The 144,179-nt window shown below is 40.2% G+C and overlaps 8 protein-coding genes across 10 annotated transcripts; 4 read left to right on the forward strand and 4 right to left on the reverse strand.

Annotated features, from left to right (window-relative positions):
• Positions 1 to 4,158: 4,158 nt before the first annotated feature.
• trim69 (tripartite motif containing 69) lies at positions 4,159 to 9,002 on the forward strand. Its single transcript, XM_071536132.1, has 6 exons — positions 4,159 to 4,848; positions 5,434 to 5,529; positions 6,208 to 6,441; positions 7,168 to 7,190; positions 7,298 to 7,413; positions 7,584 to 9,002. The coding sequence occupies exons 1-6, from the start codon at positions 4,213 to 4,215 to the stop codon at positions 8,126 to 8,128; spliced, it is 1,650 nt and encodes a 549-aa protein (XP_071392233.1). The 5' UTR covers positions 4,159 to 4,212; the 3' UTR covers positions 8,129 to 9,002.
• Positions 9,003 to 10,968: 1,966 nt separating this feature from the next.
• On the reverse strand, positions 10,969 to 29,111 carry LOC139658098 (bone morphogenetic protein 1-like). 2 transcript variants are annotated; one of them, XM_071536129.1, is made up of 20 exons: positions 28,970 to 29,111; positions 24,972 to 25,082; positions 24,665 to 24,814; positions 24,326 to 24,443; positions 23,196 to 23,374; positions 22,843 to 22,948; positions 21,490 to 21,614; positions 21,134 to 21,249; positions 20,530 to 20,632; positions 20,194 to 20,310; positions 18,601 to 18,746; positions 17,358 to 17,553; positions 16,827 to 16,952; positions 14,317 to 14,477; positions 13,961 to 14,141; positions 12,730 to 12,855; positions 12,146 to 12,273; positions 11,784 to 11,997; positions 11,268 to 11,518; positions 10,969 to 11,103 (listed from the first exon to the last, which is right to left on the reverse strand). In XM_071536129.1, the coding sequence occupies exons 1-20, from the start codon at positions 29,109 to 29,111 to the stop codon at positions 10,969 to 10,971; spliced, it is 2,931 nt and encodes a 976-aa protein (XP_071392230.1). The 2 variants fall into 2 exon arrangements, with proteins under 2 accessions (XP_071392230.1, XP_071392231.1); XM_071536130.1 differs by having other exon boundaries at positions 24,665 to 24,776; positions 24,964 to 25,082.
• Positions 29,112 to 33,750: 4,639 nt separating this feature from the next.
• Positions 33,751 to 49,372, forward strand: antxr1b (ANTXR cell adhesion molecule 1b). The gene is made up of 18 exons (XM_071536136.1): positions 33,751 to 33,905; positions 36,796 to 36,867; positions 37,030 to 37,101; positions 37,238 to 37,319; positions 37,445 to 37,478; positions 37,789 to 37,868; positions 38,151 to 38,219; positions 38,351 to 38,431; positions 38,555 to 38,615; positions 38,889 to 38,987; positions 40,559 to 40,628; positions 41,432 to 41,510; positions 43,283 to 43,378; positions 43,717 to 43,761; positions 44,196 to 44,291; positions 46,651 to 46,818; positions 48,060 to 48,140; positions 48,977 to 49,372. The coding sequence occupies exons 1-18, from the start codon at positions 33,751 to 33,753 to the stop codon at positions 49,370 to 49,372; spliced, it is 1,836 nt and encodes a 611-aa protein (XP_071392237.1).
• Positions 49,373 to 54,473: 5,101 nt separating this feature from the next.
• LOC139658100 (AP2-associated protein kinase 1-like) lies at positions 54,474 to 86,414 on the reverse strand. Its single transcript, XM_071536133.1, has 20 exons — positions 85,470 to 86,414; positions 83,631 to 83,749; positions 78,636 to 78,744; positions 75,526 to 75,668; positions 72,865 to 72,986; positions 72,094 to 72,175; positions 71,339 to 71,471; positions 71,067 to 71,170; positions 70,561 to 70,649; positions 70,040 to 70,200; positions 68,832 to 68,962; positions 68,126 to 68,518; positions 67,530 to 67,675; positions 67,124 to 67,338; positions 66,941 to 67,030; positions 64,793 to 64,888; positions 63,583 to 63,690; positions 62,815 to 62,985; positions 62,343 to 62,456; positions 54,474 to 56,401 (listed from the first exon to the last, which is right to left on the reverse strand). The coding sequence occupies exons 1-20, from the start codon at positions 85,630 to 85,632 to the stop codon at positions 55,659 to 55,661; spliced, it is 3,432 nt and encodes a 1,143-aa protein (XP_071392234.1). The 5' UTR covers positions 85,633 to 86,414; the 3' UTR covers positions 54,474 to 55,658.
• A 227-nt stretch (positions 86,415 to 86,641) lies between these two features.
• anxa4 (annexin A4) lies at positions 86,642 to 97,281 on the forward strand. The gene is made up of 13 exons (XM_071536134.1): positions 86,642 to 86,787; positions 88,365 to 88,410; positions 88,800 to 88,887; positions 89,669 to 89,763; positions 90,696 to 90,809; positions 91,609 to 91,699; positions 92,260 to 92,339; positions 92,829 to 92,885; positions 92,996 to 93,089; positions 95,195 to 95,290; positions 95,949 to 96,007; positions 96,421 to 96,543; positions 97,032 to 97,281. Exons 2-13 carry the CDS (start codon positions 88,402 to 88,404, stop codon positions 97,089 to 97,091), a joined length of 966 nt encoding a protein of 321 aa, XP_071392235.1. The 5' UTR covers positions 86,642 to 86,787; positions 88,365 to 88,401; the 3' UTR covers positions 97,092 to 97,281.
• A 19,153-nt stretch (positions 97,282 to 116,434) lies between these two features.
• On the forward strand, positions 116,435 to 117,852 carry prlhr2b (prolactin releasing hormone receptor 2b). Its single transcript, XM_071536145.1, has 2 exons — positions 116,435 to 116,883; positions 117,219 to 117,852. The coding sequence occupies exons 1-2, from the start codon at positions 116,435 to 116,437 to the stop codon at positions 117,850 to 117,852; spliced, it is 1,083 nt and encodes a 360-aa protein (XP_071392246.1).
• Positions 117,853 to 121,333: 3,481 nt separating this feature from the next.
• brf2 (BRF2 general transcription factor IIIB subunit) lies at positions 121,334 to 125,250 on the reverse strand. Its single transcript, XM_071536144.1, has 4 exons — positions 124,920 to 125,250; positions 123,667 to 123,726; positions 123,225 to 123,546; positions 121,334 to 122,462 (listed from the first exon to the last, which is right to left on the reverse strand). Exons 1-4 carry the CDS (start codon positions 125,065 to 125,067, stop codon positions 121,586 to 121,588), a joined length of 1,407 nt encoding a protein of 468 aa, XP_071392245.1. The 5' UTR covers positions 125,068 to 125,250; the 3' UTR covers positions 121,334 to 121,585.
• A 1,087-nt stretch (positions 125,251 to 126,337) lies between these two features.
• On the reverse strand, positions 126,338 to 143,341 carry rab11fip1b (RAB11 family interacting protein 1 (class I) b). Of its 2 annotated transcripts, XM_071536137.1 has the most exons (6): positions 142,894 to 143,341; positions 133,433 to 133,872; positions 131,136 to 133,278; positions 127,691 to 128,722; positions 127,008 to 127,122; positions 126,338 to 126,707 (listed from the first exon to the last, which is right to left on the reverse strand). In XM_071536137.1, the coding sequence occupies exons 1-6, from the start codon at positions 143,250 to 143,252 to the stop codon at positions 126,516 to 126,518; spliced, it is 4,281 nt and encodes a 1,426-aa protein (XP_071392238.1). In that variant the 5' UTR covers positions 143,253 to 143,341; the 3' UTR covers positions 126,338 to 126,515. The 2 variants fall into 2 exon arrangements, with proteins under 2 accessions (XP_071392238.1, XP_071392239.1); XM_071536138.1 differs by lacking the exon at positions 127,691 to 128,722.
• Positions 143,342 to 144,179: the final 838 nt, after the last annotated feature.

A 144,179-nucleotide genomic window follows, 5' to 3' on the forward strand; every position in this document is an offset into this window, starting at 1 on the left:
TATATATATATATATATATATATATGTATATATATATATATATATATATATATATATATATATATATATATATATATATATATATATATATATACATATATATATATATATGTATACATGTATATGTATGTATGTATATATGGTCCGTACCTTAGTACGTATCATTCTGTTACAGTCAACTGAAGACGTATCAGTATCATAATAGCCTGTTGGCCTTCTACCCCTCACTTTGTCTTCTTCTTTTTGATTGCCGTTGAAGTTGCACAGGGTGCAAGCCAAGGGGCGGGGACTTTACAGCAACCAATGAAATTTATGAACATAATGCTCCCTGTGCTTAAGTCCAAAATGGTATGGTCAAGCATTGCAAAATTGTAAACTAACTGCAAATTTTACTGCAAATTCTTTACAACTTATCTAAGACTCGCTTTCTACAATGTCAACAGATCCAGAAGAGTCTCCACTGCCACAGTTTGCTATCACTGTTGTTATTCAGGCGGCTAATGAAAGGTAAGCATGAGGCTAATCTCTTGTTGCGGTCGACAAGCTTTTGTGGACTCCCTCATGTTACACAGAAAATGAAAGATACACAAATAGGTGAAGTGTCACATTACAGCACACACTGACAACATACCAGCTATGGAACAGAACATTAGAAGCATCCAATCAGTCGCGTAATGCCATTGTTTGAAGGTGTATTTTTCATATTTTTCGTATTGTGTTTTTGCGTAGGTACTTCATTTAATGGCTGTGCTGCTGCTGAGTGTGTAAGTAAAGGTGTCTCGCAAGTTATTGCTCTAAATAGACATATGATTATTCCTCAATTTGTTACAGTTTGTTTCAGTTTCCTTTCGGGCACAAGATGTCGCTATTGTCCTTAACTTTCTGTAGAGGCAGGGAACACGCTCTAATGTACGGACCATTGAAGGCCTCAGGTAGCAATCAATCCAGGACTAGGAGCACAGCAAGATGAGACTGAGAGCTGGACAACAGGCCAATCATAGGTTTAATTAACCAGGCAAAAGGGTCGGTCTCAAAGGGAAAAACAATTCTGGTTCTGCCTACAATAGAATACAATATGATAATAGAATACAATTTTCTGAGTAACTTGTAACTACCTAAGAACCTCATGAAGGGTACACAGTTCTAATTTAGTGTTTTGTCTGTTGTTTGTTAATTCAGGATACATACTATATATGGACAGGAACAGTTGATTTACTCATCCGTTGACGTGACAGTAGTAAAATCCCGGTGTTCCCTGGAAAAGGTTATTCATGATATATCAGTACAGTGTGAATGTACAGTTCTGAGAATACCAAACATAGATGACGATAGCGTGTGACCTATTCATGACTGAGGCATTGTGAGAGACATGAATGAATACAAAACATTTAAAATTTAATCGGCATACATCTACTCTAGCCTCCTTGACATCTCCACTATGATTGATGAAGCAAAGTCAGTAAGTCTTCAGGTCTGAGCACCGGTTTCCCACAATGCTGTGCGCTCTGCCGTCTCTCCAGTCCCTGTGCATCAGTGACTGCACCTCCAGTGAACCATTAGCCAAGCTGCTAAAGTTTGTGGATGACACTATCTTAGGTTCAGCAGTCGTTTCTTAGCTTGCTGCTGTGCGTACAATAAACTTTTGTGATTCATTTGGTTGTGCGGACATCCCTCCTTTTTTGAATCTGTATGCACAAGAGTCTGCACCCTGAAGGCAACAAGGAGAGGTTGGAGTTGAGCAAGCTTTTTCTTTATTCTATGACACTACCTTAGGGCCTTGGGCCGAGTCTGAGACAGTGATGAGTTCATCTACTGCAGACAGGAGGCCAGACTGGTGTCTTAATGCACCAACTTATGTAATGACAGGCTCATCTTGGTAATTAAAGGTGCTACTGTGAACACAGAGGAGTCGTTCAAATTCCTAGGGACCATCATTTGAGACAGAGGATGGAGAACATGGTAACACTTTAATTGGATAGTCCAATGTTGATACTGAATTATCAGGTGACAACAAGTAGATGCTCAACAAAGTGTCTTTTGCCTATAGGTGCATCTCCACAAACCTAAACCCAACTCTAACCTCAGCCTATTTCTAACCCTAATCCCAACCCTAAAACTAAGCCTAGCCCAGACATTGAATATCTTTACACTACTTTTCACACAAATGGAGCATTGTGTTAGCTCAGGCAGAACACTGAATTTGTGCTTGCTATCAGCTGATCGGCTATCAGCTGTCTCATCCAATCAGCTGATCAGTGTCACTCCAACCTCCTCCTGCTGTTATCTGTACACGGGATGCTTGGGCAAGCTATCTCTGAATTATGTGTGGTTTTATGTTGGTCTTCATATTATTGAATACTGTATATGTATGATGTTTATCTCTCAGAATCTCTCACATGCTGCTTGGATTCACTGGGGAGCATCCTCAACAGCAGAGCCTTTTCTGCCAAATACAACTGTATGTCCATTTGTGCTATAAATGGTCAAAGCTCCTTTGACGCAAGTGTCTCTGACTGAATTATGAGTATCACTTGAATTTCAGTAGACTTCTCAGTGTCACATTATAGTCACTTAATAGGAAGTTGAGTATCAACATCGGACTATCCAGATAGAGTGTGATTAAGAACATTTCCAATGAAATCAATCAATTCCTGTGTAAACTTCCGCAACTCATTATGTAACAACCAACTGTGGTGCAGATCTACATGTCAGACACTGAAAGCATTCTGACTTCATCGATCACCGTTTGGTATTGATCTCCCTCCTGCTCTAACACATGACTGCAGCATTTCATTCAAATGACTGAATCACACTGTGACTGTACACCACAAATCTGCAGATGGACATTTTTTTTTTTCCATCTTTTACTTTATATCATCCTAGTTTTATTCTCCACACCTGTGGCAATGCTGCTACACTGGTACAATCCATCAGCTTTGAATCTGTACCTGTAGTGTGTCTATGTCTAGTTTACTATGGCTTGTCTGCTATATATTATGTGAGGTCCTGTTACCTTTCATCCTCCACCAATTATCTCCAATTATTTTTTATTTTTATTGATTCTCAATGTATTAACAACACAACCAAGTGCCGTCTAAGGTACATAAAATAAAATAAAAGTACTTTTACTATCAAGTTAAAGTCACCTGAGTCTACAATCAATGTGCATTCTATATGTTTAAGGTTATATTATATTTGAATAAACAGTTAATATTTTACTGGGGATACATTCCTGTGTTGTTGTTATTTTTTGTAGTATATTATAAAAGTAAAAGTGTACACCTCACACAAAGGTTTTGTCATTTTGGAGGTACGAACGACACAAAGTCACGTATATAGAATTGGGAAAAAGGTACACACTTAACTTGCAGGTTAAAAGAAAGTCTGGTTTATTTGACACGTTTCACCCCTCAGATAAATTGTCAGATAAACCAGACTTTCTATAATTCTTTACTTGATACATACCACAGAAAAAGCTTTTTACATGATACCTTCTATCTTAAAGTTAAGATGTGTGGTATTTGTCCATGGTACAACCTTATTCATTTAATGTAAGTTCCTGCTGGAAGAGCCCTTTCATTGTCTAAATCTCTTAATGATCTTGTTTATTCCTTAATAACAATCATTATTTAGTGGGTAGAGTGCAGCCATAAAAAGCAACAGGAAATCTGTTATTGCTCAGCTTTCCATAGATCTCTCTCTCTCTCTCTCTCTCTCTCTCTCTCTCTCTCTCTCTCTCTCTTTCTTTCTCTCTCTCTCACTCAAACGCACACTAATACTTGGACACATGTAAATCTGGCACACACGCACACACACAAAGTCACACAAAATGGATTTACATATTTCTGTAGCTACAGTGGATTAACTTCCAAACGATTTTCTAACCGAGGAGCAGGAGCTTGGTGCAGCTGAAGCCCTGACTTCACTAAACAAACATTCCAAGGATAGAATATCCGTGGTCCGCCTCGGCTTCCTGACTAGATGTGACGTCAGTCAGGAGGGAAGAGGGGGGCCCGCCGAGAACCCCACACTATCTGGAGGGGTGTGAGAGGAAGAGGCAGAGGCCGCCTCTTCACCACCCCCTTCCTTTCCCACAGTCAACAGGAAGACTGGAGGCCGAAGAGAGAAGCCACACACACGTACTGCAGGAGAGGAAGGACTAAGAGGTCCAGCTGCACACACAGAACAAAAGAAAGGAATCAAGAAAGAGGAATGAACAAGAATCAGAAAGAAGTGAAGAAAATCCAGTCAGTTTATCTGCAGAACTTGGAAAAATTAAATCAGGGTATAAAACCAGAGAAGAAAAGCTGGAAACCAAAGGAAGGAGACTTTTTGGTGCAAGCAGCTATGGAAAAGCAGCGACAGCCTGCCATGGCTGCACAAGTATCCAAAAGCTCAGCTCAGAGACTGAGCAGAGACCTGACCTGCTCCATCTGTTTGGATCTTTTCAAACAGCCGGTCTCCTTGCCCTGTGACCACACCTTTTGCCAGGGGTGCATCGCAGGCTACTGGTCCGGTCCCCGAGGCCTGGGGCAAGGAGGAACCGGCTCCTGCCCTCAGTGCAGGAAAGTTTACCCTGGACAAAGCTACAGGCCAAACCGCATCGTTGCCAACATAGTGGAGAGCTACTGCCAGGGGCTGGAGGAGAGCGGGGCCGCGGGCCGGCTGGGAGATGTAGTGGTGACAGAAAGAGCATCTGCCCCGACCCCACGCTGTAGCCGGCACAGGGAAGAGCTGAAGCTTTACTGTGAGGAGGACCAGGAGCTGGTGTGCCTGGTGTGTGGGCTCTCCCAAGAGCACAGAAACCATACCATGGTGTGTGTCCAAGAGGCTGAGCAGAGATACAGAGTGAGTTAACCTGTAATTAATTTCAGTCTATTATTATTAAAGGTTCAACATCTTACAGTTCATGTGTTGGATAATTTAAAAGGCACTTACTGTAGCAGTAGGGTCAGAGTACAGCATTAATAAGATATGATTTCTGTGTACTTTTCCCTAAATCTGTATAGTAGAATGCATCTCAGGAAATATGCATACAAATCTAGTGCACATAGATTTTAGCATATTCCAAATGACCTCTCTTTTTCCATTGGTGGGCTTGCCTGCAAACTAGCAAACATTGTCTAGATTGTAGATGACACCACTACAGATGATCGTAGAAAAACTCAACTTCTCTTTCTCAATGTTGGTTTTCATAGTGTTTCAATTACTTTGAGGTTTGTGGCCTCCATATCTATAATACTGGCGCACATTACACCACTCCCTTTCTCTAGTATTTTAGTCATTTCTAGTCATAGTTTGTTCCACAATAATCGTGTCCATGCCTACTTTTCATGTTTATGTTTCATATTAAGGATTTTTGTCAAACAAATATTCAAATTAGATTATAAAAGCACATCAGCATCCAGTGAAGTTGTCCCTCTGTCTGGCCAGGCGTCTCTGAACAGCTCCATGGATTCTCTGAAGGCCGAGCTCAACACGGCGCTGCAGTGTGACAGGGAGGCTGAGGAGGAGGTCAAGAAGCTCAAGGTGAGAGGAAATTTGCGTACAAGGCAAGATTTCTCTTGATGGTACATGAACAACTTTAAAAATGCATACCTCACTATGAGTTAATGAACAGTAAGCCTCACATTAGCTGCTCCAATAAACTGTAATAACTATTGACATTAGGACTTTTCTGCACTACCATAAATGTCCATTTTGGATCATATAACCTAGTATTGAGTTTTAAAATGTAATTTTTCTTGAAATAAGTGAAAAGATCTGCCAGTGGAGTGAGATACTTTCTCTTATTTCCAGTGCAAATCAACTTGTTTCAAACATGTTATTAAGCCAAATCTAATTTTATTGATACGAGTGTCTGTGTCATTCTGCCTTGTTTCAAGATACTAACCACTTGTTTCTGGAAAATGTCTGAAACGATGAAACTGGAAACTAGTGGTATTATCTTTTTTTTTTTTCACTTAACGAAAAACCTGATTTTAATACTGAATGTAAGACTAAATGAAAATGATGTGAAAATGTGACATATAAAGCTACATTTTCAAAATAGAAGGGACATTCAAGGTTATAGTGCTAAAAGTAAAAATGTCTTATAAGAATGAAATGACGACTTTGTGACCTGCATGCACTCTCCGTTGTCCTTGAGAAACTCAAAGGGAAGTAATTGCTCCTACTGACAATAACTATCCCCTCCCACCCACTTAGGAACACACCGCTGACCTGAAGCAGCGCATCGAGACACAGTTCAGCGATCTGCACCAGTTCCTGTACCAGGAAGAGAAACTGCTGCAAGTGAAGCTGAAGACGGAGGAGCGCAGGGAGCTAATCCGCCTGGATGAGCACAAGGCCTTGCTCTGTGTGGAAATCTCCCGTCTCCAGAGAGCTCTCCATGAGATAGAGGACAAGCTGAAAGAGCAGGACGCCTTCACTCTGCTCCGGGTGAGACAGCACTGTGGTTCTTCTTATGGGCGACATACACAAAGGCAGTTCCCCGAATACATTTCATCTGGAAGCTCTTAACATCATGATGAGTCAGCGCTGCACATGATTAGAGGAAGAAGTGCTGAGCGCTTATTTTAAAACTTTTCATATGTTTCTGTTATTCCAAACACAAAACTAGTTTTTACCTCACTGTAGTCAAAAGAGCATGAGTAAAAGCAAAAGTGAACTAGGCAAGAAAAAAACATTAAAATCAGATTTCAGTAAGAAATATTCTGGCTGTCCTGTTAAGATTGGTCAAAAGGTTTATACACCATTCTTAAAGGCCTTGTTATGTCAATGTAAAACCATATTAATCATTTTAATTCATGTGTATTTCAAAGGTAAAGCTTTAAGTATTGGTAAAAATGTCGACACTGTAGTCATCTTCCTAATAACAATATAGTTTTGAGTGCAGGGAGCACTCAGAGTGTCGCATAGACAGGATGTGGGCCAATGATCTCACTCCTTGATCTGGAGGATAAGGCGCTTAGTGCAGACATAGGCCCATACTCTGGCCAAGGCTGTGGGACTTTCCCCCAGCCATGGGGAGATCCCACAGGGCGGGATAGCGTGAGCTCAGACATTGATGTAATGTGGAAAAAGCTTCCCCTTCTTTTGGACACAGACAAACTAATCAACAGTCTTTTCCCTTTTCCCTTTGTTTATTCCTGCTCCTCGTCTCAGAGTATCAAAACCCTGCTCCAGAGGTGAGTGAGAAGATTTCACTTCACCATTTTATCTTGGCTAGTTTGTCTTGCTTCTCAAATGACTTGACCAAACACAATGTTTTTTTTTAATTTGTTTTTTTTGGCAGGCCATCGCTGAAGTTTGAGAAACCTACACTGACACCGCCTAGTCTGTGCGAGGGTCGATTTGCAGGGCCACTGCAGTACAGAGTGTGGAAATCCCTGAAAGGAAGTATTTACCCAGGTACTATAAACCACACTTTGGCCCCACCTCACTTTAAAAATGTTAAGTACAAGTACTGAATTCAACAGACAAAACAAACACTGAACATCTAAACTTGAATCATGAACACGTGTCATCAAACAATCTGTCTAACCAATGCTTTTGTTAATTCACATCTTTCCTGTCTTCAGTTCCAGCAGCCATCACATTTAACTCCAGCACAGCGAACCCCTGGCTCAGCCTGACCTCGTCCCTTACCTGTGTCCGCTACCAGACGTTTAACCACACTGTGCAGGACAACCCCCACAGATTCAACGCTGCCCTGTCACTTCTCGGGAGCCAGGGGTTCACCCACGGACGCCATTACTGGGAAATCGAAGTGTACAGCAGCACAGTGTGGACGGTGGGGGTGGCTCGTGAGTCCGTGTCCAGAAAGGGAGTCATCAAAGCCCTGCCAGCCAACGGCTTCTGGACGCTCTCCCTCTCCTATGGGATACAGTACATGGCCGGCACTTCTCCCCCCACCGTCCTGTCCCTGGAGGAGCCGCTGGCCAGGATCGGAGTTTACCTCGACTACAAGAGGGGGCTGGTGTCCTTCTACAATGCAGAGAGCATGACACACCTCTACACCTTCCGGGAAACCTTCAGAGAGACTCTGTACCCTTACTTCAATCTGGGCTTCCTGGATAAAGTACATGAAAATGAGCCTCTCAAAGTTTTCTTACCCAAGATTTGACAACTTATGCCATGCAGTGTGATAGGACACACTTCAAAAAAGAAAGAAACAGGTGCTTAATGTTTCCAAATTTGGGTGTCAAACAATCAGGGAGTCAAATTGTATATCACAGGGAAGGAAGAATTCATACTCTTTTGAACTGTACAGAATCACACAAAACAGTGGATTTGTAATTGTGCAATGTAAATAAACAGTTGAAATGCAATTAGCTGACAAATAGCAAAACATGTATCTCAAGAACTACTTCTACCACAATGTGGAGTTTGTCAGCTGGATCTGCAATCACACATTCATTTCACCATAGCAGTACTTAAATGCAGAATATAAAACTGTCTGGTTAGCTGACAGTTTGAGATAAATATAATGTGCTATTATAGTTATTAATCTTCAATAATCACCCTTTTGCATGTTATATTTAATACATACAATAAAACATCTTTATCACTTAACACTGTGATTGTTTTACGTGTTGAAATAATGTAACTTGTGGACATGACTGGGATTGCTCCTATTAGCAAAGCCATTGTGAAACTTTGTGATATTAGTTATTCCTCATTTGCACCTTTTTTTCATACCAAAGGTGGAGGTGGAGGTTTACAGCATTCAGGGATTTTGGGAAAATGATAGCTTGTTTGATTGGAGCTGTTAGCAGAAAGGGAAATAAGAGCAGATAACTTCTCTATAAGAGATTTTAGAGATCTATGACATAACAATATAGTATTTTTTTTTGGTTTTGTCTAATAAGTAAAAAGAAGGATTTCCCAATATTACCCTATAGAGACAATTCTATGACCGCATAAATAATTTTCACAACACTGGTGGTTGTGGTTGTCCAGGTGCTTTATCATACAAATAAAACAAATAAAGTCTGGTTTGCAGTGTCACTTTTAAAGGAAAGTATCGTTTTTTTCTTCTTGTCTGATTTCCTTCATTGCTCTATTTTACATTTTACTTTTGAAAGCACATTTACTGTGCTACAAAATAAGGGTGGAGTCCAGAAACTAAAAACTAAGATTTAGAAAGCTGGACTCAACATGATACCTATTTTTACTTACTGAGATACATTCAGTATACCAGTTATCTAGATAGTCTAAAGACTGATGCATGTAAAATGGCACTCAATATCACACAGAATCATGGGGACCATTTTATTACATTACTTGCTGAAAATGATTTTCCAAAGTCTGCTCATTCCAACATGAGAATAAATAGAACATCCTGGTTATTTAATTACACTGATGTTCAAGAAATATCTACCTATCAAACCATTTTCAATTTCAGTATACTGAGAAAATGCACTGATCAGCAGGTAGTACGAGATGTAAAGTAGAAGTATTTGGACAGATGTTGAGCTCACTGGTGTCTCCAGTGTAAACAATGCTGTATATGTGAAATAAGTCTTCAGCTATCAATTCTAAAACATCATATTGTTACTGCTGATCTTTTTGACTTTAACTCAGTAGAAATAATATAGCATGCTTTGGAATAACACTTGTTATTTATTGGGGAGCTCATTGTCAAATATCAAAATTATTGCCTGAAAAGAACGAGTTGTTTCCCTGTATAATGTGGAACCCAGCAAAACTGTCAGTGATGGATTATGGCTGTGGATTGGCATGTAAATTGGGATCATTTTAGTAGTGGAAAATAAAGCAACTTTGAATCACCTAAAACTAAAAAACTAAAAACAAACTCAGGAACGCTGGCATCCTTCTGATTATGTTTTAGTCTTCTTTACAACTGGTTTAGTCTTTTTAGTTTTGCTATGCCTGTGTCATGATTTTTTGTGTTTACAAAAAAATAAACAATTACAGTGAATGCAGTTTTATTTTGAAAGGCCATAATTACACAAATGTCAATAATGTGTTGAGATTTGAGTGAAATCTAATTTGATTTCATGCAGTGGACTTTAAGGGTAAAGTTGGATCAATCAGTCTCTGGACATAAAATACTAGTTACAATTATGTGGAAGTGATCTGGGGTCATCTACTGTAAGGATGAGAAGGCCTATTAAGGCCATTAGATGAAACAGGCTGAACCTGAAGGATACTCATTAGCCCACTGGTTTTCAAAGTGTGGTCCGTGGACCCCAGGGGTCCTTAAAAAGTCCCAGGTTGTCCTTCTCTCAAAGAAGTTAGTTACAACTTCCAAATTAGGGAGTCTTTGTCCAACTGCCTATCCACAGGCGGGTCCTCAGCCAAACGCTTATATAGCGGATGGTTTAATAACGCCAGTACTAGTCTAAGTCAAAACTGCAAGGGTAGTTTTTTATCCTTCTCCCACTAATGATAATAAATAACAGACCAGGTCTGATTTCAGGAATTGTGCGTTTTCAACAAATCAGCTTCTTCCTGTCTTCCTTACTTATCAGGTGCAGTTGTCTAATGATATAATCCAAAGAATTTAATAGTGCATTACATTCATTAGAAGGAATCAACCTTTCAACTTCAGACACAGTAAAAAGTGACGCAGTCCATATTGTGACTATAAAAAACAAGGTGTTTTTCGTTTGTGTGGCAAACTATATCACAATATATACATTCTATATCTTGACCACTAATACAGTGCTGTGATGCAATCGATTCATAACAGGCCGCGTAACTGAATTTACTTGAAATAATCAATTCAAATGAATCCTTACCTTTCACCCCTAATCTATATCATGCCAAATGTAAAGGCTAAACATTACTGCATGGCTTCGCTCCTTACAGATGTGATTGTAGGGCGTGTGGGCTGGTGTTTGTGGAATCAATCCATGCGTTCGCTCCTCTTCGGGAAATGGGCGCGTCCAACCAAATGTTAGGGGTGAAGTCTCCTTTTAAGTCTAGAGTAGAAGAGAGTCACTTGCTTGCGTGTAATGTGTCCTGGAACTTTGTGCTTGTGTAGCGCACATGAAAGCCTTTTTTATTGATGCTATCATCTGAATGAAATTTTATAACTATGGCATCTCCAGCTGAGTAAATCTCCTCTGGGGCCTGGGGAAGAGAAAAAGAGAGAGAGGGAGAGAGAAAGAAGAGAGAAACTTTTGAGACAGTATTGCATTGTTATAGAATTATAATAGTATAGAATCTTACTGAAGGAAACGTTTGATGCAGCTTTTACTGCACAAAACAAAGAACATTCAGACTTTCCGCCTTACCCCAGATCCACAGTATCGTCCGAGCCTTGGAGCCTTGATGTCAGCACCGTCATACAGTTCCACGTAATCATACCCACAGTCTGCCTCCTCCTCGATCTCAAACACTTGGAAGATGATCTCCACTCCGTAACCCTTCTCGGCCAAGACCACCCACTGACAGTCTGAGCCTCCGGGGTAGTTGTTATCTCCAAACTGGGCATGGGAGTACAAATCTTTAGTCTTGACCTCAGCTTTAAGGCTTCCTCCACATTCTGGGAATGTACAACCACAAAATTAGAGAGTCAAAAAGAGAAGCTCGTAAAAGTGAAGAATGCAGAACTCAGACACAGAAAACATACCCATAGCCTCACTTTTTTTGTGTTTTCAAAGAAGTTGAAACTAAATCCATCACATTAGTGTATGTGTCACTTATTAAATGACTTTATCTGCCTCTTTTGTTTTCCAAAGTATAATTTTACCATTTACTTTTTTCAAGCTTTTTGGGGAGAAGATTAACTTGGTGACTGCTTTGCCCACCTGCTCTATGTGAAGCCTCAAAGCCTCTCTTCTGTACTGAGTTATCAGAGAAAAAGCGCAGGAACATTTTGTTGCCACTAGAGATGACTGGAGTAGGCTTCTTGGTGCCACAGAAGCGTCCCAGGCTCGGCGCGCGGCCGTCTCGCCCGTCGTAGATCTCTAGATGGTCGTAAGCACACTCCAGATGAGCCTCCATGTCGATCTCATTGAAAGCCTGAGAATCAGTTACAGTGAAATTAACACGAGACATGAAAGGCCTCGATATTTTGTTGACTACTTTTGAAGTCTCTTTAATTTTGGTCATGACATAATGTTTAAATGAGAAAAAAAAATAAATCCAATAACACATACAGTTGACATACAATTTTGATTCGATGGCCTGGGGTTGTGGAAAGAGACCAGGTGCAGGCCTTCTTGCTGGGGTATTTATCAGGCCAGTTGGGGCTACTGATTGTGCCTGTTGCACTGTTCACAACATGATCACAGCCCGCTGAAAACAAAACGGAAACAAGAAACAACACAAAACAAAGGAAAAAAAAAGTTGCTCACATCATTTTCTCTTATCCGTAATGGGCATTCATTAAAATAAAGGTAAACGGAAGGCAAAAGTAAAGCTTTCCAGACTCACTTTTATGCAGACGAATAGAGGTATTTAATGAATAAGTAAAATAAGTAATGGAAAAGCATAAGTGTACTTTTTTTTTAAGTGCGGACCAGTTTCAGTTTGATTAGGCTGAAAAATGAACTTGATTAGTCAATGGCAAAGTTTAAAACATATGACATTGTGGTTGATTGTATATTTGATAAAGGTTTATCCATTCATCCATCCATCCATTCATCCATCCATCTGTCCATCCATCCATTCACCCATCAGATTAACTGTCAAATCAACTTAATACATGAGTGGAGATATGTAGACATGCTGCAGCACAGACACATACTGTACCTTCCTTGCAGTCATGCTTATTATCATGCAACACGAAGCCACTGCGGCACTGACAACTATAGCTTCCAAAGGTATTCACACACTCATGTTGGCAGCCTCCATTTTCATTGGAGCACTCATCTTTATCTGTTGGGAAATTTGAAGAGATTCGGTTCAAACTCACTGATGCATGTGAATATGACATTGTAAGTTGCACATATGCACTTAACATTAACAAGTTAACATTTAGGCCCAGATCTACTACTACAACTACAGATCACTTGGTGCAGGCACCAAGTAGAAGACTCTGGTCTACTAACCAGGTGCACAAAATAATCCTAAGAGGAAAGAGAGCAAAAGCTACTGTTTGTGCCCAGAAATAATCAAGTGGGTGCGTCCCCGGCCTTTGAAAGCACGTGTGCCCCACTGGCCTTGGATCATATCCCAGTAGAACTTTCTCTCCTGTGTCTGCCCTACTATGTCTCCCTTGCTTCATTACCCATTGTCTAAATAAATAATACAGTGTGTGGACTGGCCACTGGCCATTTTTTGAAAACAAAAACAACAATGTAATGTTTAGCTTTTCCCATTGCAGAAATGACTACATTTTCATGTTTAATTCAGCAATAAATGAGATAACATTTCCATATGTGGATATTTTAGTAGGACTGTTGGCCATACTACATTATAGTAAAACAAGCCTATAGAAATCTTTTTAACCTAGCAGTATCATTTATTCTATAGCCATCTGTGGCCTAATTAAGCAGGCCATATCTATACTGCAGTTGATGGAGTTGAGCACATTCTACATTCATTAATCATTTTGCCAAATAGCATTACATATGCCATGAAATATCCTTCACATTATTTTTCAGAAGAAAAAAACTGTAGAATTGAGAAAATGTTTTGCAAACCAATGTACAGAATGGGAATAGAAATAAAGATTGAAAGATTTGGTCTACTTTCACATTATGCATGCTATTAAATTACTTTTAATTTGCCAACAAAAACTATTGTCCCTCTTTTTTCTGTCCCCTGATGCTGTGTTTCAACTACAATCTAAGCTTCACAGCACAACCAAATTGTGCCACCCTTATTTATATGACAGGTATTGCTAAATTGGACACATAATTAAAGACAGCTGCCTGCATTGGTCTACAGTATGGGATAATGGTTTTGCCCTTCTAAGCAGATCTGGACCTTAGTGTGAATTACATAATACATTCTCTATAGTTCACTTTTCATGTCTCACCAGAGAAGAACTGGGCTTTGAAGCCCTTCTTGGAGACAGTGTTGTCTGACTTGAACTCAATCCGCATGTTGTTGTGTTGGGAGGTGATGGCCTCGGGTTTCTCTGCTCCACAGAACTTGCCATGAAGCTTTGAGTCTGAACTCAACCCACTGCGCACCTCCACATAATCATATTTACATACCTGATGGCAAACACTAGAAAGTTTTAATTACTATCCAGGGCATTAAAATAAGATTTAGGCCTGGGAAATGATCTCGATTTTAGTTATCAGTGATTAAGTCTCTGCAGACAGGGTACGACATACTAACCATGTACAGAAACACAACACAAGCAAATCGATAAGGTCATGAACCTACATCGTTGCCTTCAGTCTCGAACACATCGAACAGCAGAGTGATGCGATACTGAACGGGTGCCACCAGCTGCCACACACAGTTCTTGTTGGGTGGGTATTCTTTGGGCCATCCAGGAGTGGTCAGGGAGCCATTCAGCTTAGTGATGAACCCGCCACAGGCAGCTGCTGGTGGGAGACAGGCTGACTTTAGTGGTGAAACTGTGGGAGAGAAGCTTCACACTTTCAATAATTTTTTACATTAGTTACCTAACCACTGGAACTTGTGACTTTAAAAAAAAAAAAAAATCGCTTTAACAATGATATATATACATATATATAATATTCATGTGTTTATATATTTTTAATGTATACATATATATATACATATACACACACACACACACACACATATATAATGTGTTAAAATAAGATATATATATATAATGAAAAGCCAAGTAATTTGTGTTGTTTGTACTGACAGTTAAACAGGTCATACTTTCCACAAGTTAAAAGCAGTTTCCAATTATTGCACATTCAATCATTTAAAAATCTATCTCTAAACATATAATGGGCACGATGGTGAACGTATGGAAAACAGTGTTACATATTTGGTAGTCGTAGTAGTCGTAGTAGTAGTAATAGTAGTAGTTGGGTGTCATCTGCATAACAGTGATAAGTAACATCATGTTTGCGAATAACTTGACCCAAAGGGACCATACATTGAGAACAGTAGAGGGCCAAGGATGGAGCCTTGAGGAACACCAGAAGTAAATTGAGCTATAGAGGATGAGGCATTTCCTACAACAACAGAAAGTGTTCTATTACATCTCTTCTAGTACATAATTCTTTTTGACATCTGAATTTGACCTCTGTATGAATGCTCACCCTGCATTATGGTGCAAAGGGTTGTAACATCAAACCCGGTGTATTTGTAATTGCTACTGCATCTGCCGCCTATGTCCCTCTTTGACCCTTTAGTTGGCCTATCCTACAAGTGGTGGCAGTGGTGGTTCCAGGCCAGTAGGGGGCAGTCAGGAGCAACATGACCAGAGGCAAGAAAGCTACAGCTACAATGGACTGTGTTGCTTTCTCAACTGTGTAGTGGATTTTTCCTTTTAAAATGTTTTGTTAGTCTATACTCCTTACAATAGCTGAAACTGAACTGTCTCAGATATTTGATAAGCATTACAGATTCCAGTATGGGCCTCTGTCCCTCTGTGGAACTACAAAATAGATGTAAAACCTAAATTGATTCATGCTGGTGGGACAAATCTACTCTCCTGCTTTTCTGTCTTAGAGGAGTACATGTTCCTTTCTTACCACTGATGTAAGCATGTTGTTATAACATTATATGGAATGCAGCAAATTTCAGAGCAGGGAAATACTTTTCCCTGTTCTGAAATTATTATTATTATGAATTATTATGAATTATTTGCATTAATCAAGATAGTGCCCTGATGGACTGCAATCTGACAAGGACGCTGCAGCAAGGGAGCATTGCCCTCTTGTGGTAAAAGAAGGAATTGCCAGGGAATCAGGCGTCTCCTGTCATGGCTGAGTATTACACGGACAAAATATGAGCAACTTATAACTGACACATTGTAAGCTCGAGCCCTGAGGAAACACTACTTTAGATGTCACTGTGAATATGGGAACTGTTTTTGTCTTGTGAGCTTGGCTACTGAAATAGTCAACAGGAATCATTTGCAAGTTGGGAATTAATCAAGGATGTCCAGCTGCATTGAGACTTTTTTTTCCAGTGAGCCACCAGGACGCCAAGCTTCATATTTTGACTAATTGTCAGCACCATATTTAAAAACCCCCCAAAAAACAAAAACAAAAACATCAATGACAATTACACATTTTTGGCATTGGTACTTGCGAACATGTGTCTTCCGCTCTACTCAACAAATGTAGTTTGTTGATTGGATAAACAATCAATGAGTTATGAGTTATCAGTTTTGCCACACCCTTCATCATGTTCCCTGGATATTCAGTCATATTTTTTATCTGGTTGGGTCGACATATGGATCATTTGTGTAGGTGCATGCCCTAAAGCTGTGTATCTAAGTTGGTGTTGCTAGGTCACAAACTGAAAAAGACATACAGAAATAAACTGTAGGCAGTAACAAGTCCAATAGGCAGACTTTGGTGTTCCTTGAGGCAAATTTGTAGAGCAAGGACAGCTGGAAATGTGGACCAATATTCGTGTCAATTGGACTGATGATGATTTAACCTTATCTGTCTGACTGGTGCGTTATTTAAAGCATATGCAGCAAATTCTGTAATTCCATCAATCACAATAGGAGGTACACATCATTGCCTTTGTGGCGCCCCCTATGGACCCAATGCAGTATGGTGGACTTTGGCGGTGCATTTGGCAAATTTGTAACGCAAACACAGGAGAGTATGTGTAGCAAGTTTCACATCAGACTTTTGGTGTAGCAGTATGCGTGTGTGTGTGTGTGTGTGTGTGTGTGTGTGTGTGGTAGCGGTGTCAAGGCGGGGTGGGGTGACCCCGGCTATACTCACTCTCACAGCTGCGTCGGTCAGACGCCAGCTCATATCCGGGGTCACAGGCACACCTATAGCTGCCCAGGGTGTTCAAGCAGCGCTGCTCACAGTGGCCATTGTCAGGTCTGGAACATTCATCCATCTCTAGCAATAGAAAGTCAGTGAAATTAAGTCTGTGCTGGGCAAAAATATCACCAGTCACTGTCACAATACAGTAACACAAACAGACACAAATACATGCAATACACAGACAAAACAAAGAGTATCTCCAACATTTATTTGGCTGTTACAGAAACCATTAATGGATCCAAATAAATCAAATTATTCCAGCAGCATGTTGTGGGAATTTTAATTTCTACCTAGCCATCATTATTCTTTAAGTTCTTTTGACTTGAATTACTGATTACTGATGCAATATATTTTGAAAGTGACACCTCGACATCTGAAATTTTAAAGTACTTGTCACCTTATGGGAAAAAGTTTCTACATCGGTTCTGCAGAAAGCCCTGATTATCACTGTTAGCCCTCCTAATTGAAATCACATTTAACCTTTGAAAAAGCTGGCTGCAAACCCAGCTTTGTTGACTGATCCATCGGACACAAACTTCAGCCAGAGTTGATTCGAGCTGCTTTTGATGTCATCTGGTTTGTCATAGCCACAGAAACGGCCAAGCAGGGGGCTGCTCTCCGAACTGCCATCCCTCACTTCCAGGTAGTCATAGGCACAGCTGTCATGTCTCTCAATCTACAGCGGAGGCAAGGAGAGTGTTTACATGGGATAATTTCTACAGAGAGACATTACAGCAGATGTTCTTTTTGACATTTTCTCAATTACGCCCTGTTAGGACTGTGAGGCTGTAAGAGGCCTTGTCTTCCCTTCCCATTCTCTAAAATGACTAGGCTGTGAGAGAAATACCTTAAATACTGTTGAAGTTACACTACTTTTCATATCTAACAAAGAATTTGTTGTAGGAAGTAATATCTCATATTTTCAGCTCATCAAACAAGCAAGCCGCTAGATCTGGCAGAAGCGACACTCTGTTTCCTTAGCCATCTGTTCTTAAGGCGGCAGTGTACTAATAATGAAATCAAACTTTCCCAAAATAGGAGCACAGTCGAACATGGCAGTGTGCAAAAATTTGTGTACACTCACTTTATTGTTCATTTATTTACACTTTATGCCAGTGGGGGTGCATTAAAATATAAGAGGTAACCGTAACAAGGGAAACTGGAAATAGAGGTGACAAAAACTCAGAGAACAACAGCAACAACGACTGATGGAATATGAAGATTTAGAAGCCGATCGGTAATGAACACAGACAATTTAAAAAATGTAATAAGTGTTGATTGGACTTATATAAACACTTTTTGCTACAAAGATGTTGAGTTGAGTTGTTAACACTGAGATGTAAACAAAGGCAATGAACCGGAAAATGGGGACGTTTTTACACAAGGCAACAAAACGAATCATGTGATACTATAGACCAGTTGCAGATGGTGGTGCACTGGGGTCTGGTGCGAAGAATTCGGCTAGTTTGGACACTGTGGAGTCCAAAGCCAATGTGCCGCTTCATTTTCTGCATTTGTCCATATAAACCTGCTGAGATTTGTTTTCGCAGCAAGTATACCGTGGTCTTTACTACTGCAAAAGTTTACAGTAGTCTACTTATGAAAAGTCAATGGTCAACCCCTATGTGACACTGATAAAATTATAAAATTGGGCTAAAATAACATTGCCTTTTGTTTTCACCTTGCCTTAATATGTTAATGAAAACAACAAGTGTGATTTTACCTCAAACGACTGAAAAGAGAGGCCAACATCGAAACCCTCTGCTACTGTGATTTTCCACACACACACTTTGTTGGGCCGGTAGTCGTCAGGATAATTGGGGGACTGGATCTGACCACTGTCCCGCTTCACTTCGCCCCCACAGATGGCTGTAGTGAGAGAAAGAAAGGTGCAAAAGGACGAGAGAAAGAGTACATCTTTGAATTCTTCCTTTAACAATGTCATCTTCCCACTACCTTGAGATCAGTGGTGATTTGTTCCATCCGGAGATGAGCTTTCTACAGGTTGCACATCCTATCTACATAACAGATTTTAATAAACACATATCTTTTAACTGACTTAACATAGTGTGTGAATCAGTGATGAAGTGGGAATGAATTATTACAATACTACAAACTACAAACTGGACTACAGATGTTCCCAAAACTCATCACAGCTCTTTTTGGAATACTTCTAACACATATGAATCAGTGCAATCCAGATATTATTTTTGTTATTATTTTACACTTTTATCATTATGCTATAACAGTCGTCATTTTTGTCTGTTTCACATTATAGTTTAAGATGAAATTTTGTCTGCTTATAATCTTTGATAACGAGAGCTGGATGAAGTGAACATTAAAATACTCTCTCTTGCAGACTGATATAAATTTGCCTATATATATAATCTGGCATCAGATTCTCAGCTATAAAGCGATGTTTCACTGAAACCTCTTGATTTTTCCATTTTTTGACATGTTTATTAAATTTTACGTTTTTCATGTCATTACTTAGTTTGTGTCAACACCGCCAGAAACAATAAGGTTAGATATTAATAAGATATTTATTTTTTTCCAACAGATTTAGAGCCTAAAAATCTTCCTTTTACATTGTCGGTGCCTCAGCCAACTGAGCCACGACGAATCTTGACATTTATTATACAACTAAAAGACACTTGTCAACACCGTCAACTGTGTGTCAACACTGTCAACTGTGTGTCAACACCATCAATCAGAAAATCTGAAGGCGTTGTTGTCTGATGACGTTGCCCAAATACACATTTTTACAAATCATCTATGTGTTATAAACAGGAGCCTCTGCTAGCTACCTTGGCCCAACTAAAGTTCACTAATTTAATTCAGAATTTGAAACAAATCTTTCTGTTAGAAAGAGCTGGTGTTGACGGACCATATGTGGTTCCCAGATTTTGTTGCTTTTTTTTTTTTTTAATAGCTGACAGTGTGGATGAAAACTATTGGCAAAATATGAGCATTTGATTAATAAATTATTATTATTTGATAATAATATGTTTACCAGTCAATTATGATTAATTGTCATGCTCATCAAAAAAAACAATCCATAATCTAAAAGTTGCACATGAATTGAAAGTCACAATTGAAACAATTGAAAGTGTAGATAATCAGAAAGAACAAGGGGATGCAGGTTTTGCTTAACAAACATGTGACAGCTCTTTTATATTTTATGGAAAACTGGTGTTCCAATTATTTTGGCCAGTGAGTGTATATTAGATACAGTATATAGTAATGAAGAAATTTGTGTCTGTGCCCCCAACCTCCTCCCACACAGCTGATTTACTGATGTACTGTAATGAAGTACCTTCATAGACTGCAGAGAAGCCTTTGCCCACCCAGTTGCTGCTGCTTCTGAATTCAATCCACAGTCGACTGTCAGTGGAGATGACGGGCTCTGGAAGCTTGTCTCCACAGAAACGGCCTGTTACAATAACATATGAGAAAATAATGATAATGCCTGTAAATTAGTACTTCACAGCACTGAGCCTAAAACATAGGTCTAATGGACAGCCAGGGATAGATATTTTTTATATTCATCTGATTGTTAGAGAAACATTTGTTTACAGTTAATGACAGTTTTCTGGATAGTTCCCCATGGGGAGAGGGGAGGTCTATTCTAAATTTTCTTCCATGTAAAGACCTTTCAGAGGAGCTTTCCTCCAGAACCCATCTCGGACCTCCACATGGTCATACCAGCACAGGTGACTCCTGAAGAGGTCCATGGAAGTAAAATTCAGAACAATCTGTGAGAAATACAGTGATACACAAGGAAGAAGAGACAGATGGAGGTTGGGGGGTTACAAGTAACATATAGTATCAAGATTTAACAGCTATCTATATTCATGAGATGATTCACAAGAATTAACAACTTTCTACAAAATGACTCCAAAGAACTGCCAGGAACTACAGTGAGTGTGTTTACATGCACACTAATAACATGATATCAACCTGGTTAAGGCAGTACATTGATTTTTGATTGGGTATTGAGATGGCTGTTGACTGACTATTGAATAAATCCATGTGAACCCAAGCTATTGGAGGAAAATGCGTTGCTTCACACTACATTAATGCTTTAGTTGAACTGCCACTTAAATCTGATTACAGTAACCAGTGTATTGTTTGCATGTGAATATAGACAGTGTTGATATTTTAGCTGGCCAATACTGAAAGAATAAACTAACAGGGAAAAAGAACAAAGTGTGTAAGCTGAGCTGTTAACCTGCTGCTCACTCTCATCTACCCACCTTCTCTCCTGGTGTGACAGAAATCCTCCAGATACAGTGAGCATACGCTGCGTAGCCGTTGGGGAAACCAGGGGAAGAGAAGTTTCCAATACTCTCCTGCAGGCTGTCCCCACACCCTGTCACAACCACACACCATGCCATCAATAAGGCCCGGGGACTGGGCTTTACTAACACACCGCATTTGATTGTAGAGGCTTTGAGCTAAAACCCTCTTTGACAAAGGAGAGGTTTTAGCTTCAGTTGATACACATTTAGTCATGATCTCAATACCTAACTGTCTTTGATCAATATATGATTTCATTTTCTTGGCTATAATCATTACGTGATTACAGCCTCTACACATCAAATCGTCTTACTTGTACATTTGTAGAGTTTGCGGGCTTGTGCAATGTCCCCTTTGCTAAGCCTCGTCCTCTGTCCAATAGGAGGCCGGACTCCATTGACATCATAACGGGGCAAGATTGTGTCTAAGAAGATGCCTCTGTTTCAGACAAATCACAAAGTGGGTAAAAAGCAACCCGACCACACGTTGGAGTGCTGTAATCATTTCTCAGAAAAGATAAAAGCATCTAATCATCAGAAAATGAATCACACCATAAGTTGAATCATACATCATGAGTTGAAATAACACTGGGTGACTTTGTATATGTGCAGGAAAATTTGGGTCTTAAGTTCACACAAAAAGCCTGATAAGATTCAGATCAGATCCCTGTCCAACTGTTTGACACTTTTATTGATTTTGATATCCTCCCTCTGGGTTTGGAGCTCACTCTTGCACAGTTCCCATGGTGATGCACCCATGAATGACAAGCATGTGCAAACAGAGCGGTCTGAATGGGGCCTTTTGGCTGTGCCAGCCGGCTCAGTGGAGCCCACTCCTGAATGCCAGAGAAAAAGGCCACTCCAGCCCAAATTGTTCAACAAAGCCCAAACTGGCAGGCCTTTATTTAGCTTGGCTTGCCTCCATGACCCAGACCAGCAAAGTGGTGATGGAGGTAAAAACCAAAGCACAGAGAAAAGCAACAGGGTAACAACATGCACAAGACAGAAATGAAAAGGAGGCTAGAGTGAAACCATTCTTATTACAATAAGGATCAAATCCCCTGAGGCTTCCTGCGGTGCTTGTTTAGCAGTAAGTGAAGTGCTACTTAAGGGGACATGCACCAGGTCGTGGTAGCAGTTTTGTCATTAACACAGTATGACAGAAAACATGTCACAGCTCTTTCAGTGGGACATGGGTCATTTCTGTTGTTTCAACATTAGAAATTTAGAGGAGTGGATACTGCTGGTGGTACATAAAAGGAGGCAAAGTGTAATTAGTCACACACAAAGAAATTTCATTAAACTCTTTTCAAAATTTGGGCTATACAATATGTGTGCTGTGGGCAATATGCTATATGTTGCCAGTTCAAATAACAGACGTGCTAAGCAAATCGGGGTGAGGAGAGTGAATCAGTAATGTTCTCCCTTCCCTCAACAATTAGGCTCTTGAGCAAGGCATTTATCCCCCAGTTGCTCCAGTGGAGCTGCTCAGTGGCCAATGGCAGCATACTGTGGTTGTACAGCTTCCACTTGATAATGTGTAACTGTATGTACATGCACGCTCAGCAAACCCTTCCCTGGATAATAAAGGTTAAAAAAATACTTAAACTGAATCTATATATTCAAAGTAAAATACTATAAAACATGAGCAAGCATTATATGCCAACCTGGAAAATGTGTTCCTTGCATAATGCATGATGCTGTCGAAGTCGTACACCTCCCCAAGTGAGTCGACCTCACCTGGTTCCATCTTCAGGAAGTTATACTCTTGTCCTGTTGATATATGGAGAGTCATGGACTAAATGCAAGGAGGATCAGTGAGGAACATGTTCAGCGGCTGGTTCAATAAAAATACAAATCTGAATGACAAATGCAGATTTAAAGAAGTATAGCCATTGCACTTTACTACAGCCAAATATAGGGGTAGTGACTAAAAGACTGTCACATACTTGGAAGCACGCACATCCATGCACTCCCACTCACGTCAAGCATGTAATGCACCAAAACACACATGCATTACCTTGCTGGATGTTGTCTCTGACGATGCTCACATGCTCGTCACGGTCTGGACGTGTATGCTCATGCCAGAAGCCGATCACATGGCCAAGTTCATGTACCACAATGCCAAACTTGTCGCAGTTCTTTCCTATAGAGATAGCCTGAGGGCCTCCGCCTCTCCTCCCCACATAGGAGCAACACCTGTAGAGTGTGACACTAATCAGGTCCAAATTCTGCAGCACCCAGAACCGTTCCTTTTCTGCTGTTTGCGTATACATGTGAATCTGAAATGCAGTTTGGCATTAAAGCAGGACTGACTTCTTAAAGAAAGACAATCTTGGCCCCTTGTGTTCAAAAGACAAAATGTGATTGAAGAGTCTAGGATTCTCTATCAAACAGTGGAGCCGAGGTAAATCCTTGTTTGGTTTTCAATGAAAACATTTAAGTCTGCCTCATTTTTTGACACTGAATGACTACAGGGAACAGTGTGAGTAAAGATGACTTTTCCCGATATAGTTTTATAGTTTGTTTGCCCGTTAATTTGTTTTGTCTTGCCTGTACAGATCTACTAAACATTCAGCATATTTTACAATCTAAAGAAAGCATTATAACCACATTAGTCACACATTTATGTCACACAGTTATGTGTTCAGCCCAGAACCTCAACAGAGTCAGGCTCAGATATGGATACTGACCACAGGCATTGTGGGTCAAAGGGAAAAGCGGGCTATGCGATCTCATTTGGTCCTGATAAAAGATAAGGGAGATGTACTACCTGTACAATACAGACAAACATAAGCTGATAAAAATATAATTTCAGGTTTGTCTTCCTGTGCTGCCCTCTTACTCAGGAAGTGATTATGTTTCAGTGAAGGAAGACGGCATTCCAGGAATAGACCATCAGTACTGTAATCTATCATAAGCATGACTGAGAACAGCAGGATGAGATGCCTGTTGCCTAATGACATGCATCTGACAAGGCTTTGTGTTCACCAACAACACCAACAATGTTTATCTGTTAATAGGCCTAATCCACTGTTTTTGCACATTAATTCATCATTACCTAACTCTAACAGGGTCCAATCCAACTGAAACTCTGAAGTGGCTGCAGTTTTATTGTATTTAAACATGGTGACCGTGCACCCAACTCACCCACAAGGTCGGTAGGTGAAAACTATGTAGCTCTCTTCAGTTGTCCTCTCAATGAATGTTACGCAAGTGTGCTTCTCCCAGTGACGCATGGCCTGACGGAATATGGCTCGCTGACTGCCTGGAAGGGAGAGTGATTTCCTCTTATTCTGAATAAGAGTTGGCTTGACATCTTGACTGAAATGTATTACTGTGAGTATACTGTGTGCGACAAGTAACATTCGCTTATTTATTTAATCTTTTCACATGTAACTCTCGTAAAAAAAAAGAACAGATGCTAACAGTGAACAACACATAGCTCCGCTGTTGATGAAAGATTCCTCCTCCTCAGTCACAACTTACCACTGAAATTCCCACTGATCAGATATGGGATGACGCCGTCCGGCCAAACACGCTCGGGTCTGGAGGTGGCGGCCCTCCTCCTACGAGGGAGACCCTGTCTGTCTGCGGCTCTCTTATTCCTGCTACTCCCATTGGAAGTGGAGCCATTCACTGTAACCAATACATGAAAGGTCTGTGTTGGATATCATCCCATCATTTGAACTGACTGTACTGTAGGTTAAAATTATGTCAAAATTATGAATAAGACACTATAGCCCTACAACACTGTTTTTATGATTATTTTATTCAGTAATTCATACTTTGATACCTATGTCTGTGTGGTTGGTCTGGACAGTGTGCTGTGCAGCCTCAAGGCCGTGTGCCTCTTTCAGCATGCGTAAGTCATCCTCATCCAAGGCAATGTCTCCCAAAAAGGCAGCTAGGGCAGACACACAAACACATACCAAGGACATAATGGTGAAATTAATCTAAAAAACAAACAAAAACAAATTTAAGATGAGAAAAAGGGGGAATTATTATTTTCAGTATGTCACTATTTTCAGAGTCCTACTATCTACTATCAACGCATTCATGCATAGTATGAACACCTTTATTTAAGTGTAAACAATCTGACAAAGCATTTCTGAAAACAGAATCTAAAGCAAAACTAGAAAACTCGATCTGAAAAATAAAATGAAACTAAACTGAAATAAGAGAAAAGTCGAAAATAACAATGCCAATGACCAAATTCTCATAACCTACTCTAAACCTGTAACCCATTCACAAACACAAAGCACACACCCACTATACATGTAGCTGAGCGTACGTATTGTTATGCTGTTTGAGCAGCGGGTTAAACGAACTGGAGGTCACAAAGGCCCTGTATGGACTAAACCAGCTTCAAAGTGAGACCATCACAACTGGTTTTCATGCTTGTCATTAAATTACAGTTACATTCAGAAATTATTTTTTTTCCTGCAGAGAGAGGCCAACACCAAGCTCCGCTGTGTCTGTCTGCTGCCACGTGATCAGTGCATATCTCTGCCCCGATAGGAGGCCCGAACTGGGCTGTGAGTCTGATCCAGTGTTTGATCAGCACACACACCTCCTGAATGGGTCTGCACTGCACACATCAACACACAAACCTACACATACTGGTACTGTACAGGGGCTATGCCATTTCAAAGGTTGAACATAGGCACTGAATATACTGAGGGGGTGGTGAGCACACTGTGCTGAACAGCGCAACGCTGCTGAATAGCCACTGACAATGGTAACATACAAATCAGCACTTTGTACCTAACAATGGTTGCACTACTGTTACCTGAGTTTCATATGAATAGCCTCTAAATCTGTCCTGTCTGCATGGATTTGTTATATTTCTTCACCAACCTTCATTTTCAAGGAAGTCCCACCGATTTACACAAACCTCTTGTAATAAAGTGGCCTTGTCAGTAAAATACAATTAAGGCCACAAATCATTAAGTGTAACATTTGTGATAAAGGTCAAGAGCAGTATTAATGTTAGTCTAAGAATACGATTTATCAGCTGATTAATTCTAGGACCAGAGACCAAAAATGTCAAATTTCCTTAATTAAAGTGTAGTAGGCTACTATAAACATTATTTTCGATGTGCAACTTTAAGCAGGGAGGGACATCAAATTGTGTTTTATCTTAAGAATTTGTATTATTTTCTACTACAAGTTGTTAAATGTCCATGACCAGTAATGGATTAACTTGGTAGTGGAGTAAAGTCCTATATCTCGGAGTAAAGACCTTATACATGCCTGACAACATGCTGTTAACAAGGAATTCACAATTAAAAAGCTGTACTACATGGACTACACATATTTCTGTATTTCTGTACAGTCAAATCATCACTCTTACTGAGACAGCATGGCAGACCTCAGTATCTTCTAAAGTTAATCATTCAGTCTTTTGTGACCAACCAACTAGGCCATGACTGTTCAGTGCTTACTCCACGAAGATGTTTGTTTTCATCACAGATGCAAAAATCCATTCTCGTTTCTAAAAATGGGAGAGAACATACTTGTTCTCCCATTTAGCGTCTTTTCCTTTTGTGTAGTGTGCTGTATTTTCTAGCCATTCATGTTACGTACTGTACAGAGATTTCTGTGTGTGGAGTACGTGTATGTCTGTGTGTGTGTGTGTCTTCAATAACATTCCCCAACACTGGTGTTAAGATACATTTTCCAGCAGTTTTTAATTATTTCTTTACAGCGTTAGCCTTCTTTCCTAATGCTAGTAACTTCCTCCGGGATGTTAATACTCCTATCTATTGCACAAGACCCAACTGTTCTTCACTATGTTTAACAACATGATAACGATGTCAGCCTCAAGCCTCAGCTTCTCTATAACTACATACAATCCCAAACCCCACATCAGATTTAAGATTTTATAGTGACAGGTGACAGGCGCTGACTTTGCCCTCTGGGATGTGATTTGACCAAAATCATCCATCCCAAGCCATTAGAGAGTGTTTATCACTGAGGGGGGTCTTTAAGCTGATGTTTCCATTATTTTGACCGTACATACTGCATAGTTCAGCATTTCATATTGTGCTTGTCAAGCAGGATGCCACACTTGAGTATTTCCCATTAAATCCCTCATTTCCTCATGTGATGTAACAACCTTTGAAGGCCTGAAAGTCCAACTGAAATGACATAGCAGGCCCTGCGTCTGCCTTTGAAGTGAATTCACTCATGCAAAGGGTGACTGTAAATGACTGTCACCCCTGCAGCGCGCACCACATGCCCTGAAGCCAGAGGGATTTCACCGGCGTCCAGCCGAGGACTGCTCTGGCATGGCCTCAATGACCTCTAGTCTCCAGGCAACAGCCTCGGGGAAGAGTGGTGTGTTTTGGAAGTTTCAACAGTCTCAAATAAAATGGACCCCAACCAGCTGGAGGCCCCATAATAACCAAAAGAATTATCTGGAATTTTAACTGACCATAAGGAAATATTGTGTTTTCAGCAGCAATACAGAAGGCTATGCATTAGTGGAAACATAGGCACGGCAGACCAATTTACCATCTATCAGCTTCAGACTTGACATGGCAGGGACAAAACTGACTTACACAAGACTTAAACTAGCATTGATAAGATTTTAGATTTGATTTGTTTACAAAAAACATGTTTTCTAAATATTATTATCAGTATCTATCTGTATGTATATTATATCTAATATATTTTCTTTTCTAGTGTAGATTAAGTATCCTAGCGCACACAATTAAGTAACTGGACTTGACTTGCTTTACACTTATGACTCGATTTGGTGTGCTACAGTGGAACTCGGGGACATAAATTAAGACTCGACCCGTCTGACTTGCAATCTGACTTGAAACTTGGACATCATCACTTGATAAAGACTTGTGGGTTGAGTAAAGGTGACTTTAGGGGTCTCCACCTCGGCTATAACATCATAGTGCTTATGGGGAACCAGAAACTCTGGAAGATATGAAGAGGAGAGCAAGGAAATATAGTGATTGAATGGTCTGTATAAAATGATATATAAACAAAATATAGAAGCCTATTTGGTCACTTGGCAGTAACATCTTGTGCAGGTGCTCACTCAAATGCATCACGGCATCATTTTATTCTACTGGTAACAACAGGAGCTGCTCTACATAGATTTGACCATCTAGTTCATAGAGGTTTGTGCAAGTTAAGGCACGCTTGGCTGAACAGTCTTCAGACCTGCCTGGGTTTGACAGCTGTCTGCATTGATCTGTACATGAAGCCTCCCAGTGAACCCACAGCTGAGCACCTGAGAACAGGCTTTAAGAAGTGTCTGCAAGTTAGTTTTTAGTGACTACAGAGACACAACTGTAAAAACTCAACAGCAAAATGAAACACCTCATAAAAAAAATAAATATTATTGGTTGTCCAGGCTACTTTGTAATTGCTCTGTACAGTAGCAGGTGGGTTGAAATGAGGTGATTCCAACAAATGAAACAGGATCTCTGTGCTTGGGACACAATTCATTAATTAGAAGAGCAGCAGTCTGAAATCATGTAGAGCTATTATTTTAGCTAAAGCACTAGCCTACATTTGTTTATTTGCATTACAGTTTATCCAACATTACACCTTCACATCTACATTATTGCTCAAGACAGAGGCTACACTTGACTTTTAGAGGTTTCAAGTTATTTTAAACAGCTTATTCCACAATAATTTAGGCCCTAAAGGGATATATTATTAGACATATCATGCTTGTAACACTTATATAATTTCTCAAAACATGGCATAGATATATTTGTAAGATCAACAACACTAAATCGGTAGAGGAGGTAAAAGACACTGTACCAGCTTTACAAGGATCCTTGTAGTCGATTGCATCTGGGGCACCTAGGTAAATGAGACTGCTTGTGTCCACAAACTCCAAATCAACCGCCAGTAAAACGCGTAGACCACAAAGCAGGAACAAAAATTTAGGAACGACAGCCATGACTTGTGCTCACCTATTTTAGCAGAAATAAACTTATGAGCGTTGACAAGGGAAGGAAAATAAGCGCAAAAGTTTCTCTAGAGCGACGGTCCGCTTTATAAACACAGCGCTGCTTTTTCACGTCTTCATTCTGGTGCAGCGATTCGCTGACATACTGTAGGACCGGGCGCACAGCCAAAGTTAGATAGAAATGCTCAGCTCACACAGTTTACAGCAAAACACGGATCGATGCATTTGCTGCCAGAGGGCGAAGTACTGAAACAGCTGTTCCATAGGTGAGTAGATTGTCAGATGGGTAATAAGCACATGGGGTTTTTCTAAGGATTACACAGTAAAGTCTCAAAACTCATTTCAATTTTTTTTGCTGGCCCAGTGAGAATTATTTTAGAGCAATATTATCAGTTTGGCCTAACTCACAGCTTCGAGATTGGCAGGGAAGACAGATGAAAAGCTTTAATCTCTAGCTGCTTCCTAAACGTCCTTCCTCAATATTTACACACTGAAACGTTTGAGGAATTAATACATTTTTAAATCTCATGTTTGCTTTCAGTCCAAACTCCAGTAATGAATTCAAACGGTCAATTAGTTAGGCTGGCCTGCAGTCCAGTTTTAAAAAAAACATTCACAGGTTCTCTATAGTGTTAAAACTGTAGTATCTCACCATTCAGTTACATATTCAATAGGTGAGGAGACATAACCCCATGCACCTGCACACACACCTGCTGCATGCTCGTCCACACACACCTTGTATAAAGGACAGGTATCTGTGGAATCAGAGACCCCTTGATTTCCACAATGGTGCAGCAGCTGATACAGTACATGATTTAAAAACAAAGGTTAACAACAGCACAATATAAGAGACAAAAAGATCAGAAACATAATCCACTTACTGAGCGTGAGGCGTGGAACTTCTTCCTCAGCTGTCCTTTTGACTGAGCTAGTAATTCCCCCTGGATGCCAGTTTAGTTTTAAACAGAAATGTAACTTGCCACATGTGGATGCCAAGTTTAAGGAGGCAACACATTACTAGCTTGCACAAGAGAGAAATCCCGTTTGCTGCCTCATATCTTTTCAGCTGAGTTAGTTTCCTGTCATGTCAATGCTCTGATGACAAGAGAAGATTTAGCCTCTTTCATGAACTGCTTTTTATGCTGGCACGGACAAGGGAGGACCACTGCCATCATTTTTTGGGTGAAAGGCCCGGCCATTCTCACTTACTTGGTTCCAAGAATTTGGTGCCAGACGAGTAGCTGTCTGTCACAGCAGCCCCTGTTGTTTTGTGACTGTTTTGTACTTTTTTGAATTGAGTCTTTGTGAGTCTGAAGCTATATTCAGGACTCACAATGGTTGCACTTTAGAGTCCTGTATATTGTAGCCATGCATTAGCCATGTGACTATAGTTTACAGCTGGTCACTGCTTGACCTACCACTGGACCCATCTCAGAAAAGTGAAGATAAGATAAATCGTGATAGTTTTGGGCAACTTCTCATCACAAAGAGTTAATTTAACATGTGAGGTGCAACAAGGCTCAATCCTGACCCCTTCCTACTATTTAGTTTATATTTTACCTATCATGGCTATCATCCGCAAGCATGTTTCCAGTTTCCATTTCTACGTGGATGACACCCAGCTTTACATCTGTTTTGCACCAGATAATCTAAGCCCCTAGACTCCCTTATAATTGCATCTCTGATATCAATCTATTGATGGTGCATAACTTCCTCAAACTGAACCAAGATAAAACAGAGGTAATAAGAAAAAGGGGGAAAGAGATAAACTGATTTTAAAATTCAATCCACTCTCTCAAAATGTCAAATATCAGGAAGGAATTTGGGTGTTATCATCGACTGTAACCTAAATTGTGAGCCACACATAAGGAATGTAACAAAAGCTGTGTTTTACCATCTGTCATTGCAATGGTCAGACCGTTATTTCACCAGTGGACAATGAAAAACTGGTGCATGTTTTTATTACCAGCAAGCTGGACTACTGTAATGCACTGCTCTCAGGCCTTACCAAGAAGACCATAAGGAAACTACAACTTGTAAAAAATGCAGCTTTAACTGGAACTAAGAAGGGAGCTCACAGCACTCCTCTTTTAAATTCCTTGCACTGGCTACCAGTCAGTATCAGAATAGATTTTAAGATTCTTTTATTAATTTTTCCATCCATGCACTTGCCACTGAGTATATAAATGACATGCTGCCAAAATGTGTTCCTACTAGAGGCCTCATATCTACAGATTGAAGCTTCAAGTTTTATTCAAGTTGTATTTGACATATGCGCAGGGTACAGGGTAAAAAGTACAGGAATATAAAAGTAGTATTAGGAGCAAGTATTGTAAAGCAAAAATGAAAAAATAAATGAAATATATACAAAAAATCTCTAAAATATATATATACAAATATATATATATAAATATATATGAAGAATAAAAAGATTTGGATATTGGCCATTAATGGACAGTAGTGCAAATGTACAGAGGTAGCTTACATTTTAAAGTGCAAGTATAAAATGTACAAAACAGTACAAACAAACAAAAACTCAAGACTGACCTTTTTAGTCTTGCTTTTACTTTAGGTGCCTTTTAAACTTTTTATTATCCTGTTACCTCTTTAACCTTGCTTTTACCCTGGTGCCTTTTTAGTCTGTATTGCCTAGACATTTGTACTATTTGTTCCTTTCTAATATTTATGTTGCAGTACCAGTATTGGAATTCTCATGTCTTGTTTGATTTGATTTAAGTGTCTGCTTTGAATATAGCCATAAGCCCATCCTGATTAGAGGTATAGAAATAGTGTAGCATGCATATTATCATATAAACCATATACCATGCCACTTAACTTTACTATTTGTTGTCAATTAGCAATGGTCTTTCAAATACAACAACTATCCCAACAACGCCCTTCAACTATAAATCTAGTCGCCACCTTGGATTTATTGATAGCTATACTTTCTAACTAACACTAATCAATACCTGTGGTGTTATAATGAAAGAAATTGCAATTGGGTTTTTTTTCCACATAACTGCCTCCGTCACTGCAGACCAAATGCGCTGAACTGTGAATGATTACAAACACCTCACAACACTGTCAGCATAAGAACGACCTCGCTATGTTACATCCTAGAGTCGCCTATGTTCAGCCAGCCACAACAAGAATAAAATGTATAATCTTTCTGGAATAAAAGTGCCATTTCTATAAACCCACAGCTCAAATATCGATTACAAAAACGTTATTTTGCACAAAAAACAACAAATTAAGCAATAAAACACAGCTGTACAATACAAATAAGTTGTTTTTTTTCACTGATAACAATGGGATATACACAGATTATATACTATATACAGATTAAACATCACACTGGCCACCTATCATTTTTGCTACACAAAATCTTCAGAAAAATAATCGTACACACCTGTTGACATCAATAAGCTCACACTGGTCACATTTGACATACAGTAACTGTACAGCAATGTTCTATAAAGAGATGCCATTGAATTCAATGGCACAAACATTGCAACAGAGAGCTGAACAGACTTCCTCTAATGATTGTAAAACCAAATTTGCCTCCCTTGTCCTCAACAATATATATATATTTTTTTACTTTGAAGACACTTTCCATAAGCAGGTTAAGGGGGTTGCTATGGGAGCTGCTCTAGCTCCCTCTACTGCATCTATTTATGTAGCGATGTTTGAGAAGGACTGTGTTCTTAATGAGGGAGCCGATCCATTTATTAATTACATCAAAGGTTAGTACCGCTACACTGATGACACCATTATGCTGTGGATGGGGCCTAATGATGAACTTATGAATTTTTACACTTTACTCAACTCATGGACATCTCATCAGAAAGCATCAGCTTCTTGGAGATACTAGAAAGGACGACAAAGAGCTAATACAACCATTTGTGCATGTGATCTGGACAGTATCTCCTTGGTGAATCACTGAGGGTTTTTCATGTGTTTGACATGAGAGAATGTAAGGTGATCTTGCATCAGTTGTTCCAGTATGATTCACTTTAGGACAGACACATCATGCCCAGACCAAATGTGCTGCCAAGTTTATTGCATTAATCTCTGAGGTAAAATTCTGAGATTGACACCTCAACATTAAATGAAGATGTATTGAATTGCCACTTCATGTTCAGGCACAGTGAGTTACTTAGTACCTTTGTTTACCACTGAGTGGCACTGATGCATAGGATGTAGAACAGAATAAAACTGCAAGAAAGGTGAAAAACAAACAAGAGTTAGCAAGAACAAATGTATCTAATGAAAGTTGGAGGGTGTCATTCATAGAAATAAATGAAAGAAGTAATAAAAAAGAGCACATGTTTTGTTTGGTTCTGTGAACTTGTGAAACCGTGTGCTAAAAAGATTGAGTGTGGAGAGAGCGGGAGCAGATCAGTCAGTCCCAACAGCTTCACTCCTCCTCTCTCAGCACATCTGCTGCTGTGGAGATGGGACGCTGATCCAGAAGGAAACGTTTCATGCTTTGGAGATCTGACTTAGGAGCATGGCTGGCTGCATCAAAGCGCCGTGAGAGAGAAGGAGAAAGGGAAACTCTAACTGGAGAGTATTCTATATGTGTACCTTATCTTAGTTTGAGTTACTGCTCGCTCTTAAAGTTAGGGTGATGTCCCAGTGCTGGTGCAGGCAGGCCCTGCTTGGTGTGGAGCTGGGCATGCTGGTGCTGGTCCTGGTGGCCGGCAGTGCAGGACAGATCCATGGCAGGAGAGAGGCTGGGTCTTCCTGCTACGGAGGATTTGACCTCTACTTTGTTTTGGACAAGTGAGTTTTCCACTCTTACAGTGTATGACAGTAAGCCATTTGAAGATTGTTGCATGTCTCCATGTAAGTTTGTGGTAACACTTTACAATAAGATACACAAAAACGTGTGTCAAGGAACGAGTAAGGAACAAATCAGGAACAAACTGCTAGTTAACGAATAGTTAACAGGGAGTTCCTGAATGACTGAATCAAGTACTATATAGTTCATAATGACAATTTACTTAAGAACAGACTCTTAGATACCATGTTAATGAACCAGTATCTAATGATTAGTTCCTGGATATCTGTGAATGCACATAATGACCACTTACTTAATGTATTGTTCCTGATTAGCTCTGAATAAGGTACTAAATGGCATGTAAACAATAACAAATCATTACTTCCTTATTACCCCCATATTAGTTACTATTTTTGTGTCCCCTCAAGTAAAGTAGTGCATCCTGAGTTGTTATTAGGGAATGCATCATCATCCGAAGTAATGATGCATTCCTAGTAACAACTCAGTATGATGCTTTGCTTTACTTGAAGGGACACAAAAATGGTAACTAATGGTAAGATAATCAGAAAATAATGATGCATTCTTAGCAACTCAGTATGATTCTCTATGTTTAAAAATGTCACCTGTGCAGCTCTTTTAGCATAAGATGCGTTAGAGAGATAGGTGTGCTAGAAGTTGAATTATAAAAGCAAGCTAGGTGAAGTTTTAAAAACAAAACAAAGCAGTCACAGTAGAGACACACTCTTTCAGTCACCCATCAAACACATCTGACTCTAACTGACAGGATCTAATGACCATGATGTTGTGGTGACATGCAGAGTATCTTACGCTTTATTTTAACAACTCCCTCGGTTTCCAATTTTTGAAACATAAATTAAAGTAAAGCAATAGTCTTGCAATAATATGCCATTTTATTCAATAAACATTGGTGCTTGTAGAGTCTAACTGCAGGGAGAATTGATGCTTTGTGGCGACTAACATGAGGGTTGAATTAGGCCATTCATGAATCTGTCATAAAGCTCATTTGAAGCTTTTGATCAGGTCCATGCAGTACACAGGGACATTATTTTTTGGAATATACTCCATAAAAAAACAAATCCAGTTGACCTAGATAATTTTGATGTGTCGGCAATATTTAGTGCTGTATTTCCTCCATTTTGATTGTTTTCTCATGAGCCACGTGTCAGTGTGTTGTTGTTTCTTAGCTCATGGTGATGTTCTGTTGGTACTGAAGTAGGATAAACATTGCAGTTTCCCTGACTTGCCCTCTCTCTTGAAGAGCTGTGGATATATTGTTGAAAAATACCAGCTATGGTAGCTGATTTTTGCAACTGAGATGTATGAATAACTTAAAAGTTGTGACTATTGACAGACATTGTGTTTACACAATTACAATAACTTAATCTGCAGTGTGTTTACGCATTTGCTTGTCTTGATATAGTGCACTGCAGGGATTGCTCTTGTCAAATCCTAGCCATGATAAACTGATGGGAGCAAACCACATCTAGTCCCGACTTCAGCTCTCTATGCTTGTGTCTGTACAACCCTTTCTCCATTAGAGCCAGATGTTCCAAAAATTCTGAGTTTTTGGCTGTCTGTCTCTGCACTGGGACTCATATCACAGCATAAATGGAAACATAAGGGAAGGAGAAGAAGAGAGGCAGTGCAGAGCGAGAAGAGGCTTTAGAGGTTATGCATATTTACCTCACAACGCTGTTTAATTGTTGACTTCCCCTTAGATTTTCCGTGGATTCTTTTGTTGAATCTTTTGTTGATTCTGCACCTGCTGCAAAATCAGGAATTGGCCTGGTGTTGAGCTCATGCAAGCAAAGAACGTGGCACTACAGCTTGATCCACATCTAAGACTCTCTGATTTGTCCAAGATCAAATCACTACTGACCTCATTTTGATTACTGCTTTCCATTTTGACATTATTTGATTATTTAAACAACTTCAGGGAAGACATTTTCAAACTGACACCAAAAAAACAGTGTAGGTGAAAACAACAAAACAACAATTGTGAAAACAGCATAATCATTCAGATTATAACACAAAGACTAAGACTCATAGAACCTCTATGTGAGGTTTCATTATGATAGACAGATACATGCATGCATGCATTACTTGCATGCATTACATACATACATACATACATGTATGCATGCATACATACTGTACATACATACTTTATTCTCCTCCAAGAAGAAATTTGTTTCTTCAGCTTGTACATGTAACACTAAAGAACAGTAATGCAATTGACAGTTTACAGCACACACAACAGACATATTGGCACTAGAAATGTACAAAACAATATGGCTATATAATGTATCATCAGATTTTAATATAGCATATGTATATTAATATAGCATATTGCATATGAAGAATTTGAAAAGGAATATCGGTTTAGCTGATGAAACACACTATCGTAGCACATTGTTGTACGTTGTTTGTAACCCTGAACCCTCACTGATTTGACTTACAATGACAGTGCATTTAACCACCTGCAAAAATGTTGCTTCTATGGTCAGTAGATTATATTTATGTAGATGTGATGCTACAGTGAATTAATCCTTGATCATATAATGTCATACAGCAGCCTGAACTAGGCTTTTAGTGTTTGCAGTATTTCAGTATTTTCTCTTATTGACTAGATGTACAGTGTTTTTCTAGTTACATCCCATGTGTTTTGTTTGATTGTTTGGGTCCAACAGTTCTCAAAGGAGTCATGAAATGAAAGTGTGTATGCTTAGTGGGGGCATGGAAGAGAAATTAATCCAAGACCTTGGCCTAGAAGGATTGCCACTGCTATCTTATTACATTTCCCACAGTGAACAAGACTCAAAAATCTATTTGTCCTTACATTAATTGTCATCTCTGCAATCTTCCTCTTAGGTCTGGCAGTGTGCAACATCACTGGAATGAGATATTTTACTTTGTTGATCACCTGGCTCACAAGTTTATCAGGTAGGTGCACAGTGGCTGCCAACTTAAACAGACACAGTTAGGATTTAAAGAGTAAATGGCCTACAATAATGGCTAAAATAATGGAATGTAAACAAAATCCTTTTGGATTCAAATCTTATAAACATGACAGTCATCTCCACTGTCCTCTATTCCTCTCTCAAGTCCTCAGCTGCGGATGTCCTTTATTGTATTTTCAACAGAAGGCAGGATCCTCATGAAACTAACTGAAGACAGGTAAGAAAGCCACATACGCACAGTTAAATTCAAAACGCCTTTATGATTTACTTTGTTTGCTTTGTTTGCTGTGCCATCCCATTGCGATCATATCCATTTTTGTTCTAATGTTCCAAAATGCGTCAATGTATTTCAGAGAGAAGATTCGGGCTGGGCTTGAGGAGCTACGCATGGTACAGCCAGGCGGAGACACCTTCATGGACAAAGGCCTCCAGAAAGTAAGTCATCTGTTAAGTCAATGTGAAAACGATCCCTCTTACCCAACAGTATGGCATCAAACCCCTTAAATGAGGTCCATTTAAATTTATAGCTGTTGAAGTCAAAACCTCTTTTTTTCTCTTAGGCCAGTGAACAAATATACTATGGGACTGGAGATGGTGAGTGGAATATTTTTTTTCCATTTCTTTTTTACACTTAATCATGCTTTCTACTGCCAGAGGCTTCTATATTCATTCATCAGACCTCAATTCAAATGCACAGAAGAATCATCATATAAAATAAGAAACAACAACAGAAACTACAGCTGCACTTCCCATCACATGGTACTTATGTCAAAACTATTTTTTCTAAATGATCATGTAAATTAATATAAAAAGAAATGCAATCACAACAAGAATGATCTCAGTGAGAATGCTTTTGTTTCGCTGTTTTTGAACAGCGAATATGTTTTGTTCATTTTCCTGTCAGGTTACCGGACAGCCAGTGTTATCATTGCCCTGACGGACGGTGAACTGAGGGAGAATCAGTTTGACCTGGCAGAAAGAGAGGTGAGATGAGAACCTATTGGGCACTACAATAAAATTAGAGGTTAAAGTGTTAACATTTATTTTAAGGATATAGAAGCACTTTTAGTCATTCATCAATACAGAATTAATTTCTGCTCTCACCCAAAAGCCAATAATGGTGTTTTTCAGTATTCATCATCATGACATAATGCAACATATTCTATATTTTTGCCCCTATTATGTCACTTGATATTCCTGACAATAACATAGTATTGCAGAACTTGAGGCAAGTTGTTTTTTGTCTTTTGCCTCGTTTCAAATCAGGCCAGCAGAGCTCGCCAGTTGGGCGCCACGGTGTACTGTGTGGGAGTAAAAGACTTCAATGAAACCCAAGTAAATCAAACAATCAACCAATGAACTGATGGATGGATGGATGGATGGATGGATGGATGGATGGATGGATAGATAGATGGATGTAAATTATTGTATGAAATGATCAAACAATTATTCACATTTCTTGACAGCTTTCAACAATAGCTGACAGCAAGGACCATGTCTTCCCTGTGAACGATGGCTTTCAAGCACTGCAAGGCGTCATCGGCTCGGTATGCAGGATTGTAAAACTCTACAGATATGTTACAAAAAGCCTATTTCAGACCCATCACAGCCCATCATATTATTCCATGTGCCTTTAACTCAGCTTTTTATATTATCATTACCCATCTCAGATCCTGAAGAGATCATGCATTGAGATTCTCGCTGTAGAGCCGTCTAGCATCTGTGAAGGAGGTAAGAGAGGCACACACCACAGGAGAAAAACACAAAAACATATACTATGCATTGACACTGTAATACATTCACAATTTATGTTTTAATATAATATTACTGTATATGACATATATTGTTCCAATCATATTCCATTGATGAATATCTCAAATCTATAATATTCTAATATTAAGTCCTTGTTATGTCTAAACTCCTTTTGAAAATGTGGATTACATACTACAAGGAGAAAATGACATCATTGGTCAGTTTTACTGACTTTGTCTCATCCCACTGTAGAATCCTTCCAGGTTGTCGTCAAAGGGAACGGCTTCCTTCATGCCCGGGACGTGCAGAAGGTTCTCTGCAGCTTCCGCATCAATGACACAGTAACTCTGAGTGAGTACCATCACACTTAGTCCAACAGTTTTCATTTAGGCCTATGGCTTTTGTAGTCTAGTGGTCTTTTCCAGACAGTCAGTGTTTCACTTAAATTATAATGAATAGTGATAATAAATGTCTATCTTACTTTGTTTGGTGTCTTTGTTTAAACATCTTTACACTAAGCTGACTGAATTATCACCAAACGTTTCACCAAATTGTCATAAAAAATATAAGAACTGCTCTTTGGCTCCCCCAGCCTGCCCTGCACCCCCTGCAACCCCCTCACCATCATCAGTGGCAAGGCAGTTTAGATGGTGGAGAGCTTCAAATATCTTAAAATCATCCTGGACAATAAACATCATAGAGCCTGTTCTCCTCTGCTGCTCCACCTGCTCCTTCACTAACAGGAACAAACCCTTCAAAATCAAACACAGGCCCTAACATCACTGGACTTTCCACTCCCAACCTCACAGACCTCAACAAAAACACTGTTACTTGTAAACTACTCACTGTAGCACGTGATCCTGAACACCCCCTCAAACCATGTTTCACCCTTCTCCCATCTGGCTGCAGATACAGATCCTGGATCTGTAAAGAAGCTTGCTTCAGCAGAGGCTTTGTTCCCTCTGCCATCAATTCCCTGAGCAAACTGTCTCATAACATCACAGACTGCTTTTCTTTCCATATCTCTAGTGGCAACATGTCTACATGTCTGTGTCCTGTGAACTATTAATGTCTAGTTTTACTGTTCTTTATTGTTTCCCATATTTCTAATCAACTGTTCTTTCGTGTGCAGACTACGAAAAGAAAATTTCCTCTTGAAGAACAATAAAGTATCTATCTACCTATCAGAAATAAGGGCATTTGAGTGTGATTGTTACATGCATGACATACAGTATATCTTCCATCCACTGCACACTATATTGCAGCTCTTAGAAGATAAGAACATTGTAAGTTTTGCAGTCAGCACCCAAACATAATGTCAAATCCATCCAACCATTATGAACAGTATAGAATAGCAGCAGTTTTCTGCGTTCCACTCAGGAACCATTTACATCATCGAGCCAAGTTTGTTTTGGCCACAAGAATGGGGATGGGTGGGGGAGAGGATTTCTTTGTGGCTCACAATGATTTAAATCCCTGTCCTCCCCAAAACCATCAGCACCATCGTCCTTAGCTTTGAATCAGCTGGTATAGCACTTAAGGCTTCTCAGATGTCTAAGGGGAATGTGGATCTCATCAACGGCGAGTTCTGTCTCTGCACACACTAGACACTCACTCAGCCAGGGTAAATAAACCACAATCGCCCTTCATTTGCTTCATTTTCCATAAGGATAGGAAGTCCAGGAATCTAATAACAAAGAATATTTTGGGGTTGAGATTTCTGAAGGTTTCTGGACTGGTAGAGAGAAAAGTAGCACAGAATTGTCCCTGTATTGCATCACTTTACTTTCTTTTTCACCATTAGATGTGCACAAACAATGTGATTGAGTTACCTTGCAATCTACTTGATATACTTTTAGTGTCACATTATTACAGTTTACCGTGATGCAAATGGTTCTGTCATCTTAATTCTAATCCCACAGTGAAAAGACCACTGGTGGTGAGAGACACCTACCTGCTGTGCCCAGCTCCTGTTTTGGAAGAAGAGGGAACGTAAGTGACTAAACTAATTGAATTTCTGTTTGTGGCTTTGTGTTCATGTCACAATGCCAGTTTGCTTCAGATATTGTCAGATTTAAATAAACCAAGACCTTGGTTTAGATTTAGATGTAGATTACCCGTAAGAAGCTCAGATTATAAAAACATTAAAACCTGGGTCTGCCTCGCCTGATTTGAGCTTGATTGGCCATGACTAAAACTCTTAGTACGATACAGCTAAAGTGTGTAGCTGAGCAGCATCCAATAGTATTTTTGATATGATCATCTTGAGCTGCCAGCATTACTGGTTGGCAATTTCTGTTAACATACACACATTTTACATTCTATGGACGCCATTCTTGGTATGCTAGCATCACTGTCTGTTTGTGTTAGACTGGCTCAGATGGTTCCAATATCAGTAATTTCATGACACATCCACCCTCCTAACTGTAATCACAACCTTCAGTTTTTTGATCAAAACAAACATTGCCTAGTCATAGCTTACCATAATAACCAATCTGGAAGAAAAACAATTCTCAAAAACTATGCATGACAAACTCAGGACCCTTACATTTTAATCTTGTAGGATTTCCACGTAAATTAGAAACAGCAAATACAGTATTTGTGTATTTTTTTAAAATAATTTTTCATTTACCTGGAACAATCAACATGTATTAGGTGATCTGCCAGTACTTCAACTGATTGCGTTCTTTTTTATTTAAACCAGCAGATGTGTTTGACAATGCCAACTCAAGCATGTGTTTAGCGTCTAGGTGTCAGCCAATGTACCATCTCTGTTACTCTCTTGCTCCCAACAGGTCTGCCACGCTGCACGTCAGCATGAATAACGGCCTGAGCTTCATATCGAGCTCCGTCACAATCACTGCAGTCAGTTGTGTAAGTACAATATGAAACAAGACAGGACTAAGAAACTGAACTCCACCACTTAAGCTTAGAGATAAAAGTGTTCTACCAACTTCTCTTTGGACTTCTCTGGACAAAACTGACCACATTATCGGTACTGGGTGCCAGATCAGTAGCATCATTCTATGACTGGTCAGAAGCAGAGGATTCACTACTAGAACTTGATAGGTGACTCTTGCAGTCATTGATGGTGAAGCCAAGAGCATTGATAACAGATCCAGGATATGCAGACACCCTAAACCCTGTCCACATTGGGACATACACCACAAGAGGCTTGGATGGATGAAAGAAATGGATGAAAGGAAAGAATTTTCTGTATCCAAACAAATGTGAACAAAGCCTCTTGGTTGCTTTTGCAAAAACTCCACCTGTTCCTCATCCTTTCTTGCTCCAAGATCAGGAAACAAATATCTGTTACACATTGAATATATATGGATTTGACTCTACAGAAATACTTCCAATGGGAAGATTAAGTTAATATGTTTTTAAAAAACAATAAACTGTCCCACAAGATGACCTAGTCAAGACATACTAGATAAGAGCAACCCAGGGACTGGCTGCCCAAACACGGCCCAGCTATCTAACCCAGTCCCAGTTTGATCTAGAAACAAAAGAGAGCTGTCACACTATTCTGAGAAGGTCATAGAATGAATAACAAGTAACTAATAGAGAGTGGGGCCTCCCTTTGCCTTCAGAACAACTTTGAATGCTGTTATACAAGTCCTGAACTGTGTGCAGTGGGATATTGGACCATTTTTCAAGAAGGAAAACCTCCAGTTCTTTGAAGGATGAAGGAGTGGAAATCTACGTCAGTCAGCGCTCCAGAATTTCCCATAAAAGTTCAATGATGTTTAGATCTGGTAACTGGGCTATGGAAGGCATTTGACTTTATTCTGGTCCTCATGAAACCACTCTTGAATCTGTTTAGCAGTGTATAAGGGAGCATTAACATTTAGGAATATAGATACAATGTGAGGAAACAGTATCTGCACTTGTCTTGTACCTGGCCATGGACCTGGTCATGGACCTCCTCATATTCCTTGGCCATTATACAACCATGCAGACCAATTGTCGGATCTATTGACTCCTACAAGATAGCTGACCATACCATTATAGACCCACCACCATGTTAAGTGGCAATAGCCACTCTGGATTTGGATTTCTCCAAATGTAAACCTTTCTGGATGTAGGAAAGGTGAGAGATGAATTCATCAGACCACAATACAATGCTCAGGGGTCCAGGTTCTGTGCTCCTTACACCAGGTTATGCATCTTGTGCACAGTTTTTGTTGCACAGATTTGTTGCACAGATTGTTGACACTGTGTCACAAAGTTGTTGATTCAATTCTGTGGGCATTTTAAGGCTGTAGTTTTGTAATGTTTAGCAATAATGCTGTTAAATGTTTTTTTTGTGATTTTTAAGGATGTTCTCTGATAAAATAAGTTTCCAGTTTTTGTGACTGTGTATCTGCATTCAGGCAGCAAGCATATAGCCTCTTTGGAACTCAGACTGAGAACTTAAAAAAAAATAAAAAAAAATAACACATGCTACTAATTGGCATTCAACTTAATATGACTTCACTGTGTAGCTGCCTTTGTGATTGCGATTTAGTTACTTCAAAGTCAGTCCTTTTCATGTGGTGTTTCCGTTATCTTGTCCACCACCTGTATGTCACACTTCTCAGACTGTAATAATTAGTAAACACAACTAACAGTAGATGTCACATGTTTATTTCCCCCTCTAGTCTGATGGGACCTTTGTGGCCATAGCTCTGCTCATTCTTCTTCTACTGCTGATGGTGGCGCTGCTGTGGTGGTTCTGGCCTCTCTGCTGCACTGTGGTAAGCCAGCCATCTTGGATCCTCAGAAGACTATATGGGTCTTAGTGTAAACAACATGCAATGGCAACTTTGGCCGAGTTGGGCCTGAACACTTTGAAATGTGGATTATATCAATGACGGTCATTTTCTCAGTCACATTATCCATGTTATTTCTCTGTGCCCTGTGGAAGTACAGTGCTTTGTTTAATAACTTGTGTAGATATTGGTCTAATAAGCGATTTGATGTGATACAGTTCACAATTACAGCAAGCTGAAGAAATAATAGAATATATGGGTTTTATGTTTATGACAAATTAATCATCTTTTGAGGCTTGCATCTTCCTTTTTCATCCTCACAGGTCATTCATGAGCCTCCTCCTCCTCCAGTGATTGAGGACAGCTCTGTAAGTGTATTTGCTCTTCACAATGGAATCACAAAAGGATATAAAAGGATATAAAAGGATTTCAACTTGTTTAAAACAAACCAACAACAAATACTACACTTACCAGATCCATCCTATTAAAACTGTGCCAAATTACCTTTATAAAGATAATATGGTATAAGATAAATATTGAGATCAATTTTGAGATTAAGTCCCTCAGTATTCATTAGTTTAGGTGGTAAAATTTAACCTCATATGTGGCAGACACCACTGTTTAGGGAAATAACCATGATTTTATGTTGCATATAATAAGGTGATGTCAACATTTCCAATATGTGCTGCTGACACTTGATCATGATATTGTTCTGTACAACACCTCTACTGTGCAGCTATAGCCTCATCCACTTGCTTGACTCGAGTGTTGTCTTCTATGACAAGTTTTCCTTCTTCTCTAGGATGAAGACGAGGATGGATACCCAAAGAAACGATGGCCCACAGTGGACGCCTCGTACTACGGAGGCCGTGGAGTCGGGGGCATCAAGAGAATGGAGGTAAACACAGAGAATGACAATCCAGATAGCAGGCAGAGGTACTGAATCCACGATGATTGTACCTTAAAATTACAGCATCTTACATAGTATAAATTCAATTCTTATTCAATTAATATCCCAGATTTGGATCCCTTCCTTTGACGACAAGAGGATAAAGACTTATAGTTGAGTGATAAAGAACAAGTCAAATTCAAAAACATCGACATCAGAGTAAACACACTAGAGTGATGGAAATTAAAGGGAAGGTAAGCAAAGTAAGCATGCAGCCTACATTGTAGTCTTCCAGATGGGCTTCTTTCTTTCCCTACCAATCCAATAAAAACTGGAGGCCAGCTTTATATTTTAGGCATTTACTCTTACAGAGTAATTTACACTGAGAACAAGCACAAAACTCAATTAATAGAAGGGCTTCCTAGAATGTACTGAATAGGTGTAACAAATATCCCTGCATCCCTACAATATTCATGCATAATAGAGAAGTACTTGATAAAGCTGTGGATATTTTTTAGAAGACAGGAGTGAGATCAGATGCAAGTAGAGCAGGACTATAGGGGAGAGGAGGAAGTGAAGCATTTCTTTATGCTGGAAGACAGGGAGTGACTCGTGATTAGTCCTGACTGGGTTAGAAAGACTATTCCACAGTTGAGGAGCCAGGAGGGAGAGTTGAGTTGAGTGAGTTCACTAGTGGTAGAAGCAGAGTGCAGAGTGTGTTGCTGTAGCATGTCCAGCTGTGTGGCAGCATCATATCTGAGTTTGATAAAAGCAGCCACAGTGAGGCAGTGGAGGGAGTGCAGGAGGAGGTGAATTTAGTGAGCTTCTGGATAAGTTGTAGTTAAGGCAGTACACCGGGGCCCCGGCCAGGACGGATTTACAGCACAGTAGTTCAGACGGGAGATGATCGGAGCTTGGACAAGGACCTAGGCTAAGTTTCTGCTGTCTATGTCTGATTTGTTTCTTTCCTTGTCTGATGTTTTAGAGTGCAAACCTGCAAGATTGTGTTGTGGATGTAACACAGCAGTTGGGTGTCAAGGATTCTTGGCAGTCTGTTCAGGAGAAGTTATGGTGCTGTCAGTGGTGACTGAGGGTTGGAAGAGCAGAGATCAACACTTCAATCTGTGTTTCAGAGGAGGGTGGAGCTAGCAGTACAGCAATGGCAAGAAAAGTATCAAAACATTATAAAAATTGACAGACAGGTCTAAGATGGGAGCCACTGATAACGAAGCCACTCTGAAGTGTGAAGCGCTTCAGTGACTTCATCAAGGAGTGCAGTCTCAGTAGAGTGGACTGTTTCCAAACTGAGGTTTGGAAAGTTTGTACAAGTCAAGATAAATGTACGTGTTTACACAGATTATGAAATTCATTACCATATTTTGATAGACAGCTTCACTAAAGCTGTCATTGCTTGTCAGTGGCAGCAGCTACAGGATCCATCTGAGTAATGAAGTTCTGCACCATGAAGAACTTCCAAGGCCGATTTGATATCACTGATTTCTCTTTTGATCACTCTTGACATTTGCTTCAGGATTTTTAGTTGCTCTGCAAGAATTTAGGTAATTTTGTTGGAAGCAAAGTCTTGAAAAAAAAGCAATGGGTTTAGTGAAATATTCTCTGAAAAGGTTGTGGAAAAAAAAAACAATATTACAACAAACAAATTCTTAAAATGGCAGACTGCCCTGGAGAGTGCATCACTTGCTGAATTTTGAAAGACGAATACAACAAAGTGCAGCACCTCCCAAATCTTATCCTTTGAGCATATTAAGGAAAGTTCACTACACTCAAAACAATTACACACAATTACACACAACAATTAAAATTAGTGGCAAGAGAGCCAACTTCTGTAGTGTATCCCATTCCAAAAATAACTGGACTGGCCTTTGAATTAAAAACGATGTAGACATGCTAAAGGCACCTGGAAAGAGTAAAAATAATGCAAGAAAGTTGGGAAAAGAATCAAATCGTTGACAACAGATAAGAATGAACATGCACTTATTAACACCAGTAAATGTGTTATGCCTGATTTTCTAGTCTTTGGTATATCTGATGACCAAAACACATTTGCATTTGTGACTCTAACAAACTAACAGACTCTAACAAACTGTCACATGCTCAAGTAATGTCCATGGATGCCCTTAATGTGCTTAATGTTGTTATAGTATTGATTAAATATCTGGATTTCAATGCTGAAAATGTAATGAGCAAATACCATTGTTGATTCATCAGTATTTTTTCCCAGTGTTTAAATAGGCATAATGGAAGATTTTTCAACATCACCTAAAAAATGACCCTTTTGACCACAATTGAATGTGTCCTATAGATCACTGATTGCAGCACAGTGTTGACAACTGCTGTTTCTGTTCAGGTCCATTGGGGAGATAAAGGCTCCACTGAAGAGGGGGCCAAACTGGAGAAAGCCAAAAATGCCCGGGTTGTGATGCCTGAAGAAGAGTTTGACCTGGCTCCGCCACGAGCCTTCTACAGCGGCATGCACAAACCCATCCGCCCCCAAAAGTGGTATTCCCCTATCAAGGTGCAGAAGTTAATCAGATGATGAATTAATCAATTACAGTGATAAACCTTTCACTTACAGGACTTACGGGAATCTGTGCATGTCACTCTGCAATTTCTGTTTTTATTTTACTTATTTTAACCATTCAGCACTTTTTATTGGTTATATAATCACATCACTGACACGGATTTGGCTGTAGTATTCAAAAAGCTGCAGAATGTTTATGTCAGTGTTTCTGTGTCATCAGATATATTTTAAGACACAGGGTTTCATCCACATAATGTTAACACATGTAACATATGATGCCTATTCCAGATGCACTAAAACCATTTATTGCGCTGTAGGCCTCTTTCTCATGATACTATCTATCCATCATAACTTAAAATAATGTTCAGTTTCCAGTGTTCCTGTGAACCATGTGTTACCAGGAAATAGTTAATGAAATTTGTTTCCTAACGTATTAGTCAGCTGGATTGACGGTAATAAGAACCAGACGCGAACTGAGCTAACCCCTGGATATGGAATCTGTTGAGCTGGTGCTATTCCTAACAAAATACATTCTTTTTCCATTTATCTGTCTTTCTCCATACAGTACATTAGTATGGGACAGAGCTTCTTAGGAAATGCATCATCATTCTTGTACAAAGGCAGTGGAAGGCAAGAAAGACAGCGGAGCAGAAAGTTAGCCAGATAGGGCAAATGGGGAAAGATAAATAAACAGACAAGCCCTGTTTCACAGCTATGTGCTTAAACTTAAGTGGAATCTATTTAATGATAATTATTGCTGCACTGCTTGTGGATGCATACAAATGACGTGGTAACAATTTAGATTAGGGAACACACATTAATTATTAACTGTGCGTTTTTTCTCAGTAGCTTAATAATTTCCCTCAATAATATGTAGCACTAGCACCTTATAAGTCACATACTGAGCAAAGCATATTAAGAGCCCAATTAGTGTGCAACAACTTCCTTACTGACTGCTAATAGCACTAATTAGGCAGCTATTGAGGGAAAACCCATAGTTAAAGGGGTATACTTGTAGAACACAATAGTGCAGAATAAGGTGCTAATAAGTGGTTTGTAATGACTAATAATGAACCAATACGCTACTAATATGCATGTTAATAAGCAATTTATTAATAGTTAATATGTGTTCCCTAATCTAAAGTGTTACAGATGAGGTTAATCTCCTTGTCCTAACTGGTGATCCTTTGCACAACACATTTCCTAAATTGTAAGGTCATCTCTTATCATCTTAGGGCAAGCTGGACGCTCTGTGTGTGTTCCTGAGGAAAGGCTACGACAGAGTGTCTGTGATGCGACCCCATCCTGGAGACAAGGTGAGACAAAAGCGTGATGTGAAGCCAGGGTGTGAATCTATACTTACTTCTTTTATGGATTAATGAGACACAGAATTAGTCCCTTGCTGTTGTAGGACAAACGGGCACAAGCATTCAAATGAAAGCAATTAGTAAGATTGTGAACTCACTATGTCAGCTTTTGGCAGGAAGACCTTTTACATTTTTCAGTAAAAATTCATGACCTCTGGAAAAGAACAGAAGGAAAGTCTGGAGCTGCGGCCTCAGGCTCCGGATCAAAGAACACAGTAGAAACAGAACTGAAATCTTATCTGAATAACATTAAATTTATTTCATGAACTGACAATTTAAAAAAGTCACAGCTGCACCTAATCATAAGAATAGGCAGACAAAGTGGCTGCAAGCGAGCCCCCAAGTGACATAGTGTGTAGACAAAGGTCATTATTAAGCAAGCTCTAATATCGTCCTGGGCCTTGAGGAATGCTCTTGTCTGCAGAAGCCATTAAGAGTAGATGATACCTGCCTCCTCCAGCTCCTAACTCCAGCATGGCTGGCTTGGCAGGAATGCTGTTTTCTTCCATGACACTCACTAACAGGACTAACACAGGCATTTCCTCTTTCCATCTACTGAAAGCGCTACCCGACTAAACCTGCCAAACAACGGCTGTGCCACAGCTTTTTCAGCTATTTTCACAGCGGAGGATTTTCACTGCAGTTTCTTGTCTTGACAGGAGGATTTTTGCACATTTTGCATTGCAGTCATATTCATAACAACAGTGAGCTCATAAAACGACGACCTGTGATTAACAATTAACTAAATTTATGTGTTGAACTAACATTATTTCTCCTCATTACAGGGAAGATGCATTAACTTCACCCGTGGAAAATCCTACTCTGCTCCTCGCTATCCAATCTACAACCATCCCTCCACACCCATCTACACTCTGCCTCACAGTTACAACTGTCCTCCCTCTCAGGGCGACTTCTCGCATTTGCCCCCCTCGCCAACTTCGACGCTCCCCCCGCTGCCGTCCACTCCTCCCCCTTCTGGTACCACTCCTCCTTACACCCCACCGCCAAACAGAGCTCTGCCCCCGACTAATATGAGCCCTGTCCCTGCCCCACCGACCCCACCCCCCTTCTGCTCCCCCACACCCCCTTCCCCAACTGGCTCTCTACCCCCTCCGCCTCAAGGCCCGCCCCCTTGTAGAGCTCCGCCTCCATCACGGCCTCCCCCACGTCCCACTTATTAGCATCTTGAGGAGTCATAGGATTTACCCACAATCAGTGGAGATGCCTGAAAGGAACTTTCCACTGTGCCTTTAACTCTATTAAACAACATTTTCAAGCATAATAAGAAGAAAGGTGACAGGGTAATATTGTTGTCATTAAGGCTGGAGCCGAGGCGACAACACCTGGACAGTGAGAATGTCAACAATTAAGTGAGGAACACATGCCAATGAGCTCCTGCGACATGCCATGTACTCTCCGACCTTTTTTTTTTATTCTAACAGGTGAATATGTAGCGTAGCAAGTCCAGCTTTGGCTATTGAAAATGCTATTGGAGCTAAGCAATTGATCCTCATTTAAGAAAGTTGCTTGATGTTTCTGGTATCAAATCAGGAGTATTGTTAAGCATCATGTGTTGTAGAGTATACACTTGCATTGCTTGATGTGAGTTAGATCTTGTGATCTGACGCCAACCTTTCACTGCTTTGCGTAGTGAAACATAATAATCATCAGTTTAAATAGCAGAAAATCCAAATCCAGTGGCTCAGCAACTGCCTCATGTGTTTTATACATGCAATTCTGGTTGTCATGTGCTATCTTGGGAAATGTGTATTTTTGTGAATGAATATTTCATTAAATCATTAAATATATATATGCTATTGCATGTGATGTCTAATTGTCATGGACAAAGCCAATAAACTTGATTTGTTTCCACGAGGGTAATGGTACAGACAGGAGAAGATTTCTACATTAACACCACACTGATCTTACATTAGTCCAGTTACATTAAGCCAAGCCCAGTGAACACCATCAGTAAGAAAATAAGGAGAAAATCCATCCTAAGAATTCACATTATTCTCATGATCTTGAACAGTTCTGTCAATATTTATCCACATGAAAAAAACTTCCCAAAGCTAGAAACCAGAGAAGTAGGGCTGTTAGTTGTCCAGAAGAAACACTTTATGGAGAAACACCACTGACAGTAAGGCTGAGTTTGAGGAGTCATTTATGTTTGTTTCATTTACTCTCAAAATGAGCTTTATTTCATAGTAGTAAATAATGTGCTATATCTCTGGAAAATCACCCCAGGTACTGACAAAGTGGCCAGCGTGGCGGTATCCTCCTTAGCTCTGGTAGAGATTTGAGCCACGTTTTAAGGAATTTGATCATACAAATATGTATTGTTGTTAAACAGTTCCATACAAAGTTGTTGCTTTTTTCCCTCTGTCATGATTTCAGTGTTAAAGCCTTTTTCTGAACAAGGGCAGATGGACTATGACAGTGACACTGTGGAGGGTTTTAACAACAATTTTGTATGATTGGCCATTGAGCAGTTGGGGGATAAGTATAGTACCTTGCTCAAGCACATTGCGGTTTGTGTTTTTGAAGGAGGGAAGACTTCACTGACCAAGCTGGTTTAGGGAATCAAATCAGCAAAACTTCAGTCACAAGCTTGCTTCATAAATCAATAGCTGCAAAACTCTCAAGGACATCACCTCTCCACAATTTGAGGTTTGGTTTGAATTTGACAGTGTAGTTTAATTCTAAATTACACCAACTTTATCTTAAAGAGATGCATATACAACACACCACTGTAATCCAGTTCCATTGTATGTTTTACATTAGAGCAATATCTTAGATGTTTATTTGTTTTCTGCATTAGTGTGTCAGTAAACTGCTCTTCATAGTAAATGTTTTGATGTTTAGAAACTTTTCATTTAATTATTTTTTTTCGCATTTTTCGCATGTGCCTAATACTTTTGCACAGTACTGTACATCTGAGTGATATTTAAGAGAAATGTGTATGTGCACTGCAACGGTTTGCAGCTGAGGGTCGGGATGAGAGTCAGCAGCACCTCTAAGTCTGAGCCCATTCAGTCCTGGATAAAGGAGCCTGTCCCATTCAGGTGAGGGGAGCAGCTGCCCCGAGTGGAGCAGTTCAGGTATCTTCATGAGGGTGAGCGGGATCATAAGACTGGGCTCATTTGCCTCCTCGTGAATCAACTCTGTGGAAAAATGTCATCACCATTCCTAGAGAATCCAGTAGACTTTTTTGAAAAACCTTTGTTGCAAAAATTCCATTTACAAACCTGATATGAGCAAAAACATTGCACTCAAATGAATGAGCCTTGTAATAAAAAGAACTGTACAGGGGGAAACTATTGAATTAACAGATAGAATGGCTCTTCTCAGGGTAACATGTTCAGAGACCAGCTGAACGACTTTGCTCTGCATAAAGATTTATTATATCAGAGATAGGCCTATAATAAATGTTTAGGTATTCCAGGTCATTTGCCCACTCTGGCTATAAAAGATGAAGGGTTATATAAACAAACTTGACCTGACTTGAAAAGAGGGCTTTTATCAAATAGCAGGCAGCTTAGTTGACTTAGTTGGCAGATTAGTTGACTATAGTTATCTATAATGAATGTCATTTACTGTTGCATATTAAGTGCTGAAATTCTTTCATTGGATGCCAGAATGTGATTGGTGCAATAGCTTGCACCCACATTTCCCCACTGCAGCCCTGGGGAGCATGAGGCCGACTTTGTGAATAGAAAATCTTTTCACCGCCTCAGTGTGACACAAAACTGTATCAGTGTTTGGGATTATCCAACAAGCCCCGAAGCAGCCACAAAGCAGAGACAATACACAGTCTTACTGCACCCAGATCTACCAGCCCAAATTATAAAATATCTTTTCCACACGTTTTTCTGAGTTTCTGCTCTTTTTTACATTTGTAAATGCTCTCGCAGACAGATGCAGACGGACTTACAATCCTGTGGGCAGTGAGCTCATGGAGGCGTGTCTGTGAAAACTGCCAAAAGCAGAGGGAGTGGGATTAGAGGCAGACAACTGCAGCAATAAAAGCAAATGCCAACTATGATGCCATGGAGATCTGGAGGAGGTGTTTGCACAGCTTCACACTCTGCTGAGTCCACCAGCGAGAAGCGCAAGGACGTTGCTTCAGGCAACCTAATTGTTGAGGATAACAAAATGTTTAATTATGCCCCCACCCCAGCACCACACACACACACACACACACACACTTTATAGTCTGAATAACCTGTGAAAGATGATGTGAGATCCTTTATTGCTTTAAAACCACTGGTCCTCAGCCACAGAAAGGGATTATATAGCATTGTTGGACAGCAAAAGCAATAGGGGTGGGATGGGGTAAAATTAGCCAGTTTTTGTGCTACTACAGCAAAATAAATGTCTTTTTATTTAAAATAATATTGTGTACTTGAGGTGTTTGGGCAAGTAGAGCTAAATTGAGCATTAAGGATGGGGCAAGTTGAGCTCTATTGGGTCAAATGTTTAATTTTTGTCCTTTTCAGGCCTTTTAGTCCATTTGTCCCTCTATCACGTTCTAAAAACATTTTTTTCTTCAACATAACACGATAATACTTTATCTTATTTTCAAAAGGATAACAATGCACAACTTGGCTCAACAAAACTGTCAACACGTCATTTGTGTGGTGTGTGTGTGTGTGTCTGTCATCACCTGCTCATGGTTCTCCTTTGTTCATGTTCTCAGTATCATTCTGTCCATCTTCTGTTCTCTTACAAGTGATCAAATTGACTTTTCTTCTGACTTCCTTGGCTGTTGTTTTAGATCCTCCAACCAAGCGGCCAAAACCACAGGTGAATTTTTGAAGCCAATAAGGAAGAGCAGGAGGCGGCAACCCAACTTAACTCAAAAAGTCAATACATTTTTTTGACAAGAGGTTATGGTCTCAGTAGCTAATTTGACTTCTTCTAATGTGTGTCCTTATGGCGATTTTCAAAATAACTGTGTCATTAACAGGATATAAAACAGGGTTGTTTTCCTGGTGATTGACAGGTTGCAGATTACGGGCCAATAGCAGGCGGAGCTGCGGCTCTGCGGACAACCCCCAGCGCTTTGGCTGCACTGACTCAAAAAACTGTCAACATGGCGGCGATCATAAACCCAAACCTTTTGGCTTCAAGACGGCCCTGCAGAAACTCACTACGCTTTTACAGTCTGCCTCCAACCCCTGTTTTCCATTTGTAGTCTTGTGGCATGATGTTATCTGCTATATAATATTAGAAAATATCACTTCAGCACATACATCTGTTGTAAATGTAATTAGATCGGGGTAAGCTGACCCATTGGCTCAACTTGCCCCAGGGCTAATGGCACATTTTACCCCACAACCAATGGCAACCAATGGCATCAAGTGTTGGTTTTCATTTGAAGCAATAACCGAGCACCTAATAGTTCATGACCGTATGCTGTACCTTACACAGCCTTAAACAAATCAATAATAAACCCTCAAACTTATCTACTTCCATTTAGATACAAGAATCATGAAAAAGGAAAGCAAGAAAAGAAAGTGGGACCAAGAGACCATTTGCAAAACTGATGAAAGTGATGCAATTTACAGTTCACAACTTATCCAGAGGAAGTTACAGTGTGTGAGCAGGTATGGGTCAGTGTCAGTGTCTTGCTCAACAGCAAGACGCATGGCTGTTGATGGACACACACTGCATGTAGAGGAGATGGTTTCTCTAACCACTAAGCCAGCCTGCTGTCCCTATCAGAATACAAATATATGTTTGACAGTATTATTTCAATCTCCACACAGAGAATGACTGACATGTGTTGGACTATACTGTACTCTGTAAACAAATTTAGCAGATACATCATTAAACCTGGACCAACCACAGCACACCTCCTAATTCTGGTCCATAAGTCAATATTGATGTCTTAATTCTGAAAATGTAGGCTATTGTACAATTCTGCACCTGCTGACTTTTTCAAACAATTCACAAATGTTATTTTTATGGTTTTGGAAAACTCACTACTTTGTAATTTGAAAACATTCACAGATCTCTCAACCATAGAAGAAGTACGTTTGATGTCCTCATTACAAGACAAAACTTAGACCTTCTCCAATGACATTAGTTCATAAATGCTAAGACTACAATAAAATAAAGACACAACACACACAAACACCCTGTGGATCCATAAAGTAAGTCTAATTCACTGTCAGTGGAACAAGAAATGTAAAGTGAAGGGATTTTATGCCTCTGTCCACTCAGCTACTCAACAACTTTTGTGTTCCTTCAACCGGATGTTGAATTCTAAATGAGGTTCAAGTGCAACTTGTCTACCGGTTGAGTTGACCAATCAACTTCTAAACATTACAAGAGCACTTATTATGTTAAAGAAATTGAATAGTAGGGAGCGAAGTGGAGTGTATGTACAGTGCATATTTTTATTGTTTGCAAAACTCAAATTGACCTTAAGCTAGTAGACATGGGTGATTTTGAAACCACATCAGACATGATATGTGATGTTCCATCAAAGTTATCAAGATCAAAGTTGGACTTACAACATTAACAGGCTATATTGTTAAAAAACAAGACATCTTTCAGAACAACTAAAATATTTTTATAATACTGATGCAGTTTATGAGAAAATGGCAGCAGCCTCCTCTTAATTGAAGTAAAGCAGGTCAATTGGGCTTAAAATCATGTAAGCCCTTCCTAACATTAGACTGGTTATTGTACAGGTCCTAGTAACCAACCGTTCAGGGATTTTGGGTAATTTGCCTGTGGTTACTAGTTGCTTTTGTTGCATCTTTTATGAAAATATAAAAAAAAACATTGCAGTGCTTTATCTCTGTAAATATGAGGATTAGTGGCAACTGTATAAAGATGCAAATCCTTCTTCTAAGATTGTTTGTTGTAGTAAATTTACAATATCATGAAAAGTTCATCCCTAGTCTTTCCTTAAAAAAGTGTGAAGTTTTCTCCTGTAATTGTTTGAGAAGTGGTTGAAATTACACACCATTACATTCATTGCAAGTAGTGGGGAGTTTTGCGGAATAAACATTTTTTGTGATTGTAAATTTCTGCAGGGACAGTTTTGATAATGAATAATGACTGGAGGCTGGTGATCATTTGTGAAATACTGAAAAACAAACAACAACACTTTTTGGATATTCTGAATTGAGTCTTGTCCATCAGTCAGATTCTAAAAATCCAGGACCGGTCCTTCAAGTCCATATTTAGGTCCAGTTTCATACTGTGGCTGCTTGTAAAGTGCTGCAACGGTGCTCTATTGTGCTCAGTCTGGAAGCAAATCAGATGGCTGAGGTAGAACAAAATTATCGCTAAACAACAAGTACATTATAAGTACAAGGAAGTCAATTTTAAGGAGTAAATCCACATTATCATTTTAGATAACCGTAACAATGAGACTGAACTGTAGGTTTGGTGTCGGCTCCCTCTTTAGTTTCAGGCACAAGAAGCTCAGACTTGGCATTTGTTGGGAAATCAAGGTTTCCCCTGAGAGCATCTTGGTTGAAAAGGCGCCGCAGTAAACGGGTCGTCCAGAGCTCGTCCCCCTATGGTCCAGGAGTGTAGAGGCCCGACTGCTACCGAACCTACTGCGGCCTGCTGGCCAATCCTGGAGACGACACGGTGCACCGCCACCGGCTGCTGGAGCAGAGGCGTTTCCGCATACTCCAAGTACTTCGGAGGGGCCTGATTAGTACGAGACTGAGCAGCAGTAAGAGGTGGTATAGGGACCAGGTGGCATTGCTTGTTGGGTTGGATCGGGCATGGAGACTGTGAGTTAGACTTCGACAAGTGGATGTCAGCAGGAACAGCTTTGGCAGATTCCTGTCTCCTCCCAAAGGGCGCCTGGAGGAAGACATCAGATGGCTCATTGGGTTTATGGGACACAGAGAAGGGGGGGCCGGTGAATGCCTTCTTCTTGCTTTCTTTTCCTGCCATCTTAAAAGGGGCCAGCTGGAAGACATCAGACATGACTGGGCTGTCTGGGGGCTGGTATTGGGATACTTGCTCGGCAGGTATGAAACGCGGGCCGGTCGGATTAGTTGGTATTGTGCGGGAGTTGCTCTCTTCTGATGGTAACGTGTGCTCAGCATTGTTTTGGGCATACAGAGCTTTGGTCCCTTGCTGAATCCTCTGCCCTTGCTTCTCCTCAACAAACTGCACAGAGGCCGCAGTCCCAGCGGCTCGCGGCAGACGACTGTCGGGCTCCCTCTGCAGGTCTGTAGGGAGGAGACAAGAGAACTCTCAGATATAAAGTTTAACACTTAAAAAAAAAGCCTTGTTACAAACACTCTGGGGTGCTCAATAGCTTTGCTGACCGTTTATATAAAACTGTAGCCAAATTGAAGTTTCCTTTTAGTCGTTTGCATATTCTATAGAGCTATCTATTGCAATCAACAATATTATAGAGAACTTGATTGAGAATACGTTCTCTCTTTTGGTAAGCAGTGTGTGGGTCTTCTCTACCCTTACTGCAAATATTACAGAGAGAAATGTTTATTTAGGCATAATCTTTTTCATGTGGATCAAAACCGGCTGATAAAAATAGGCCAAAGGAAAACCGTATCAGGTTTTAGCGAGTAAAGCGATTCACTCCAGTGTAAATACTGTCATCAGTATCATCACTGTCACTTTGGACAAAACACCACATATAATATGTTTTCAAGATTTACAAAAAAAAATGGTACTGGTGCAACATACAGCACAGCATATATTTGAAGAACATGTCTAAGGGCATGTGATGTTTATCAGTGGGCTGAATGGGAGGTGAGGGGGGATGATGTTACCGTCATCACAAATGAGCGTAATTCATTCAGGAGCAGGAGTGTTTCTGACTCCTCTCTACTCCATTTGTCTCAGAAAGTGAGAAATGATGAACTTTCACAAGGCGTAGCCATAATCACGTAAAACCACAGGGATGAAATAAAAAATGGATCTAGCGTGCAATGGAACATGGTGCTGATCTTTCGTCTTACCTGTGTAGATTTAGCCTGCTATTCAAGTAGAATAAGATTTTGATTAGTGTGTTACACATAATAATTAAATATACAACAATAGCAACTCTCCTCTATATTATACTATATGTAAGAAGGAATTCAAAATACAGAACAAAGTAATCATTTACCAGATAGTTCTGGCCCTCACTTTCTCACACAAAGTATTTTAGATCTTTGCATGCAAGTCTAATGATGAATAACTAAATAGATAATGTATTAATGTATTAATATAATATATTTAAAGATTCAAATACATCTAGAGCAAAGTATGGGGCAAAATGTGGAATATACTGTGGATATGAAAGGTGAATCCAGTGAAAAAGTACTGCTATTTGGCCATTCAGTGACGTATATCTTTTTCCTTTTACTGTAAATATGAACAGATTGTACATGTACAATTCATTTCAACCATGGGAACCATACCAACATCACTGTGTGCAAGTATTTTGCACTTTTGTTGGGCTAAATTAACCAGTGCTTTGAACAACAACAACAAAAGATAAACTTATGACAATCAACACTCAACACGTTGACATTCACATTTGTATTTTATTTGCCATCCCTTTATAATTCTTTTAGTTATCTCACAAAAATAGAAGGAGCACACAATATCACAGCTCTGACGCAGGTTTGGGCCATAAAGACAGAGGCTTTTCAAAACACTCAAAAGTATCAGGTAATCAACAGCTTTCACTTTTGGCAAAACAACAGAGAACATGAGGGGCTTCTGTTACACATTAAGGACTAATCTCACTACCTGCTTGGCATGACCTTTACTGATTACAACAGCACATTGGTGGCTACAGGGATAAGCTTAGGAATTGCATAGGTTCAAACAGTAACTGCAAATGACTGAGCTGTAAGGATCAGAGGGGAGATAATGAGAACATAAGCCTTCAGTTGCACAGTACCTACACAAGCCTGAGAGACAGTTGCTTTGAAAAATAGCCACCCCTTCAATGTTTCTGCAAATTTAATTATACTACAAAAGGATGTCATTTAATTTTATTTCACGTTTTTGCAGATTTCTACTCAAAATACTCAATTTTTGGAAAATACAATCTAGATTTTTGTGAATGAATAAAACTGAAATAGCACAGAAAATGTTTAAACCCATTTGATTCAGCAAGATAGCTGCCACATTGTGCTACATCACATCTTTAGACAAAATGAAATGTACCATAATGGACCATTATTCTCATTGAAAATGGGCATGTGTTAGTAACCAATGTGCTTTAAAAGTTTGTGGCTCTATTCTCAGTAAGATTCAGAGTAGGAGGGTGAGGATTTATGTTTGATTTGAACCCAAAGGAGGTGGACTTTCATCACTCAAAAGGTAATTTTATTCCATACTATCTGTGAGAGTGCCATAAAGCGAAGACTAACCAGCACCTGAAATCCCATTAAGATGTACTGAAGGGACTGAACTGAAGCGTTCTTAGAACCCTTGTTAGAGTGTAAAACAACATGATAATACAATAATCCCTGTGAAAATTCATCCCTATTGAAACAAAGAGTGATCAAAGAGGATCTGTTATTTTAATGTACTCATTCACAAAAAAAGTTTTGAATTACTTTTCCACTTTCAGAATGTATTTTGAGTAGATCTCACAAAAACATATATGCATTTTGAAATCATTTTATAGCATGACAAAATGGGCAAAAAAATAAACGGGGGTGGGGGTAAACTTCCCAAAGCGATGGCAGATGGGAAGCAAAATGACTTTGTGGTTTGATTCTAAGGAAACATCTACATTGCTGATCACTTGCATTCTTGCTTCTCATAATTTACAAGATGAAGCCGATTACTCATTTTTTAAAAGCAGAACAACGTTAATGACTCAACCCTCTGTCTGATAAGCAACCAGTTCTACAGCGGCAATATTGCATCTTAATTTAAAGACTGGCTGAGTAAGCCATTTTCACACCTCACAGAGCCCCTCACAAATGACTGTAAATCAGACAATTTATTTCCCAAGTGATTCCACTGTTGAACAGTTAAGTGTAATATGGAGTGCAGACTTCCAAAGGACAGCAAGACTGGGGCACAGTAAGCCAATACGGTTCAAACTCTCAGAGAGAGCGATGTAACTCTTACTACCTGAGAGAGAATTTAGGGGGCCTGTGCTTTCAAAAAGAGATTTTAATGACAACATTACCGTTGCCATATCTGCAGCAAGGTCAAAGAACAACACAAGTAGGCTACTGTAAAACACACCCAACAACTCTGGCAATGACTCCACACACACATACATACTTATCATAACACTGTATACCAACACACATTAACATAACATTCAACAACACTGCCATGCTTTTTGATATGAATTTTGTGATCACTAAAACTGGTAAAGCAAAACATAGCTTTACAAAGCACAACTTCAGCAAAATTCTATTTTTGCCACTGTAGAGCAATGACTATGAAATGAAACAGGACTGAGCTCCAGCAGGTGAGCTCCCATTGCGCAGTAAACTGTCAAATGTTTTGATTAAAAATATAACCTTTCATCAGTCTACGTAAACAAACAAAACATAGGCTCACTTTCTTTTCACACGGTAAGAGATGGAATAAGAGATGGAGTTCAGCCTAATCTTCCAAGTTAAACAAAGACTAGGATTGTCAACTATACGTTTTACGGTATTGACAATTATTGAGTAGATATAAGGAAGAAAAAAACCTCCTCAACACACAATTCCACAAAGAGGAACGAAATATATAGTATTCTTCAATATTCTTCGGTGATTATGGTGTTAAGAATCATATATGGGATTTTTTTATTATTATTATAGACTAATATTTATTTCATACATTCATTCTCTAACACTCTATTCATATTAACATTTATTAACAGGAAACTAAGAATATATATATGTATATATATTCTCAATATGTTTTCCACAAGTAAAGTAATATGTTTTCCACAAGTAAAGCTTTATGACAATGACTTAATATATACACAGGAAGAAGAACCAATCATATGGTCACTGGATTAGAGCCTGCAGGGATTGCAGATATATATTTACATAAGCTAGGAGTAAACAAATGACAGGAATGTAGGATTGCACAATGTGGAATGAATATTAGATAGATGCAGTCATAAAAAAGGGGTGAAAATAATTTCTGAAATTATGTTATACTAGACTCATGTAGAATGCATCTACTCTACTTTGTTAGTGCCACAGAAAACTGACCTGAATGGTCATGAATGGTCTCTCTCTCTCTCTCTCTCTATATATATATATATATATATGACAGCTAATGCTAACGCCTTCCTACTAGACTGTTGCTTATTCATAGTATTTTCATGATGTCACATGCATTTCCTACTGATATGGTGCATTGCTAAATTACCTTTGTTTGTCATTTAATACCAAAACAACCTATTGCTTGCCTAACAAAATGATTGTATGGTGACATAATTAAATAAAATATAAGCTCTAAAGTGTGGCAGCAAAAACAAAATGAGTCCATGTTTTAAAGATACTATAGGTAAGAATGTTTAGTTGGTATTTTGTATGAATCTAGCAAAACTTTTCTTCTTAAATGCTTGGGAGTAATTCATGAGATGCTATGAGAGAGTTTGGCAGAAACACTGCAAGAACTCAGCAAGTCTGCAATCAGCTTCTCAGATTATTTTATGGCACTTCACCCTTCCAACCAATCAGGGATACTTCCAGGAGGGACAGTGTCCCACTCTTCCTGTCAATCACACTTACTTATACTTAGTATGGCTGTAGGACTGCAGAGGGATGGGTAAGAGGGAGCAGGGAATGTAGAGAGGCAGGAGGTGTGGTTTTGGCTGTTTTCCAAATCTAAAACTCAATTTGATGTCATTTTTCAATCTAATCTATAGCAGCTTTAAATTGTTCAGGATATTCCATCCATCTTATTAGTCAGCCAATAGCAATATACAGTCAGACACATAAAACAGCCCTGACAGAGACAACATTTATGCCACTGTGCAAATCAGGCCATGTGAAAAATTGTTATATTTTTTTTCAAGCAAGTTTCCCCTCTAGAAGAAATAAATTGACCTAATTTTCTATAGCTGGAGACAAATGGTCATTTACTTTTTCCATGGTTGTACCTTACAATGTGCAAATAACTCCAGGGAGAAACAAACTCAAAAAAGGCAAACAACGACAAATTTACTTGTGCACAATAATAACTACAACCACTTCTAACTATGCCTATAGTACATTACAACAATGATGTTCTTCTATTGTTTTGCTATTAGACATAATGCAATATTATGGAAACAAACTGGATAGCAATATTATGTCCTGATTCACAGAAAGATGTAATGGTTAGTTTTTATAAAGGATGACGTTAGTGCATGGGCCACTCTTTAACCATGGGACAATACATTATGTATAGAGACGATAAAGCGGATAAAATGTGAGTTGGTGAGAGGGTGAGACAGATGGGAGATGAAGAGAAGCCAGACACAATGCAATCAATACTGCGGAAAGGGCAGGAATGAAGAAGCACTGAAAGGAGAGTGGCGTTTCTACTGTAGGAGCTGGAAAGATGATGATAGCCAGGGGGTGCAAGGAGCTAGCTATGAGAACAGTGTTGATTGCTGTTATGCTATGCCAGTCTATAATCCAGTGTTACAGCTTCTATAGGGCCGTCTACAAGTCGATGAGCTGGTCCACCAGCAGCAGGGAGCGGGCCAAGCTGGGCAGGCTGGATTCAGAGCCGCCACTGTTACTGCGCGAGTGGCCTCCTGAAACTGGCCGGAAAGACAAGGGAAGGCAGGGGACAGGACAAATATAGGCAGACAGAGGGGAAAAAAGCAAAGGAGCAAGGAGTCACAACAAGCAAACAAAGCAGTCAAGGAAGGGGGTGAGAGGTCGAGAAGAAGAGAGAGGGAGAGAGAGAGAGAGAGAGAGAGAGAGAGAGAGAGAGAAGGCAAAATTTACCTATTTACCTCTAATGGTCTTGAAACACCCATAACTGAGCCTCAGTGGATGCAAGAATAGTGTATATGCACCTGATCCTGTCATTAATCCTTATTAACTATACTTTCAATGAGATTAAATAATTAGAATGTAGGAATAAAATAAACTAGCGTGGCACTGATTGGAACCCAACAAACAGCCTATCCCTGGTTGTGGTTTATCAATCCTACAGACCCACCTGTGCTTCCTTGAGGCTTACCTTGGGATGCAGAGTTTTTTCGGCCGGTGACAGGGATAGGATCGAACTCATCCTCTGTGACTGCCTCTGCGCTGACTTGGTGCGGCTCAAAGTCTGAGATCAGGAGGGAGGAGTCTGCAGAGGATTGATACAGAGAGGGGAAAAAAGAACAGAGAAGACAACAACGGGGTGAGGATTAATATATTAGCATGAAAGCCCAGAAAAGATAGATAGATAGGATAGATGAGGGATAGAAGGGGTGAAAAGATAAGAAGTAGAAGTAGTGTGACAATAATATTGTGGTCAGTCAAAAGAGCGAGCAACTAGTCATTAATTTTATTACTCCAACCTTAGAGTAGATGGTTCTTCCTCACAGGTGGAAACAAAACTGAGCCTGAGTCGCTGGATGAGGCAGTCTCTGTCCAGACAACCAACCATTTTGCTCCATTACAATAAGCCATACTCATAAGTCCTTTAGACTCTGAAGACTTGCCTGCTTTAGGCTGTGTGGAGTCTCCAGACAACAGACTGAAATCATCCAAAGCAGAGGCAGCAGAGGTGGGAGCAGAAGAGATGGAGGAGGTGGCACTGCTCCCTGCAGGAGGAGCGGACGGGCCAGAGATCAGAGAGCAGCCCAGAAGAGAGTCCTCCGCAGTAAGAGGATCTGGGACGGGACAGGAGGAGAGAGGAAATGTCAGCTCAAGGTGAAAGCACAAAGTGGAAAAAGATATAGATAAATGGATCGACGACTCTACCAATTTTCTTTTTTACTGTTTACAAATATTTCAAGATTTTATTAACTCTTAGAAGCTAAAAGTCAAAGTTTCAAGGACGCTACCCACAATGGTTAGTGCCTTGTGGGTAAAAAAAAAGGATAAATAAGCTTTCTCTTGGATTCTAAATGTAAATACATCAAAAAGGTGCTGGGATGGGTTTCCTGCAAGGTTTTGTAGCGCTAAGGATTTAGTAGTTCTTCAACACATTCATTCATTTCATGAGTGTTTCCTGAAACCCACGACACCCAATATTATGTTATAAGAGGATTTGGCAACATTTTCACCTTTGTGTGTGTATTTCTCATGTTTAGCACATTGTCAATTAGTTTTGAATCATCTCAAAAGCACTGTAGCAGTGAAATGGCTACAAATGTTTATATTGCACATTGGAAAGTTGATCAAAGGGCTCAAACAGATTTTGAAACACGCACATGCCTACTTGCATAGAGGCACACACACACACGCACACACACACATACACAAACCTTTTGCAGACTCCTCCACAGAGCCACCAAAGGGATCAGCCAAAGACAAAAGGTCAGGGAGCATGAGTGAAGACGTGTCTGGAGATTTGAGTCCTTCAATCAGCTTCTCTAATGGCCAGTGAAGAAAAATTGAGAAGAAAAGACATACTTGAGCAAAGCACACTGACGATGACAGCAATGAAAAATCATAACAAAAGAAAGTGAAGAGAGTGAGAGCGGCAATTTCCTGTTGGTGCACCTTATATGGTCCAAAGGAAAAAGTAGGAAAAGGTGGATAGTATAGCTACAGACAGATAAATACAGGACAAAGGACTGGGTTAAAAAGATAATCCTCACATCAGTCAAGTTAAAAACATAGCAGTGTGTAGGTCAAATGATGGTGAAAAGCTGCTGTCTTAGTGAACCATTTGTTCAATCGACCCAGAAATGACATATGAAGGACTAACCAACCCCACTGAGGTGAGTCATGTTTATTAATTTCATTAATTTGTAAAAGATGTGATTATTAGCAGTTTTCTCAATTATTATGAGGCCCACATTAGAGGAATTTGGGCTACAAGAAACCACTCTGACTTCAGGAACAAATTATTAGAAAATTAGAATTAAGAAAAAGTAATGGTTTGCAGGCATATACTTTTATGTATCCAAATTTTATTACATTTCAGATGATTAAGTGTTAAGCTAAGTTGGAAAAGCATCAGCATAACTGAAGTCTTGCTATACAGTATATACTGTATAAATATTGCTATATATGTTTGTTTATGTCTGTCTTAGCCCAAACATGAAGAGGGCAGATAATATGGCCTCTTGGGTCTTTATCTCAAGTGCTTCATGTATTTCCTCTAGGTTTCCTGGAATGTTAGCAGAAGAGGAAGAAAAAGGCTTTTAGAGATGTTTTTGGAAAACAAAATAATTATCTTTTACCATTTGTTGACTCTCTGTTGTGGCACAGGACATAAAAAAATATGAGAAAAGTGCAGCATTTTTTTTTAGGATTTAATGGATGTACTCCTTATCCTTCAATACTGGAAAATCACACACTAAGAATACCGCATGATCACAACTACAGATCATTCAATTCATATCTCATATTCAAACTTATTGCTTGCAAAGACAGTGCTTATTTTACAACAACAAACAAAAGGAATATAGCAAGGCCTTTTTGTGAGAGCTACATGGAGTGCTTTCCACCACAGACAGGGATCCTTACCTGGTGTATCTGAGAGATCTAGGGCACAGAAAGGATCTGGGACAGTCAGCAGTGAGGCTCCCGAATCCACATCAAGAATGGCTGATGGTCTTTCAACTAGGAAACAATGACATTGCAAAAGAGTGGGAGAAAGCAAAGAGAGAGGGAAGAGAGAAGGAACAGGGAAGGTATCTTCAAAAACCCTCATTCAAGTTCCTCAAGGCTTCTCTGCCCTCTAGCGAAGCCTAAAAGGTATTTAAATACCTTTTAGGTCAGCATGAAGCAGGACGATGGCTTTTGCTCCACTCGTCTCCGACTGTAAATGGCAGGTTCAGTGCAAATCACTACTAACATAATGATTGCAAGTGATAATCTTGGCCCTGCATTTTGATGACAGTATACACCATACATGTGAAATTGTTATGTGCATAATAATATGCCTGTGGTTATTGGCTAACAAAATGTAAATAACAATGTTGGGCAAGTTGGGCAACCACTTGTGCATTATTGATTGGGGCACTTTCATGCTGGAGATGAAGAAAAAAAATGGGACCATGGGACCAAATGTACCATGTCTCAAGGTAAGAATAATGTGCTTCATGTTGTTTTTCAAATACATGAAATAATAAGGTACACCCTGAATAAATTTGAAGAATAAATGCTTGCATATAAAACAGTGACCAGGCCCGATTAGACTGCTCCATGCGTGGTTTGATATATTTAAGTTGTTTAGGCCAATTACAACAATTAAGACCAATTCCAGTTACTGGAGTGAGAGCAGGGATGTTGTTGAGGTTAACAAATGAGCATCTCCCATCATAGATGTTTTGTGGAATTAGGCCCAGGACACTTCCAGGAGAAGCAACAGTAATTCCCTGCATCCTGGAGCCTCATCTTTCTATTCCCACACATCAAACCAATGCACTTCTACATTGAACCTGCATTTACACCTTGGCTTACATATTAAGAAATATCAAAAATTGGCAATGAGATGCTGACTGCCGGGAAATAAATTAGTAAAACCGCACATTGCTCTCTACTTGCTGTAACTCTATATTTATCTTACACGTTTCAGCTACAATTCCTCCATCAGAGTGTGTTACATATAAAGAAAGAAACTAGTCAGCATGTCAGTATGACTCGGCACAGTTGACCCTTCTGGCTTGAAACACCACACTCACACTCAGCAGTTCAGAAACCACATCGAACCAACATTTAAAGGCTAAAGAGACTTGAAATAGCCTGCTCAGAAACTGCACTGCATCGGGAAACAACAGGTTTGATCATGTAAAAATAGCTGTGGATGATGTATGACTAACCAATTCTTCTACTATAGTTAGACCATGAAATGGGTTTCCACACTTTGAACCGCAACTGGAGCCTTTCTTTTCAGCCAGAGCCAATGGCTGCTCTTTTCAGCTGCTTGTGAAGCTGCCTGTTTGGCCTGGCAGAAGTGTTGAACAACAAACTCTTAAAGAACAGACTAAATAAACTGGTAGTGGACAGGGCTACACACACCCACAGTACCCAAACTCCACAGGTCACACTCTGGCTTTCAAGCCCTGCTGTTGAGCCTTGGCTGCTAATTCAGTGTATCTAAGCTTCTTCCTTTCATATGCTTCATCTTCCATGTCTTCCCATGGTACATTGAGCTCTATAAAGTTACAGCCTGCTGAATGTTGAACTACAATACCAGGTCAGGTCTTACCCTGACTATCTCTGCTCAGACTTGAGATTTCAATCTCAGTGTGAGCTACCTTGCCAAAGTCTATAGAAACTTGAAGCTAATTCACGTTTAGTATTTTGGATTGATTTTCACTCCAAACATCTGCTTTGTTTTAACAGACATTGTCACTGAATGCAGACCTTTTAATGTCAACAAGCTGCCTAACAGGTGATCATTGTGAAATGATGGGTGAGAAGTGATTTACACCAGATCAGGCAGCAGACATTTATGCACATGGCCCATTAAGCAGAAGTTGAAATATGCAGAGCCGCCAACAAAGCTGCACACAAGCAGTTGATGGAAATTATGAACTGGGGAAAGAACAGCACTTTGTCAAGAAAGTCATTTAATAATGTGCTATAATAAAATCAAAGCCTCAACTGACAGCAATGGGGTAATTTTCCAAAATGTCCAAAACAGTCAAAAGGTATAGTGTGCCTTACCAGTTTCCTGGAGTGTATTTTCAACAGGTGAGGCCTGCAAGCCGGGTATTAAGTCTTCAGAGGACATTATCTCAGGTTCTGAAGGTATGTCTGATAAAAACAAAGTCCAAGTTACTTCCATTACTGTCTACCACACACACACACACACACACACACACACACACACACACATACACATCTTACCATTAGGCTTTTTGTCAAAGTCATTGGTTAACAGGTCCGCTGCAGTGAGGTTGGAGAAGTTGTCATCATCAAAAGGGTTCCATGCAGGCTGTGTGGGGGTGTTGGTGGCAGAGCCAGAGGCAGGCGCAGCAGGCGCAACTGTGCTGCTGTCCTGGCCTGCATCACAAACACCGGGCTGCACAGACTGGATGTTCGGCTGAGTTGTAATGAGTGATCTAGAGGGAAGGAAAAAAACACATACAATTATATTATAAATGAGAAGAAAAACAGGAAAAGAACTGAACTTGAATCCCTCTGGATGGATGTCAGAATTTAAGATCTTGTCCAATTTGATAGTGACAGAGTGTGTGACCAAACCAATGCGCATTTGAGGTCATGGTTTTACTCCAGTAAATGTGTCGCTTACTGGTTGAGGGCAGCATCTCCAGCAGCTCCTTGTGGTTGTTGTGAGGAGTCGTTCACTGGACCTCCAGTAACAGCAATCTGTGTGGTGTCACCCGGGACACGCCTTTGGCCCCGCTCTTCAGTAGTCTTTGGGGACGCAGGTGGAGTCTGACTCTGGTTGAAAGAGGCATGGCGTGACAAGGAAAGCAAAGGACAGTAGATCAACAAATTACAAAATCACAGAAAGTCTCACAGCCAAATTCATGCATTTAAATGCAACAGCAGAGGGGTAACAAGCCATGTTGGTAAGTTTTCATTTATAAACAGTCAAATATTTTGGTGAAAGCAAACACATTCTTAGGGATAAGAAATAGAAACGGAGATGAGGCCAAGCGTTGAATGCTGACGGCATCAGGACGATAACGGATGGATGCATGGATGGATGGATGTACGGATAGATGGATGGAAGACATAAATGTTACTCAAGACCATGCAAGTTAGTTAAAGATTTCGTCCAAAAGCAAAAGAATGGGGAAAATGATTCATTCTGACAACTCGACAATGATGGTGATGTTCAGGCAGGGTTTGAAGTTGGATGGTTAGCAGCAGGCCAGTTACCGTCTTCTCTATCTCAGCTGCTTTTTGGCTGATCTCAGTGGAGCTGGACTGCACCTGGGCAGGTGACGGCTGGGTTATCTGTGGCTGGAGAATAGGTTGCTGCTGAGATGCAGATGGCTGACCAGAGGCTGGTTTGGTGGGAGAAGGCTGAGCTGCGGGCTGCTGAGCCTGGCCAGCTTGTTTACGTCGAGCTGGGCGTTGGGGTGGGGCTGGGCTAGATGGAGGCTGGGCTGCTTGCTGCGAGATGGGACTGGCCAAAGGAGGAGATGTGATCTGTTGCTGAACTGTGGGCTGTGCTTGGGCTTGTGGTTGGGCATCAGTCTTGGTCACGGACGATGCTCCTCCCCCTGCTGTTGTGATCTCTGCTCCTGTAGCTGCTATTGGCTGCACAGGCTATCACACAAAGATGGATGACACAATCTGTTGTCACCAAACCCTTACATCTGGAAACCAGGTTCATCTGATAAGAATAATCCTCTAAGTGCTTCAGGACACAAAAGCAACTGAACATGTGACGGTAGCCATTTGTATGTCAGTCCCCACCCAGACATGCACAGCCTAACATGCATTACAGGTTTACTGAAGATTTGCCTTCTGCATTCATTTGTTTTTCCTTTTCAGATAAAAGACAACACAGATTTGTTTGTATTAATTTGCACCTGCACACAAGTCTTTCAGTTATTTAGTGTAGCATGACTTTATGTACCTGCTTCTGCTGAGCCACAGCCTGACTGGAGCTGTTCTGTGACTGGCTGATAGCTGCCTGCGGCAGAGCTGAAGTCTGTGCCTTCTGCGACTGGAGAGCTGCAGCTGGCTGAGAGAGGTCTAGGCTGACTCCTGTGGGAGGTGAACAAGAACAGACTACTTGTTACTCAAGAGCATGAAAATATTTTGCATTCCATTTAGCACTGTGCAGAATAATGTAAATATCAAACAACACAAATATCTCTGTGGGGACATTTGAGATTATGCTTAGCGTAAACAAAATTTATAAAACAGGATTTTATAATCGCTGATAAAAAAAATCAATAAGATTTGTATCAGGTACAAAAAAGTATATCAACTGAATCAGCATTAAGTGACACAGTAGAGCACAAATAGAGAAAAAGATGGCTCTTCATCGCTGCAGCAGCCTCACTGGCTTTGATTGGCTCAGGAAGTTTAGAAGAAATTACAGAATTATTGGATTATGGAATAGAATGCAAAAACTTTAAAGTCTTACATATTTACTTTAGTCGTGTAAGAAGAGTCAACAGATGGTGCCATTAAAGTTATCATTTGACATAATTAATTATTTAAGGGAAAATTTATTTTTCAAACTTTCACATATTTAAATCAGAAATCTATATAGACACTCCACAACAAAGCACTACCCGGCCCAATGGCACACAGACAAGGTAACGACACATTCACACCACAACACGAGATCCACCACAGTGCAGCGGAAACTTCCTGATTCTTGCAGCTCTGCAAATCGTCGTTCAAAAGATGGCACACCTCAGTGAGCGAGGCCTTATCCAAGAGCACAGGCGTCTGTTAAACTCAGAACATTTAAAAGATTTGGCCTGGTAATGCCATCTATTTTGACGTTCTCTTAAAGCTGAAATATGCAACTTTTTTTCACATGAAAATTTAAATAAATAATTAGGATAGATTATACAATATCGGTCTGTGTCTGTCTGTGACCCTGTGTCTACACGTCCATAATCCTGGTCCTCAGGCATAAAAAAACAACTTAAGTACCATTGTGCAGTACTTAAGTCAAGGTCTGAATCGGTACAGACTGGAATTGCTCTGACAGATTACTAATATCGTTAAAGAGGGAGAATTTCTCCTACACTTCCTTCAGCAGAGTGGTACTCCTCTGATTACAACTGTGGGGACATGGGGATCAGGACTGAGTACTGCACTCACCTATGGGCTGAGCTGCTCCAGCAGGGATATTAGCCCGCTTGCGAGGGGTGAGGGCAGCAGGCTGGATGGGCAGAATGCCGGCAGTAGGCTGAGTATGGGCTGCTTTCGGCCTCTGTCGAGGGGTGATGGAGGTTTCAGTGGTGGGAATTGGATCTGTCAGTCTGGGAACAAATGAGGACATTAGCCTTCTTGTCAATCATGACAAACACAGTGTTCAAATAATTAGCTCACAAATATCAAAATACTGGCTGGATCCAACTTCTTCCACAATTAATAAAACAACAATGACTAGAGAAACTTAAAGAGGAAATTTTAAGATTTTAAGCAATGATATATCTTTAAAATGTTAGAATTAATTGAGAGGGATCAATTTATGAAGAACATCTGAAAAGACTGTAATAATACATATACGCCAAACCCAGCAAACCCACACACACACACACACACACACACACCCACCCACACCCCCTTTGTGTTACTACAGCTTCAGTGGGAATATAATGTAAGCAGGTCATGCTCACCTGGCCTTAGTCTGAGTCTGGCTTTTCTTCGCTGCAGCAGCCTCACTGGCTTTGATTGGCTCGGGAAGTTTAGGAGGAATTGGAGAATTCTGGATTATGGAATAAAATGCAAAAACTTTCAAGTCGTAAATATTTACTTTAGTCATGTAAGAAGAGTCAACAGATGGTAGCATTTGATATAATGAATTACTTATTATTTTTCAAACATTTAAACCAGAAATCTACATAGAAATTCCCCACACAGCACTGGTACACAGACAAAATTTCACAAGACAAGGTAACAACACATTCAAACCACAAAATTCATCACAGTGCAGTGGAAACTTCCTGATTCTTGCATCTGGCTGTTTCTACTGATGTTATTAAGGCATCTGTTTATGTAGGTCAGGCACAGAACCCAAGGCATGCCCCACCGAATTCAACAGGAGAATCAACCCCAGAGAAAAGGAAGACAGACAGGCCCAAATATGCCACCACAGTTGACCCCAGTGCTGAGAGAGACTGACCTTCACATTCTGAACAGGGCAAGTCCGCTGAGCTAGTTTAAAAGCAAAGTGGGACACCTGGAAGATATCTGGTCTTTTGTCTGGGTCTGGCTCCAGCATGTACCCTGACAAACACCATGCAGAAAGAAGAGAGTGAGACTCAAGACGTGGAAGTGGAAAAGAGCGACAAAAGTACGACTAGACAATAGTGACACCCAAACCTACAACCGTACTGAGCAAGACTGAAACCGGTGTTACTTAAAACATGAATCAATGCAAAAAGGAGGACTAACGGATGAGGCAGTGAAGATCGTAGGAGTAGCGGGAGTTATCTGGAATGGTGAAGCTGCCATCACAGATGGCCACCTGGCTTTCGCCGAAGGGCAGAGTGAAGAAGCACAACTTGTACAGCAAACAGCCCAGTGCCTGGAGAAGACAAACACATGGATGCCCCATCCACCAAACACACACACACACACACACACAAACAAACACACACACACACACACACACACAAAGTAAGTCAACAACAAAAAAACAGAAAAAAATACACATTTTCCTCTAAAGGTTTAAAAACGGTTTCTTCACAACCCAGAAGCAATCCTGGAAAATTTGTGCCCATAAAAGAAAAGCATTATTAGCACCTAAACCTCCCTCTTCTTTGGTTCTACACTGTCTATGAACTGGTATAATGTGGTAGATGAGACATATGAAAGGAAGAACCTTTGATACACCGAGTTAGCTGAGGCTAAACAGTGAGGCTGTAAAAATAGGGCAAGCCATATCTACTACCAGTTTACCCAGGAAGGTATGGATTTGTGATCAGGGCTTACATCAGGCCACAAAGGCAGCTTCTAAACAGCCGGAAATCTATTCATGACTAATAAGACAGTAGTCTTAGACAGCAGAAGTCTTTGATTATATCTTTCTGCAATGAGTACACTCATAAACCACAACACAAATGCTTGGCACTAGCAAACAGAGGCTATAATAAATCTATAAGGATTATCACAGGAAAAAGTGTTGTCAAAGTCTGAACTTCACCCACCCAGATATCTGCTTTAGTAGTGATAATCTTGTTGTTGTAGAGGTTCACCATCTCAGGGGCACGATATGATAAAGTTGTGTACCTGAAAGAATCCAGAAATAAACAATGAAGAGAAGAAACAAGAAAAGTACCTATTTGTGCTATGGTAACAAAATTGACACAACAAAACATTCAAAGTATTAGCTGCATATTCACCATTCATTGTGACCTGTGTCAGAATTGCTTGATACTATAATTAATAACCACAGCTGGTCAGTTCCATCTCAGTACTCTTGAGTCACTGATATAATGTTATTGTAATTAAAACGTCTCAGAAAGCTAGCAAAAACACAGCAAACAAAGTTACATGAAGTTGGTACATGGATTTGTCAATGCTTCCCCCAACACACAAAGCACCTACAACATTCAAATGCAACACAGCAATGCAGCACTGATGGAATTTTCCATTTGAAATTGAAGAATGTCTGCTGGGCTTGATCAACATAGATGAGGCATGCAAGGTACAAATGTTTCACTAAATGGTGATTTTAGCAATAACAAATGCGATTTTGCAGCAAGCAGAACTTCTTTTGCATAAAAGATTTTCAGCAGTGCTGTGCTGACCAAATAAAAATGAGGTGAGAACCTGGGACAAACTCAATAAGTCCACAGTAATCACAAGGTCACACATTAATAAAACATATCCTGCCAATTTCTGTGCTGCATTACCTAAAAGAAGTGATGAAGAGATGCTACAAAGATGCACCAAAAAAGATGCTAAGAGGCACAAACTTTTTGATTTCTTCCTCCACAGTGGCCACTCCTTCGGTCTGTGGGCTCTGGAACTTGTTGGTGGCGCTGCCAAAGTCACACAGCACATAATGACCCTTGTCATGCAAGAGGATGTTCTCTACCTGCGGATAAATAATGGATGAGACTCAAACATAGCCAGGCAGAGAATAAAGCAGTTTTGAGGATGACACTGGGTTAAAAATAAAGGGCCCAATTCAGACTTTGACTTAACCACTGCACAGTGGTGCGTGCCAATTCAAACCCTGCAGTTTTGCATGAGGAGAAGCGGCCTCCTGCATGATGCGCACTTGAGATGATGAATATGTAGATCAGGGCATGGCCACCTTCACATTATGATACGCAGATTGATTCTAACTCTGACTTAAGTCCATTGGTGTGCACCTTTACACATGCCAAAACCCTATGAAATGTCTAGAACTCATCATTTTCATGATGTAAATCAAGAAATTTGCTCACCAATAAACAGCAAATAAATGCACCAAGATCTGCATTATTGCGTCACAGTGCAATGCTGTTAATAGGTCTCTGAAACATTGCAAAGGTATATTTTATGTAATTTGACTGTGTCCTCTCTCCCCTCATTAGTCTGACCCATACTCATACACAGCTTCAACTCACACACAATTGGTTCACAACAGATCATCAAAGGAGACAGCATTACCTGGGTGCATGGAGAGTGCCAAGAAATTATTTAAATGTGATGAACAGGCGGCCAGTATATCCAGTGTGTATGCATGGGTAGCACTTTGATCACTATACTGTGTTGTCTATTGAAGAAAGATGATGGATGAGCTGACATGCCTCCTATGTCGCTCCAGGTAACACGCATCATTTCCATCCTAGTCATAGGTGCTGCGTTAGATGGACAGTGCGTCCGGGGATATCTTGGTAATATCTCAAGCCTCTGTTTCCTGCTGCCTGTCACAGCTCTTAGTAGCAATGATTGACATGTCAAAGAATATACTGTATGTACACTGTCCAGACACTATAGTGAAAAAGCACACAATCAAGAGCAGACTCCATTGTGTTGCAGGCTTTCCAAACATTGTAGTTCCCATCAACTGTACACATGTAAGCACCAGGGTGCCAAGCGCACAAGAACGGCTTTACAGGAATAGGAACAGACAGAGTTCCATGAACATTCAACTGGTAAGTGATAAAGATGTGGCCATAACAAGTGTTTGCAATGTGAGCAATGCAACTGGGGAGTGGCTTGTCAGTGAGTTGAGTAGAATGCAGCTGTCATTAAGAAACTCATCTTATCATTGCGATTTTTTAGAAGCAAAAATGCAGAATAGCTAAAATCACTTCAGATTTTGTAAAGAATTTTCTAAAAGTTATGTGTCACACCTGTGACCTCAAAGACACACAGACTGTTGACTGCTATGAACAACGTAAGTAAACACAGTGGGAAAGGATGGCACAGCGCACAGGAACAAGGTGCAAGGGGGTTTATTCACACAAAACATTATTGTTATGGGAAAAAAACGCAAAATTAAATTTTGCCAAACAGTTCAACACATTCTGCAAAAAAATGTGAAGAAATAAACGTGTTTCAAAAGCACCAGTTAACTAAAATAACACACAAGGATTAATCCCTAAACAAGCAATAAGCCATAGCATTAAATAAAATAGTTCAAACAAGAACTTCACCTCTCAAGGTTGAACCATGGACCTCACGCAGCACCTCAGTAGCCCCAGGAGTGAAGAGGATTAATTAGGCATTTTAAAGCAGTTTTACTCCATGTATTATTTATGCTTTTAAAATATTTATGGATTTTACCAACAGTAATCCTTGACGAGTCTCTTGTTCCTCTTTAACAAGGTTTTTGATGGTTTAACTTGGTTTGACTATTTGGGAGTGTGAGTGCTGCCGCCCCCCCCCCCCAGTGCATCTCATATTAGGCGACCTGGAACGTGTTCATCTGTTTGGCACAACCAGGAAGTGACAGAAGAGACAGGAGAGCAGAGTGACTTGGTGAGAGATTGTTTGAGAGTTATTGTTCTTTCTTTGTGAATCTTAATAAAGTGGAAGATACAGTGGATTATTGTCATGTGTTTGATGATCTTTTGTGAAAACAAAGTTGTAGGGAGATAGAAGGGGAAACCGATTTCACCCTGCTGTTACTTTGTGTGGGAGCGGACGCTCATTGACTGTGCACTGTCGTTATAGACGCAGAGGCACTGGCTTCTGAGCTGGTTGGGGCAGAGATTTTGGTGAGTTGATTGCAGGGAGCGGTGACATTGCATGCACTGTCACATTATGTTCTGTCCCGTGAATGTACCGAGGGCATGTTGACAATTCAATCTCAATGTGCCGAAAAGGAGAAATGTCCATGGCCTGATTTTCCACTGTACCAGTGGAAAGGAAAAAGAAGCCAAGGTTTTATATAAACCTGTGCACAAGTGAAGGCACGCCCAAAACCTTCGGTGTGCATGTTGAATTGTTCAGGTCTGAATAGGAACGGCTCAAACATGTGGATCTCAGTCCGCTAAAGACATAACTCTAAACAGTCTGAATTGGGCCCAAAGAGAACACGACAACAATGTGTAAACTATAGTATTTCAATAGGAAACCAATACAAAAATAAGGACATAGGGTGTGGTGTGATACAGGACACAAGTGTCAAAATGTTTCACCTTGAGGTCTCTGTGGATGATAGGTGCCTTGCGCTGGTGCAGGCGAGAAACGGCGTCACAAGTGTCACAGAAGATTTGTAGCACCTCAGCCTCAGTGAAGCCGGTCTGCAGCCTTTGATTCATCAAATTGACCACCTGCCCCCCTGCGAAAACATAAGATCCAATATATAGCAACCCAAAGAACAATAGGGGAGGTCAACTTTACTGGTATCTGATGGTATTTTTAATTGTATCTGTTATTCCACTATTACATTGGTCTGCATGATAGAAAAATTATCATATGGCTGAAAAAAATACAGTTGAAAATTTCTGCCAACACTACGCCACAGCTTTTCTCCTTCCTTTTTGAATACAAAGATCATTGCCATAGCAACAAAAAAAACATATGTAATTACTCCATAGGATTTCCATTATCTCTAGTTGAAAAGAATCTTAATCAGTCAGTAATTGTTTACCAATTAATTGCATGACTGCAAAACATCAAATAAAAGAGGATATGTACCTAATGTGTAGCATTTCTAACTGGCCATTGCTGAAGCTGCCACATTAAACAGACATGCGGAGATATGGTTTCTCCCAACAAGAGAAGTCAATGGAGAACGGTAGGATGTGTCTGCCTCTGCTGGTGACTAGTGAGACTGCAAGTAGATTAATTGTTTTCTGACTAGGTGATGTCACTGGTTACTGTCTTGCTGCTGCTGTTCAAGTGAGAGGAAGGAGTCACATTTAAGCACATCTTTCTCTATGACTGAAGATTCAGTACCTTAGCATCATATTATGTTTTCATCTGAAAACCGCACAGTGTTTGCTGTTTGTAATCTTTCCTGATTTCCTTTTACTAACCGTCTCTGATTCACTGCTGCTGTATAGCTCTGCTTAATGTTCTGGTTTTTCCTAACCATGATACTTTAAAAATAGCAGTAAATCAATAGACTAGAGTCTCAGATGGAATAAGAATGGAAAACTTTCCTGGGCTATCTTCCTGCATGGTAATACTTAATTTTGATATTTTCATATTGAGTTTTTTCTACCACAAGAATGGAAGTGAGAGAGAGAAGGAGGACCTTCTCCAGTTACTAGATCACTTCCCCACATCCAAATTTTCCTTGCCATTACGGAAATGTTGACCCTGTAGTTACATGTGGAGTAGTCATAACATAATTACTTAGAATATTCATTTCCATCTGCGGAAATAGGATGGAGGTACCAAAAAGTGTAATACGACACCATTTTTAGATATCACATTTACATAATCTTATACCTGACATAGTAGAACCTCATTTATTTCACCGGGGGCCAAATAGAGGTCATTTGGCTAAATTAAATGTTTTGGAATACCTGAACATGTTGAAGTTCCAGACCAAAGTCAATTCGTTGTCGAGTGAAAACCTTTTATCTCCAAAATGCCAAACTTTGCAGGAACTAAGAACAACAGTCTGTTTTTAGTTGGAGTTGCAAGTTTTTCAGCCAACAGCGACAATATGAAACATGCAAATGTGGATTCTGAAATGCCGCATAGTCTCTGGTTTGACATTTAAATGCTTGAAGTTGTATGTAGGAATAATAACACAACAAAGAACAATATACCAGCATGCAGACTCTTGACTTGTGTTGGAGTTGCTATCCAGCATCTGTTAATTATGTGCCTTTGGATGTGGATATACATGAACCTTAATGAAGACAGTGATTTCTACCCAGACCTTTTTTACCTTTTGTACCTTTATAGCCACTAAACAGCCTGCATAAAACCTCTTCTTAAAATAACAACTACAGAATCTTTTTTCTTAATCAAACAAGCAACAGTATAAACTTTAACAGCTGGGCTGTGCTGAGAGGCTCCCAAATGCAAATCTCTTTCAGCATCATGTCCAACAACATTTACTTTGTCTACTAGAGTGGGATATAACATGAAATATGTGGAGAGAGTGCCCTCAAGTGGGATACAGTTATCAAGCCTACTTCAGCAGAGACGTTAGAATACAGTGAACCGGAGGACAAAATCTGTCTAAGGTAGGGACAGACTGGAAGTTGGCCAGCAGAACTAAAGATGAAAAAGTACAAAGCTATTATTATTATTATTATTATTATTATTATTATTATATGAACCACTACACAGTTCCTGGTTTTATATTTACCTCCCAGGTGACCTGACCTTCCAGCATATTTTCTAAAACTGGGAGGCAAATGCAAAGGAAAACATTATTCATTTCTGGCGTAGTGAGAGTACATATCTGTGCAGCAACCATCGACTGTTCATGTTCACGAGGCTCTAGCCTCAAACTGGTGCGCACTGCCAAGTTCAACAGTCTATAATTCACGTCAAGATGTGGGTTCAGCACTCAAAAGGTTGACTATGAAAAGAATATTTAATTTGCAAAGGGAAAAAGTACAACTAATGTTTTAGCATTCAAGCCATTCTGCATTTTCTCATACCAGTTTATGCAGTGTTGTATGATGAAGCTAAATAGTTTAATAGTCACTGTGATGTTACTCATTTAAGATTTATGGCACTGCAGCTATTTTACCAAGCCAGTTGTTCAAAGTGCAGATACCTGCAGACAAAAGATAGGCTAATAACAGAAGTGACTATACCACATCAAATGCCTGTTGTTATTTTGGTACTTTATTTTATTCAATGCTAAAAAAAAACTTTCCCTGAGATGAAAAGGTTTTATCCAGAGAAGAGTAGTTTGACAGCCAGTTATGTTGCAATTATGCCACATTTATAATAATATATTTTTTTCTCTCCCACATGGCAATAGCCAATCAATGGATACTGGACATTTCAACTTATTTACAATATTACTCTCCTCTGTATAATGAGTCTTGACAGGTTATCCCTAAGCTTCTGACTAGAGTCAAGGAAAAAAAAAACAGCAGTTGGCTTCCCTATACAAAGTATGGCCAATGAAGAACACCTCCAAGTCTGGATATTCAGCCATGTTTATGTGTGCACTTACAGCAAAACTCTCAGCAGGCGTGGCTTTGTTTCTGTTGTTACTTAACAAGCTCAACAGCAAAGGAATACAAATTAATTCTGAAATTGAAACACTTTCAGTCCTCAAAACATTTGGTTGCCCCCATCCCACCATTTTCCATTCAGCACTCACCCTTGCAGTAGTCCATAAGTATGAGAACCTCCCATACTTCTCTTCCTCCCATAGCTGTGATACTCGAGTCCAGGTAACCAACAATGTTCTTGTGACCGACTAGATCTTTCTGCAAGAGCACAAACACACATTCGAGAACATCAATTAGAAGGACTGTGCATAACAGCTATGGTTTCAATCAAAAACGACAATTATGCTGCTGCACAGTGTGTGTTTGTGTGTGTATGTGTGTTTGTGTGTGTATGTGTGGTTGTATGTGTGTGTGTGTGTGTGCTAGTTTACAGGAGCAGAAAGTAAATGACATGCTGCCAGAAAAGAAACAAAAATAATGGAATAGATGGTAAGGTGGTGGTTTAGGTACAGAAGATTGCAAACTGTGCTAAATACAGGGTTAAGATTTAAACACTGAGACAGTGTCTGAACCACCAACAGTGGCAGGAACCTTGTTCTAAGTGAATGGGGCCCAGTGGGGAAAAGGGTCTGATCTCAGCTGTTTTCTTTCAGTCCTGGAAAATGACAATAAGTAGGCTACTGCTTTTTTGAGCAGAGAGTTTGTGTGTAGGCTTACAGGTAAAGAGTCTGGGTGTCATCCTCGACAGTACACTATCGTTTCAATCTCACATCAATAACATAACCCGGTCTGCATATTTCCATTTACGAAACATTAATCGCCTCCGCCCTTCTCTCACCCCTCACACCACTGCCATCCTGGTTCACAGCCTCATCACCTCCTGTCTCGATTACTGTAACTCACTTCTTTTTGGTGTCCCCCACAAATCCCTCCATAAACTCCAACTGGTTCAGAACTCAGCAGCCCGCATTATCACCAGAACCCCCTCCTTTCACCACATCACCCCCGTCCTCCAGCTGCTCCACTGGCTTCCGGTAAAATTCAGAACCACCTTTAAAATCCTCCTCCATACTTTCAAAGCCATCCACAACCTTTCCCCCCCTATCTGTCTGATTTGATCCATATTGCCACCCCCTCTCGCTCCCTCAGGTCCTCCTTCTCCCTCCACCTTTCTGTACCTTCCGCCCGTCTCACCACCATGGGGAGCAGAGCTTTCAGCCGCTCTGCTCCCCAACTCTGGAACTCACTCCCACCTGACATCCGCTGCATTGATTCTTTGCCCCAGTTTAAATCCAGACTCAAAACTCATCTGTTTAAAACTGCATATAGTTTACAATCTTTATTTTATTTTATGTTGTGTTCGTTGTTTTGTCTACTTTGTTGTGTTTTTGTCGATTTGTGAAGTGTCCTTGAGTGTTTTGAAAGGCGCTGCAAATATAATGTATTATTATTATTATTATTAAATCAGAGATGTATTGTGGGGGCAAGGGCATGTAATATTTTGTAAGTTAGAAAGTAGGACAGCTGGTGGAAAGAGGCTAAAAGCAGTTTAATATGATCAGGTTTCAGGTTCGTCTAAGTGTTCTGGCCTCTGAGTTTTGAATAAGTTGTCAGTCTCTCAGTAAGAGAGCATTGCATGGCTGTAGTTAATTCTGGAAGAAACAAAATGATGGATCAATTTCTGCAATCAGTAAAAGAGAAGCAATGGCTAATCCTGGTGATATGTCTTAGGTGAACATTTCCCAGTTTAGAAATTACCTTGATGTGATTGTCAAAGTCTAGACCAAAGATAATTGCCAAATGTTTGACAGGTGCTTTTGAAGTGAAGCCGTTTAAAAACGATAGAAGTCTGATAACGGAGTTATCACTGCTTCCTAGGGTCTAAGATAAACAATTCAGTTTTGTAGAAAGAGAGTTGTTAGTTATCCATCATTTGATGTCTAAGATACAGGTTTTTACATTTTTAGCTGCATTACATCACCAGATTTGATTTCTAAGTTAAATTGTGTCTCATCTGCATGAGAGTGAATAAGAATTGCATATTTATGGATAACACTACTGAGGAGGAATGCAAAGTAAAAATGAGAGAGGCCCTAAAACAGAAACCTGTGGGATGCCAAAATAGAATTTAAAGCGGGCATCATGCAGGTGTCACAATCAGACAGGTATAAGCAAAACCAGTTAAGAGCAGTACTGCAGACACCACCAAGACTTTCTAAATGGTCCAGGAGGATGTCATGACCAACAGTATCAAAGACAGCTGTTAAATTAAGCAAAACAAGAAATGATATAGTGCAGGGCTAATATCAGATTATTTGTTACTTTTATTAGAGCAGCCTTAATGCTGCGCTGTGGTCTGAAGCCATTTGAGAAGATGTTAGAGATATTATTTTAATTAGGAAAGTAAGCATGCTGCTGGACTACAGCTTTTTCTAGTATTTTTGAGATGAATGGAAAATTGAAAAATTGTCTGTAGTGTTTCAGACATTCAAGGTTGAGGTTGGACCTCTTTAATAATGATTTGATAATTGGTACTTTGAATGAATCAGAAACAATGCCACAGAGGAAAGAGAATTACAGAGGAAACACCAGATGGACCTAAGACCGGGAGCAAATCTTTAAATAATTCTGTGGCAAAATGCTATGCCATATTGATGCCATAACCCATTTGTAGAATTTCTGCAGTGGAACAGCAGCAAAAATATGTGGCTGGTCAGACTGTGCTGGGATGCAGTGTCAGGTCATCACCTGCAGAGGGTGCTGCAATGGAGATCTAAAATCAGTAATCTATTAGGTAATCGAAAAATGTCAAGTACTGCAGCTGAGGTGAAGGGGTGTGTGTGTGTGAGAGAGAGAGAGACGGAGAGCGAAAGAAAGGGAGAGAGAGAGGATGGGGGAGAAAGAGAGAGGACGGGAAAGAGGTATTTCAATTTGAGAGAAAACTACGAAGACCAAACAATCTCATAAGGAGGAAAAACAAATGTCACATGATGGAGAAATACGTCAGTCAGACACCGCATGTTTACATCACACTGCACAAATAAACACAGTGATTTGTATGTGTAATCCAGCATCTGTAAACTGATTTGTAAATTTGTAAAAACATCTGTGAATACATGTTTTTCAATTTTAATTAATATATCATGTTTTCATATTTTTATATTTTCACCTGTGAATTTCCATCTATTTGTGTGGAGCCACCAAGGAATCCACAATTGCGAGATGCACAAAACTAGCCAGAAAAACAAGGATAAGACTTCTGGTTTGAGCATTCAGCCTTCAAAAGGCGAATATTTAAATGTGTAAAAATGTAGATTTAAGCTAATTTATTTTTATTTAATCGTCAAACCCAATAAAAGAGAACTCACATTTATGTTTGATGTTATAATAATGATGAAAAATGCCATAATATGCACCATTTTTAACTATTTCACTGTGCAACAGCCATACTGAACACATGCTAAATTGGACACTCCACAATTCACCCTTTATTGTTGCTTTACAAAATCTATTATTGAAATACTCATATACACCTGTACCTTAACAACACACTAACATTTAAACCCAAGCAGAAAAATTATGGCAGGACCTCAAACTCAACTAGTGATACTACAAAATGATTCATTCAGTGCACTGAAGTTGCCCCACTAAAGGATATATATTTTAATGAAGGAGGAGTCAGAATTGGGCATGACATCACTGAAAACAACGCTTCATCCTGCGATGCCACCAGAGTAAAATTATAAGGCATTTTAGCAAGCAGCTAAAAAGCATTTTGTGTTATGAGATAATTGTAAACTCATCTTCATCCACACCTTTTGCTTCAACTCCTGCTGCTTTTATGATGAGTGAAGAACATACTCAAGGCGCTGTTGAAGACTTCCTTGAGGTATTGAGGAACAAAGCTAGGGAGTTATTTAGCTTTAAAAGAACCCCAATTCAGATCAGCGGTGACAGATCTACATTGTTGTTGAAGGCTGGTTTGCATATCTTCAATGGAGACAGCATCAGCATGTACTTGTTGCACTGCTGGAGAATCATGAAAGGATTATGCAAAAGTCATCTAATGCAGCAGTCAAGTGACATTTGTAAACAACAGTATGTACATTACCAGAGATAAACAGTATGAACTGGTGATATACATCTTCAGCATTCTGCTAAATGCCACAGAACCGGAAGGAATGGAGGGAATCGTCCCTGATGCTGCATTGTAGTTGGTAGAAAAAGTAATTCCTTACTAGTGGAAGCTAGACTTGCCCGATTGATGTCTAAAAGACAGAGGCTGCCAAAGGTAGAATTGGATGATAAGGGTGTTCAACAATTTTCAATATATCACACTGATAATGATGACTCAGCTGATGTAAACTGTAAGAGTAACTTTAAACAAGTAAGGGCAAATCCAATATTCTCGTTTAAAACTTTCCTCCCAACTATTCCAATGATACAAATGAAGTATTTAGGCCTCCTCTAACCTGATTTTCATAGATTCTCTCTTAATTATCCCTAAAAAAACCAAACAGAGCACAAAGCACAGCTATTAGTGAGGTAGTGTTCAAAATACAAAGCTTTGTGGTATTTTTTTTTTTACATTATTATGACATCAAACATTAATCCAAGCTCATTATTATTGGGTTTGATGAATAAAAAAAATAAATGTATGGAATGTATTAAATTTATTTTTACACGTTTCAACTTTTGCAGTGTTATTTTGAAGGCTAGAGGGCCAATCTGGAAGTCTTTTTCGTGGTTATTCTGGTTATCTTAACGCATCTAGCGTTTGTGGGTTCCTAGAATTTGCAGGCGCAAGAAGAGTCTAAAAAGTATTCACACAAACAGATGGAGATTCATAAATATATTTACATCTAATATGACCTTGCCAACTCCAAACAAGTTTAAGGACGGTGAATATGGTTAAACTATGCAAATGGACATACTTGTGTGGAAAATATTGAAAATATACCACCATTTTTTTCAAAAAGCGGGTTGCAGATCAAATCACTCTGCATTCATTTGTGCCATATGCTTGACATATATTTGGTATTTCCGCATTTTGTTTTTGCATCCTCATGTGACTCTTTGATCTCCATAAAAACCACATGTGCACAGTGTGGGAAAAAAACAAGTTTTCTAACCAAGCAACTCACCATTATCTGAATCTCTCGCTTGCACACCTGCAGGTCATGCTCATTGTTGACATACATCCTCTTCAGGGCGCAACGTACTCCTTGATTTGTTCGCACAAGGAACACGATAGCAAAACCCCCTGCAGGATTGAGAAAGAGATTAATTAAACTGTTGGACTTCAATATGACGTCGGCCAGATCAACAAAATCTAGAGAGTGAACAGCAGGATGAAGACGTAGGACTAGGACGCCCTGTTATAAACAAGCCAGAAGAACGTGCCTGAGGGTGGAAACGCACTACAAGATTCTTACCAGATTGAGCCTCAATCATATCAATCCAAACACAATTTAGAAGACTGAGGTGAAAGTCCAGCATCACTCTTCTCAGAAGCTTTCTTGGCGCATCATGATTTTGAAAATGTAGCTGGCATGCCAATTTTGACATCTAATTAGTTCAACAAATGTAGTAGTTTGTGTCCATCGTAGGCTTACATGAATATAGACCACCAGGACCAACTCCAGTTATTTTCCAAATGGTGTAGCCTTATAGCATTATGTATTAGTCATGTCATTGCTGCAGGGTTTACACTGAGGCCTACATTTAGGACTAACCATCTGGTATAGCTTAGGCAACATTCATTCATTTTGCAGATTCACAAGTGACAGAGTAATCAATTTCAGGCAGACTTTGTGGCTTATATATCTTCAGCTTGGCACTTTGAAGGGGTGTTGTATGGCATTGTGGCACTATAAGACTGCAGAAGACATCTATGCAGGACTGCAGGTCTGCATCAGCTTCTGATGGAAATATAAAAGTGGGGTAAGGAGGACATGCTGACCACTTGCAAGACTTTGACTGTCTTTCTACCATTAATGACTAACGGGTCACTGGCTTGGAAAACCTTGTGTTGTTGGTGTCCTTTAACACAGCATGCAAAGAAGGCAATGACGATAAACAATCTCTTTGAGGTCAAGAAAAAAGGGAGAAAATGATGTAGCCTAACTTATTATCAATAGCCAATACATTTCAGGAATCTGACTTAGACTATACAACAACATATTAGGAACACAAGTTACTGGGAGCATGGAGCAGCAGACACTGCAATATTCATTTATTTTATTGTTCACACTCTTGCTTTAGAACACACGCCATACTGTGTGTGCACAAAACTACTAGGGACTGTCACAGGTTGTTAAACAGGAAACTGTTTTACCTACTTAATACTCCAGAAAGTAAAACATCAAAGCCTAGATAATGATGAAAGATTATCATGGGAGTTTTGACATTATGGCATAAAGCCTTGACCAGTCAACATAAAAGCACAAGACCGGAGATACCACTAGGCTTCAGAGGCCTTTTTTCCAACATCAGAAATTTGGTCTCTGTCTCACTGTCTTAAAATGAGATTAGAAGTGCCACTGGCATCTATGATCACTTAAAAATGAATCATGTAAGATCTGTCTACACAAGTCCTTCATTGTTTTGATATGGATGACTTATATGAGTCACAGGGATTGCCAAATTCAGTAACTGCCCCAACAACAACAGAACTGTCAGGTGCCAGGTATGTCTCCATCTCCCAGATCACACTACTGAACCTTAAAATAGCCACCAGGAAAACTGTTGTGTTAGTCAGAGACACTAGGCCTCTGATTTGCATCCATGTAAGATCCATCACTCCAGTGGGTATGGTGGTAATGAGAATAAGGAGAATAAGGTTGCCTCTATCGACACTGGCATGTCAGTGTGACATATCCTCCTGGCTTGAGCATGCACGACACACACCATATACTCTTGCTTCAACAACATGCATGCAACAACATTTTTGGCATCATCTGCTCAATGAGTCTCCTTCTCACCTTCAGCAATTATCTCTTCAACAGTGACTTGGTGCCGCCCGATAGTAAAGGCTCGTCCAATGAAATTTCCACCTGCATGGCTGGATCCAGTGCTCCCACCGCCCCCTCCAGAACCGGGCCCGGAGCTGACCAACTCCCGACGAGAATCAAAGAACTTCCTCATGTTGTCGACTGACAGGAGTATTTGTGGTTTCAATCAAACACACAGGGACGAGCTTCTTGTTTCCAGTGCACTGAATCGCACTAATGGATAATCCAGGTCAGAATGTAACCTAACAGATCCGACGCTGCGAGTCTATTTGCAGATTCAAAACATGCAGTGATGTCTTTGTCACTTATGATGATGTTGAGACAACCCAGATTTTCTGTGGCAAATTTCCCATTTGCTTGGCAAGACGGGCGAGTTAGTAACAGAACGATTGTGGCTAGCTGTTATATAAGTGATTTACACCATCTAGAAGGCTATCATCTCTGGGGAAAGTATTTCTTTACCTATCCAGCTGTTCATGGATGGCTGCTGCTGATGATAACATTAGCTCCTTCTCCATCTCTTCCAGCCATTACCAAGCTAGCTAAGTGCTAGCTACTTACGCGCTATGACATTTCGTGTAAGGTTATCCAGGTTATCCTCTGAAGATAATATCTTCAAATGCGTTGGGTCCGCTGTGCAACTTGTGAGATACCCGAAGATATTTTCCCATCCTCAGTTAGGCGAAGCAAGCAGCTGATAGCCACATAGCTGTCTATCTAGTTAATTGTTTCCATTTACAATAAAACTATGATTTTAGTTAGCTAACGCATTAGCGCAAGCTAGTTTTTTGCAACACAAATAACCGCAAGATCGACGGGAAATTGAAGCCTAATTCTATTGCAGTTGTCGCTGCAAATGTAGAGCCATACAATCTGACATCTACTAAAATATGAGAAAGAGATTTCTACCTAACCTAATCTCTGCAACCACAGCAATCTTTGGCTGCCAGCAATATCGCAACATCCTAGCTGTTGCTGTTAACGGGCGACTGGAATTGTGGGTAATGTAGTTGAAAACGCAGCTGCAGCCTCCCCTCCCCCCGTATGGTGTCGTAGCTTGCTTGTGTGTGTGTGTGTGTGTGTGTGTGTGTGTGTGTGTGTGTGTGTGTGTGTGTGTGTGTGTGTGTGTGAGAAAAAGGAGGCAGAGCCGTGATCCTGGCTGTAAAAAATTTGCATCCAAGGGGTGGGACATGTGAGCAGTAACCTAGGTTATAACATTGGTTTCCTGGAATATCGACACTCTCCCACACTTTTCAGTGATCCGTACGACAAATCGTCTCTCAGACAGGTAAGACCAAGCTCAGTTTGTGATCCGTCACATTTGGATGTGTTTTGTCGAAAAGATTTCTCAGCGGAGCTCAGGCTGCCGCGGCTCGTCTGAAGGGTGTGCCCGCTGTAACTGAACTTCATGCCAACTTAGCTCTGCCACGGCTCTGTTTCCTGACTCACTTTTACAATACGGTCTTTTTTGCACTTTATCATTTTCGTCCAGGTAATCCCGAAAGCTACACAGTCTTGATGTGTGTTATGGGACTTATGTGTGGTTAACAACTCCGACGATTGTTTGAAAATGATATTACGAGTGTACTAAAATTGTTACGTTACATTGAGTGTTCATGACTGTTATTTTTTACTATTGCTCAGTTTCCAAGGAAATGGATTTGTATTTCACGAGTCTTGCTTTGAAGAAAAAGCATAAAAAAATCACGTTAAAGTAGTTTAAATATGTAAATGATGCATACTGTATACTTTCCAAGTTACAGCCCACTAACCAAACGTGAAGCAATCAGAGCCAGGATAATTGGACGCCTATAAGTAACTCCTAACATGAGTTTGGCAGATTCATGTATCCTGATTGACTGACTGCTCCCAAGCGCTGAATTATGGAATGTGTGTATTAATAGCAAATACTTCAGTACTTTTATAGAAGGTATTTGTCATATACACAGCCTACACAGGGCAAACAGTGCAATGAAATGCTTGTGGCGCAATGAAATGCTTCTGTAAGTACAATTTTGAATACAGTGTTGGTATATAGTATCCATACCTGTATTTACATTTACCTGAGTGGTAATAAGCCATTTCATTATTTATTAAGAAGAGGATTTCACATATATTAACCCAGTGACAGGTTTGTGTAGGACTCCCTGCACTGTATTTACACCACAAACCACTCAGGTGTGGTCTGTTGGCCTATATACAGACTAAGTTTAGGTTGCTGTACTTGATTAGCTCTCTGTCGTCAACCCAGGACAGTTGCCTCCTTCTTGTATCTTGTATCTGATTAGCAGTAGCCTAATAAAAGGCTAAATGTAAATGGAGGGAAATTCTGTTAATTTACAAAGGTCAGGGCTGCATCCATAAGGCACACACTTTCTCCAGGATTACAATTTATAAACTTAATGGTCTTGTTGATATTTTTCTTTACTGGCTGGATTTTGGCAGATATATGATGACTGACTCAATGGGTAAGTTGATCTCTGCAGGCCGGACAACAGGTGGCGCCCACTGCCCTTTGCCCTCCCTCTCAGTGGAGTAATTACAGGTGTGCTTTCCAATGCGGCAGCGTAACGAGATTGGCTCTGGACACCTGCCCCGACGGACACACAAGAGAGCCCATAACCAAATGTGTGCGAGGGAAAACCCTTTCTGAGCAGATGAATTGCATACAATATTGATCAGAGGGTAGTAGGCGCCAATTCGAAACTGAGACTGAGTTTCCTTCCCCTTATCTTGATGCTGCAGTTCAGTTCTCCTGTGCTTTTGAATCTCGCTAAGTGAGTCTGCCCACTCTGCAGAGTGCGAGTGAGTGTGCATTTACAATATACTATTAGCATTACTTCGTTGCCGTTTCTTCTTTTGCAGCTTCATCTCAAGCTCGGAAACCCACACTCTGTTTACAATGGCAGCGGTGAGTCTCTTCCATAGCTACCACCTGTGCATGGTGAAAGGAGTGGGCGGGAATGGTCATGTAACATTTATTTGCATTACTAGTTTGACACTGGACACTTTGTTTCATGTTCATGTGGTTGGTTGTGGAAATGATTTGCTTTTTGGTTTAATAAAGTTTTGCATAAAACGAAAGCCTCAAAAAGAGATTTCACAGCTCTCAAACTTTGCTGAGCTTTTTGAACTTAGAAAGTCCTTCTGTTTCTGATACATGATATCTGACACTTTACTACACATGAATTACATTTAATAGAAGCACATTTTCTGCAGCATGTGAGCTTTATGTCTTGTTTCTTTTTAGATTGTGAAAGGTTATAATTTTGTGATTTATAATTGATTATCTTTGATCAGATTGGAAAGCGTGGAACTGTGACCGAGGCGGCTGGGTTCAACGCAGACGAGGACGCCCAGAGGCTTAGATCGGCGATGAAGGGAGCTGGTGAGTGATCCAGCAGCTGCTGTCCAGAAAACATCCTTAGCCAAAGTGATGTTTTACAGCGGTCATTAAGACTACATGCTACCATGGAAAAAATTTGATTCTTCTTCTCTTGGGTTTCCCTCCTCTCCAGGAAAGTTTCAAAACCAAATTTAGTGTTTATCAGTGCTGGTGTTGTCATGACAACTTTAAACATGTCTGTTTTCATGATACGGCCTTATTCATTCTGCTGAGTGTGTCCTTGCACTTTCCCTCACTCTGAAACATTGCTTCATAAAACTTTCTCTTCTCTCCTTCTATATGGGTAGGGGAATTAATCTTGATGTTGCTGATCATGCAAAAGTAATAAACTAATCCCATTACTGGTTCCATTGTTGTGAAATCATGTGTAAGCAAAGTATATATCATGCAGCGAACGACGTCCTAATAAACTTTTCAGAAGTATGTAACAATCACAATTTTTCTCAATTAGCAAATATTTGGTGAGGAATGTTGATGCTGTTAGGGTTTCCGAGTGTAACCATGTCCTCCTGACTCTAGTTTGAGCTGTATTGCAAACAGATGGTTTTTATACCAGTGCTGACAAACAACTGTGTGTTGGGATCATCTCATTACACTGGTGCCTGATTCTTGGTCCTAAACATTTTAACTCTGGCTGAACCCTTGTTAGTGAATTGAGTTCCAAGAATATGAATACATGATGCATCCAGTTTTGGATATTGAATGTGAGTAATATCGGTTAATAGCGGTGATGGGATTTGATATTATGATATTTTTTTTGCAGGCACCGATGAGGCGGCGATCACTGAGGTCCTCGCGCACCGCACTATCGCTCAGAGGCAGCGCATCAAGGAGGCCTACAAACAAACAGTGGGCAAGGTGAGAGATACTACTTTGACTGAGCTGTACTCAAAGATTGTAAACTCTGAAGTTTCAGTATTTGTAGGCGCAGTCTCTTTATGAGTGACATTGTGTTTGCATGATAAACAAAAATGCATCAAGCAGATGTGTGAGAGTAGCAGAGAAATTTTAATGAGGATTAGATGTGTCATCTCCTATCTATTCCAGTGTGTACTTCTGTGTATTTTTTCGGTTTTGGTTGTATTAACACTCTCCTGATAACATGCGAGTTAACCATTAACTCTAAAGCAGAAATATATACTACCTGTAAACAAACATTGGGACAGAGAAGGCCTTGTAATCCTCGGAAAAACAAACATCCCATTGTATAAAGGATATGCTGAAACCACAGAAGTATGCTACAGAATGGCAGTTTCTTTATTGCATGATAATCTGATTCAATATATTAACCAAAAGGGAGGTCGGGCATGTTTATTCTACTGACATGGTGAGATAACAACTAGCCCAGTGTGCAACACAAGTTGTCGATAAAGTTATCTGAAAGGTACGACGGGGGAACGAGGAAGCCACAGAAGAGGGCAAAGATTACGAGTGGGATCTCCTCGGTCAGAAAGAGTGAGTCATGTTGCACACGGTCGACGCCCAGATGTGGTCGTAGGGTGGGTTATATAGAAGAGCCTCTCTGTTCACAGCACTGTGTCCAGCAACCACACCCTCTAGTGGAACCAGCAGTCTGGTGCCTGGAATGTCTGATGTCATGACTGATGTTCCCCTGGAAACACAAGATCTGACATAACACCATTATTAACTTGTTTCAGCATCCAAAATACTCAACATGCATTACATTCTTTAACCATTAAGTACTTAATGGATTCAATACCAGATAGATTCCCCCCTTGTGCTGTTTGACTGTCTGTCCTGTTGATCCGTCTGCTCCTGTCTGCCTGCAGGACCTCGCTGATGATCTGAGCTCAGAGCTGAGTGGGAACTTTGAGAAGGTGGTTCTGGGTCTGCTGATGTTGGCGCCTGTTTACGACGCCTACGAGCTGAGAAGCGCAATTAAGGTCAGAGCTTCTAATTCACCTGTTTGGTTTTTTTTAGCTACTTTGTTGATTAAATGAGCAACGCAAAATCAGGCGGGAAACTCGAGCTGGCCGTCCTCAGCTGATCGGACTATCTAACCCGCACGCCTTTACAAGTGAACCAATCAACCTACACACACGCTAATGTCAAGCCTTTAAATGACACATACTCACTCACAGTTTAGCTCACTGTGCAGGCTGCCACTCTGTCATGAAAAAGCCTTGATGCTTTGGTTCACCCACCTGTTTAGATTTGCTTTTATGTACTATATGGGGAGTTATGTACTCCTTGACTAAAGTCTAATGCAGTGATTCTCAACCTTTTTCATATCAAGGACCCCTAATTTACTACACAGTAGGACCACAGACCCCCATTTTGATGGGACTTTAGATACAATTTTGTCCAGAATTCCATGACTATCTGTATTGTAGGTAGAGAGAAGACAGTGAAACTATGATCAAAGTAGTCATTCTTCTACATTCTCTAATCGTGTTAATTTCTAGTGGTCAAGTTTAACAATTAATCAATTTGCTGGGGACCTGGAACCCCCTCAAGGACCCCTGGCGGTCCCCGGACCCCACGTTGAGAACCACTGGTCTAATGCATGTGCAGCAGCGAGCCATAAAAGCAGATCTATTCTGCCAAAACCAAACTTATTGCTATGTCATAACCATTTATAAACTGAGTAATATCAAAACATGAGTTGTCCTGACTGAACGTATCTCATGTGTCCAGTGTCTTAATATCTTAATAATGCTTGGCTGTATTGCTTGATCTCAGGGTGCTGGAACAGAAGAGGCCTGTCTGATCGATATTCTCGCTTCAAGGACAAACGCTGAAATAAAAACCATCAATGCATTCTATCAGAAAGGTAAAGGGGGTTCTTTTTATAGAACAAACAAGAGTTTCCATTATTGGGTCATGATATGTGTCAATGCCTGTCGGTGCCTATGGCTTGTGTATGATATCCGATACTGTGTATCAGTTTCTGAGACTCTTTTCTTTGTTTGGAGATACAATGAAACCCACAATTTGAAAACAATGCCTGATATAAATTATTCATAAAGGCCAGAGCTGCTCTCTATGAGACAGTATATGCTTATTTGTTTCTCTATGCATGCAATGACAACAATCATCAAGTAGTTTCAAGTGGTCTTTTTAAATGGCTTTGTCTGTCAGCTGGGATAAATAGCTTCTTATGGTGCATGGCTTGTGTGATATCACTTACATGTACAGATATAGCAGTCTTTGCATAGATTATATAGATAATATTTTAATTGTATTCATCTAGTAAATATATGAATGCTTGCCAAACCACAGAACTTTTTCAAATCTGTTAGAAACTATGATTTCTAACTTCTGGCTTCACGGAATAGTTTTTGGACTCCACGCTTTGTTTTTTTAATTTTTGTATTATTTTATTCATGATAGAGCATGAGAAGAGTCTGGAAGATGATGTATGTGGGGACACATCTGGAATGTTTCAGAGAGTTTTGGTCTCTTTACTTACGGTGAGCAAACATCAACTCCCGACCTTTCTTACCTTGGAACGTAATACGCTTTCTGAGAACCTTCTCTTAATGGCACATTCCTGTAGATCAAATCAAATATTGCACTCATTCAAAAACGTTTTCACCCACCTTGAAATTTTCCACATTCATGCACTATTAAAGTAGAAAGGAGATTCTAGAAATGTAAGTAAAAGTATAAAATTCTAATAAAAGGAAAATACAGCTTTAAAAAAGTATTCACTGTTTTATTTAGGTCAAATGGTCCTGCTGGAAAAACATTGTTCATCATTTCATGTGACATTTTTTGTTGCGCAAGATAATGTGTGAAAGGTCATGGGGGTGAAAAGGTTTTGGAGGAAATGCACATTATTTGTTTAAGAAAGATCACTTCTGCTTTAAAAAAAAAACACCCATAATGCCTTGTGTTTTGTGTTGACACATACTGTACTGTACTAGCTGTTTGTAAAGCTGTTGTGTTCTGCTCGTCAGGCTGGGCGGGATGAAAGCACCACAGTGGATGAGGCCCAGGCTGTGCAAGATGCCAAGGTAAGGACTCAGATGTCTGGATGGAAGTATACTCTATGTTTTGGTTATGCTTCACAATCTGAACTGTGTTTTTTATTTTTTATTTTTTTATTTCTTTGCTGTGGTTGTAGGATATCTATGAAGCTGGAGAGGCTCGATGGGGAACAGATGAGGTGAAGTTCCTCACTGTGCTCTGTGTGCGGAACCAAAAACATCTGCTACGAGGTATTTTTTATTACATATAGACAAAGATAATGATCTGACAGTTAAAAAACTACATCATAAATCATAAATTGTCATAAATTAGTGCTGTGGCTCAGGAGAATGTACTTCCCTTTACTTCCTTTTCCTTAAACTGAAGTCAAACATTAAATTTGCTGCAGAAGTCATGTAGAAGACACTGGGGGTTTTAGTGACCCCCTGTGGTGATTTGAGGAGCTAACGCTCTACTACTCCATTTATGAATAGGGTTGCCACATTTATCAAATTAAAATATGGAACATATAACCTATTGAGGGGTGCGTGGGCACATGGCACCAGAATGAGTTTTTTTTTTAAATGCTCAGTTCTGGAGACATTTGAGATAAGTATTTAGCCCGACTTAAGTTTATCCCGACTGGCCTCCTGTAGTGTTTGATGTTCGGTGCCTCCATACTCTGTTGCTCAACATACAATGAGGGGAAGTCAAAATCCTCTTCATGGATGACAAATGGGTGTGTCCCTCCCTTTGGTCCTGCTTCCAATGCACATAATGTGAGCATGTATAATGGTACTGTAAGCTTGTCAAAGTAGAATACTAATTGCAGATAAAATGTACCCACATTTATAGTTATAGTGCTTTATATTAGCAAATAATCTTTCAGTTTATTAAAAATGTATTCACAATAACAAAAATATTGAGTTCAGTTAATCAGTGCAAAACATGGACAACAGCAACTTTTAGTCCTTTAAAAGTAGGCCGATCCTCTCCCCCCATATTTCTCTCTCTCTCTGTCTCTCTCTCTCATTCATAAATATATGACTTGTCTGTTTATAAATTGTGTAGGGTGTGCATTTTGAATGTAATAACTAATATCTGCTCTAATATTTACATGATCATTAAAACCACTGAGACAGGAACAGTCATTTCCATGATTAGTTAAGCACTGATTAGTTGTTCAGTATTAGTGATCATAGTTACTGGAATCATGATCATTATTCGAATAGCATGAATGACAGATTGTACACAATGTATATTTTCTGCAGTAGTGTGATAGTATGATGCACTGCCAGTGTGTAGAACTACAACAATGACATTATTACGACATACACAAATAGACACACACACAAAAACCTGTTTTCATATTCCAAACATAAAATAAAAGCAGACAAGTGTAATCTCATTACAATATCAGCTTCCTGTGATGGCTGTGGTGGCAGAAATTGCGAAATAGCTGCTGGCCGTTTCCTGAAGCGTGTTGCTGAGCGTCACGTGTTCCTCTACAGGCGACAGAAACGCCCTGCAGCTCACTTTGCAGTTTGCCTTGAATTCATTCTCTCCCACACTTAAAGCCACGAACATTCGGCTTCACATTCACAGCGACATCTTTACAATCTGTTGCATTTGAAGAAGAGGAAGAGGCCTCCCCCCCCCCCCCCCCAACCCCTTCCCCCTCCTCATGCATGCGACTCCGTAACCTGGCAACAGCCAATGAGGACACACACACTGTCATAGAGTGAGCAAGCACACTGAGGACAGAGAGCTGCCTGCAGTTTTTGTCATTAAAATTAGCTTTTTATAGATGTGTTTTATGATGAAACTGATTTCATTATTATTCATAATTGTGTATTTCTCACTTTGCTCACTCAACTAGCAAAAGACAGAACAAATTGCGTTCCATATTGACTCATTAAGGATTATCCAGGATGGGTGGCAACGCTATTTGTGTATTTACACAAAGCTGCAATATGCCCCGGCCTGCAGCTTACAGCATTGTGCACACAGTACAAACTTTACTCTAACCATAGGCAAATTTCGCACCAAAGCATACAGCCAACCAGACCTTAACATACAGGAAATGTCAGGCTTAACCAACCCAGGTGAAGCTGAAGTAAGAATCCAAGTAAAAAACAGGCTACCACTCCAGTACATGCAAGCATAGCATCTAGTATAAATGAAAAACAGAGTGCAAGTGTGTTTAATATGAACACAGCAGAAAGCAGAGAGTTGGCCTTCACAGTCTCACAGCATGTACTGTATGTGGGGGGTGGGGGGGGGGGGGCAGACTGGGACAACAGGAGACTGTGATCAACTTATTCTGTCTCCCCATATGCTTTCCTCTCTCCTTCAGTGTTCGCGGAGTATCAGAAGATTTCTGGAAGAGACATCGAGGACAGCATTAAGAGGGAGATGTCTGGATGTCTGGAGGATGTCTTCTTGGCAATAGGTCTGTCTCTTCTAATCTAATTTACGTTAATAATCTGTTTCCTATAAATGTATGACCATTTTGATACTCTGTATTGCTGATTGATAGTGAATAGTGGTTCAACCTATTTTAACACTCAGTGTCTGATAGATCTTTCCCGCTGCACATGTGAGTGAAATTCATGTTTCTGGGAGCAGATTGTGTAGAAAAAATAGAAGAAAAACTCAGTAGTTGAGCATGAGCAGCAGACAGACAAAGAAAAGAGCGGCACCTACAGAAACTCAAACTTCATCAGCAGAAAAATCCAAGGAAAAAGACGTCACAGTCCTGGTGACACTTGATTGCGATGTGATCTCTGGGAAGTGCAGAAACACCACAGCAGTGACTGCTTGGCACCAAAGATGTCGCCAAAATCAAAAAAAAATAATGAACTCACAGATAACTACTTCAAATCTTAATTCAAAGTAACAGGAGGCAAATTTTTGAGGTTTGGTGCACAGGGCCATTGAAGATCTAGTATGTATGTGTGTATGTCTAGTAAGTGCACACTTGTAAAAACATTGAGCTTCAGATTTTTAGATTTGGTGCATTACTCAATTAAATGTATTGTATTACTATTCTAAAAGCATTGCGTCTTATGTACTGTTTTTTTTTTTGTTTGTTTGGTTTTGCTTTGCAGTGAAATGCGTGAAGAACAAGCCGGCATTCTTTGCAGAGCGATTATACAAATCAATGAAGGTAAACAAATATTGAGTTCAGGTAATCTGTACAAAACGTGGACAACAGAAACATTTATTCCTTTAAAATCAGGCCTACCTCCCCTACCCCTTATTTCACCCTCTCCTCTTATTTCACACTTTCTTTTTAAAGTACATTTTAAAATGATACTTCAAAACCGGCTTGTGACGAGTGCTATACAAATAACACTAAACTGAATCAAAAAACTGCAGAATAATAATTTCTCTCTCTCTCTCTTGTTCATAAATGGATTATGTGCATGTTTATGAATTGTGTAGGCTGTGTATTATGAATGTAATAACTAGTGTCTGCTCTAGTACTTACGTGATAATTAAAACCACTCAGACAGGAACGTTGTTATTTCCATGCGTTTAGCGCAGTATGAACACACAGTTTGTCTCTCCTCCTCTCAGGGGTTGGGCACCACAGACAGCATCCTCATCAGAATAATGGTTTCCAGAGCGGAGATCGACATGTTGGACATTAAGGAAGAGTTCCTCAAGATGTATGGGAAGACTCTCCATTCCTTCATCAAGGTGCGGCACTGGCTACTAGTGGTGGAAAATATCAGAGCTTCCAGCAAACAAGTATCACAGTACTTGAGGCATAATGCAATTCTAATTTTCTGTAATGCCTTAAGTCTTGCAGTTCAGTAGTGCGACCTACTGTAATTTATCACTGTGTTTATTTCATTTGATTGGCTGAAATAATATTTCGTAGGACAAGAAAATGTTGGAATTGCTTAAAGTTTAAGTAAGAAAGAAAGCCAAGAATCAATCACTATATGAAACTGAAGGCATTCACACTTTCAAATGACTTTTCAATGACCATTCTTTCATTTTAGGAGCATAATATTCAATAATACTGTGTGGTCTTTCATTAGAAGCCTTAAAATCTGAATGAAAATATCACAGTATTAGCCCTTTGGCTCCATAAGACTGATTTCTGTTAAACCCATACAGTCACAGTGTGTGGTCTTTTCTGGTCATCTGAAGTCTTACAGATCTTTCTTTCTTTTTTGTAGGGAGATACATCCGGAGACTATCGCAAAATCCTGCTGGAGCTGTGTGGAGGAGAGCAGTAGAAACATCACAGCATCATCCAGTTGTGTCTTCACTCTGCAAACAACGCGATTAGCTTTTCTTTGTAGTTGATTGTACTCTATCTCACACTGTTTTCTTCCTTGGCCTAAGCATTTCACCGACTGACCCTGATGCCTTATTTCACTGTTTGTAATAATGATTAAACCAAAGACCAGTGACCTTTTACACCCACCTGTGTTATGTTTTATTGATCGTGCGTTAAGGCCTGAATTAGTGGTATTAGTTAGAGAGAGAGACGCAGCTCACATCTTTAAGAACATAAAAGATGGATGTTATTGGCCTCCAGCTCCTGATCCTGTCACAGTGCGACATTTTCATCACTGTCCAGTCACTGAAGTCCATTTGTGTAATTAGTAGCAATTTCTCATTTGTTGAGTCAGCTCTGCGTCATTTGATTCAATTACGTTAACGGGATGCTATCGTGATTTGGAAGGCAGTAAAGCGTGCTCTAATCAATCTAAGGAGGATGCCCCATAGCTCATACAAACTTGCAGCCCCGTCTCATGCCCAAGGTGACCACTGGGTGGAGCCAAAACCACTCTCCACTCTGCAAACCTCCTCTCAAGCAAGCTTTAGTCTGAGCAGAGCAGTGGACAAGAATATACCAGCATAGTTAATGTCCGTGAATAGTACAGCACACACTGAGTCATGTTTGTCATTGAGCTGAAGAGACTTAATATTCTGTAATCAACAATCTTGTTTCTCCTCAAAACTCTTAGTGTCTAGAATCTATAGCAAGTTCTTCCTCTAGCCTTGGATTATTTAAGTCAGTGATTCTCAACCTTTTTCATATCAAGGACCCCTAATTTAGTCCACATTAGAACCACGGACCACCATTTGATGGGATTTTGTCTCTCGGACCCAAATTTGAGAATATTTTTATTGTTAGATATGATTTTGTCCAGAATTTCATGACTGTGTTGTAGGTCGAGAGATAACAGTGAAACTATGACCAAAACAGTCAATTTCTTTATTTCACAGTACATTTCTTTTACATTCTCTAATCGTGTTAACTTCTTGTATTATCTTCTTGAATGAAATAATGCTGAAGTTTAACAATTCATCAATTTGTTGGGGACCCCCTAGAACCCCCGCAAGGACCCCTGGTGGTCCTTGGACCCCACGGTGAGAACCACTGATGTAAGCCCCTCAAGATTGAACTCAGCAAGTGTTATACAGACTTTCATACAGAACTGAGGATATGTATCATTATCAACAGACATGCGTTTTCATGTGTAGAGTATGTAGCTTTTTATCCTCCGTAGTTTCAAGACCTAGTGTGGCCCTTTCTGGCTCTGCGCTCACTCTGGAGGGTACGAGCTGGAGGAAGCAGCATCTGTGTAGAGGAGCTCCTTGATCTTCATCAGACTGATTGTACAACGATCAGCATATTAGACAGACAGCCACCCACTGTGTCCATCTGGTGAAAGTCTCATTTAGTCACTTCAGAGAGTTTTAAGGCTTTCAAAGCAATTATGTGTTCTGTCAGAGCCCCAGCAAGATTGATGTGTTGATTTTCTCTGGTCACACTGTTTCAATCATGGTCAAAGTGGCACTTTTCACAGGTTTTTGTCTCTTTACTAGAATTCCTTATTTGAATTTGCAACAACTATAGTATGTATCCAGTGTACACATACACTGCAAGTACCCTTGACATTATAATAGGAGAATAATAATGGTGTGTCATTCAAATGAAATGCTTTTATACAGTGTTTTCAGAAACAGGATTATTGTGTAGAAAGTGCAAGGACATTCATTGACATCCATGCCTCTACCTTATTATGTACATATGTTTAAAATAATGGAAAGAAAAGTGCTTCACAAGTACCTTCATAGATACAAACAAGCTTATGCCTTGTGTACCATAAAACATGGCTCAATGAAAAAGAAAAAAAAAAGATAATTTCTCACCCTTCCTTTCTGCCACAGCTCCATCTTGGCTCTTTCTCTCTCGCCCCTCCCCTATAGTTGCTGCTTGGACAATTGATGAAGTACACAAAAAACACATATTTACATACAGTACATACATCTGCCAATTGTTTTGGTGATTCTAAAGACTACAGATTAAGTAGATTTATGTGTATCGATAAAAAATACATGGAATCGAGGAATTGGCTTTATACCTTCAATAAGTATTGTCAGGAAGTTGACTGTGTTGACTAGAAAGAAGTGGAATCTTCTTTTCCTTTCCTGAAACCCTTCAGCTGCTAATTTTCTTGCATGTCATTAACATATAAACCTCATATAACACCTAAAAACATATTTACAGAAGGATAACGACTAGGCCTATTCACCTTGGCAACTATAGTTGTCAGTGTGCTTAAATGAGCTAACATGATCCCAAAACAAGCTCCTATCCCAGTTAGAGGAAACAGCCACGCTAAAACACTCTTAATACTGTTAGAAAACAGCTATTGGTGATGTACCTTGCATTTCTGGGTCCATTTTGTTGTTTGCTGGTGTTATTCTTTTCCCACAGATAACTGGCCAAATGCAGATGCCGGCAAACATCAGGTTTTGGTATCAGTTTAGACTCACCATTTTGCACCAACGTTCAACAGTCATACTGGGAGAAATCCATCGTAGAAGAGGCAGAGAGACCAATTTCTCCATTGACGGTAGCCTCAACAGACCAGAATGCAATGCAGCCACAAGACATGTTGAGTTTTGAGTAAGGTGCACAGCAGCGTTCATAGACATGCCCCAATGTTCATGAGCTAGTTGGCTAGCTAGCTATATATTTATGCCCATACACCCACCTTTGATTGGAAGCAACAAGTTCCTACCCATTCTCTGGAGTTGTCGACAGTCATTCTGTAAAAGTAAGAAATCACAAACTGAAGTAGAAGAAGATGAGGTTGAGGGAAAGTAGGTATGAAAGAAAAGAAAATCACAAAATGATTCCTGGAACATATTGAACATCACAGAAAGAAACTAAGAGTGTAAGAGCACCCGAGGGTGAATTTTTCCTTTTAGGTCATATTGGGAATGAGCTGTTCACATTCATCCTCTTATCCCATTCATAAATATCCCTATATACATGAACAAACACAGTACTTCAAATATTACTATGGCAACGGCTCTGCAAAAGCCAACAGCAAACAGGATAATATGCTTACATGCTGCAGTATCTCAACTCTCAACTTTGCTTATCACAGCTATCATATTTGGGTTTCTTATTATATGAATATGAACATTTCTGGGTTATTGTAAACAGGAAATGGTATTTACAGTATATGCAGCAACTCATAAACAGGATACTTGAGTATTCTGAGTAATATCAGAATATGAATGTGTCAAAGCACACTCATTCAGTGAAAACCCAGTAAATGACTGGGCTCATGTTCAGGAGATTATTGATCTAGGTTCGTTCAGATGAGTATACTACTATTCTTTTTTTTTTTTGTTACAACCAAAGAATCGTGGTCATCATCTGGTCTCAGGTCTAACTGCATATTTTAAGGGAGCAAACTGTGATAAGCTAAAGATGAGGTTTGCGTGTGCTGCTCTCTGCTTGTGTCAGCCCCCCTCCCAACACACACACTCAACTTCACACAGCTAAGATAGCTGGTGACTTTGTGATTACACCCCAGAATTATGCCATCTTAAATCAAGACACACCAGAATTATGAGAAGTCGTGTAAATGTAGGAAGAACATGTAAAAGATACAGTTACTGTATTATACTGTATATCGTCAAGTCAGAGGAACTGATAACTTTGATGTGAGCTGCAGTGTGAAAGACGTGGAGGCTGTCACATGGAAACCACACGAAACAGAATTACAGAAGACGCTTTTGTCAAAATCAAAGCTGAATTATGTCACAGCCCATACAGGCTCATGCAAAAGGACGAGACATCAGAGATGTCACCTTGCATTTAAGTGACAGCTGCAGCTTCCTCAAAGAGATGAAAAGTAGAAATGGCACCAAGGCAGAGAGACCAATTTCTCCACCACCTCAATAGACCAGAATGCTCTTTCAAAAAGAGCTACTTTGAGTTATTTACATGTTATCTTTATAATTTCCTTTCTTATTTCCATTTCTTTCTTACATCCATTACAGAGTTCACATTTTGTCTGCTCTCCATAAGCATCAGAAACTGGACCAACGTAAACTGACTAATTGTGGAGCCATTCACAGTGAACGGCCAGTCAGGAAAAAAGAGAAGAGTAATCTGGCTTTACTTTATTTGCACTTTATGTTGTAATTTCCAATTATTTTTTTTAGACACAAGTGGCTAGACACTTTTTACACTTACTTAAGTAGATTTTTACACTGGTACTTTTACTTCTACTTAAGTATAATATCAGCAAAGTAACAGTACTTTCTTCTTGAGTAGGATATTTCAGTACTCTTTCCACCACTGCCTGATCCTGAACCGTTCACTGATCAGCAAACTGGCTCCTCAGATCTCTGACACTATTCTTCTCTGTTATTAACTGGTAGCATTAAACGATGAGCCAATACACACAGTTGCTGTAGTATTTAATAAGTGCTTTAGGCTTCTGTAATGGCAAAAAAATGGTATGAAATATATGTCATGACCTCTATAATAGAGCCAAGAGTTGCCTATTACTTTGTTTAAGCGTGTGAATTTCCCTTGCCTTTCCAGATGGATGGTTTTAGTGTTCAATTCATTTCGGTTGAGTTACTAAAGTCTACCTCCATTGGTCTGTTTGAGGGTGCAAAAACCACCAGGCAGGGAGCCGTATACCAGCCCTCATTATAGAGGCAAATTGAACTCTTGGTTTTTACTCCAAAGAACACTGCTATTCCTTTGAAAGTGACAAAAAGATCTGTCTAAAGGGAAGAATACATGGCATCCTTCTGTCATCCAGATGCAGACTTTCCCACCTGCAAGGAGCAGCAGGATAAAAGTGAGGCTTCATTATCCAGTTTCTTCCTCCTCCATATCTCTGCCACTGTATTGTGCTCCTACTGTATGTTTAACCAAGGGCTTAGTGTTATTCATAACAAGTGGGATCAAGGCCTTTATATTTGGTTTTGCTGTTTATTGTTTCTTGTGCTGTGTAGGTTTTCATTTCTTAGAACTTAAAGGACATCAATTATTTCTACTCAGCTAATCAAATAGATTTCCTTTCACCATCCTTCTTAGTAAAGGATAGATATCCTCTCTGAGATCATCAACCTTATACCAGCTCTTCAGAATAACAATATTGGTAATATTTCATTACTCTGTCAAAGGACACAGAACTTATCTCACAAAATAAACTCGAAATAATTTGTCATGTAGGCTATAATCGAGCAGTTCCTCACAAATTGGGAATCAATAATAAATTATTAACACAAATGTGAATCTTGAAATGATATTAATTTTGTGCTCTGCTAAAATTGTCATAACATTATTGCATTCATATTTCTATGAATGCAATACCGTCATCAGGGTCAACACAGGCATTTTTCTGCAAATGTTTGATATTTTAAAAGACCAGGTATTATGATTTTGCTTCTTTGGATAGTTTCTCTAGAGCTTCATTGATATCAACCACATGATAGACGATATAGAACACTGAACACTGATAATCAAACTTGGTGTCTCTTTTTAAAATACACTTGTCCAGCTAACTTCAAACGCCAAAAAAAAGGAGAAATAAATAAATAAAATAAAATACAATGTACCATGAGAAAACAAATAACATCAACACTGCTCATACACAAAGTCCTCGCACATACAAAAGATACAGAGAGTGACTAAAAATCAACAAACAGAAATGTCAAAAATGATCATGATGTTTGACGAGTTTAGGCAGAGATTTGGGTGGTGTAGTGACAGAGCAGTGACACAGACAGGTGGGGAGGTCCCACTGTAAAGAAGACTGAAATGACAGATGGCAATTTAAAAAGACACAGAGTTTAGAGACATGGAAGCTTCCTTGACACCTGTCATTGCTGGAAATTGTCTTGCAATTGCTGCTCTGCTGTCAGTGACTCAAATCCAGCCCAGTCTATAGAGTAATATTCCTCACCTGGAGCTTTCCTCAAGATATTTATTGCAATCTAGGAATTTGTTTCTGTGAGATTCTTGTAACTTGCATGCTAATATATTCCACAGAAAGTGCACATTCAATGTTTGAACCAAGCTGTCAAAGCTTCATCGTTTTTCAAATATCAGACTAGGCAAGCCGGGCACAGCTCAAAGGCAACTGAGAGGAAAAAAAGAGTCCAGAGGAAAATCCATTTCCCCGCAGGAAAAAAGTTTAATAAAGAATAATGAATTTGCCTTGTGATACACAGAGAGAGGGAGAGAGGGAGAGAGAGAGAGAGAGAGAGAGAGAGAGAGAGAGAGAGAGAGAGAGAGAGAGAGAGGGAGGGGCATTGTGCCATTCCAAGGTTAGAATAAGGGTTAGTCCTGGATGACACCTCAGTTCTCTCTGAGTGACTGACAGGCAGAGAGCACACTGATAACACACCCATTAATATTTAATAGGCTCTGAGAAAAAGCCTCAGATGGGGAGGCCAAAGCTCTTGGATGCAACGTTGGATACAATGAACTCCAAAGCTCAAATGGTGCTAGTGTGTAGCTACAAGTGTAATGAACTGGAATACAACAAAGCTGCTTGTAGACAACAGGAATATGAAAGAAGGGACCCAAAATCCCACGACAAAGGGACTGCTCTGCTGGGACAGACAGACATTTGAAGACAACACTGAAGGACACCTCTATTATATCAGTTTGAGGCCGACGCACACACACACACATATGCACGCACACACAAACACACATATACAGACACAAACAGGTTTGAATACATGAGGATAAAGCATTTAAAAGTCTGTACATCTCTCTCTCTCTCTCTCTCTCTCTCTCTCTCTCTCTCTCTCTCTCTCTCTCTCTCTCTCTCTCTCTCTCTCTCTCTCCCTCTATTGGCTTCTTATCTGGTGTTCAAAGTTCTTCAGCCACAGTGGGAAATTACTGGCAATGATCTTTTCATGATAATATCTCACTGTTACCAAGGTTTTTTTTTAGAAAAGTCCACAATGGTTTTCAGTGCTTTTGCAAGCATCCAGTATCCTCTTAGGTCTGTGGCAACCATCATGATCACAATGTTGCATTAAAGCATTAAAGCCTCTTCTCACCTTGGACCATTTTCGTCAAAAGAAAGTATCCTTGAGTTCATCTCTCCCAGAACAAGTCAGCCAAATACTGTGCTTGTTTCCATCTGTGTCTGATGTAGAGATTAGACTTCACAAAGACTCCAGGTGGCAGACTGAGTTCGGTCTTTAAGAGTAGAAAGTGGTTTGTGGTCAGAGTTTTCAAATCCTGTGAGTCAGATTAAACTGTGATAATGGGATAATGGGCTATTCAGGACTGACTCAACACTTCACAAAATATCCTCATCGTCAAGGATTTGTACAGTGTACCTGTCTCACCACTCTGATCTGTGAAACCTTGAGTGTCCAGGACTAACTGACCGTTATTCTAAAACATTGAGCCAGTCAACCTATAAACTGTAACTCCGTTCACAGCATTTTATCACAGACAACACAGCAGCAGCAATCTCCACACATGGAATGGTGATTTGCCAACTCTTTAACAGTCACCCCTGGAAAGAGCTAAGAAAAATTATTTATCATTCTCATCACTAGCAAACCCAAATACCAACCTCCAATAATCTTTTTTTCATTTTGATGTTTAACTCTGCTGTAAGGCTGAGATGTCCGTTGATGGTAAAAGTTGCTTTTCAGTTCAATAGCATTTCTTTCAAAATTTTATGTGAACAATCATTTCAAGACCTTACATATTGTTTCATAACCTCTACTTTACTGACGTAATTATCTTCATCATTATCCCCCTCTTGCTCTCAAACACTGTCCCATCATGCTTTGTCTGTCCTGGGTTCTGTCCTTTGCACTAAGAATTTCTGAGTATTTTCATACTTTTTGTAATATTCTTCTTATTTAAGGTATGTTCTACTGGAGAAACATCATGGTTTGTCATTCGATTGCCAAGCCCCTGTTTATGCCCTAATATTTGAGGGATGATTTTGTGGTCTCTGGATTGTGAGGCCTGCTGCTGCTCTTAACAGTTGAAGGGAGATATGACTCCCCATGTTCAGAGTGATTGGAGGATTGATCGGTCCACAAAGCAATCAAGTTGATACACAGATTGTTTTTTCTTCTTGTGTATTTTTCCACTCTCAAAGTCAGCTCTACCACTCAGGTGAGACGTCTGTTTTGCCTTTCTCACACTATCATAATAATGTTCACTGGCGGCATCAGAGAAATTATGTGTGGATGTTACAAATCCCCAAGGATTAAAGCAGCTAGCTACCTTGGGCTCTGACTCAGAATGAAGGGTGCTAAAATTCCCAGTGGGTCATATACAGACATGAACATGGATAATATTCCTTTCCTGGTGCGTGCCCATTCACTGATGTTGTTAAACTGAAATGTGTCACTTTCCACACACTACTGGAGTCCTAGGTTCCTCTCTGTGGGAAGATTATCCATATCCAAGTCAAATACAGTTGGATTGCTATTCACCCAGTTGGATAAACAACCCTCCTGTCTGGCACAGGGACTTGAGATCTGCTGTGAGCTTCAATGCTTGCTGCTCTATTGAAACAGATTTTAGACAATCATCAACATTAAAGGTGGTCTTCACTGTTAACCACATTGGCTGAGAAATGCTCCTGACTGTCTTCAGCTGTTTTCCTCAATGAATAGCTTGTAGAGCTTGGTGAAGATATGGTTCAAAACAAATGAAAACTAGCTCAGTGTAGTTCAAGCTCGACACCTGTTTTGTCTGTGAAGATGACCAATATAACAGCTTACACTATCAAACCCAAGTATATCAATTATATATTCAAAATTTCCAATAATTCCCAATATCTAGGCTAAGCTGATGACAACCTCTCCACAATCTGATAAAGTTAAATTAACTGGATGGATGTTGAGACAGGGAAATAAACTGTTAGAACCGAGCCGAAGACCAAGACGACTTGAACGTAGGCTCAGTCCTTTCTCTGTTTGGGTTTTACTGACACTCAAGGTGGAGAGAGACGTGCAGTGGGAATATGGGCTCTGACTGGTCGATTAATGGGGAAGTTTTCTTCTGAGGATGATATACTCCACGCTGTGGGATATATCACACCTTGCAATCATCTCCCTTTATCTGAATCTCTGGAACTGCTTTGGCATCACCCTTGCCAATCATAACAGTGAGCAGGGTGATATATTCCTCCTTATATATTTTGGGTTTCTCTTAAACGTAATTTTTAGCTACCCAACAGCCGTTGGGTGGGATGACCTCATCATGTCTGAATGGAAGATTTAGGCGTCCATCCTTTTATTTAGCTGACTTGTTAGTAATCTTCATGAACCGCTTGTCTTCCACAGACACTTCTTTAGTCTCCTTGTAAGACTTCTCATCGAATTTAGGAATGTGTTGTGTGGACAGCAGGTCATGCAGCTCGACCACAGAGACCCTGTTGACAGTGACTGGGGCCTTTTTGTCAGCACCTCTTCTCAGCGGACCGTTGATACCCCAGCCTAGTTGGGTCCTCATGGCAGATGATCCATCTCATACTAATCACTTCCCAGGGCTCCATAACTTTGGGTGCATTTGTGCCAATTCCTATATCAGCATCTCTTCTGGGTTCACCTTTTTCACATATTCCCACTTGCACACATCACTCCATCTGGGTATGTTCTTTGAACGCACAGGCATGTTTTTCTGGGTGAAAGCGTCATGTAGTGGGAATAAATATGTTGCTCCCTATACAACTCACCACCACCAGATTTCTCTTGGCCCATGGTGTGTAAGTGGATTATTGCATTTCTTTTTTGATTCACAAGCTTGGCGGTACAAAAGATAGCAGTGTCTTTATCTATAAGTACGTAGGTTTTCACAATCTCGTTTCCCTTATAGGCTATAGGATAATGTGCACTCCTATTCTCTAGCCCCTATGGCTATATGCATTGAGTGGGACTATACCACCATTTGCTGCTTTGTCCTCTGTCTGCATTCCTTCTATTTTGGATCTATCCTTGTTTACTTTTTTGTGAAGCACAGTAGGGTGAGCTGCACACATTATATAGGAAGTGTAAGAAAAATGTTCTCCATCTGTCACATCTTCTGAGGGGATGGGCACATGTCCTACTGCAAAACTGATGGATTGGTGGTTCGTGCGTTACATTTTTGAAGCTCATACTGATCAACAGGTGGAACACTGCATTCATAACTGTCTGCCCGACTTTCCTCATTCATCCTGCGTCCACAACAAAAAGGTAATTGTTTATTATGTTCATCAAAATAAATCAAATGCTTTGCTTTGAAAAAAATGTGATTCTATACAAGACATTTATGGGCCCATACTGTCGTTTGGTGTGTATTTTTCTTATTCCTGCAGACAACTGGCCAAACAGATGATGTGACGTCATGCGAAGATATTTCCAGCACAGTTACAATGGAGTTTGATGGCAGAAACATTTCCAACAATTTAAAACATCATGTTTTGGTGTCAGTCCCTCACAATCAAGCAAGAGCTTCTTTCTAGACTCGCTGTTATGCACTGACAATAGAGGGAGAAATCCATCGTAGGAGAGGAACAGATACCAATTTTACCAATTTACATGATAACTTATTATAAAACTATAACGCACATATGCAGGAAAGAATTCAAATTGGTGGGATTTGACAAATATGTTCACAGCACAATGCAGTACTTGTCGGAGGATAATCAAACTTGGACCCCTAGAAAACAAAACAAAACTCTCAGTCAGTGAACATTCCATCCTTGACTGGACGTAGCTCCACAAAGTTCAATATGAAGTTTGTGATTGGACCGATTAAATGCACTTCAATTCACTGTCTGTCAGTCAATAAAATGCATTAGTATTTCTGTTCCCTTGTTTTGTATTTTGTGGCAAATTTGTCAGGGTTTGTCATTGGCTAGGATTTTTGCAATGCATAAGACAAAAGGTAACATTGCATTAAAGTACTAAGTTTAATTATCCTACGACCAGTACTGCATTGTGCTGTGAACATATTTGTCAAATCCCACCGATTTAAATTTTTTCCTGTACATGTACATTATAGTTTTATAATAAAAAGTGCTGAATATTTTGAACAACCTGTTTTCAAGACCAATACACCAACAACCCAAAATCCTGTGCTTGTGTGAAGGTCCATATTAACACTGCAAAGACAGGACTGTGGAAATGTTCTGCAGGATGAAAGCTTTCATCACTGAAACTCAAGGATCACCTTGGTTTCAAAACAGATATCTGGTGATGTAATCATTATGGCTGGTGATGTAACCATTAATAGATTTTGGCAACAAGTTGGCTACTCCCCAAAATTTTATCACAACTTGAACATACCAGAATAACTGGTAACTGGAAACTGTTTTTTGGAAATATAGAATAGAAGCACTGGATCCAATTTATTTAATTTTCTGTTGGCAAATAGTCAAATATCACGTCATATATTATAAGCTATCACCTTCACCTCAGTGAGGCACAACATAACATTAATTCAGTAAAGAAAGGAGTGGGAAATGTCACATAACTCAACACTACTTGTAAGTATTTAGTTTGTACATTTTGAAGTTACACTGTGTTATTACACTGTTGTAAGTACATTATGTATCAGGGAGATTTTCATCAGGTACCTACACAGTAATATTACAGTAATATTTTGTGCTTACAATACCTTTCCAATACACATTCTATTAACTGCATGGGTTGATGCACAGGTTGTTTTGAAAAAGAGAAATTCTACGCCTGAAAAGCTGATTTGAAGATAAATAACTAAGATTAGAGTGAGCTAACTTGTGGCTTAAAACAGTGAAATGCAACAGCAATGAGCAATTAAATATTCAAAGATGTTTCCTGCATAAAATATAGGGTATCTTAATACAAATATTCAATTATGTGTTTTTTAATCATGTTTAGGTTATAAACCATGTACAAAGTGAGACATCTCTGTCATCAAAGTTTACTGGGGCCTGAGCTTCATCTGATGAGTCACAATGCAGCTGGACAGAATGCAGCAGAGTTCAGAGAATTTAGAATGTCAGTGTCATAAAGGAGCGATTGACCTGAACAGACTCAGACTCACAGTTTCATCTCTGATCGGTGTTCACCTGCAAATTGAGAAAGAAATCCCACGTTGCATTCATTTGGAGAAACATCAACAACAATATCCGCTGTTCAGAAAGGCAAACATGGAGAGTGATTTCCATCCTGAAAAGATTAGTACAGAGGATTTTGCTGAACAGACAAGACGCAGACAGTCAGGATAGACTAGTTGTTTGTGTTGAAGGATTTACATTTGTGTCTAGTACTTCCTTAGTTTGATTTACATTGTAAATTCACAGTTAGATTTGTTGAAATCTATGCTGAAAGGCATGATATGAAGCTATGATGAAGCATGTTGACCTTGAATGAAGCTACATCAGATGGCCTCATGGTTATTTGTTTCACTAAGATGTTGCCGTTGTATTTCTTTCAGCATCAATGCAAATAGTCGCTCAACTCAATGCCCTTAATGATGATTGCCATGAAAACATGAACTACATGGTTGCAAATGTCCTGAAGAAGGAGCAATATCTTTATGCTGAAGCCTCTAGTTTCTCTGGAGTGACTGCTGAGCTCAACTGTGCCCTGTCACCTAATATATGGGAGCCAATAGCCAGCACAGCTTCTTCAGCATGCATACTTCTCTTGGATATGGACAAAGGAGACCTTCCTCCCACAGAGAAAGAGTTTCCTCTCATGACTGAGAACACACCTGTAGGAAATGCTGGAGCATCCATCCACCCAGCTCAGCATGTTGAGGCTCAGTCCAACCTGCTCCGCCTTGTTGAGGCTCCATCCCATGAGGCTCCAAGGACTAATGACTTCAAAATCATTGAGAGATTGAGGCTGCTTCAGCACTCCCACAATGGTTTTGACGATGACTACCACCTGGAGGCAGTTGGAAAGAGATACCTCTATGCTCCCTCATGTGACACATCTGGATTTGTGGCTGACTGCTGCTCACCCTGTGGATCCACTCTGGGCTGCCTGGATGAGTGGGAGCCACTGGTCAAATCCCACTTTGACTTGGAGAAGGAGGGATTTGGTGAGGAGCTCCTCTACGCTTCATCACATCTCTCTAGATTTGTAGTTGACTGCTCCCCACAGCATGGGCCGACTCTGGACCAGCTTGACAAATGGGAACCTGTTGTCAGCAGCACTGATTCTCACCTGATGCAGTTCCTCTCAGTCCTCCTGGAGGAGGAGGAACCTGGAGAAAAGCACATGAATGCTTCCTCATCAGCAAGTTCTACATTTATAGCTGCCTGTGCTCCACACTATGTTCGTACTCAAGATCATCTAGATGAATGGGAGCCAATCGTCAAAGCTGATTCTAAACTGATGCTGTTCCTCCAGGACTTGGAGAAGGAGGAAGAACAATGTCCTTTTTTCAACAAGACGGAAAAGTTCAGCTCTTGTGCACAGATTGAAAGAAGAAGAAGGAGCGTGGCTTCTTTTCTTTGCTCTCCTGCATATTCCGGAGGAAGAACAAGAAATCTGCTGTAAGTTGCAGTTTCAGTCTTCATGCTTGTTTTTACGGTTCAATCAATTCAGTGAACCTATAACAGTATTGTATCTAGTGCAAGTCATTTTGTAACCAAAACTTTGAAATAAAATGTCACTTCTTATTTCTTATAGGCTGACAACATGGCTACAACAGCAGAGATGCCACTCTAACAGACCTGCCAAGCAGAAGGAGATGAGCCAAAGCCCTCCTGTCATCTTCCTATCCACTTTACAGAAATGCACAACTGAATTATTTTATTTGAATACATTTATTTGTACACTACCATTACAGTGTCTTTGCACATTTCAAACACACATTTATTCATGCAGTTATGGGTAACATGTAGCCTAAAGCAGTGAAAGTGTAATGGAATTAGTAGCCTAAATATACTGTATTTTGGCCACTGACATTGTCTTTACCTCTATTACTAACAATATCATCAATATTCTAAATCTGGCTGTTTTTTCACTGAGAGACCATTTTGCGTTAAATATGCCACTTGTTTTCTGTAAAAAAAAAAAAAAGCAAGCAAAAAAACATGAAATTATTATTATTGTTTTTCACTATGATGAATGCTAATATTTGGCTATGAAAGACAAGTATGAAACAATAGTTTTCTCCAAAAAAAAGATTTTTTGTTTTGAATTTCCACGATTTTGACTTTTCCTCGGTTAGGCTATGTCAAAATAGCATAGGCCAATGGAAATAAAGCATAGCCTATACTGTATATTGATAGACAAATACATAGATAATGAACTACAAATCCCAGAATGGACTACAAGCAAGAATCTTCTGCTATAGAGCTGGCTAGTCACAAGGTAATCCCGACATCATCAAGGTTTCAGAAATGTTTTGGCCGTTCATTTGTAGCACTCCGATTTCAAAATAGCTGGATCCACATGGTTCCACTCATTCAATCGATCAGAGAATTTTACAGTGCAAGAGTGAGAATTTTACAGTGCAAGAGTAATGAATAACTAAATTGGATTTACATTTTGAAATTTGAGAAAAGTAAGAAAAAAATCATGGGTACAAGGCTGTGTACATATAGCTCGGTAAAGGACTGCAATTTATTGTACTGTGTAGGCATTATGGAAGCACGTGTCTAAACGTGATAAAGAAGCTGATTTTTCAACACAGTTGTTGAAACATTCACAATGAGAAGTGGTGGGCAGTGTGTGTGTGCGGGTGGTGACAGATTTACCTAAAGAAATAGCCTACTGAGGGAGGAAGTGGGCAATCAACTCTATCTCTAACATTTGCAACGGCCTAATAATTTTGACCCTTTTACTTCTATTTAGTCTCCATGCACTTAACGGGTCAAAATGAACCAAACATTATCTCTGAGACATAAAGATGTGGGGGCGGCTTGCCTATGCTCAAAATGAGATTTTCTTTTTCCTTTTTAAATGTTCATCACAGTAATTGAGGCAAACAGAGAGGTTATTCAACTGAATGAAATATGCACTTTTCCAGTTTGTTAAAAAAAAATTAACAGGTCAATTTGACCCACAACAATACAGGGCATCTCATTATAAACGTGGAAAAATCGATCATATTGTCTTAATAATCATGTTTCGTTGCACTCATAAAGTATGCAAAATATTCATATTCAGATTTTTGATGAAAGACTGTAGATTTTTGCTGGGCCATTTGCAATACAAAGTGAATGCTGAGTGTCACTGTCCATGGAGTATTATCTTTGTGTACAGGTGAAACGTGGGTCTTCCATATATTTTGTATTTTGTTTTATGTACTTAACAGTTTCAGTTGTTTTATCATATTGTTCCCATTTTAGCCCTTGTGTTTGAAACAAGTAGACCTTATTTCCATGACAAAAAGTGGTTAGAATAATGAATGGCAAAAACATGTGAAGATGCAGGCTACTTCACATGTTTCATTTCTGAGTTTTCATCACCATTTGTTCAGACACTTAGCGGAGAAAAAAAGAAAGAAAGAAGAGAGAAAGAAGAATTCCAGCAAATACCAGCAGTAGCCTACGTGCTTGGACCCCTAATTAAACCCCAGACGTCAGATATAGTGTCCTGCCCATGTCTGTAAATAGATCAATGTCCACAACGATATTCTCCTGAGATCTATCAGTCACCGCTAAGTAATCAATTCAACATCACTTCAAACAGTCCAGTCTTAATTTCTCTCCGAAGTTGAAGCCCATTGGCCAGTTCAAGATCAGCATGGAAAGGAATTTCGGGCCAGTCCAGAAAATAATCCATGTGTGCTTCTGATATCGAGCTAATTTCCATAAACTCTTTGATGCCATCCAAAACTGATCTCTCTCTCTCTCTCTCTCTCTCTCTCTCTCTCTCTCTCTCTCTCTCTCTCTCTCTCTCTCTCTCTCTCTCCCATAAAACAGCACTACGGCTTCATAAGGCTTCAACTCCCTCACTGTGGAGTAGAGCGCGCGAGGAAGGTCCGCTCTTCATACAGTTCACTCATCTTCATGTTGAGGAACGCCACCAATGGTAAGGTAACACGTTTTGTCGTATTCTGTTTTAAAATCTAAGTCAAGGTGCTACTTGCGTGATTGTTATTTTATTTATTTTTTTGCTTGTCTATTTTTTCATAGGTGGCAATTTCCTTTCAATTGTCATTTAACATCCTGAATTCTGATTATAAATTCTACTGTGTCGTCATACACGTCAACATAACATAACATAACATAACATAACATAACATAACATAACATAACATAACATAACATAACATGTTGACCGGGCTGAAAAGTAAAGTAGTGAAAATGTGCTTAATTACAATATCCAGTCACTCACAGACATATTGTGTCCCTTAACAATGTCAGTGACTGAAATATTCTTCTAATATAAACAATATTCCTGGGGCTCACGCTAATGTGAGGATTTATTCATATGCCCAGAACATTCTGATCCATTCTGAAAATTATTTTTTACTGTAATAAATGTTTCTGAAAAAAAATAAAAAATACTATTAGTAGTTAAATGACTGCAGCCTATTGTGTGCCAGATCTCTCTTGTGTAAGATTCATTGATATTTTACTCCAGAAGCCTATGCAACCTTAAACAATAATGGAGGACTAAACAAACTAAACTGTTACTCTTACAGGAGGATATAAATCTGTGGAATAATTGAAATAAGTCATTCCTATGATTGATGATCCAGAATTTGTGAACATGAACAACTCTTACCAAAGTGCCAAGACAATGTCTTCGAGGGCCATTTTATTGTTTTATTTTTAAAAATATTTGTCTAAACTTTAACATCTAAATGAGGTTGTTATGCTATTTGTTTTTAACTGGAAAATGTACCCATGTTCCAGGAAAATCATTGTGGGCACTATTACAATAACTTTACCATCTTTTCCAACTACAGTAACATGAAATCACAGATCAGGTTATGGCAAAATATTCGCCTTCGTTTATTGCAATGGTAGATAGTGGTGAATGTTACAAACAGTACTATCCTTAGGCATAGGAATAAAAATAGTTATTGCTGAAATTCTTTAACTACAGGTAGCTTAATATATCAGCTATTTTAAAAATTTCAGTTTTGAACATAGAGCACGCAGACATTTTCCTGATGAAGTTGAATGTCTGAACATTTGTGCAGTACAAAATCTTGTGTACCATTTACATCTAAAACAAATTGTGCCAGTGGTCACTCTAAAAGGCCACACAAAGTTTGCAGCCTGTTAACATCTATATCAGAGGTGATATCAACACTTCAAAAGTGTCTATATGGGTCCACATTCTTACACTTTAATAGTGTAAGCCCACTCACACTCATGGATGGTTGCTATTGACTCTCTACAAGAAATTAAGGTTAACACTAATCAACATTAGCCAGTGTTGAAGCCTCTCAGCACCAGTGTTAGAAATAAACTCTTTCATAGTAAAGCTAGTAACTCCATTGGAGTTGCTTCCATATTAACCCTATGTAGTAATGGACAATCAACATAATTTGTTAACACTGTAGAGGTGTAAATAATTCTGCCCCACCCACCCCAACCATGCACAAACATACCTAGATGTAGGCTAAAACATAAATACATAGAGTGAATAAAAATACTTTTGGGATGGCAATATATTGCAGGGATCAACTTCATTAAAGACCTGGTTTGTTACATTAAAAATAGAGTCATTTAACCAATGATAGGCGATGCCAACACAAGCAAGCATGTACAGAACAATGGACTTGACTATCTACTGTCACTATTGAGCCACACATTACAACAGTTAGACAACACAGCCAAGGCTCTGCCTGACACCAGTAACATAAATCAATTGTAGAATCTATATGTTAACTGAAACCTTGAGGCTTTTACTGAACTAGGATTATTGATCCAATTTTCAACTATTATCCAACATGCAACAAACAACAGCAAAAAAAATCAACACTCAATCAATATCAACACACACAATGTCTTATTGTTTAGTATTACTTCTTGCAAGAGTGAAAGATCTGTTGATAACAGTTGTGTTGTGTTGCGGCTGAAACAAGGTGCAGGCCCGGGAGTTGACTATCCATCAGATGGCTGACTGTCAAGGTTGAAATGATGAAAATCAGCTTAACTCTCTATTTTGACACTTGCTCTATTTCCACTGCAACTATGGGAGTGTTATGTGAGGAATACCATTATCTTCAACACCAAAAATCTGATTATTTTGCTGTAAAACTGAGATGGTATCAGATGATCAATGTGGATTCTTCTACATTATTTATGAAAATAATGATTAGCTATCATGTAGCCTGCTGTCAAGTCCTGTATCAATTGCAATGTATCAGTATGAGACAGAAATGTTATTAAGGTAGTGGTTTAAAATCATTCTCAAATCATTCTCTCAAAGGTCACTAGTTTTTTTAGAGTATTTTTTTAAAACATATTTTCATGAAGCAAGCCCCTACAGGACCTTGGCACCTTTAAAGGAGTGGTTCCCCCTTTTTTCAATTTCTTTTCTTGTCTATTTATAAAAAGAAGAGGAACTGATCTGAAGTACTAGATAAGAAATTGTACACTTTTAATCACTGTTAAACACAACAGTGGCAACTCATGTCCTTGTAGATAGCCATATTTCAGTCATGTTTCCACATATTGCTTTGAAGTGATTTCGCACTGGTGACAAAATATTTTGACGTCTTAAGCCAGAGGGAATACTATGCTGCTGTTTTTCACCTTTATTTAAATTCTTCTCTAATCCTCTCTAATTCATTCCCCATCAAGTGAATGTTGTAATGATGCCCAGAAAATAACAGCAGCTAAAAGTTTTACCAGTGTGTTTGGGCTAAATGCACCAAAACTGAACACTAATGCTGCTATTAGTGGTAAAAAAAAAAAAAAAAAAAAACATTAATAAGCCTACCCACTAATGTAAGTTAGTAATCAAACTCACATCATGTTTTATAAATGTCTACATAACAGCTTCCGTCAAGCGTTGACCTTTTCCCTATGCCTATCTAATGCATATTTGGCACAGGATGTTCTGTGTTTGTCTTTGCTTTTCATATCCAAATGCCTTTATAATTACAGAATATTTTAACATTTCCACCTTGCCTCTTACTGTGAGAATGCGTTAGTGTTATGGAAAGTGTGGTTATTCAGGAATGGTCTTCTATCCTCTAATTTCCCTAGAAAATAACCTGATTTCAGAATGTTGTTTTTAGTTTGCATATCCTTAGGCTGAACACACTGAAGGGATGGAAATTTGACCATTAAAACATCCTGCAAATCTGTTTTGTATTTTGAACAGTGTAGGTACTGAGAGATTTAACTCTGCTGGTATGGAAGTCAACAGCAGTGAGGTGGCTGGAGGTACACTGCCCTCTGTAGCTGAAGAACAGACGGAGGAACGTATTTATGAGGTTGTGGTGCAGAACAGCTCCATCAACCACAGCTCCCAGTTTGCAGACGTGGCTCTCCTGCAGACCTTCAAGCCTCTCATCATTCCCTGCTACGTGCTTGTGGTGGTGGTGGGTGTCTTTGGGAACTACCTGCTCCTCTATGTCATCTGCCGAACCCGCAAGATGCACAACGTCACCAACTTTTTCATCGGAAACCTGGCCTTCTCTGACATGCTGATGTGTGTGACCTGCGTTCCCTTCACTCTCGCCTATGCCTTCAACCCTCACGGCTGGGTTTTTGGCCGCCTGATGTGCTATGTGGTGTTCCTTATCCAGCCTGTCACAGTCTATGTTTCAGTGTTCACTCTCACAGCTATCGCTGTGGACAGGTGGGTAAATCCCTCTGATTTATCAGACAGCTCAAACGTGTGCGCTGCACCATGTAACAATATTGACACTGCAGGTGTTATGCTGTCAGTTCACAAGGGATATTCCCTCTCTATATTCATGAATTTATTTCACATTTCTCACATCAACAGTTTCCCATTATAATTGGGGGTACTAACAATTGCCAAACCAGAAATTAGACTAGACCACTGAATAATGTAATTATTACATAAATCCTGACACATTTACACTCACTCAGACTTTAGGGAGATGTGCAGATAGGATGGCTGGTTGATGATTGCATACCTGTCCCATTCTGCTCTTATTTCCACTACAGGTACTATGCAACAGTGCATCCCCTGAAGAAGCGCACCTCTGTGGCTACCTGTGCCTACGTCTTAACGGGAATCTGGCTGCTGTCCTGCGGGCTGGTGGCTCCGGCTGTGGCCCACACCTACCATGTTGAGTTCAAAGAGGAGGGCTTCACCATCTGCGAGGAGTTCTGGTTGGGTCAAGAGAAAGAGAGGCGGGCATACGCCTACAGTACCCTGCTGGTCACGTATGTCCTGCCATTGTCAGCCGTCTGTGTCTCCTATCTCTGCATTTCTGTCAAACTGAGGAATTGTGTGGCGCCAGGCCACAGGACACAAGTTCAGGCAGACGCCCAGCAGGCTCGTAAGAGAAAGATCTTCCGCTTGGTCGCACTGGTGGTGGCTGCCTTTGCAGTGTGTTGGCTTCCTATCCATGTGTTTAATGTGCTGCGAGACATAGACATTCGCCTCATCAACAAGCGCCACTTCTTACTCATCCAACTGCTGTGCCACCTGTGTGCCATGAGCTCCTCCTGTTGTAACCCCTTCCTCTATGCATGGCTGCATGACCGCTTCCGCGCTGAGTTGCGCAAGATGTTCACTTGCCATCATCGCATCGGAATACCGGCTAACCACTGTGCTGCTAGTGTGGTCTTGTAATATCTGTGTGAATTTAAGACAGAGTGACCTTTTGTTTTAGTGTCAATGCCCTTTATGTGCCACAGGATATGTTTTGTGATTATGCAAGAATTTATTATATCTATTCTGGATTTCTGAAAATGTAAGTGAATAAGGAAAATATCAATTTGACATGATAGTGTGAATTACCAGGCAAAGGGATATTAGAAAAATGAATGTTCGCTACACATTTTACACTCTATAGCTAGACTGGAGCATGGCTGAAAAGTGCCATTGGAATTGGTGACAGAGAAAACTGTGGAAAGACGGATGCTTGAAATATAAGAACTGATGTAATCGATGTTTTTTTCCACACGTGTACGTTATTTAATGTATAAGTGCAAGACAAGAGACCTGGCTGTTAATCTTTAATCAAAGAATGAAGTACAGTATGGGAAGACATTAACTTTTAAACTCCAGCTCAGAAAGAAAATGTTTCTTGAAACTGTATTTTTTTTTTTATAAACAGAGGAAACTGGGCCTGTGTTTTAAAGTGAGGTGGAATCTTTCAATTGTCAGATTATTTTCCATCAGCAAGTCTTATCCAAAAACAATCAATGTACATAACTGTAAATGATATTCTAAAAAAAAACCTATATAAGGAATTTAAGTACTGGTGGACAACCAAAGTGTTGGAGAGTATATATTGGGTATGCAGAGGAAAATGCTGTGGACTGGCATTGAGAGCCTCAGCTCAGACTGTCTTGGAAAATTATCAGTGCAGGTTTGATTGATCCCATCAGGGCAACAGAGGCAGAAGAACCAGCTGTGTTGTGGAGCACTTGCTTTGAGCATTGTGGAACTAATTAAATGCAGATACTCTCTCTCTTAGATCCCCTCTGTTCAGATTTTCTTTGTTGAAACAGTTGAGTGAACTTCACCTCTTCCACAGTGGCTTAACTGTGCTCAAGTAACACAACTGTATCCCTTTATTTTTGTGATCTGTTACTTACTTACTGTAAATACATATATATCAACAAAAAGTTGTTTACATCCAAATATATGCCCTTTGGATGCATTTGGTCATGGTGTTATTTGTGTAATCTCTGCTTCCTTACCAAAATATTGTCTGCAAATTATTCTTACGGTTTGTGCAGTGCTATAACAAAGCTGTTGTTCAATGTGTATGTATATCATCAACACTGTGGAAAATAGTAAACAAAAATACAGAGATTGAATGACTTTTGTTGTCTGTTGTCAATTACATGATGACAAGAGAATCAAATTATGTTCAACATGGTCAGAGAGCAGTTGTGCAGCTGAATTAACTAAATTAAATAATGGGGAAGATTAATGTGTTTTCTGCATATCAGTTAAGCCCATCCAAGGATGCATTATAATAATAACGTCATTATTTATTGATCCTCGGTCAGAGCACAGTGTCGGCACCAGAAAGCACCGCTGGAGCCAGTTGGGCCTCATTGACTTTCAAGTCACTTCAGCAGGCCGGATGCTTGCCGACACGGTGACTTGAACTTTGGTCCTCCAGTTGAACGGCGGCTCACCTCCTCACTTTGCTATCCTGCTGCCCAGGTGGAGTGAGAGGATTGGAAAAGCTGATGAATTGTTGAGAGTTGTTGAGAATGTGTCAGAGTGATTAAAGCTGCCCCACGTGAGGAGTTTATAGCAGCCCTTCTCCTGATATTTTTTGTATGATCCAGCTGTCATATGGATTAGCTGGAGGCTTCAATACGCGACACAGAAAACAACCAAGTGAGCGAAGTTCCATTGATGGCATTAATATCATTTGATAAATACAAATGTAGCAAAATTTGGCAGTGTGCAAAACTTGGGGAAATGCTAGTTTTACGTACTTTCAGACAAAATCCATCCAATTCTTCTTTCTGCTTTATATTTATTACATTTGAATGTTTGAATTGTTAGAAGAAGGTTGCTGTACTGATTCTGTCAATATTTAATTCATGTTACATACAGTAGGTTACAGTTTTTTTTGGGTCAGTTCTCCCCATTACAACGGAGCATGAATATTCAGACAAATTAAATCATCCGAGCTAAACATGCACTCAGATGTCCCTTTCATACCCGTGTAAAGTCTGTGACCCATCATCATCACATTCTTGACTTCCTCCTTTGAAGTACTTTCTTTTGGAATTTAATGAGATTTACATTTTAGGATGGATGCTGTTCTTCCCTACCAAGCATTTGATGAACAATCTGCTGGAGGTGGCTGCTGGAAGTTAAATGTCAACCCTAATGAGCACAACATTTTCCCAATATGATATTATGGCATGGCATACTGTATATTCAGATTTAGAAACTGTTTTGAACTAATATCAGAATGATGTTTAGGTCCTGACTTCATAAAATGATGCAGGTAGCAACTGTGGCTGACTGTGGATGTCGTCTCAGCTTTAATTTAGGTACTGTATGTAAATGGGTTTTCCACATTGGTGCAGGCTGTCACATCATCATCTATTCAAAACGTCAAAATGTTTCCTGTGACAATACTCTTTGCACTACATGACTGAAGCTTTAGGCAGACCCTGATCTATATTATCAGCCGAAAACCATAATCCTCCTGCCACCGTTCTCTTCCCAACTAGTATTCCCATTAGATTAGCTAGAGGGAAACAACCTTGACTGCATAACCTTATATGAGTTATGGCAGTGACACTCACTTTGGGCCTTGGGCACTGAGTCAACTGCATGTAACGTCCAAATACTGTTCAATTCGATTCAAGTACACAATCCTAACAGTATAGCAACTGTACACTGTAGCAAGTAATGTGAAAAACATGATCTACTATGGATCTACAATTCTAACATAAAACATTACAAACACAGTAAAACCCAAGGGCTGACACATCTAGCACCACATAGCTGTTCTTTTCTGTGACTGAATAATTTTACCATTACGTCATGTACCACAGTTGCCTGATATCAGACAGAATTGTCAACTTGTTACACCCCATTTCCATCTCGGTGGAGTGGGCAGATTCAAAGGTCTGGATCCAGGCAAGTACCACAGCACTGTGAGTGGATTTTTACTCCCTTAATTTAAAGGTAGGATTTTGACAATGTCTAATCAATCACACACGAGCAGCATAACAAGTTATCCATTTACTCCCTGCTGTAGGACACATTCCATTCTGCTGCTCAAATCACATTGGGATACACTGTCACGGAAAAGGCTGGACTGGTGGCTTGGCATATTTAAAGGAGATAGTTGGTGCAAATGGGTCATAAAGCCATAAAATGTCACCATAGTGACTTATTGTATAAATGTTCTCACAGCGAGCACTTTGGAGATGGTGTGCACACCAACTGCCATTTCTTTTCCCCTCACATTTTCCCTGAAAGAGATGCATTAGTGTGTTAAAGGGGAAATGGCCATCCCCACCCTCCAAATCTCTCCCTGATTATGTAATGTCAGTGTGATGCTTGTCAATAACATTTCAGATTTTCAACTATTTCAACACAACTTTATTTCAACAATGTTTTTGACAGTAAACTGGGTATGTGCAGCAAAACCCTCAACAGATATAATCTGTCCTGGGACTGGCTAACCTTTATCCCTGCATAAAAAGTTTTGGCGTCTCTCATGAACAAAGTCTAACAAACACTGTTGTGCAAATGCATAACGCAATAGTCCTGAACAAGATACAGTGCATTTAAACTCAAAAGACAATTTTGTTTAGATCACTAACCAAATAAGCAAACACTGTCCTGGGAAAATAACCAAAACTCACAGGGTTCAACCCTCCTGTTCTTTTTCCTCCTCAGACGAGGACAACATCTTCTTTGTCCGAGCAAAGTCTCTCACTTCCTGAGGAGTGCGGATGTACATATCAATTTCACTGTCTGAGATCTCCTCATCACCCGTTACATCCTGGAGCACTGGTCTCTCCACTCTCCTGATCTTAGGATGCTTCACACAAGGGGGAGCAAACAATACTCTCTTACCCCAGTGTGGTGCTAGAGCCTGGCACCCATGGGTGACTGTGCCAGTGTGCAGCTCAGGCACAGAGCCTGAACTAAGGTCTTCACCTCCTGGTTGCTCGGCCATTTCAGCATTTGGTTCACATGCTTCCACACAGGATTTGTTTGCAGTCTGAGCTACAAGCCCAGAGATTTGGGAGGGTGCTGCCTCCTCTAGGCGGGACACTTCTGACTGGATCCCAGGTAGGGAGTCCTCACAGCTGGGGTGGAGCTCCTCCATCAGGGCATCATGTGTCCTCAGAGCCCTCCGCAGCAGAGCGTACCTGTGCTTCAGAATATCCTCCACCTGTAGCATCACGTTGTCTGGTGTCACATCAGCCCCCACCCAGGGAATCTCCTGGCCCAGCTTACACAGCACCTCCTTTATTTCAGCTATTCTCTTCAAAGCGGGCTTGTACTTTGACACCTTGGCTAGCAGACAGAATTTGTCCAGAGTGTATTTGAGGCGGACCCTGGTGGGCTTCAAGGACTGCCAGGCGAGGTAGATGGACGCCATCATGACGGGGAGGGGCCTGCGGCCTGTCACGAGCCAGGAATCTGCTGCCAGCTCCACCAGGGCCACCGCACGCTGCGTCAGGTCCTTGGAGTTCTCAGCCAATTCTTCAGCAACGTCAAGAGAGCTGATTTTGTATCTGACAGAAAGAGTGAAACATTTTCAATAAGTATAGGCCTTGACTTGGCATGTTTTTAGATATCAAGACGCATGAGTGCTTTGAGAACAATGGTATCTGAAAAGGTGAAAGCAGTGGTTTTACTGCTGGTGTTCTATCAAGCAGTTAAGTGCATTCACCTGGTATCTGAGGTGTAAGTCAGTCCTATTCCCTATTAGATGGATAGAAAAAAAAAACTAGCAGAGAGTTGAGAACCACTGATTTAAAGAGTTATTTTTCAAACCTTGAGTTGCAAAACATCTGCATATTTTGTTTAATTTGTACAGTTTAAAAGAAAAAAAAAGGAAATAGTATTTTTATATACATTTATCTCTCTTTTTGAATTACACTGTACAGATTGATTAGGATCTGAAAATTAGATCTTTCTCCTGTTGCACAGAAAACATACTGAACCATAGACCCAATATTGACACAAGTATCAAACTAACTTTTAAGATTTTTCTACCTGATTCAAATTTCTAACCTCTTCTGAAACAGTTTATCTCAAAAGCTGACATATGATTCCATCTGTGTAACAGAGCAATTTGAGAATGGATGCAAACCTGTTTCAGCTGGTTAGAATTAGTTGTTACTTACATTTTGCAAAGTAAACAAACTGTCTTCATGAAAGGCCCATTGTTTTTTTTTAGACTGTTGATTAAGGTCACACCAGGGGAGCTTTAAGGATATTTTGTGCTGATGTTCCTCCAAACTATAACGTTCAGCCCGCTGCCCGACACTTACTCCTGGCCGTGAGCCTCCAGTATGTCAGTGATGCTGGCCGTGGGCGCCTGAATGCTCAGAGTCTTGACCATCTCCTGATAAACCACTCCCACCACCATCGGGTCAGCTTCCAGCAGGCAGCTGATGCTTCCCATGGTAATGGGCCAGTTGCGCAGCTGACAGCTTACAAGCACACAGCAGCCACCGAGGGCCTCTTTCTTGTGGAGACTGACTCGGATGAAGTTGTGGTGCTGATATGCCTGCTTGTAATACATCTGTGCAAGTTCCTCGATCTCACTGTTCAGCCTAAGGATCCGACATAAGGCTTTCACACGCTGCAGACCTGTTACAATGCAATAAAATTATGAGCAAGAGCAACTCAGAGCAGAGGGATAATTTCTTCAGAGATAAGCAATCAACGCCATAAGACAAAAGTTCCCCGAATCTGGAGAGAGGTTCTTACCTTTTATCTGGTTTAAACATGGCTGTTTGGTCACAGCTGTAGTTTGGCTGTAGCTGACATCTGTAAAAATCACACAAAGGCAACGTTAATACAAACTATGGTAAAATGGAACTGACAAAGGCTTGGGCTTGGCAAAGAATATTATAAGTAAATTCACCTTATTGTAAATACTTATCTTATTGCTAATTATCAATATCTAAACAGTATCTTGCATCTTAGTGTCTGCACAACCCTGTGTATGGGAATGGGAATTGATCAAATTTTAGTGTCGATTCAATGTTACCAATGCGAAATTATAATGAAGAAGAAAAATTCAGGGAGTGTGTGTTCAGTTCAGGGAGTGTGTTCAATTCAGGGAGTGTGTGTTCAGTTCAGGGAGTGTGTGTTCAGTTCAGAAGTGTGTGTTCAGTTCAGGGAGTGTGTGTTCAGTTCAGGGAGTGTGTGTTCAGTTCAGGGAGTGTGTGTTCAGTTCAAGGAGTGTGTTCAGTTCAGGGAGTGTGTGTTCAGTTCAGGGAGTGTGTTCAATTCAGGGAGTGTGTGGGAGTGTGTTCAATTCAGGGAGTATGTGTTTAGTTCAGGGAGTGTGTATTCAGTTCAGGGAGAGTGTTCAATCCAGGGAGGGAATGTGTGTTCAGTACAGGGAGTGTGTGTCAATACCTCTTTCCAAAATGAGATATCCATCATTTGAAACTTACAACACCTCATCAAAATGATGGTTGGTATTACAGGTAAGTAAATGTATTAAAGTCTATTATAGGTGACTACTATATTAAGCTTAGGAGTCATTTTAAGAACTTCACTTACAAAACAGTTATGTTTCTGAGGATAGTATTATCTGTGATTTTGAAAAAAAATAATATAAAGCATTTTGGAAAGACTGAAACGTTTAGACTGATTGTTAAACGTTGGCCTTGCAATCATAGTTCTCCTAAGCCTGATTATTTTACATTTAACTGGATATTGCTACTTTTATTTTAGGACCTGATCTCTCTGTGAGCTCAGTCTCTTTTTTTAAGGCACCCGGGCGATTAAAGTGATTCACACGCACAGGCGCACAGAAAGGCACTTGTGCAAACACCATAACATGGTGATACGCGTTTACAATAAGGTTCATTTACTTACAATATTCTTTGCCACCACTTTGATCGCCATAGTGCAGTAAAGACCAAAATAAAGACTTGTAACCGGACGGACGGACGCCCGCCATTTCCCACCCAGCCAGGCGTGCAGCGGAGCGCCGTGAGGCCGCCTACCTGTCCCCTCGGCTCGGTCGATGGTGAGCGCTCCTTCAGACACCACGGAGCCGCAGTCCTCACACACCAGCTGGGGCTGCGAGTACAGATCATCGTCGACGATGTTTGAGGAGCCGCAGTCCGGACAGGTCAGACCCCCAGGTGCCATCCTCCAACACCGGGACTGCGGTGTGTATCTGGAGGATAATGACGTCTATATAACGGCCAAAAACAGTCTCAACACCTGCGAAGGACGAACTGTCTCACTGCTAAATATTTTAACATCCAAGGACGGCAAGTCAATACTTCTATCCTTGTGGAGAAACTCCTTCCCAAGTTGTCTTGTAAAGGTCTCGCTGTCTCGGCATCAGCACGGATGAAAACTTGTAAACAGCTGTGATCGACCAATGAGCGTTGCTTCCACCGGGGAGGGGGCGGCGAATAATTGCATCCGTGCGGATACAATGTTCACACTGTAGATAGTTCCGCTTAGTCCGACCGGAGACTCACAGGCTTGATTTAGTGTAGTTAGATTTGGTGCAAAAATTGAATGATGTAGCTTATTACTGACATATTTGTTTACTTTGTGCATGCCATCGAGAGAGAGAGAGAGAGAGAGATTTCTCATCACTTTTGATGTTCCTGTTTTAAAGTTGTTGCTTCCCATTGTTTTTGTGTGTGTGTGTGTGTGAGAGAGAGAGAGAGAGAGGGAGAGAGAGTAAAACGGAGTCATTAATTGAAGGGTTTATTTTACATTAACCACAATATCATATAATGCAGTAACCACAGTATTGTGTAGACACAACTTCTAAAAAAGTAATTACGTGTATTCAAAGGGACCTATAATTATAGGCTGAGTAAAGTGCCTTCATGGGTTTTTGAATAAAATGTAAAATTGAATATAATCAGCCGAGAGTAGGAAAATTTGATTATCTACAAAATTGGTGCATCCTTTTGACAATAGAAAATAAGGCTCATCTGTTTGCTGGAGATATCACAAGTGGACAGAAAGCTCTGCTCACATCAGTCTGTACAAAAATGGTTGTTAAAAACAGACAGTATGCATTTTGTCCTGTCATGAAGACTAGTGAACAAGAGTCATTTGAGATTGTAATGCACGAGACATGTTTCCAAATGAATTCCTACTTATCATTTTGTGTTCAACAAGAAAATAGTCATTATGAACACATAAGAGAAAAGTTCTTTCAAAGTCACATATGAAACAAGCAAAGTAGGCTATCATTTTGAACATTTAGGAAAAAGGAAGGCTCATCAATATTTCCCACTTTCCCACAATCCACCGGCTGAAAGGCTCCTAATTCAAACACCAGTGGAGGTGAGCCAGCCACTGGAAGATTTCTATATGTATATATATATATATATACACATATATATATACATATATATACATATACATACACACACACACACATATATATATATATATATATATATATATATTGAACTCTAAACTCTGGAAACTGGAAAGTCTGGAAAGTCATGTTTCCAACATGGGACCTCCATGAATAATGTCAGATTATTGTGTCTACATCTGACACAGTGCAAGCAGTGTACTGATCAGTTACAGCAGGAATGAAATGGTATCAGTGCATCGTCCTACAAGTCCTTCTTCAGAGAATTGAGGGACATAAGAATACTTGGATTCTCTTCAATGACGCGTACAAGCAAGTTGTCGATGTATTGTTCCAGCTCTGAAATTTTTTTGTCTCTCTCCGAGAGCTGGCCATCCTGTTTCAACACCAGAGAGATGAGTTCCTCCTGAGTCAGCTGGGAGTACGGCCCTTTCACCTGTGGGAGGGGATAAAGCGACATGTGGCAGTAAACACAAAGCTCTTAACGGAAGATGCAAATGATGACACTGACATGTGTTACAATGACTAGACTCACAGTGATAAAATATTTCATTTTTTTTAAGTGTTAAATGAACTGCAGTGTTTCAAGGTCTTGTTAAATCAAGGTGTTTGTGGGATTCAATTGTTAAATAAATGTAACTACAACAGGTTACTATGAAGTGCTCAGAAAAAGATAAGATATGATATGATAAGATTTGTCCACTTCTTTTGACAAGTGAGTGAGTGACAAAGTTACCTTAACTTTCTCTTGAACACCACTGAGGATTGCTGTAGATTTGGTATCTTTTGTCCCTTGGATGACGGAGGCAGACTGCTGTTCCAAAGGGCTCAGGGGTTTTACAGGATGAAGCCTGCAATGACAAAACAAAAAGTATGAGAGAAAGAAAGGGGGTAGGGAATGGCTGGATGGGAGCTACGGGGAAATAGAGCGTTTGTGTGTCAGTGTGAAGCATGAAGCAGGTAAGCCGTAGGAGATATGTATTGTTCTCCTACGGGGTCAAAAAAACACACCTAATTAGAAATCACCAGTCAAACGGAAATTTTGTGCTTCATGCTAATGCTGCAAGGTCATTCATCCGCATCAGTCTTATCAGATACAGCATGACGAATAATTAAAGCAAGGCTGAACGATGAATGAAATTATTAATCGCACTACACCCTGCATCTGAAGTGTGTAGCGTGATGAATCATTTTTTGTTTTTCGTGAAAGAAACCATGACATAACCCCTCGAAAACACTGTAAAATGTAACTATCGCATATAGCTAATATTTAATTAGTAATTATACAATACACTAATATATACAACTATTAGGAGCTAGCGTTGTCTTATCTAATATTGCATATAATCTATAGAAAGACGGATGAGGTACAACAGAATACTGCTGCTGCTCTACTTGAGGGGCTGAAGTCTCTCTCACCTGCGTGAGGTTGAAGGAGGCCCGTCCCACTTCCCACCTGCCTCCTCCCCAGTGTCCTGTGCTGTAACAGGCCGGCTCTCAGAGGGCAATGAAATGACTGGGAGCGGAGTTTCCTGGTCAGACACAGAGCTTACGTCCTCTGACTGCGGCTCATCTCCCTGTACAGCCACATCTGTGACACTGTCCTGCCTTTTGGAGGCGAGGCCTGGGTCTGTGTTTTGGTTCATCAAAATGCTGGAGGCGGCTGCTTTCTTTGCAGGAGGCGGGGGAGCACGGGCCATCTTTGAAGATTTGCTTTTTGTTTGAGAGGCGGCATCTTCATCGGGAGTTTGTGGTGCAGCTGCAGCCAAATCTAGTGAACCAGTGTTTGTGGAGGCACAGCGCTGATGATTACAAGAATCTATGCTCTTTGCAGATGTTGTTATTTCATCTTGGGCAGTGATTTGATCTTCAGCTTCATCGTCTTCAAATGGATTTGATCCAAATGCAACAGGGGCATGTGGACTGTTGCGGTCTTTTTGGTTAGTGTCAGATGATGAGGCTCTTGTGGGTTCACAGAATGGCCCGTCTTTACCAGCTTGTGTCGGTGTGTTTCCTCCCGCATGGGAAGAGTGGGGTCTAGAAGGTGCAGGGCCTTTACAGTGCTTGGCCGCTCTTGATGTTGCTGTGGTAGATGAAATGCTTTCAGGTTGGTTACTGCAGTTCGTCGAGCTCTGGCTTTCCGGCACTGGGGCGTTCTTTGTTGTCAATGAAGACCTACTCAGAGGAGCGATCATTTGCACCAAGCGCTGAGGGAAAACATTGGAGGCTTTGACATCTTTGTCTCTACTCTGTTTGTTCATCTGCGCCAGATGTAGTTTAGATACATTCTGCTCCCTCTGAATCTGTCTCTCCGCCCCACACTTTCCTGGAGGCTGTGGAGCTGGGCGCTTGTCACGCTGAGCACTAATTGGGTCCTTCTCATCAGTATAAACAGTCTCTTTTAAGCGGAGGTCTTCTTTGCTTCCCACCAACGGCACAGCAGAGTGAAATCTGGATGTAGGACACAGATTAGATGTTTTGGTTTGAGTAAAGGGTTAGGGTGAATTAAAAGGAGACTCAGTCCTGAGGGAGCGGGCGGTTGCTTAGGGGCAAAGGGGCAAGACGTTTCTTCTCTAGCAGATCTGTGGCTACATGCTCCAAGGCTCTATAGTCTCCAATGCAGAGGGATGTAAGTTTGGGATGGAGGACACAAAAGGTTGGGGAGGGGCGGGACATGAGACTGGAGTAGGAAGAGGTTGCAGTGAAAAAATGTCAAAATTAATATTAGTGTAAGATTGCTGTATGCAGGCGAATACTGGAATGATGTAAGACAATGGAATAAAAATTGGAAAATAGAAATTGCTGAAACTCATCAATTCAGATATCAATAGAGCCTACTTTGGCTTTGGATAATCATGCACACAAAACGCACAGTTATGCACAATTTAGTAGTTTCTTAGAGCTAAGGATGTTGAAAGTTAAAAACTGTACACAGGTGTTACAAAATTGGAGAAAATTCACCAGGCAAAACAACTGGAGAAAATGGGTTTTATTCATTAGGTTATTGCATTTGGTTGCAAAAGCAGTGGAAATACAGAATGGAGTAGGCTACATTAGTTAAAGAGTTAATATAGAAATTAAATACAGTGAAAGGTCAAAGCATGTGGATATTGGTCAATTCTATTTTGGTTAGATAAAGTCAGAGAGACATATTTGGGATTATTAACAGGACGCATGAAAACCAATGCAGCGAATGCAAATGATGAACCATCTGAGAAGAAAAATGTGACTGAACCGCTACATTTCTGCCTTTACTATGCCAAGCACATCTCATCTTAAGTAATCACCTAATGTTTTATGTCATCCTCCCTCCCGGTTAATATGACACCTAATATAATGAGGTAAGACTTTGGAGCAACCAATCTCAGCTGATAAAAGAACATACCCTTGCACACATAGACCTGCAACCCGCACACACGAACACACACACACATAGGGCTATGCAATTTTCATGGTGTCAGATAGCTGTAGAGGATTGTGTTTTAATGAGAGGTGCCTGTTGATGTGGAGTGGGAATAAAAGCAGATACACTGACAATCCAACATTCAGATCACATACTTTGACATGTAGAGCTCACAAATTTTAACTACCTCCCTTGGTGCTACAAGTTTCTCTCTGTAACTGGTAACTCAGGCAAGGCAATTAAAATACATGCAGTTCTACTCCTGCTGCAAAGTGCCACATCCAGAAACTGACCTCTTTCCCACAGCATATTAAAGGGGAAATGCTGCCCACTTTCAATAGAATCATAAAACATGTCTTTCTCTGTCCTTCGGGGATACTGTGATCATAGGCAAGAACCGTACCTCAGATGCTAATTTGGCACGCCAGCTTTTCAGTACAATGCAATGTCAATGGAAGACGTGAGCCTGGCAATTTGAGAGCAGATTTGAGTGTCCCCATCTAAATGAGCCAAGAATTGTCATTCAGATGAAAAGGGGGAAAATATGAAATTCAACTGTACTTTTAGACATGGTGTAACGAGTTTTTAGAAATATGATTTTATGCCCTTTTTGGAAATCTAAATGTATTTCTAAATCTATTTAAGATAAGAGTAGACAATGACAGAATGCCTCATTGAAACACATAAATACATTGTATGCATTTCATCAGACAGGCCAGAGTGCAGGGACATTCAGGATCAGCACTAACTCCCTGCGGGCCACGTGACCCATAAAGTTGTGAACAGACCGACCGACCGACAATACCATCCATAGAGCCCCTGCTGTCATGGGGCTAAAAATCAATGTTCAATGTTTTTGGAACAGACACTTTCCTAGATGGGAAGGGTTAGATGATGAGAGATGGATGGAGAGAAGCTGATAGCCAGTGACCCACCAAGCAGTGTGGTCCTTGGATTGGACTTCAACTGACCATCTACACTTTCACCTCATTGCTATCATGTCATTTGAAATCCCAAGGAGCCAGTATGCTGTATAAATAGCCTATTTATGAAGCTGGCTGTATTTTAACAGCCCAAAGACATTTAAACTATGTCAGTAAAAATCTGCAAAATGAGAGGCATCTGTTGCTGAGAACATTTGTGTGTGTGTGTGTGTGTGTGTGTGTGTGTGTGTGTGTGTGTGTGTTCATGCTCATGTGAACTAAATGAAGGGTTCCTTTCCAACATGCGTCATGCCCTATTTTCTTTGTTAAATGTTACCCGAAATTCATCAGTAAATATTTAAAAAAAATTTGGATGAGTAAATCCTCAAAACTGTTACGATTTAGTAGGCAAGGTTAATATAACAACATGAATGTGAGTCATCTAGTTTTGGCATGTGTGTTATCTTGTGTTGGAATGAATCTCATACATGCATCACGGTGTTTGTAAACCATGTGGTGTGAGACAGCTTGGACTAACCTTGGCTGGACAGTTGAGACTTTGGGCGTCCTGCTGAGGGGGGCAGCAGGCGGGTTGGGAATCTCCTCAAAGGGATTATTGGAAAAGGTGTCATCAAACGGATTAGTGGAAGGGACTTCTGTGAGAGGAGCACTGCTCTCTACAGACACTTTCACTTTTAGACCCAAGCGGGTTTCATCTGCTCCTCCCAGCCTCCTTTCCTCTTTCTCCTCCCTCTTCAATCGCTCTCCCTCCTCTGCTAACCACAATTTATCCTCCTCTTTCCTAGCTCTTTCCTCTTCTTTCCTGCTCCCCTTCTCTTCATTCATTCTTTCTTCCTCATCCTTGATCATCTTTTCCTCCTCTTCCCTCCTCATGCTCTCTCTTCGTTTTTCCTTTTCTCTCTGTATTTTTAGGTCTTCTGCCTTTATTAACCTTTCTTGCTCTTCCAGTCTCTTCTTTTCCTCCGCTAATCTCTCCCTTTCTTCCTCGTCCTTCCTAACCCTCTCCTCTTCCTCTTGTCTCCTTTTACTCTCTTCCTCAGCTCTCTCCTCCTCCATCCTTATCCTTTCCTGTTCCTCCCTTCTAATTTTCTCTTCTTCAATTCTCCTCCTTTCTTGTTCCTCTAGTCTCTTCTTTTCCTCCGCTAATCTCTCCCTTTCTTCCTGTTCCTTCCTAACCCTCTCCTCTTGTTTCATTTTCCTTTCTTCCTCAGCTCTCTCCTCCTCCATCCTAATCCTTTCTTCTTCTTCAATTCTCCTCCTTTCTTGTTCCTCTAGTCTTCTCTTTTCCTCCACTAATCGCTGACTTTCTTCCTCTTCCTTCCTAACCATCTCCTCCTCTTCTTGTTTCCTTCTCCTCTCTTCCTCTGCTCTTTCCTCCATCCTAATCCTTTCCTGTTCCTCCCTTCTAATTGTCTCTTCTTCAATTCTCCTCCTTTCTTGTTCCTCTAGTCTTCTCTTTTCCTCTGCTAATCTTTTACTTTCTTCCTCTTCCTTCCTAATCCTCTCTTCTTGTCTCCTTTTCCTCTCTTCTTCAGCTCTCTCCTCCTCCATCCTAATCCTTTCCTGTTCCTCCCTTTTCATTTTTTCTTCTTCTTCAACCCTCCTCCTTTCTTGTTCCTCTAGTCTCCTCTCCTCCGCTAATCCCTCCCTTTCTTCCTCTTCCTTCCTAACCCTCTCCTCTTCCTCTTGTCTCCTTCTCCTCTCTTCCTCAGCTCTCTCCTTCTCCATCCTAATCCTTTCCTGTTCTTCCCTTTTCATTTTCTCTTCTTCCTCAATCCTCCTCCTTTCTTGTTCCTCTAGTCTCCTCTTTTCTTCTGCTTGTTCCTCTAGTCTCCTCTCTGCTGCTAATCTCCGAGTTTCTTCCTCTTCCTTCCTAACCCTCTCCCCTTCCTCTAGTCTCCTTCTCCTCTCTTCCTCAGCTCTCTCCTTCTCCATCCTAATCCTTTCCTGCTCTTCCCTTTTCATTTTCTCTTCTTCCTCAATCCTCCTCCTTTCTTGTTCCTCTAGTCTCCTCTTTTCTTCTGCTAATCTCTGACTTTCTTCCTCTTCCTTCCTCACCCGCTCCTCTTCTTCTTCTTGCCTTTTCCTCTCTTCTTCAGCTCTCTCCTCCTCCTGAATTATTTTGTCTTCCTCCAACCTTCTTTCCTCCCTCTGTTCATGAATAACACTCTCTTCCTCCTCGAACTTTCTACTCTTCTCTTCTGTCTTACTCAGCCTCTTTTTCTCCTCTTCTTCCTCCACCTTTCTCCTTCTCTCTACTGTTCTCATCCTTTCTACTTCAGCTGTCTCCTCCTCCTCCACCACCTCCTCCTCCTCTTCCTCTGCAGCCTTGCTGCTGTCCTCCTCCTCTGTCCAGGGTGAGTATTGCCTCCTGAGGGAATCAGTGGACGTGGCTGAGCTCTCGGGGATTTGGGTCCTGCGGAGGTCCTCCATGGAGCCATGGCCCGAACTGGACAAGCTGAAGGTGGAGCCGGTGCGAGAGCTCCGAGGCGGGGGCTCCTCACAGTAAACGTGACTGCCGTTGATGCACAGGTTGCTCTGCTCCACTGCCGGGGCGGAGCCATGTTTTTGGCGCCCAGGTACGGAGAGAGAGCCTTGGGAACCTTTGCTGTCCGAGCTGCCTGAGCGCTTATGTATCATAAACTTGAACTTCTTTTTACCTGGGTGGAAATGAGAAAGAAAACATCTATTTAATGACACACAAAGTAAAAGTTTCCGTAATGGTAAATGGTGAGATATATATGTGGACAAGAGGACAAGAGAACATAAAGGAAAGAAGGGTGAGGATGAATTTAACACAGTGTTGCTCCTCACCTTCAGACGAATCCACATTCAGACCAGAGGAGATGCTGCCACTCAGCGCAGAGTTCTTCTCAGGCAGAAGAGACATGGACTGAGACATATTTTTCTGCAGGTTAGACTTGGGAGAAAACAGAGACTTCAGCTTATGTTTCTTCTTTTTCTCTTCCTTGCCTGCAGCCCCGTCACCATATCCATCCCCTGCTCCCTCCTCCTCGCTGTCTGTCAGAACCTGGGTGAAAGACGGCACCACGGCGGACGTAGCGTCCGATAGGCCTTCCTTTTTTTTGCCGCGAACTTTGTCCTTGAACTTGCCCAGGCGAGATCGGGATTTGCCAGGAGCAGACAGGTCAAACATGCTGGCAGTCATGTTGTTTCTCATGAACTGGATGTCCAGAAGCACCTCTCCTCTGTCTTTGTCTGACTTGCCAGCCTTGTCCAGCAACTTGAACCATCTGTTAAAGAGCAACATGGTATTAGAATAACATTTTCCCTGCAGCATGCAATCTGTTACATAAGCACCAAATACATGATTAATTGTAGGAATATTATTTGAAGTAGTAGAAGTATAGCATTTCAAAAAGAATGCATTGCAGATGTCATTAACTTCTTGTCTTGATGCTGTCAACAGCCTTTCAGCTATGAAATAATTGGACATTTGAGTATTACTATACTCAGTATTCTATAGGGCTTCGGTTCACAATAAAATACAGGCTGCTGTGTCTTAACAATCAGAGGCTAACTAATGAATCAAAGAGAGCTCGTCACCCTGTGCCTGTTCGTTCTAATGCTCTACGCTGTCTGAAATAACAAGCTGTCACCAAAAGAAAGATTATATTCATGGAGCCACATTCCCCCAAGAACCACCGTCCTCCCTAAGCTTGCACAGTGGTTTGAAGGGCTTATCAACACTAGGACTGCAATTCATGTATGTTGATGGCTAGAAAATGTTGTCGTCAGTTGCTTTGTGGAAATGGTGACTAGTCCCACGGCTTCTTCTCAGTAAGTATGAGGGTGGGGAAGCCATGGAAAATGATTCAGAAGGGACCTGGCTGTTTTTGGAAAGTCTGTGTTGATCTTAGCACAAATTAAGCAGCCAACTGACCAAGAAGGAAAGTTTTTTTTTTTTTAAATAATACTGTCCTGTCTGTGAAGGATTCTTTGGGCTGTCCCTCCAGTCTGTGCCTTTGGCCCTGCCTCTCCCTGCTTACCTGCATTTTGACTATAAAGTGCAATAGTAAGAAAGTAAGAACGTGCAAAACAAATAAAGTGCAAAAGAAAGAAAGTGCAAAAGAACGTGCAAAAGAAAGAAAGTGCAAAAGAACGTGCAAAAGAGCAGAAGAAAGAAAGAAAGAAAGAAAGAAAGAAAAGGAGGGAGACACAGACAGAAAGAGAGATATTTTCATATTGAGCCACCATTTCCATTTGCAAATGTGTTCCTCCTGCATATTGAGCACTATTTCATCAACCACTGCCACCAAGGAAAATCTGTTACATTTATTGAATTGGTGAGTAAAGATTCTGATGTTAAAGGATTACGGAATCACAGTACTATTTATAGTTGACTGAGCAAAACCAGCCATTAGTGTGCCTCATCTTTACCCTTGTGTCTAGTCCTACAGTTCACCAGCACCTGTAAATTAGACTCTGTGTCAGTAGCTCCAGCCCCAGGAAGACAGATAACCTCAGCCAGCGTCTCAAGTCTAATGTTACAGGTCATGGAATCACCGAGAACTAGGACGTGTGGTTTACCGCAGGTCCGAGGAGCCGGGAGAACAAGCCAGCCACGGAATACCAAGCAGAGCAAAACTCATCACCGGCTGCCGATGGGACCAAAATCCCAGCTAAACAGCCAGGTAGAACCTGAGCAACCAAAGAACCAGGGGCCAAGGAACCCAAGATAGTCCTAGGTCAGAACCTAAAACAACCAAACAATGTAACTATAAAATAAAGAAATCTAACAATAAATAAATGAAACGATCTAACAACAAAACATAGCACAGAGGCAGACTTTCATCGATACACCAGGTGGCGTCGACGCTGGAAGCAGAAGCAATCCAATGCTGACAGTCATGGTCTAATACCTAAGCTAAGAGAAGGGTCTCAAATTCCTGAAATAGGCAGAATAATTTAACAGAACAATGAAAAGAAATAGTCAGCAGAAAAAGTGTCTATCAAGCAGAATCTGAGGTCAGTGCATCACTCATACGGTTGAGGGGCTGAACAAACAACTCCAACTGAAGTCCGGATTTCTGGAAATGAGGAAATGAGGGAGGGCAGTGTGTGTGTGTGTGTGTGTGTGTGTGTGTGTGTGTGTGTGTGTGCCTGTGCCTGTGTGTGTGTACATAGCTGATATTCTTGTACCGTGACTACTACTTCTTATCATCCCAGCACACAAAATCAAAGCTATCTGAGAAGCCAAAAAAGACAGAGAAACTGTGTGTTCTTATATAATCTGCAACAAAAAAGTAACCTTAGATGCAGCTAACAAGTGTAGCTTTTGAAATGGAAAAATGTGAGAGCATTACATAATATTGTGAATGGGAAAACATATATATATATGTGTGTGCGTGCATATATATAAATAATAATCTTTCCTGTTTACATAACTCTTCTCCCTTAGAAGCCACTGATTCTAAAAATATAGATGGACCCAACAGAAGACATTGTGCCTTCTCTAACCAATGGTGCTGAATCAGCTCTGCCGTTGAGATTCGCCCTCCTCCTCCCTCTGGAATAGCTTTGTGTGTGTGGCACATACAAATTAAGGAGGGAATTTCTGGAATTTGTGAAGGGGTGAGCCTAGTGTCACAACTCCCATGCACAAATGCATAAATATAGGTTTAAAAAAAAGAAAAAAGGGGACATTTTATTAATTCCCCTCTGTGGTATCATACTGTAGCATCCCTTTGAATAGTTACGCTGTCAAAGCAGTGGGTAGTTCTACAAATTCACTTACTCCTCCTTCCCAACAAGGCTTTATAATATAAATTACACCATTACTCAAGAAGTGTTTATTGCTCATGACCCTAACTCTAAACTCTGACAACCGCTGTAACTCACTGCTGTCTGCGTAAGCCACTGAAACACATAAAACCCAAGTGAACAACTTCTCGAAAAGAGAAGAAGTAAGCTACTACAGTTTAAATAAAAGGGAAGTTACGAAAGCATTAGGCGTTAGCTGGTTGAGGTAGTAAGTAGAGGACAGGGGGAAGAATCCAACAGTGATTTTCAGTTAACAATGCCTGCATGATGAGGATGCCCTTGAACTCAGCAGTGTCACCCCCCTGTGCAGAGTACACAGTGTGCAGTTCTGCTGCTGCACACAGATAGAACCAGAAAAAGACACTGCATGACTCAACGTTTTGTGCGTTTATTCTGCACACACATTTCCTGTAAGAGCCCGAACGGCCGATAAGACAATGCCTCTACTCGAGCCCTTCTTATCACAAAACACAGCTGAGTGTGAGTGGGAGAAGAGCTGAGTGAGTGGGACAGGCTAAACAGTGATAATACACAAGTGCCAGGACTGGCCAAGGCTTCCCGTCTATTAGATCTGCAGAGGAAGAAGGCCAACAATAACCAGGACAACTTCCTGGGTTTCAGGAGGAAGGCCATAGAAAGCTGAACGCACATGCCACGGGCTTTTGGTGCTGGTCAGGCTAGCCAGACCTAAATGACCTGTGCAAATGAACCGGAGTGAAATTTAAATTTTAAATAAAAACAAAAATCGCAATCAGACTTATCGTTCTGGCACAGGTGTCAGAAACCAGTAGAGTGAGGTCTCAACCAAAAACAATCAAAAGCTATAAGCTATAACACACAACATCAAGGAGAGAAGGACAGTCCACAGTGAAGCAGACAGTGTCAAAACAACACCAGGCTGGACTGAAGCTGTAGGAAAGTCTCGCCTCCCTGCAGGTTCATAAACATTCGGTGTGATATTCCAGGTAGTACCGTCCTGCGACAGGCGAGGACATCCTCAGCCTTACTTTCAAAGACAGATTACAAGTGTTCTCACTTAAGAAGGCTGTTGCCAGCTAACTGGCTTCATGATATCTTGACAGTCATCACCCACACTGTGTTCTGAACCTTAATGCAGTTCAACACCTAGGGCCATATTTGTGTGAATCAAGGGTTCGCAGCACTGGCACACTTAGGCCTGACCAAAAGGTTTTTTTAATTTCATGACCAGAGGCGCTACACTTGTGCACTACAATGCCAGTACTGACAATTCTGCAAGTAATACTCCAGTTAAACTCCAAATAATTACATAAACTGACAACTCCCAATAATAATCCTGTTAACATGTGAGTGAAGGAGTGAAGGACTTATTTCTATTATCCAGAGAGAATTGTGGAAATAGGAGTTCTTTATTAACAAAACTTACTTACAAAATTTACAATTAACTTGTTTCCTGTTGCGCCTGTTCAAATTTGACCAAAACAGTTACAGCAATGATTCTGCTTTACTACATCATGTTGTTCATGGCAGCCATAGGCCTATCTTAATTTCAATTACAAAGCGCCATGCTTCAGACGCTAATTTTGGGAATGAAGCAGATGACACATGCAGTTGTTGCACCCCTGGCAATGTGGCATTTTTGAATGAGGATATTAAGTGAGGACTGGTGGGACCGGGCGGTCCTGAAGGAGTTCAGAGATGTAGAGTGGAGAGAAAACTTCAGAAAGGAGCTGTGTGATCTACTTCACCAGTGCGTCCCTAGGATATCACCAATTTGTGCTCCAGTTCTGATGATTTGCCTTGTATAAACTATTGTCCGGAATAACCTACCGAGTTATAGCCAAACAGTTTGGTGTGCACAAAAGTTAATGTTCCTACACTGCAACAGCCTGGTGGTTGCACAAAATTTAATCAAGGTACCCACTTTGGTTGGTGTGCACAATTGCGCAGCATTTTCAAAATGCACACCACACCCTTCCAATTATAGCCTAGACTGCAGATGGAACCTGTCCTGCCGCCTTGGTATGACTAAAGGGATTTAATCAACCGAAAGGGAAGGTCCTCATACTTCCTCATACATCCAACAAGCAGTTGTGGATGACATATTAGTAAGAATCAGCCCTTAATCTAGCCCACTACAGACTGCCTTACTCATATCGTTGCCTTAATTGCATTATCATTTTTGATGTGCAATTTTAAATTGTAAACATGTCTACTGGTTGAAGAATTTATATCAAAATGAAATAGGCAAGCATAACATGCATATAAGGGGTTTGTGTAATTTTGGAGCGTCTATGTGGATGCGCCAACTAAAGCGATGAAAATAGCACAGAAACCCAGCGCCCCATCTGCACCAGCAGATCAAGCATTGTGCGCATACCATGGAATATTGGGAGAAATGTCTTGACTGTCAACTACGTCTACCTCTTTGACAAAATTAACTTTTTTATTGCTGGTGTGTTTCGCTGTGCTGTCATGATGTGACAGATTCTAGACAATAATTGATATGCTTGCTATATTCTGTTTTGAGCTGTTTGTGGAGAGCACAGTAATTAAAACCACCACAGCTGTCAGTTATTATGTACTTTCTACACCACCGATGTTGTGTTTTCCACCATGTCTCTTTTTTATTGAGCAGTACTGATTTATTTATTTTTTTATATTTTATTTATTTTGTGACATTGCTGTATATTCTCAGCTTTTTTCAATCAACACATAACTCTCAACAGGCTTTAGTTAGTTTTGGTTTAAATCTACTAAGCTATCTCCAAAACTTAAACCAGAAAACCAACCCCTGAACTGTGATGTCATCAAGTGACCACAGAGGGAGCTGCTCCATTCATAATTAATCAGACTCTGACCCATGAAATATTTGTTTGACCATTTAGACTCATATGATCTTTAAATCAAGACAAACTACACTACTGGTATGTAAATTGTAAACTGGTATGGTAAATTTGGTATGAAATCCCTGTGTTTTTTTTTCACTTTTTGCATAATTTCCTCTTTTTTATATGATCCAAAGGCGTGTCAATGTCATAAATCAAACAACTGATCAGCTACATGTCAATACTAAGTGTCCAGTGCCTTTGGAGCCACATGTGCCACTGTTGGCCTCAAATACCACAACTTCTCCCCTCTGTCTCCCTCTAAATAAATAAAACAATTTGTACTCAAGATGGAGAGAGAGTACTTGTTGAGAATATTACTTAAGTGACTCACTAAAATACTACCCAAGAACAAAGTTGCTTTCAAAAGAAATCTGTGCATGTTTGAAGATTTTCTCCCTAAAAATCAATTTATAATCTCCTCTGGTTCTTGCAATTATTCACTGGGTCATCAATCAGCCTGAGGTGTGAGGATTGATTAAAAAAAATAAATCATATCAGCAAAGCTACCGATCACAGGAGGAAAATACAAATAACTCACTGTATGTAACAGATCTTACTGTACCAACTACTCTTATTTCTAAAAAAAAAAACTTAGTCAAGCAACAGGAGTAAATTACTAAACAAATAAGTCAAAATCATTTCAACAGTACTCAAAAAAGTAGATTCCTAAAGAAATCTAATACAGAAGAGTAGTCTAACTACAGTAGTTGTTGTTAGTTCCCTTCCAAAAAAATAGTAAAAAATCATCAATAGTAAAAAAATTGATGAGTGAAATTCAATAATGATGGTGTCTTCTAAAGATAACAAACCAATTTTCAGAAAGAGCAAAAAAAATGGGCTGAATTTAGGGAAATAATTGCTATTTGAGCAAGGCTCCCATTCTTGACGTTGCAGCATTTGAGTTCGCAGGAAGACACCATGTAAACAGTGAAGTGGAACATAAAACAGTCTGTGTGGGAGCAGGAGCAGCCACAGTGGTTAAGTCCTGCCTAGAAAAACTGACCTTGCAAGGCTCCGGCCATCACTGTTTGTTTTTCACTGATAAACAGCCAGGAATGTGAGGCTAAAGCCGGATTTAAACCTCAGAAATAAGGTGCATTCACCAAGCTCAACAAGGTCTACTGAAAATCAATGGAGAATAAGCTGAGCATTTACTCAACACCAGTCTAAAGCATGTTTGCTGACTCTGCAAAAAATTGTATTTACAATGGAAAAAGTCATCAAAAAACTCTGTATTTATGTATTCCAGTGTGGGCCAAGAGAGATACATTTTAACATAGTTTGGGATAAAGTAAAGATAAAGATAATATTTTACTTTTGGAATAGCTGGGGAGCTATTTTTGATAGCATATTAAGGTGAAACTCCTCAAATGCCACCTTATCCTAGGCATGCCTCTCAAGAATACAGAGTTCAACATCAAAATTCCCCTAAAACATTGTTTAGCTGGTGCTTTTGGAGTCTGTTTGAGAAGCTCTGTGTATGTGTAATGAAAATAGCACAGGGATTCAAACAAAGTACAAAGTTCTGCAGCAGTGCTGAAGGGCAACACTAAGCAAAAGTATTTGAATTTGAATTTATTACTCAAAAAAGGGCAAATGTGATCAGAAGCAAAGACACTAAAAGCCATGCATCCAGGTTAGGCCCAACATAGACAAGACTGAAACATCAGTTTCATCATTTGTCATAATTGAAAAGCAGGTGCAGTTGTGTAGTATTGTGAAGTATTTGTAACTTCATACATTTTAATCGGAGCTCATTTCATGCTGTAACATAACATCTCATTTTCAAGAAGGTTGATGGCCCACTAAGCATTGCCATGATATGAAGAGACAGCAAATCTATATCATTTGATGATGAGAAATAATGAACCCAAACATACAGAATAATGTTGGTATGTATCTATGTTACAGTTCACATGATGATGCAAGATATCACACAGACCCAAAGCATAAACCACAACAAACACAACACCTACCCACGCATCATAGAGAGCAAAGTTTTTTTCTGTGTGTGTGTGTGTGTGTGTGTGTGTGTGTGTGTGTGTGTGTGTGTGTGTGTGTGTGTGTGTGCGTGTGTGTGTGTGTTGGTACGTGCAATCTGCTGTGTATAAAACTGCTCACATGGTAGCGGGGCTAAAATACTCAGAAGCAGCTTAGTGTGACATAATATTTTCCAGTCTTACTGAAACACACAAGTCTGTAATTGTAACAAGCTAATGAGTCATTTGTTTCATAATTAAACAAGGATAAGTTGAATTAACATATTAAAATTAACTATTTTCTTTGACCAAGAGGACCAAAAATGTCTAGTACTGAGACCGCCTGCAGGGCCTGTGAAACCTGATCACAGCCATGTGCTATCAAAGACCCTGTCGTCAGTTGAGCTTATTGAGGTTTGCCTCTTCTTTAGAGGTTTGCCTCTTCTTTAGAGGTTCACTCTGACAAGTTCGGTCAGTGACAGAGTGAATCTTTTGATTTCTCTCATTCATCTGAATAAGTAATGCTGATTGGCATCCTTGAAGGCTGCTGAGGGAACAAAGCTTTCAAGCTGCGCAGGAGCAATTGGGCAACGTTCACGAGTCACACCCACCGGAGCAAGGTTGTGTAGTGATGCATGGCTGTGTGTAGCCTATGCTTGGATGCCTCACTTCAGTAGAAAAAGGTGCAAATATCTCAGAAGCAAATCATCTTCCCTTCCAAATCATTAAATAGGTATTCCGAATGAACAAATTAAGGCTCACACATTCATATATATTCAAATTATGTTGCCCGGCGTCTACTTTTCACCCACCTAACTAATCCACAATTTCCACAGAGCATGCATAATTTTTGTTTTACAATATCTACACACTGTGGCTTGTAATTATTAGGGAATTAATGCGGATAATGGAGTTTTGTTCCACAATATCACAAGTCTATGATTGAGTGGTGTGGTTGAGAATGAACATTCACGTTAAAAATATATTTGTTACCTACTCGTTTTACCTGTCAGTCTTCATTGCACCTCTTTTGATTTGCCCATTCACATGCAGCTAACGACTCATTTAACAATTGCTTAACTATGAGATTTCATGCATAAAAACACACAGGCTTATAGGACCAAGAAAAACCTTCAAACCCAGAAAGATGTAATGCTTGTTGTGGAGAAACTCAGATTCCTTACAGAATACATTATACTATGTCTATTTCTGAATGGGTCAAATGATATGACACTTTATTGATCCCTGCACAAAAAGCTGGAAAGGTCATCGAGGGGAGAACAGAAAGCCTGAAGCTGGCGGGGATTCACTTTCTTGCTCAAAGACACTTTAAGCAGGATGAGTGCTTGAACCTGGGTCATCAGGTTAAAAGACACCTTTCCCCTCGAAGGTGACATGATGCGAGACTGCAATGGAGAGTTGGTATCAGCCTGTTGATGTCTGATGTCTGTCTAGTCTGAGACTCAAATTATTTCTAAATGTAGGCCTATTACTATTAGAGAGAGCTATTGTATTGTAGGCTATTTACCTATTTGGGTGTATAATGCACTTCTATCTATCTATCTATCTATCTATCTATCTATCTATCTATCTATCATTTTAAACAAGACAACGACCTTCCAAACTACTGCTACACACTCACTCGGTCTTGTCGCGGGACTTGATTTCACTGAGCTCCAGCAGGTTGATGGCAGCCTGTCCCAGCAGCTTGTCGGGACCCACCAGAGCCCGGTGCAGGACGTGGACGTGCAGCGTGCCGCGCTCCGTGCCGCCGCTGCCGTGATGCAGCAGAGGCGGCAGGTCGAAAGCGGCCTCCTCCTCCCACACCGGCGCCACGCTTTTCTCCGCCACCGAGGTAGAGTACTTCTCCTTGGCCACTTGCATGACCGCGTACGCGTCGTTGGTGCCGTTTTTCCCCTTTATCCTGAGGCCTCGCGCCTGGAGTACCGTTACCTGGACGCTCGTGGGACACCACTGCTGGCTTTGATCTGCCAAAGACATGATGACTGACAACACTTGCGACCGCCGGGGAACAAAACAGTAAAGTAAAAACAAAAGTCGGTGATAACTTCGGCTGTCTGTCTGTTTACCACATGAGATTGAGTAAAAGCGACAAAAAGTTTTCCTGTGAGCTGCCGTTGAACACACTTGAGGAAACAGCTGATTGGGCGTGGCTACACCGAGCGGGGCCTTGATGCATCCAAGACACTCCCCCGGATTAGCAGGTTACATGGTTTTAGACTTGATAGACTGTTGAGCAATTCAGCCACAACAGAACAACCAGTTACGTTTGAGCCTGTGGGTTGTAAACCAGACTTGACTTTTGGCTTTTGTCAGTCTCAATTCATAAGGAAGTGCTGCAACTCATATTGGCTACATTCAAAATAAGAACAGACTTTAAGATTGACTGATGGATTGACTGACTGACAGACTGACTGATTGATTGTATGGTTACCTGACTGATTTGTAATTCATTTACATTGTTGTGTTCTTAGTTGGCTTATGAGTGTCATTTCAGAAAGTTATTATGCTTTGGAAAAAACAAAATGGCAAAGCACACTGTTATCTCAGTGTTACCCAAGTCAACATCAATGTCAGTTTTTGGGGGAAAGTAAATCTCTGCTTGCTTAACATCATTTTACTGGAGTGGCACTCGGATGGAAAACAAGGAATGATATGAGTGTACAAGCCTTTACTGCTGAGAAGGGCGAGTCTGTGATACCTGACAACCCTGTGACAGCTGATAGGGTTTGTGGTGTTAGATCCTGTTTCACCAGCAGCTTTCAACTTTATTGTCCCAGAGAGAAATTTGGTTTGCAGCCAGGGTTCAAAATCAGCTCATAAGACACACAAAAAACAACATGTAGTAAAGACATCACATAAATGAAAGACATTGAAACCAACAAATAATAACAGATAAAGGCCAAA

The sequence above is a fragment of the Centroberyx affinis genome, unplaced genomic scaffold (genome assembly GCF_046629955.1).
Source record: "Centroberyx affinis isolate AG114_WGS23_722 - 3 ecotype Tasmania unplaced genomic scaffold, CSIRO-AGI_Caff_v1 ptg002832l_1, whole genome shotgun sequence".
Lineage (NCBI taxonomy): Eukaryota > Metazoa > Chordata > Actinopteri > Beryciformes > Berycidae > Centroberyx > Centroberyx affinis.

Bases quoted from the DNA above. Each gene is read 5' to 3' on its own strand.
- prlhr2b (XM_071536145.1), top strand. From the start codon at position 116,435: ATGGAAGTCAACAGCAGTGAGGTGGCTGGAGGTACACTGCCCTCTGTA. The intron at 116,884-117,218 runs GTGGGTAAATCC...TTTCCACTACAG, and splicing joins ACAGCTATCGCTGTGGACAG to GTACTATGCAACAGTGCATC.
- brf2 (XM_071536144.1), bottom strand. From the start codon at position 125,067: ATGGCACCTGGGGGTCTGACCTGTCCGGACTGCGGCTCCTCAAACATC. The intron at 123,547-123,666 runs GTAAGAACCTCT...GCATTGTAACAG, and splicing joins ATGTTTAAACCAGATAAAAG to GTCTGCAGCGTGTGAAAGCC. The intron at 122,463-123,224 runs GTAAGTGTCGGG...TCTTTCTGTCAG, and splicing joins CTGGAGGCTCACGGCCAGGA to ATACAAAATCAGCTCTCTTG.
- anxa4 (XM_071536134.1), top strand. The intron at 88,888-89,668 runs GTGAGTGATCCA...TTTTTTTTGCAG, and splicing joins ATCGGCGATGAAGGGAGCTG to GCACCGATGAGGCGGCGATC. The intron at 89,764-90,695 runs GTGAGAGATACT...GTCTGCCTGCAG, and splicing joins ACAAACAAACAGTGGGCAAG to GACCTCGCTGATGATCTGAG.
- antxr1b (XM_071536136.1), top strand. From the start codon at position 33,751: ATGTCCCAGTGCTGGTGCAGGCAGGCCCTGCTTGGTGTGGAGCTGGGC. The intron at 33,906-36,795 runs GTGAGTTTTCCA...TCTTCCTCTTAG, and splicing joins CTCTACTTTGTTTTGGACAA to GTCTGGCAGTGTGCAACATC. The intron at 43,762-44,195 runs GTAAGTGTATTT...CTTCTTCTCTAG, and splicing joins CAGTGATTGAGGACAGCTCT to GATGAAGACGAGGATGGATA.
- trim69 (XM_071536132.1), top strand. From the start codon at position 4,213: ATGAACAAGAATCAGAAAGAAGTGAAGAAAATCCAGTCAGTTTATCTG. The intron at 4,849-5,433 runs GTGAGTTAACCT...CTGTCTGGCCAG, and splicing joins AGGCTGAGCAGAGATACAGA to GCGTCTCTGAACAGCTCCAT. The intron at 7,191-7,297 runs GTGAGTGAGAAG...TTTTTTTGGCAG, and splicing joins ATCAAAACCCTGCTCCAGAG to GCCATCGCTGAAGTTTGAGA.
- LOC139658098 (XM_071536129.1), bottom strand. From the start codon at position 29,111: ATGGCTGTCGTTCCTAAATTTTTGTTCCTGCTTTGTGGTCTACGCGTT. The intron at 22,949-23,195 runs GTAATGCATGTG...ATATATCAACAG, and splicing joins CAGAGACAACATCCAGCAAG to GACAAGAGTATAACTTCCTG. The intron at 11,104-11,267 runs GTAAGGCGGAAA...TCTCTTCCCCAG, and splicing joins GACGATACTGTGGATCTGGG to GCCCCAGAGGAGATTTACTC.
- LOC139658100 (XM_071536133.1), bottom strand. From the start codon at position 85,632: ATGAGGAAGTTCTTTGATTCTCGTCGGGAGTTGGTCAGCTCCGGGCCC. The intron at 71,472-72,093 runs GTGGGTGAAGTT...TGTCTTCTCCAG, and splicing joins CTACTAAAGCAGATATCTGG to GCACTGGGCTGTTTGCTGTA. The intron at 70,201-70,560 runs GTGAGCATGACC...ATTTGTTCCCAG, and splicing joins CAGACTCAGACTAAGGCCAG to ACTGACAGATCCAATTCCCA.
- rab11fip1b (XM_071536137.1), bottom strand. From the start codon at position 143,252: ATGTCTTTGGCAGATCAAAGCCAGCAGTGGTGTCCCACGAGCGTCCAG. The intron at 128,723-131,135 runs GTTAGTCCAAGC...TCCTACATCCAG, and splicing joins GTCTCAACTGTCCAGCCAAG to ATTTCACTCTGCTGTGCCGT. The intron at 127,123-127,690 runs GTGAGAGAGACT...TTGTCATTGCAG, and splicing joins CCTCCTTCAACCTCACGCAG to GCTTCATCCTGTAAAACCCC.